At 37.3% G+C, this 144,179-nt stretch overlaps 1 protein-coding gene across 1 annotated transcript; it reads left to right on the top strand.

Annotated features, from left to right (window-relative positions):
• Window positions 1-87,964: 87,964 nt before the first annotated feature.
• Window positions 87,965-138,871, top strand: IGF1 (insulin like growth factor 1; the record flags this gene model as incomplete). Its single annotated transcript, XM_082309759.1, has 4 exons — window positions 87,965-88,027; window positions 92,383-92,539; window positions 127,388-127,569; window positions 138,812-138,871. The coding sequence occupies 4 exons, from the start codon at window positions 87,965-87,967 to the stop codon at window positions 138,869-138,871; spliced, it is 462 nt and encodes a 153-aa protein (XP_082165885.1).
• Window positions 138,872-144,179: the final 5,308 nt, after the last annotated feature.

Genomic DNA, 144,179 nt, shown 5'->3' with positions numbered 1-144,179 from the left:
AGCTTCTCACTCTGGTTCTTGAAACTTTCATCTGGGAAAGCCATTTTCTCTTGTTCCCTGCATGCCCCAAGGAGGCACATAAACCCTGCTCAGCAGCTCCTACTTCCTCACAGAAGTGTTCCGTATTAGGACAGTCAAGCAATGGACCAGGTGACCTAGGGAGGTTGGAGGCTTTCAAGACCAGACTGGATAAAGCTCTGAGCAACCTGGTCTGATCTGAGAGCTGGTCCTGCTTTGAGCAGCAAGCCCCTTTCACCCTGAATTATTGCATGATACTACATTTCAAGATACGATAAAGTTTTAACTCCTTCAATACTGAAGTTAGAGAAAAATTACAAATCTAATAATGAAAATCCTTCTAAAAACCTCCTGGAAGCTCCATCTTCCCAGCATGCCTTGAGGTAACAAGCCTTCATTTTCTTTATTCAGACCTAGCATTGCAATCAGCTGTGGATAATAGCAATCTGGGTGTCTGTTAAGGATGTGCCAACTATAATGTTATTCACAGATGTATCCCCTTTACACACCAAGAAGCATGCAGTATTCTTCCTCTGATTACTGACCCGTTATTGTGATCATTCAGACAACAAATGAGATGGCTATTACTTCCTATAAACTTTTTGCATCTTGGTTTTAGAGTAGAAATATGCCAGAAAGCAAGATCTGAAACAAAATACAAGATTATAGGAAAGTGGTGTGAAAGTCCCCAAAGAAAACTTAAAAACATATATGTATGTATTCCTTACGATTCATGGAAGCTCACGTATCATGGATACCAGCGCAAATCCTGACTGTGCTGATACCAATGGGAATTCAATGAGAAAGTCAGGTTTTCACCCTTGCCCAGAGAACCTTATCCTGCTAATATTAACTTTTTCAGAGATGGTGAAATTAAACATACATTAAGTATTTGCAAGATTAGGGCCTAAGATCTAAAACATGTATTTAGTTCTGGACAGACAAGGTAATAAACTGGACTAGAATCTAAAATAAGATCCAGATCTAATAACCCTCTTCTGCAAATTCTTAGACTCATAAATATCTGTCCATATCTGAACAGTTACACTGAACCTATTATATATGTGAGTAGCTTTAACTTTGGTACCCCTTTTTGGAAATTTGACCCCAAATATGCAACTCATTTAGGTTGGTGTCCCTCCTAAACAAAATGGTCCAAGTTGCATACTGAAGTGTTGCAGAACTGGGCTCTTACACATTGAAATACAGTTATCCATGTAAGAAAAGCCACTCACAGATATTGCAGTGTGAAATCAAGACTGTATTTCCCTACATATCTGTCCAATGTCTAAAATGCTTTAAGTTGTCAACAAGAAAAAATAGAACAATTGCAGATTTATTATATTTGTTTTCATTTTAACTATTTTTTTTTTAAATACAGTTTTGCTTAGATAAAGTCATAATTTTCCATGTATATTCACTAGTTCCATGTCATCTAAGGATGCGTGTGTTGATTTTTTATTTTTATATGGAATTTAAACACCACAATGACAGGCAGAACATTCAAAAATGAAACTAAGATAACAATGCAGCAAAATATTGTCCCAGAAAAATCTCTTTAGCAAAGAAGAACTTCCACACCTTAGATTCCCAATAAGTGCCAGGAATAATTCACTCAAACACAGAATCTTAAGGGAGGTGAGAAAAGATAATTCAAAACAATAATTTCCTACAAAAGACTCAAGTCTAGCCTACCTTATCAGGCTGCACACTTCTACGTTCTTCAAGTGTGAAATATTTCCTGGGTTTAATTTTCATCACAGGTCTCCTTCTAGAATCTGTGCTTTTAAATACTGAGCATTCAGCTCGATTCTCCCTTCTAATTCTTATTTTCACAGGCTTAAGAGTTTGGTCTGGCTCAGTTCATCATTTTAGACTACTGTTGGAGCCTCATTTTGAGCTACTCTCTTAATTCTTAGACGAATTTTATAACCCCTAGTATCACTATACCCACTGGTGAAAGGAGTGATTTACTATGACCACTCTGCAAAGCAATAGTCTGTGATCCTTAAAAGAATCATGCCTTGGTTGCCCATATCTTCCTTATCTGAGACTGCTGCCTGAATTATTTTCCCCCCACTCCCTGCAAGACCCTCCCTGCTAAGTAATTATTCCAGGTATTTATATGGCCTTTACCTGCCTACCTTGGACATGTGAAATTGTAGGTGGCCTTGCAAACTGTGTCCTGTCATATTAAAGGACCAGTTCCTCAACTTAATTGTTCTAGTATTAGAGTAAATCAGAAAGAGTCTGCAAGGATGAGCCTGTTCAAACCCTACTGTAAGACTGGACTTATAGGAAGGACTTCAATGTGAATGGAAATTATAATTCCTCACTACTGATTTAGGGCATACTTTTAAGAAGAGCCCATGTCCTCCACTCTCACCCCACCATCCAAACCAGACTTTCAGAATACTTCAACATTTGGGAACATCTGTTGAATATCTGACTCTTGTTTCTCAAAAAAAAATCATCCAGAGTTCTACATTTCTGGGAGAAAAGTTGCATGCTCAAAAATAACCCCATCATACCAGAAACTGGCAAATGTCACCCTGGCAGACATTATTTTTAAATAAACTTGCTTGTCTTTTAATGGATATTTCATCTTCCCAAAGTACATTATTAAAAAAGGCTATGGTTTCTTATTTTGAATACAGTTACTTTATATGCAACACTAGTGTTCTTCCTTTAGACAAGCAGGGGGCAAGGATGAGTGGGTACAGAGAGTAGAGACCAGTTGGTACCGAAGTAGCACTAGGAAGGTAGAAGGTTGCAATAGTCTTACTGGGGCACAATATAATTCTGCAAGCATATTCAGGCAACTCTGGCAACAGGGAGATGAGGGTTAACCGTAACTTCAAGCCTTCCCTTTCCCAGTCACTTGTGAGAGAGAGTCAAGACTGACATCTTGGTCCTGTTGGTACCTGGGGCCAAGACCCTAGCCATGACAACCTGGCCATCTCTATTTGTCTGCAAGGCTGCTGGACCTGTGCACAGTCCAACTCCATCTTATCCCCAAACACCCCAGACAGATTAGAACTCTGTGACAATTAGCCAATCTTCAATGTTCCTCTTGAACCAGATTTACAGCCATGCCTCTTAAATTTTTCCAGAAGACTGTAACTGTCCATTATTAACAGCTCACTGAACACAGTAGGTTACTAGTGTCACCTTCCTTCCACTGTGGAATTTTATAATCAGATAGTCATATTTCACTTTTATTTCCCATAATCATTACAACCTTTTTTGTCATATGCTAGACACTTTACATTATTTCTAACATCTCCTATTTTTGTCTCTTATGCACATAGATTGTGAGCTAAGACAGTTGGATAAGGCAGTACAAGTATTTTGTCACAATAATATACTGTTCCCCTCTCTAAAATCACTCCTTTAGAAAGCACTGGGATTCTGGCAGTCACCATGAATTACCCTTTGGTCACATTCACACTGCTAGAGCAGAATGTTCACAGGCACTGCTCTTGTTATGGTATTTGGCTGAAATGCCCCATCTTTCCTCATGATGCAGGCCTTTAGTGCACCTTAAATGAAGCCAAGTTTAGTCCATGGTTTCACTGACAGGTAGTCTTAGGGGTACTCTCAAACCTTTGCTACACAACTGATAGTGCCTTTTTTTTTCTGATATATTTGCACCTCTCCAACTCTAAAACCTCCGACTCTGCCCTATGTCAAAAGTTTGACTCAACATGAGGATGCTTTAATCAAACAGCAACTGTCTCCAGTGGATAAAGCAAGCTGGCCGTCAAGGCTCATGCTCATGCTCTGTGAGGAAGATAGGTACATCTGTAAGCTCTGAGGGCAACACACAAAACTTACTTTGACAGGCTCCAAATGAAGGCATTTCTTGAGCCCTTCCTTCATAATTTATGACAAGCACAACCTGACACTTGGTCCCCCCTGCAACTGAAGTTCAGTCCAGGAATGGGGTCAACAATGCTGTTATTAATCTGGTCTTCTACCAGATCACAAATACATGCTGCTGGTTTCACCTAGTCCTACAGAGGTGGCACCAAAATCAGTGGGCTTCTTTGCTTTTCACTACTTGTGGCAGGACAACCTGCCCCTATACCTCTTCACTCTGCCCTGATTACTTCTCCCCTGTAGCTTGACTACATCTGTGGTAGCTAGCCAACGTCAGCCAAAATGAACTGTTTCTCCATACTTATGTGTAATATGTTAACTACATGCTACCTTTGAGACCTTGGAGCCACTGCTATCTGCCGTGCGCTCTGCCAACTCCCTACCATATGTCCAGACTTCAACCAGCCTTTCCTTACAGGCAACCAAAAGATTTGGACCAGAAGCAGCAGAGTTTACCAGCATGAGGAACACAGAGTCTGGGTTGAAAAAGGGCAGGCACTTAATACAGGGAAATTGTTTTTCCTGGTCTGTCTGAGAATTCTCTGGACCTAGTAAGGATCTTAAAAGTTAGGCTTGCTGGGTCCTCAGCTAACTGTCCTTGAAAAAACACAGAAAATAAAGAGAACCCTTACTTGTGCTCTAACATGCAAAATAAATTAAAAACCCCTCAACAATTAACTCCAAAGTGGCCCACCTTCATCACTTCCTGCAATCCTTCACAACTACCACAAGAGCTTAGGAAGCAATTCTCTCTATGTTCTTTCTTCCTCTTATGCCTGCTGAAAAGCAACTTCAGATGTTTTCAGAAAGACTAGTTAAGAAGTGAAGCAAAAAAAAGAGGCATTTTCTTGTTGAGAGAAAGCAGAGAATGGGAATGCATGGAGATATTCTATCATGTTGTGATCTTCCTATTTCCTTCTTGTTAAGAGGAGGTGCAAAGACCTTTGCCTGCTTCTTCCAGCAGCCCTTACTTGAGTGCTCTCCCAAGCAGGTAACCAGTTAGACGGACTTTTCCCCAGACAGGAAGGGCGTTCCATAAAGATTTGGAAAATTTTGTATTATCGACCAGAACAGAGAACCTTAGCCTTCATCAAAATACTGTCACTTACAAAAGCATTGCAGGAGTTCTCAAAACTCCATTACTGTATGTTTTCCCCAGAACTACATGTTTTTTATTTAGAAGTGTTTTATCCAGAGACTTCCTCTAGAGAGGAATCATAAGAGATCAATAGAAACATACTTCAGGGACAGAATAACTGAACTGCTTTGCATTTCAAAAGAGAAAAGAAAGCCATCTTTTCCTTCCAGCTGAAAAACAATACGGAACAGTTTTTTTAATCCCACAGAATTGCTACCATAATCTTTTTAATTTCTATTTCATTATGACCTTGACAACATGTAAAAGAAAGTTTTTATCGTCCAAGTTTCAAAGCAGAGATTTATAATGAGGGATTTGATCAACCTTTGAGATAGACTTTGAAAACACAGAATTCAAGTGAAGAAGCTGGATTAAACACAGACCATTACCTCAACAGCAGTCAATCAAACTGACAAATCATGGGCTATAAAGTCTTTTTTTTTTTTTAAATCATGCAAGTCCCTGGGGCTTGACCTTATTACACTCTTTTTTTGCACTGATGTTGATACCTAGAACATGCAACAGATGTAACTCTTGAAAATAAGCTACATTCTGCATCATGTCAGGGGAGGATGCACACTATCAGAGAGATGCAGGAACATGAACTTAAACGACTTACGAAACAGTAAACTTACCTGGACTGTAGCCTTAGTGTTTATTTGCTTGTGAGTTCCTTATCTATATTGTTCCAAGAAAAAAAAATCAATTAAACCACACAACTTTCAGGTACAAAGGCTTTAAAGAAAAAACAGAAATTGCATGGTAGCACAAGGGGAAAGTGCTTTTAAAGAATTAAGGTGTTCTGCCACTCACACTGACTTACAGCTGCCGTGGGTAAAAAAGGCTTAATTTTTCCCTCTCTTGGAATGGAGACATTCCATAAAATGTTTCTGGTCTTAGATTACCCCTTTAACATTCAAAACTACAAGGCAGAAAACATTATGCATCATTCCTTTGTCTCATAACAAGAAGAATGTAGGAGTACAGATGAGGAAGACTTTCTAGGGATCAGCTAGAACTCTAACAACTGATCAGGATGCACAACAACATTTAGATGGACTGTTCCAGGAGCAGGGAAGATGGTATCAGCACTCCTGTTCTCTCTATGAAAGGAAAACATGACTTTGTCCCTTTTGGGAAGAAAAAAGCTTACTTTCATCTGTGTACACAGGTGCTGATCCAAAGCCACTGAAATCAACACAAATATTTGCATGGACTGCAGAGGACCCTGAATCAGACCTATAGCCATTTGATCTAGCTAGTATGTGGAGGTGGGGGCAGACTCAGGTTCCTTGCATTCCTCATGGTTCTTTGCCCTCCTTTTCCCCCCATTAGGTGAAGAGTTCCTGCACCACCAGCACCCAGGCCGGGGCCACTATCCCAGTAGTAAAAGTGGTCTGGGAACAAGAAGGGTGTCAGAGAAAGAAAGGAGGGGAGGGATGATAGGAAGCTTATTCCCCAGTGGTGCTGAGTAAGGATTTTGCTTACTGTTTCCCATCTGATCACTACAAAACTATTTATAACTGTCCTTGCAGGCAAATATACAAGATATTAATGACTGCTATACAGAAAACAGCTGAGTCACAATGTCCCACCCTCACATTCTCCAGCACTTGAGCTCAGCCATGTAGGCAGTGCCAGAAACTATAATGCATTTTTATAAAAGAGAGCTCTCATATCTTTTAGACAGCCGATGTTTGCCTGCTGTTGGCTGCTGGAGTCACAGCCTTCATCTCAATTAAGAGTGGTCACAAATATTCCCATAAACTCAGCAGTCATCCAACAGTGTGGTGTGAGCAGACAGATGTGTGACACACAAGAGTCAGAATAGAGCTGGCAGGTGAGCCAAGGAAGTTTTGGCTGTCCCTTAGAAAGGAAGACTTCTGCAATGTCATTTAAGCCTTCTCTGAAATCAACTGCACTGCAGTGGCAAAAAACGCCTACTTTGTAAGATTTCCCAGCCAGGAGGAAAAGGTCCTGTGAGATGACTCTGAACAGATGGACTTTGCAACTTCAAATGCTAAGTCTACTTGTTAGCTAAGAGTTAAATTCAATTGTGCAATCAAAAAATATGGCTTAAAACCTGACTTCCAAATCAAACAGCCCTGTTCTCATCTCGTCCTAAGTTCTGACAGCCTTGCCTAGCTGGCTGACTGCAGTTTTTACCAGCCCCAGCTTTAATGCTCTATGTTGCCACTTGGGTTTTCTCCCATTTTATTACATGATCACCTCTAAAACACTGTTTCCAAACAGAGATGTTAACCAATAATGTGTTTTCCATTTATCAGTTAAATAAACAACATTTGGTTTAATATTAATCAATTGTCACATGCTTGTCCAGGGAGAAGGGACAAAGAAGCTTAGAGAGTAAGGTTTGTAATTAAAAACTTTTCCCATCTGGTGACTGCAGAACTATTTATAATTGGCCCTGTAGGACAACATGTAAGATACTAATGACACAAGAATATCTTGTAGATTAGATGTGCCTTATCCCTGCCCACAGAATACTTTCCTGTGCACCCATGATGCTTTTTAACCCTATCATTCCTACAAGGTAGTTTTACATCTCACCCTCAGACCTCCAGGGGCAATACAGTTCCAGCAAGATTAGCATCAGCACTGGTACCAGATCAGCTTGCTTGGAAAAGAGAAAGGTATGTCCAGAGCTATCCAGGAGTAAGGAAAAGAATGAGGATAGCAGGAATATCTGGAGATGAGTGTGACAAAAATGTGGTATCAGAGGCATGTGGGAAACAAAGAGGGCATTGATGTCCAGCATGATTTATGAAGGACAGGGAGTGTCCAGACCCTGCTGGAAGAGAAAAATTTTCTGGAACGTGGTACTTCATCTTGGTTTTCATTGCAATGTTTGGGGTTTTTTTCTACTGTTTTTGTTTCTATTTGATATTTAGTTGCAATTACAAGCCAAAATTAACAGCCCTACTTCTAAGCAATGTAAATTCATATCAAACAAGCCCATTCCACAATGCAGGAAAAGATTGCCTAGGGAGGGTCAGGAATCTGTGGATAGATAGGGTGGAAATCACAAAGGATAGACAGGGATGGTAAATCAGACCTAGTGTGAGTTAGTCTTTTAGGCTTCTGCTAAGGCCATAACCCTATGGAAGCTCTGAACCACGACAAGGTGTAGGTGTTATAAAATGTGTGTACAGACTAAAAAGGCAATTGTAGAAGAAAAGGACAAAACAGAAAGGACAATGGATGGTAACAACAAATATCCTTTCTTGTACCTTTCAGGAACATTGTATTCTGAAAATCATACGTGTCAGAATGCTGGTCAGAGGAAAAGAAGTATTTGTTATGCCTCAGAAAGATGTAGTACAGAGATCTCAGTCCAAGAGCACAAACCTGTCACTATGAAAGATGAGCTTAAGTCCTTGGAACTCCACCTCATCCGCAGTCTTTAAATTGTGGGATTGGGGTCCAAGGTGCCCATATATTTTTAGATGTATTTGTGACAGAGGCCACGAGACAGAGGCTCTGATGCAAAGTTATCAAAAATAAATGGAAATCTCCCATGGAGGACTATTCAGTGCACTTTAGGGACTGGAGTTCAAAACTCCAAGTTATGCCAATACTTCCTTTTTTCTTAACTGTGATGAGTTTGTCCCTTCTCCTCTTCTCAGGTGAAATGAGACAAGGTTTACAACCTTCTTTCAAAGTGCTCTGATGAAGTATAACTGTTAACCAATACACAGAGTTAGTTCAAGTTACTGACTGCAGTCTTTTGTGATTAATAATATTTTCTTGACTTTTTTGCCTTGTTGCTTTTCCACATTGTTAAATTTTAGGATGGTAGAAGACAGAGGATTTTACCCCTGTAAAAACTTTCTTGAAGTGTTCAGTTTCAATCATTTGCCATCTATGCTATTCATTTTTGCAACCAAGAGCTACCACTTCTCTGTCCTGCCATTCATTAGCTGAATGCACTTGGAAAGCCAGCTTCTCATGATTTCTTTTGCCCTAGGTCTGTTAGCACTACCTCTCACAGGAAATTTTGAGGTGGCCACATCTGGAGGCAGAGAAATGCAATTTATCCTGAAAAGGACTCCCAAAGTGAGATATATGGAAGCACGTTATAAAGCTTTGACAATCTATGTATTAAAACCAAACTGAACAGACAGAATAAAGTCATAAGACAGCTGACAACTCATTCAAATCCAGATAACTGCCAGTTGTTACAGGTTAGATTATTACTTTGTCTAAATTATCATTCAAAGTGGTAGCAAACCTCCAAGCAGCTCTGCAGGGGCCGTGCAGCTTTTGATCCCTGCTGTTCATGGCTGCTTACTTCTGCACAGGTCCACCACAAGTGGAATCTTGGTTCTTCACATTTTTGTGTCCAGCACAGGTCAGTTCATGTCAAGAGTGTTTTAAGATGAACTCCTCCTTGGACCCTGAAGCAAGGATATCTGATGTGGAAGCACATCTTCATCAGAGCCATCTGTGATTCCATCTTCAGGAAAGGTACAGTTTAAACAGCAGGCTCTGCGTAAAGATCTTCTTTAGCACTCCAAATTCTTTTGAAGAAGGATAAACAGAAAGGCAGCTAAAATACCATGCTCACAGAGAACATTGTCAGCTAGAGATTAGTGTCAGTGACACTGAATTTTTTCATACTTTAAAAATAATAATTCCACAGGTTTTATTTTTAGGTCTGCTGAAAGGCAAAGCAACAACTAAAAAAAACCCCAACTTTTTATTTTACATAACTATATAAATATTTATTTATAAAAAAGAAAATAAAGACGTCTTAAGCTTTCCTCTCTATTATTTAATCTAAATTAACAAAATCAAACCAAAGCAACCCCTGCCTGCTGCCCCAGGGTTTAAGATAACAGGTTACACCTAAACCAGAGGCTTAATGAAGCCCAACAGAGATAGTCTAGATATTCCTACTATTACCCTGTGAGTTTTTAAAGAAAGCCTACTGCAGCTGCCTGTACAATGGCAACCACAAATGTCATTCAGCACTTGAAACACTGTATGGACAGCAGAAATGGCTGAACACTGGAATAGGCTGGCAAGTCTATGGTATCTCTGTCAACAGAGAATTTTAACAAGGCAAAAAAATGTTTGTCCAGAATGACACGGGGGTCTGGCCTTGGGTCAGAAGAAATGGCCTGGATGGACAACATGTAGTTGTTTCTCAGCCTATTTTCAATGAATTTTTTGACTGAAATAATATTGGGTTTTTGCAAACTTTGGGTTCATGCTGAATTTGACTATGTTTACAACATCACCTGCTACACCAATAACATAGAAAGGTCAGGAAATAGGACTGGATTTCCTGTGCCATGAGAATCCAGTTTCCTGCTATCATGTGCTTTATATCATATTTCATAAGCCTCTTGACAATCATCATTAAACCAGTTGGTTTTCTTCTTTCTCCCCTCCACTACCCTTTTAGATACCCATAATACAGAAGATGCTAAGACAGCTTTCTAATACTTTAGTGCAGAATGCAAGGCTAGCAAGAAGTAAGCTGCCAGCAGTAGTACTGAAAGGCCAGTTTTTTGAGTTTCCAGAGAAGAAGGATGTGTGCTAGACTGGTCCCAAATGTGAATGGAAATAGAGTCATTTACCTGCAATGGATTATTTGGATTATAGGTGAATTTATAACCATAGGTCAGATTTACAGGTATTCTTAGTTTGAGAGCAGTGCATCACAACCACAGCTGTGCTTGCAGGCTCAGCTTACAGGCAGGAGTAGTTTAGTGGACAGGAAATGCTGCCAAAGAATATATCGCCCTATTTATTTTATTTATTTATTTATTTATTTATTGCTGATACACACTGCAGTACAATGCCATAGAACAATCTTACAAGAGAAGCTAGAGAAGGGAAGGGTTCACAAGGTTATAATTGTGGTTTAAATCTTCCCTGGGAAGGTATGATACTTAATAAGTTTACCCCAGTTGAGTTCTAGAGAAATTTCTCTGCAAGTCAATAAATCAACAGAGTATTAACATTTCTGGAGGAATCTAGGACAGACTGTGAATGCAATAGAGAATAATTTTCCTGTTAGAGAATCCTATACATTCTTATGTGAGGTTATCATTCCCCAATAAATTCTGCAGGACTTTTCCATAAGAGGACATTATAAAAAGAAGTAATGGGTACATACAGTGCTGGCCATATCAAAACAAGAATAATAACGGGCAGATTTTTTTGAACACATATCCAAACCAAATTCTCTGCTGATGTAAATCATCCTGAATCAACTGAAGCTGATTAATAGTAGGCTAGGAACCCACTCCCAAATTCTATCTTATTGGCTCAGAAAAGATTTGCAATATTTATTTTTCTCCCTAAAGACTGGATTCATGTAGTTTGAATTTTTAAGGAAGGCCAACTCATGGAGTTGAAGCTGACATACTGTCTATTTGAAAGACTGGATGTGATCAAATAAAGATTTTTAAATTTTTTTAATCCCAGAAGATGAGTTTCAGTGGGTTAAGCCTAGCTACATGATCCTAAAATACAGCACGTATTTCACAACCTCCTTTGTTAAATCTGTAAATTAAGTGGCACTTGAAAAAAATGCTCCCTTGACATCACAAGACGTCTGACTCTTGAAAATGTTCTTGACCCAATGGGATAAATAAAATGAAAAAGTAAAAGCAGCAATATTCAGGTGAATTCACTGGGGAAATGAAGGAGAAACTAAGTAATGAATCTGAACTCAAAATGAAAAGACAAAAAAGGCGACAGGCCTTGTACCCAAACACATGAGACTAATTCATCCTAACAGTCCAGGAGTTGCCAAAGGAAGGAGAAGATGAAGATGAGGTGCTGGCAATGGGTCAGAGAATGATTTTGGAAGCACGAATACCAGAGTGTTAGATGAAAGAAAATTTAAAAGCAGTGGGAGTAAAGTATTGGGTCACAGAGGGAAAAAAATGGGCTGAAGAAGAAAGGCACAGAAAAAAACATCTGCAAGCAGCACTAGTGATGGGGGAGAGAAGAAGCAGGAGACACACACCCAGGTGCACCATTGCCAAGCAGCCTGAAACGCAAACCAGCATCATTTGTATGGGGTTTTTTGCTCGCTTTCACTCTTTAGATCAAAAAGAGAGCAGTAATGCAATCTGCTCTTTGTGCAGAGCACTTTCAGCCAAGGGAAGGAGAGTGCACACACTGGAACATCTGTTCCAAGAAGCCACTTGAAAAATAATTTTATAATAGCATGGGGAAAACATCTGTGCAGCATGCACCAGACCACCAGTAGTGCAGCAGTGGAGGACTAGAAGGGGGAAGGAAGACAGGAGGGAGTGAGGGAGACAAAGTGGAAGAGGATTAGGTCAGGGGCAAGTACCCCAGTGAGGGGCATGACCCACATGTGAAGAAACTGCTCATTTGGTGTCTTTTCTCTTCTAATCCTCAGCAAGAGGCAGACAGATTTCTCACCCACTGAGCTGTGTTTATTGGCAGATATTACTCAACATGTGCAGCTTTGAAAAATCCCAAACTACAATCAATGTGTTTGAGAGGCTGTACGAAAAGCTCCCTGCCCTTGGCCTCTAGTGTAGCTCCCACCCCTTCTTCCTCAACTTGCTCTCTCTCTGCTGATACTGGAATAAACGTGCTGGAAAAAGAGTCACTGCTAGCTCAGGTGGGGAGAACTGGGAAGCCAAAGCACATTTACACTGTGGGTGAATTTGACCTACTGTCTTTAATAAAAGACAGGGCCACTTGTTTTCACCTTCAGTCTCAAAGCAAACAAATTCAGAAAAAAACCCACCCTAACCATCACACAAACATGCACACACAAGTGCAATATGCAATATGTTCTTGGCCTCTCCCTTCATCTGTTTTATTTCGAGAGAATTGTACACTTATAGCCGCCCCTATGCAAGTGTCAGTAGCATGACAGCAGTCAGGACACTTCTTACCCCCACCTTGTGACACATTTTGCAGGAGTTTTCTAAGAAAAACAGTGTCAAATTTACTCAGCCATTGTTTGACTCCAGGTTCTCTAAACAAGAAAAGCCTTCCCAAATGCACATCTTCTTGCTGACAGAAAAAGGAAGAATCAACAGGTTTTAAGCATAAAACCTACATACAAACATCTAGGTGATGTGACTAGGTACACAAAATTGAGCAGGGAGCTACTGCGGGTTGAAGTACTACCCGTATAGATGTAGGTAGGTGTAGCTGTCTGTTTCAGCGTAGACAGGAGAAAAAGACCAGTCTCCCTATTCCCCATGTAATCAGATTTCCCTGTGGGAAAAGTGATAGGGAAATGAGAAAGTTTGAGTGATTTTAGAAGTTAGTTGCTATGCTGAATTAACTAGATACAAAGACACATCAACAGTGTGCAGAAGAAGACATACTACATATTAGGACATAGCAAAGGTCGGGTGTAACTATCCACAGAGGTATGCATAGATGGGATATAGGGTAATTAGATTGCTACATTGGAACAGGTCCCTGGGCAAAATGTACACAGTTACAGTTAGTAAAGTGTACCATGCAAAGCTCTTCTTCATACCGGTCTTGTCTTAATGCTGCTCTAAATGCCCATCGCTTCTATACCATGCCTAGAAAGGCAATAAAAATAAAAAAATAAACAAAAAATAGAAAAGACATGCTGGGAAGTTAGGAAGAGGAGCTGAGCAAGAGAGAGGGGAAGAGGCAGCTTCCCTCCAGATCCCAGAGTAATAAAAAACTTAGTAAGTAGGCAAAGTGTGAGAAATCAGGAAATACCCAGGATCAAGAATTTCTTCTGTTTGATTCACGAGGAATTTATCTTCTTATCATGCCCCACTGTTATGTTCCTGGTGCAGGTCTTTCTCATTTCTAGCAATGCTCTGAGAGCTTTGTTTCAATGGGAAGACAGGATTTTTCTTTTTTCTTTTGAAATCTCAAAAATGTACAATGGAAGAAAATTATTTTCTTTCCAACTCTAACAGTCATATTGGCTCTCAAAATGGTTTTATCAGTTTAGCTTCCACATGTCAATGCAAACTAATGTACGTATCATAAGCTTAAACAACGACAAAAGGAATACCCCAGAAGAAAGCTGCCCTGGTTTGATTATATTGGCCTAAAATTATACTTTCAGTTAGGCAGGTATGACTTGCTATAGAAACCAGGGCTTTGATTAAAAGCAGTTTCACTCCTGTCTTTTCTTTTGTGGGCCATAAATCCTGTGAACTGAGGTCATTTCCAGATAAGGCATGTGGGAGGGGGAGTCAGAGGAAATGAAACTGGATATATAGGCGGGGGCACACAATAAGGGCGTTGTAGGTATAGACGAACAGCTTGAATTTGACATGGCAAGTGACAGGAAATCAATGGAGTGCTAATGTGTGGGAGGAAACGAATATGACTTTAGCAGAAACATTTAGGACAGATGTGAGGGAGAGAACAGAGGAACCGTGGGGCCAAACAGGAGAAGCTTACAGTAACCAAAGCAAAAAACATCTGAGATACTGACAGCAACCTATTTTGGGAGTTTCCTCTTTTCTGTCTCACAGGCAAGGCAAAATTTAAGTGAGTTGTTAGGTGTTATGTGAGCTTTAAACCTTTAACAGCTGCAGGACTAATTTTATGTTACAGTGTGTTGTAATTGTGCCATGGGTTTTCAAAGAGAGAGCATCATGCAAGGTCATGTCTCCCCTATTCCCTAATATCATGCATCTGCACTGCTATCAACTGGAACATCATTCAAGAGATCAATATTCAGAATACCCTCCCCCTCATTTAATTAGTAGAAGTATCAGAAATCCCACTCTCTAATCCCTTAGTTGGGAGGTGTTTGCTCAGGGTGAGTCACACAATATATTTCACCAGCATTAGTGTTATGCCTGTTTTTCACTAACCCTGAAAAAAACCTTCCATTAATCTAGACTAATGACCGATATTCCATGGAATCAGCATTTGGCAAGCTGCTTTCACAGCACCTCTAATGCAGGCTGAGCTGTGGCGTGCTAGGCATGATTACCTGCAGGAGGAAACAAACACTTCTCCACCTCCTTTGCATGCGAAAAGAACTCTTATCAAAATGTGGATCCACAACATAATCCTTCAAACCTTGGTAGAGACGTCTTATTTTCAGAGTATTCTTGAGAGAGATTCCTCATGTATTGAAAATCTACTGAATGTTCTTGAGATTAGCTTCTCTTACATTGAAGGTGAACCAGCTTCCCTTCTGAGGCAGTATCTGTTTCCATAGCTCCCTTAGATTAATGTGCAACAATACCAAATTGTAAGGCGTTTACAGTTACTTGTGTAATACATTTAATGCAAACCAGAAAAGAAAAACATGGAAAGGTAAAGCCACCAGTAGCACACAGCTTTGTTCCATAGGCAGAGTCACGTCTGCCTGATAGCACAGCCAACTTTGCTTGTTCAGGGCTGCCTTCCTCAAAATTCATCAGTACTTTATCCCCACAAGCAGGGCAAGTGACTTGCATGCTGGCCCATATTTAGAAACGTCTCCTACATAAACATGATGAGTATCATGGTGTTCACTAACCAGTATCTTCTTTGCATAAGTTGTGAACTCCTTTACTGCTTTTTTTCCCCAACCAGGCAAAATTGTGTTTTTATCCCCAGGGATACAGGGAATAGCAACAAAAGTAATGCATTACTGGGGTTTTTTTAGATTCCCCTTCTTGTATCTTTAAATTGAGTCAGAGGACAGAAATTGAGCAGAAAGTTTTTACCATTAGCTTACTGCAGCATAAATAAAATTGCTTCTGAAAAATAGGATTTTTGTTGATTAACAAAGAAAAAAAATATGCTGGAACCCCAGCAAATCTATCAAACTTACATTCCATACAGGTCTTCTACTTTTTGAAATGGTAAGGTCCTGAAAAAGTATGCAGTTCTGAATGTGACCTATTGATGAACAACTTCGAATTGATTTATTCAAACATTCTATTGATGTGTTTTTTGAAGCTTCTCAGACTATTCAGGTTTTACTCACGGATTAAAGAGCTGTAAAGTTTCACAGACATACTACATTTGACTGTAAAAAAATGGATTGAATGAGTTTAAAACAGAATACAACCTTCTACTCCTCCATTATGCTCATAAAAGCCTGGACCACCTTATGAGTTTCTGGAACCACTTCAAATAATCTGTGGTGTCAGGAGACACTACAGACTCATCTAGAGGAGATGAAGATAGTAGATTCAGAGCGCTGTAGTTCATTAGGTGGCACTTATCTTTAAATATCCTTGCACTCCAATTTCAATGGAGCTGAAGAAGATGGGTAACAGGTTGTAAGGCTGTGATCACACTCCAGAACCCTGACCTGTACATTCTACCACTGAGTTTGCCTGCCTGTGGAAAAGATAAGATCTAGCTAATAAGATCTGTAGACACACATAAGAGTGGACCCTGAGCCCAGGGAACTGAGTTTAAGTGTCTTTCTTCTGAGAATCTCCAATGCAAAAAGCACATTTTTTGCAATTCTGAGGGGCTGAGAAGGAGTCAGCTTTAGTGATGTTGTGAATATTGTAAGACTTGTTCCTCACTCAAGGAGTTCAACGAGGAGTCAGAAAACAGGAGGCCAAATGGTAGCGATGGAGGTCGCAGTGCTAATTATGCAGTGTGTAAGAACAATAGCCTAAGATTCTCTTTGGTTATGGTGAGAAGACTGAAGAGAGGAATAAAATCTGATTCTGGCAAAAGAAGGAGTTTTTCTGATCCTGTGAAATGAGTATGTGTCACTAGAAGAATAATTGCCAGTGGGTGAAACAATGCGGAGACCTGTCTCTGACTGACAGTAGGTCTCTGTGCAGTCATGGAGTGACCAAAAGGGTCTATGCAGTTGGATCAACAGTTCTCAGAAGATATAATTTTCATTTCAGTCGTTCAATATCAAAGGCTTCCTAGTGTTTCTGATGATTTTGTATCATCACAGGAGCCCACTGCCATATGTCTGGGTTGAGTTATTGATACAAACATACATCTGAACCTCTTCAGGAACAATATGGCTACAGCTGCACTAGCAAATAAAACACCCCAGGGATCATTCTCTGGCCTTTAGCACAAGTGGCATGTTCTCAAGTGCAAACTTGTGCCCTGATAGCTACATTCTATACCTACCCAAAACAAAGTGGTCTTATCCATATTGTTTTCTAGGAACACTCCCTGGCCCTTATTATCCCCTGAACCATAACTGTGTATTACTTTGGAGAGTACTAGTTGGCATGCATCAAAACTGTGCAAAGGTGTGCGCTACCAGCTAAACGCTGTGGATTGTAAGAGAACGGTAGTCAAACCCTAAATCACGGCCCTTTACAGTATACTTCTATAGGTATAGCCTGTGGGACCACTAAGTCGTGGAAGTTAAAAAGCAAGGAAAAAACAAGAGATATTTATTTGAAGATTTTGGATTGAATTATTTTCCTTGAACTCCCCATACACTCTATCGCACCAAAGGAAAACTGCTCAGACATTAATGAGTAAAAAGACCTTCCAAGCATGGAGTCCTTGCCCTCTGAATTGTCCTGCTGGTGTCTGAAGTTGTCCTCATGGATTTCGAGTTAACAAGAGACTGCACTCAAGATCTTTTCTAGATGAGGAAGTGAAGGACTTGGAGGTAGCAGAATCTCCAGAGTAAGGAATTCTTTCTGACAATAAGGAATTGTCTTCTTGACAATAAGGATTCTTCCTGACACGTGCCCTCAACACATGTATTGGGAGGTGCAAGTGCGAAGACCTTGTAACAAAAAAGCTATGTGGGATAAATGACTAAACTATTCTGAGGCAGAGAACTAAAAGGCTATTGGAAGCCACGTAGCTTAACTCAAACTGAAAATCTCTTCTTTTCCCTGTTTGCCAAGAGGGAAGTTCTTGGCACCAAAAAAAGTCCAGGAAAACAAAGAGAATTGCTAAGTAACTAATGAACAAACTAACAAGCAAAATGACAGAAAAATGATCACAAGGCCAAAAACATTGCAGCCTATGATGAGAGCAGAGCTACATCTGAAGCCAAAGGCAGTTGAAGCAAACCAAGAAAGAAGCAGCTCACACTACTCTTCATGACCTCAGTGCAGAGCACAAATAGAAATAGGGATATATATGCTGTTTGGGCACTCCAAAGGCAAAAAGTACCTTGGCTTGAGAGCACAAGGCACTTCGTCATCCCACAGTAGATATACACATGGACCAACACTGGAAGGAACAATATGGTGTTTTACCATAATAGGAAAAGACTGAGTTCTCACTGTAAGTGTAAAACAGAATGCAGCCTTAAATATGGCCTCACAGTGGCTCCACCATAATTGCTAGTTCCCTGCTGTGTTCCCTATACAGCAGGTCTTGTACTGACATCTGGTACTAATTTAGGGTTCATCTGCTCTACAAAAACAAACATATTGTGGGGCCTCGTTACAGCATGCTTGTCCCTCAACTTGGTTAAACCACGTTCCATCTTGTAAAGTAGATGTGACATAACTGTCTGCATTTTGGCCCTGAACCACGCTACAGATGTTGCAATGTTCAAGAGCCTGAAGTGGCTCAAACTGCAATGCTGGGGATCTACTACAAAACAGCAGCAATTCCAGCTCCTTAAAGAGAGTGGCATTAAGCCCTTCCCCCACTCCATGAGATGACTCCCATCTTGTTAAATATATTGATCAGCATGAATCTAACATGAGGTTGCTTAATTTTTGCCATGTTTTAAGCTGTGGTTATTTGATATCATGTCAGAAAGTTTTATGGCAAGTTATTTTGACCCTGCTCATAAACACATTTGCCATTTATATGAGAAAGGCTATACACAGAATTCTCAGGTAAGAGGGACATGGCTATGGAGATCTTTCTCCATTTTTTCACTCAGCCAGATATACACATTCATTTGCATTGAAACACAAAAGAAATGAGATTTGGGGCCAAATAAGGTGCTGCCTGAATGGGCAAAATTTCATACAAAGTACCTGAGGTACACCCACCTGCCTTAGCAAAGGATTTACCCCAAATGCCTTTTTGAGTACCAGAAAATTAATTAAGATTTCATTGTACGATATTTCAGTGTGTACATCCCCGCTTACTGCTCCAGGGACTGCATGCTGACAAAGCTGCTCCAGTTCCAGCTATTGCAGAAACTTCTCACGCTCTGCATGCTGTTCATTCTCATGTGGCATTCTCTTTCACTTTTTTGCTCCAGCTACTGTTTCTCTTGCCAATAAAGATTAGCATAACCTTCAAGAAAATCTGGCAGAAGGTCACGGTCATTTCAGGGAGAAGTAAACAGAGTGAAAAAAGCATAGAATGGGATTACTAGAAGAGTGTAAGAACTCTTTGCCCACTATGTATAGGTCATGCTGTCAAGTAAAAATATATTGGTATTTAACTCAGTCAAAACTTACATAAACTCTGCTAGACATCTGAGAAGTTGCACGGGTCTGGAATTCAGGACTGCATTGGACCTTAAAAATATTCACAACCTACAGCTTCTTATTCAACACGGATTTTTTTTTTCCATTATTTGGGGGGTAAGTGACAGAAGAAATAATTTGCAAATATTTGGAATGTTTCTATTTGTCATTTTAAAATCAATACATATATCTTGTTATTCTCCATAAGGTCTTTCTCTGCCTCTTATGTAACTGGTAAAGCAGATTTTTATTTTTCCTTTAAGAAAAAAGAAGTTGATCATATCAGTCCAGGACTTTTTCCAAAAAACCTGGAGGGAGTGAGGTTTCCATATACCAGGGCCAAAATACAGATGTTTGGCCTAAAATTGGTTTTATTATTTTTATTTTGGATTTTGGAAAAACAAGCACACAAGTCTGCACAAAAGAACACAAGTCTCCACAAAATAACACAAGTACATGTGTTCTCTCTATTACACTGGATGAAAATGTAGCAACTGAAAAGGACAAAATGAGCAGGTCTGCTTTTTCTAAGCAGAGCTCTCAGAAATGGAAAAACCAAGCAGGCAAAAAACAAGTGTAATGAAGGGACTCTGACCCTGCAAGAATGTCCATTTTTTCCAAATGAACCAAATGGTCTAATAAAGGATATTACCTTCCCTATAAATCTTGCCTTGCAGAAAACAAAGGCATAATGATTTCAAAATGCTTCCACATCAAGGAGCAGAACCAGGCTAGAGAGCAGTCAGGGCTGCAAACAGGGAGAGACCAAAGGTGGCGTTTAAGCAATATATCATCATAAGAGGAAAGAGATGAATATATGGCCCACTAAAATCCTCCTGTTTGGATCTTTTATGAACAATTACAGGAATGCATCATTGATTTTCACGCATATTGCCCGAGGTGTGTGATCTTCATCTGGTGTTTGAACTTTGCTGACAATTCTTGACACAGGATGGGACTGACTTAAATGATGAATAAAAGCTAGCTCATATGGACACTGTGAAGTATAAATAGAGGAGTTAGCAGCAGAGTTTCCATCAGAAGTTGCAGAGTAGTGTTTATAAGCTTTGCTGTATACATGTGGTTTTGCTATAGCAACAAAGATGAACAGTCATTATTTTCTATGACCAACACCAAATCTAGTATTATCTGTATCCTGCCTTGTGAAGAGAAATGATTTAACCTCTACATGAGGTTCAGTCGGTAACCAAAATGAGGAAGAAGTCTGTGATACTGAAGTTCATATACTGTGCATATATGGGATTTCCCAGTGGATCAGCTGGGTCAATATCACAGCAGATCTTCCAATGACAAGTGAGAAAATACCAAGATTAGTCTGTTCTCACTGTCAATTTTAAAAGTCTTTAGAGTTTATTGTCCCAGCTGGAAGTATCAAATAATTACCTGATACTGAGTAAGACATCAGAAAAGAACAGCCTGTAAGAACTAATCTATTAGTTTAGCAGAGGAAAATTCAGAGAGATGATGTTCAGCTCAAACCAGGGTACTCAGAAGTGCCCCAGAAGTATCTTGGCTGTGTGCCTAATACGTATTCCACAATACAGCACAGACAGCAGGATGATTTCTCCTATCCAACAGGAAACACTAAAGGCAATTAAAAAGCTTTGAAGACAGGAATATTTATTTATTTCAGATGATTTTCAGCCACTAACAATATTCACCAACCAGCGAGCTGAGAAAAGCTGAAAAAAGCTAACTCAGCTGATACTTTAGAAACTTTAAGCTATTTTTCAAGTAAGGTTAAAAAGCAGGCAGAAGATAATGGAGCTCAATAGTAGGAGTGGTAGGTGAAGTAAGGAATATTGTGGTTCAATAAAACAGGAAGGTAACCTCTAAGGAAACAAAAGATCACATGGTTTTATGGCCTTCATCTCAGCAAAATATGTACCAGTCTTCTGGTTGACAGATGAAGTAGTCAGAAAGACTTAATCTACACAAACTACTTGAAAGGAGAGAATCATGATGACAGAATAAGACATAGATATTCAAGCACATAAGCCAACTAAAAGCATCATTTTTTATGGCAAGCAAAAAAGCAAGTAAGTATGTTGAGAGGCATTAATTAGAATACTATTCTGTGGAGCCTGGAGAGTCAATAAGAGTAGTTGGAAGTGGTCACATAGGAGAAAAGAAATTATGTGATTAGTAGTAGAGAAACTTGATGGGGTATGTCCTATGGGTTTTGGAGGATTCCATTTCATGTCTAATGTGTTCCATAAAAGCTACACTGGAAAACCAGGTCAGGTGGTGGTGATATTTTGCATCCAATATCCTGTTACATGATTAGAAAGCCATAGATGGCTGAGTGGACTCCCCAGTGTTTGTAGTTAAAGTATTAATCAGTTCAACAAACGAAATCAAACTAGGAGTTATCTGTAACAGGCTACTACATTTCAGAAAAATATAGGACAATCTTCCCCTTAAAAAATCTGGTTATTAAGAGCAGAAAGGAGAACTGTTACCATAAGCGTCTTTCATCCTGTGGATCATTTTCTCAGTCTACACTGTCAGTAGTACTACTTCAGAAATTTCTAAAAATAATGGATTTTTTCTTAACACAGAAATCCTACATGGGATATCAAGTAACTCGGTGATGTCCATTATCAATTACCCACCATAATGGACCTCATTATGATAAATAAGGAGCAGTTAATGGCTTCTATAAAAACTGAAAAATTGAAAAATTGCCTAATGAAATGAGGTTTGATTTATTTAACGCAAACAGGATATGTCACCAACCTGAGCTATCTCTTGTTGGCTCTTTTAAAACTTGCAGTTTTTGAAACTTAGAGGAACAGCTGAGATTAGACTTGGGAACATGCATTTAGCTGAAGAAGTGTTAAAACAACTGGGAATTTTTCAGGAACATCTTGCTAGATGCCCAAGAAGCCAAGATTCCTCAGATTCAAAAAAAGATACTTCAGCCAAGAAGATACCTTTCTTGGCGAAAACAATGATAGAAATTGTGTACTTACACCTATATACATACACAAGCATATAGTACATGTGCATATGTACATGTATGTGCATGTATATATGGAGAGAGAATTAAAAACCACTGAAATGAGAATGATTATAAACAACAAATAGAAATAAGCGGGTAATGAAGTCAGTAAGTTCAATGAATCATAAATCATAACATATCATAAATCAACAAATTCTAAATAGGCATTTAAAAAACCTTCCAGAAGCAATAAACTCAGTGAAATAATTATACATCAATAGCTAGATTTAGACAGCAAGATGATGAAGTGTGATCAAGGAAAAGCAGAAATGTTCACTAGGTATTCCAGTGGCATTTGAAATGAATCAAGTTATGTATATACTTCTCAAGATAGATACTACTGATAGATCAAAAAATTAGCCATGAGTAACAAAGGAAGATGAGAGGTAGTCTCTGTGACAATTAAACATTTACAAAACCACAGAATCAGATCTCTTAGGTTAAGAGTCTTAAATAAATCAGCCGAGGAAACCTCTAAATCATTCATATAAATTTTCTGGCAAACATTGAAGAGCACTAGAAAAATTCCAGAAGATTAGAAAATTGTCAATATAGTCATACAGAGAATCTTGTAGTAAATCTTCATCATCCTGAACAAAAAAGATAAGTTTACTAAGGCAAAATGCTGACTATTTTGAAGGTCATTGTCATGGTTTAACCCCAGCCAGCAACTAAGCACCACGCAGCCGCTGGCTCACTCCCCACCAGTGGGATGGGGGAGAGAATCAGAAGGGTAAAAGGGAGAAAACTCGTGGGTTGAGATAAGAATAGTTTAATAATTGAAGTAAAATAAATTAGAACAGTTAAATAGGCAAAGCAAAAACCGTGCACGCAAACAAAGCAAAACAAGGAATTCATTCACTACTTCCCATGGGCAGGCAGGTGTTCAGCCATCCCCAGGAAAGCAGGGCTCCATCACGCATAATGGTTACTTGGGAAGACAAACGCCATCATGCCCAACGTCCCCCCTTCCTTCTTCTTCCCCCAGTTTACATGCTGAGCATGAGGTCACGTGGTATGGAATAGCCCTTTGGCCAGTTTAGGTCAGCACCACCCCCACCCCCCGGCTGTGCCCCCTCCCAGCTTCTTGTGCACCCGGCAGAGCAGGGGAACCTGAGAAGTCCTTGACCAGTGGGAGCGCCACTTAGCACCTATTTAGCAACAGCTTAGCACTACTTAGCAAGAACCAAAGCATCAGTGTATCATCATCGACATTGTTCTCATCCTAAACCCAAAACACAGCCCCATACCGGCTACCAAGACGAAAATTAACTCTATCCCAGCTGAAACCAGGACAGTCATCTAAGACGCAAAATGTGAACAGCAAACACCTGAATAGTGACACTAAAGAAATTAATAACTTGGCCTTAGAAGACAAAATCGAATGAAAAATAAACCAACCCAGAAAGAATCTCATTGAAAAAGCATTACAAAGATAAGCAAAATAATCATATAACCTTTACAATGGTGCTGATGAAAATAGCTTCATTAAAACAAAAATCTGAAATTCACATCTTCGTATTATATGGTAGTCAAAGACAATGAGCTTGAATTTGAAAAAAGAAACAGACTCTTTCAGAAAGAAATTGCGACTCCAATAATTACATAATATAAGCATAGATATTTGTCATTAATTAATCCAATAAGATATCCTGTTTCATTCCACCATTGCCTCTTAGAAAATTTAATGGTAAGTTTCAATAATCTGAGCAACATAGAATCATAGAATAGTTTAGGTTGGAATAGACCTTTAAGATCATCAAGTCCAACCATTCGGCTAGCACTGCCAAGTCCACCACTAAACTGTGAAGTCCCTAAGCACCACATCTACACATCTTTTAAATACCTCCAGGGATGGGGACTCAACCACTTCCCTGGGCAGCCTGTTCCAGTGCCTGACTACCCTTTCAGTGAAGAAATTTTCCTAATATCCAATCTAAACGCCTCCTGGCACAAATTGAGGTCATTTCCTCTAGTCCTATCACTTGTTACTTGGGACAAGAGACTGACCCCCACCTTGCTACAACCTCCTTTCGGGTAGTTGTAGAGAGCAAGAAGGTCTCCCCTCAGCCTCCTCTTCTCCAGACTAAACAACCCCAGCTCCCTCAGCCGCTCCTCATAAGACTTGTTCTCCAGACCCTTCACCAACTTCGTTGCCCTCCTCTGGACACGCTCCAGCACCTCAATGTCCTTCTTGCAGTGAGGAGCCCAAATCTGAACACAGTACTCGAGGTGCGGCCTCACCAGTGCCGAGTACAGGGGCACTACCACCTCCTTGGTCCTGCTGGCCACACTATTCCTGATACAGGCCAGGATGCCATTGGCCTTCTTGGCCACCTGGGCACACTGCCAGCTCATATTGACCAACACCCCTAGATCCTTTTCCCCCGGGCAGCTCTCCAGCCACTCTTCCCCCAGCCTGAAACATCCACCTGAAAGGGAAGATAAAAACTGATAGTAAATCAAATCAAACAACAGGCCTTGGGGACAGACAGAAAAGTAACTTGTATACATCTGCATTAGAGTTCTAGTGTGGCATTTGAAGCAAGTACCCTGCTCACCCCTGCTTACCATATTGGTTCAGATTGTGAAGCCAAGTCAGAAACTCTAGTCCAGGTGGCTACCCACCAATGCACAACAACTGCTGATGAGGAGACTGCACTATTGTAAAGTCTTCCAGATTATATCAACCACACATACAACAACACAATTCTCTTGTACTGTTGAGATCTAACACTCTGGAGCACTTCTCATACAATATAAAATGACAAAATATGTCTCTGCTATTGTACACCAGCTCTCAAGACTCTGCAACTGCACTTCTTCATGTATCCAACCTTTTTCCTTCCTCATTATCCTTTCTTTTTTACCTGACCTTGCTATTTTCGTTTCTGTACTCAGAGTCTTTTTATTACCTTCTCTTTCCCTCCCACCACATTTTCAATTGCTGATTTCCCTAAAGGCAAGGGGAAGCTTCTCAGAAGACCCTTCAAGGTGTCACCTAAGCCTCCAAGGACATGACAGTTCTCAGCCTGCACTGGGAGAGATCCAAATGTTTCTCCAGCAACAGGATTACCCACTAGAAGCGTGATGGCTAACTACATCTGAGAGAGTTCTCTGAGAGAACTGTTGACCAATACTCAATAAAGTTCATGAAGACGACTGACATTTTCCCGAAGGCAGGGGTAGTAAGGAGACCTTGGAGATGGTACAACAGCATTCCACTGTTATGGAAACTCTTGTCCTCTTCTGGTTGGAAGCACTCCACTGAGACTGGCGTTTACCCTGTCTTGCAAGATCTTCACATTGGAGACTCTAGATAACAGTTCAGCCTTTCACACTGGTCCAGGAGCCCCACCACCAGACCCTGCAAAGAAAGATCAACATCTGGGAAAGCCTACTCCTTTCCACAGCCAGCATCAACAACACCCTGTGCCAGTGGCCAGGATTCCAGTCTAGGCAAGGTTACAGCTTCTTCATACATGTTCCTCCAGTTGAAGGAAAGGATCCTAAGAGGTTTCTGGTACAACTAAGGCATTGGTCTTAGATCAGCAATGGAGATTAAAACCCTGAGTTTGATCTCATAGCTGGCCCTGCTTTGAGCAGGAGGTTGACCTCCTGAGGACAGCCTCCTGAGGTCTCCACCAACCCAAATTATCCTATGGTTTTTGATTTCTCTGCAGGGGTTTTAATGCCTTTGCACAAAATTCAATTAGAGCTGTAAAGTCAACTTGCATTCAGCAACTAGCCATGTCAGAAGCCATTCTTCACCCTGTATGAGTGCCTTTTTTCTGTCTCAGTGACTGAAAAAGTCACACATAGAACATGTCATGCTAATGCAGTGCCCAAGATGCCTGTCTAAAGACCATTACCCTTCCTTAACACAGCAGGGCACGAGCTTTAGAACCTGCTGCTGGTGTAGGGAAGGGCTATAGGCAACAGAGAGCCATGTTGTATCTTCACGTGGAATCAAGACTTGCTTTCCTTAGTGCCTGAGACTCCACTGCTGAAGAAGAGGTCCTACTAGCAGCCCCATCTCCTTCCCTGGTGCCTTACCTCCTCACTGGGGCAGGCAGGAGGCAGTCCCAGATGTTTAGCCTCAGGGTACTGATGCAGTACTTAAGATATGAGGGTGCTCAGAATGGTGGGAATAAGAGACAGGAGCAGCAGACCCCACAGCCGTTCTTGGGCCACATAGAGAACAGATTGGAACACGTATGGACACACTTCCCCAGAAGCTTGAGAGCAGGAAGCTCTGGAGAAATTGCATGAGCAGTGGATCCTGTGATACCTTTGGTGTGCCTCCAAAACCCTGCTCCCTGGCTACAACGAGTGAGCCAGCTGCAGGGGACACCAGAGGAGAAAGGTCAGCTGAACCCTGACATGGGATCTCCATACCCGCAAAATGAATGCTATCCATCCTCAGTACTTAGAAACACCCCTTAGGTGTCCAAATTGGCCCAGGGGAGCAAGGCGTGTCAGCAGCCTTCACACAGCAGGGCATCTTCTGAGGCCTTTCTAGTCCTCCCAGTAATCATGGGTGTGTAAGAACTGCTACATTGGCATTTTGGGGGTATTTTTAGTCCTTAGGGGGCCATGTTATCTTACTAAGGAATTTCTGAGTGGTGGGCATATTGGCTCCCCCACTTTCTTTTCTGTCTTTTTCCTATTCACTCATCCTTCAAAAAATCTCCCTCCCTCTTCATCTCCTGACAAGTTATGGGTCATGTTGGCCCTCTCAGGGAATAAAACTTTGTTGTTGTTTGAACACTTTTGCTGACCCATTTCTGTTGAGCTGCAGGTGTTCCTCCCACTCAGATTTTTGGCTGTTGCTTAAAGCTACATGCCTGGGCCATGGGCTGTTGAACAGTGGTCCCTCTCTGACTTTGCAGGGGAATAGGCATGCCGAGAGCTTGGCTGCTGAATGCATTGTGAGTGGGAGGATGGAGGTAGTTGCTGGGAATGAGGAGGTCCAGCTGTGAGGACCTTTAAGGCAGGGTATGCAAGCCATGGGGTGTTAATGGCCCATCATTAGGCTGGAAGGGCGTAGCAGCTCTAGGAATAGGTGCTTCAGCCAAAAGCATAAACACAGGACAGATTAATCATTTCACTGAAATACTGAAAAAAGGGGAACAGAAGGAGAGAAGCTCTTGCTTCAGTAGAGGCAAAAGGTTTCATTTTGAGGGTACCTTTCTGCCCCACAGGGAGTAATGAGATGGTTCTGTGCAACTATCTTTTATAAAGTCTTACACGAAATCATGTAAAACCAATACTAGCTTTACCCCACTTCCCTGCCCTCACTTCCCCTCCTCCCTTGCCATGTGCCAGTGAAATGAAGGGCAAGCAATGCCGCTCCCCTCCTCTCTTGGTTTCTTGGTAAGAAAGCACCAGTTGGTGTGCTGCAGCTTTTCAACTCCTTTTTTCCCCCCCCAGTAAACATTCAAGCCATTGCGGTTTTGTATAACATTAGCTGTCCTGGGCTGGGCACCAGATTGGAATGTGCATCCTGTCAATGCGATCCATAAAGTGCAGAACAGATAAGACAGTGAAGCTCTAGTCTTTCGGATTGCTGTTTTTCCGGTTACATCTTACTAAATCTTGTCCAAAGTGAGAACTTGGAAATGTGGATAGTATATACGTTGGTTCCTCAGTACAAAGTGCTTTGCTTTGCTAATCTGTTTGTATAGCAATGCATACTTGCTAAAACAGATAGTTTATGCAGTCTGCAATCTACTAGCTTCTGGATTTGCTACACTCTCTACTTTCTATAGTTGTAAGCTTACTAGATTTACAGTCTAGTTCTCATAGCTAGCAAAATAGGCATGTAAAATGCCTATTATATTCTTTTTCTTCTGAAGGATGATTGTGAAACAATAAGTCTGAAAAATATGGGTTGTCCTGTTCATTTTAAGAAATTGACACTGAAACAGGAAGGTGATCATTTGAATGGCATTATAAATAATTATTTCCCTGTTATTTGTCAGACATAGAGAAGTAATGTGCTCATCACAAAAATCTAGATTGCTTCTTCTTTGGGTACACAGAACCTGACATTGTTTAATCCATCCTTTCTAGCAGTCAAAATATCCAGCTTTTGTCTTAGCATTTATTAACTACTTTGCCTCATCAGTGGAGCAAAGAAAAGTACTTAGCATTCAAAAGCAGAGTTAAAAACATCATTGTAATATATACACACAGGTCTACTGGAAAAAGAACAAATATCTTCAAATTTGGCACAGCTTTGAAGTACTTGATTTTGCAACTTTAACACCCTTGCAGCATTTTTTACTGTAATTTCCTGAAATTTATCTTAAAAACTAGAGGTCTGACCTGAAATAGTCTATGGGTCCTCATGTGAATCACAGCTTTTAGAATCACAACACAGTCCTTTACAACCTGAGCTAACAAAATAAATGGCAGGAGTAGAAACTTAGAATCATAGAATCATAGAATGGTTTGGAGAATCATAGAATGGTTTGGGTTGGAAAGGACCTTTAAAGATCACCTAGTCTGAACCCCCAGGGACATCTTTCTCTATCAGTTTGCTCAAAGCCCCGTCCAACCTGACCTTGAATACTTCCAATGATGGGGCACCCACAACTTCTCTGGGCAACCTGTTCCAGTGTCTCATTACCCTCATTGTAAAAAATTTCTTCCTTATGTCCAATCTAAATCTATCAGTTTAAAACCATTGCCCCTTGTCCTGTCACTAGAGACTTTGATAAAAAGTCTCTCACTGTCATTCTTATAAGCCCCCTTTATATATTGAAAAGGTACAAATGATCTCCCTGGAGCTTCCTCTTCTCCAGGCTGAACAATCCCAACTCTCTCAGCCTTTCTTTAGAGGAGAGGCGCTCCAGCCCCCTAACCATTTTCGTGGCCCTCCTCTGGACGCTTTCTAACAGGTCCATGTTTTTCTTGTACAGGGGACTCCAGAGCTGGATGCAGTACTCCAGGTGGAGTCTCACAAGAGTGGAGTAGAGGGGGAAAATCCCCTCCCTTGACCTGCTGGCCACGTTTCTTTTGATGCAGCCTAGTATATGATAGGCTTTCTGGTCTGCAAGTGCATATTGCTGACTCATGTCCAATTTTTCATCTACTAGTAGACCCAAGTCCTTCTCCACAGGGCTGCTTGCAATTCATTCATCCCCCAGTCTGCACTGATACTGGGGATTGCCCTGACCCAGGTGCCAGACCTTGCATTTGGACTTGTTGAACTTCACGAGGTTCACACAGACCTACTCCTCAAACCTGTGAAGTTCCTCTGGATGGCATCCCTTTCCTTTAGTGAATCAACTGCACCACTCAGTTTGGTGTCATCTGCAAACTTGCTGAGGGTGCACTCAATCCCACTGTCTATATGTTGTTGATGAAGATATTAAATGATATTAGTCCCAGTATATATCCTTGAGGGACACCACTTGTTACTGGTTTCCACTTGGACATTGAGCCATTGAATATAACTCTTTGGACACAGCCACCCAGCCAATTCCTTATCCAACAGTCTACCCCTCAAACCCATATCTTGCCAATTTAGCAGCAAGAATGTGGTCGAGGACAATATCAAAGGCCTTACAGAGGTCTAGGCAGATGACATCCATAGCTCTTACTTTGTCCACTGATGCAATCGCTCTATTGTAGAAAGCTTATCAGCCTCTGTCTGAGCCTGACATTGATGAATGTCAAGAGGTATGATCTGCTAAGGGTTTCCACCCCTACTCAACAGACAACACAGGAATGCAAGGACTAGAGTAAGACATTTGCTCTTGTGTTTGCAGGCCCTTCTCTCCTAATCTTGAGAGCCTTCCATGCCTACCACACCTCCATGCTCTCCCTGTGCTGCTCTTCTCTCTCCACCTGCAGGATTCTGACTGTACACCCCTAGCCTCCTCTCTTCTTTCTTGTACACTCTTCCTCCTCTCTAGCTTCTCCATGATGTTTCAGGAGCAAGAGCAAGATTATGGAGAATACAGATAGGCTGTGGATATAATTACAGCAGGTAAGGGAGGAAAATGCAGAGATACCTAAACTATAACTACCTAACCCAGGATCAGAAGCAGTGCAGGACAGCCCTATGTAGAGGCAAGAATAGCCATATTTGCCCTATGCAATGCAGATATAGCCAGTCATTTCAGGTTAACATGGAAACCACTAAAATTTTGCATGGTGTAGACACTGTTCTTCATGCAGTGTCCTGGAAAAAACTGCATAGGAAATCGATTTGAATGGTTTCTTCAACGAGGCTGAAGATGTTTCAAACAGTTTTAATTGTCCATTGGCTCTCTGAGTAGACAAGGCATGCCTAAGATATAGGGAATATTCATAAAATGTGTGTGAAAATTTGTTAACGGAACAGTTCTGAGGATGTGCAAATTAAGCCTATTCAAAGAATTGCAAGTTGGCCAAAACTGGACAAATTTTCAAGGGCAAGTAAACGATCCATCCCTAAAACTCAAACAGTTCTTCTCGCACATAAGAGGTCCCTGCTCCAAAGTACAGACTTGTGATCATTGTCATGGCAACAAGTGTAAGACAATGTGTAAAACTTACCTTTTGAGAAACTGAAACATAAAATGAACAATACCAGTCTTACTCAGACAAGGAAATTCCAACTCAAGCAGTTTAATTTTAGCAAAGTTATAAACAATTAAAAAAAACCTCTAATAATGCAAAATGTCAGAATTTTCTTGCATATAATGCCTCTAACATGTCAAAAGATCTTAAGCTATCTGTACTTCGAATTTCTGCAGCACATGACTAAGTGACAATGATTTCTTTGATGCTGTACAAAACACTTGTAATTTTCCTTCCATGTCTTGAATCACAGTGCAGAAATTAACATTGTATTATTTGGTATTTACTGCATCTCATTTCTTGTAGTATCTTGAGTATAAATTTGGGTCAAAGAGAATCACTGACTCCAAAAGGATAGACAGCGTATGTGGATTTTGTGGCAGAAGAGAGTAATAAACCTGAAAGCAAGGTGAAATTAGAATGAAAAGAAAAAACAGCCAGTTGAATTAAAATGACATGTACACCTAAGGGACAATATAGTGGATGAAAATACGAGAGATAAGATGGGAAGATAATTTAGTGTGGAGTATTTCACCTTTCTTCTGCACATATCGAAGGATTTTATTAAAAACAAACAAACAAACAAACAAACAAACAAAACTCAAAAAATGTTGATTAGCTGAGAGACACATTTAAAATAGCAGAGGATCACATCATACACTCTTAAGTCCTGCATTTAATTGCACTCACCTACTCCCAACCTGTGTACTTACCTGAGTCAACGGTCTGCTACAGCATATAATTCATTATGCTATAAAGTTTCTCTGTTTTAAAAAACAACACAAATTACACAGAGGAATTTGCATCCAAATCACCCCACTTGAATCAGTGTAAATTAACAGTAACTAAAAAGGACTCATTAAAAATGTGAAATTAACACTAATATTCAGCTTTTAGTAAGGTACTTGGATCATTTTAGTTTTGTATGCATTGAAGTAATCTTCAGGAGCTATAGAATAAATCTGTGGCCATTATTTTGTAACTGACTGAAGAGCTTTTTTTCAGAGAGAATAGAAGTTACATAGCAGTTTTCCCTTGGGATATGGTAACTTGGAAATGGATATAATGTTCTTTTTTAAATAGAGGAAGAAGGGCTGAGAGTTCTTTTGTCACTAATTTCCCTTGCAGTTTTGTGAATATACAGGACAGTTTAATTATGAAGTAGCATCAGATTATTACAGAATTAATCAATTAATAAATAAAAAGGACTCTTTATGGTATCCATCAAGCCTTGCAGCTCAGCAAATTTAAAGAACTAAAATTAGCATCCTAAATAATTATAAATAAGTCACATAAATCAAATAAGCTGCTAGTGTGTTTAGTAAATGGAGCCATGTCACACTCATAAATAGCAGCATGAGAAGCTTCATAGCCAAAGTACACTGTAGCAAAAATATCTGAGCATAGAAGCTTTGAATCATTAAATCAGATTCTAGAGGGTGGATGCTTCTCTGACAATTAGTTTGAAACCTGAAATAATATGACAATAGATTGCTAACCTGAAGTCAGATTTTATACTTTCCCTTTAGTGTCTACAGACAGGTATTACCTTGAATACAGTGAAGCTCAGTTGATCTGCGTCACATAAACATGTGTTTAGAGCTTAAGCAAATGAACAATCTTCACCAAAAGAGACCAAAAGTGTGAATAACAGATATACCTGATGTAGAAGACCATTGCAAGGAAAAAACACCTATGTCAAAGATCAAATAGGATTTTTTTTGTCAAAATCAGTCATTACATAATCAATTTTGAAGGCAGGAATCAACTTCTTAATTCTAGATTATATCTAAACCAGAAATATTCTGTTTGAAATGCAAAACTGGCTATAATTCATATGTTTTAAACATTTACATGTAGAAGGCAATCAACATTGGCTTGGACATCATGTAGTAAAGATATTGTCAGTTAATTAGTACTTCAGTTGAGAATTTTCAGTTAATATTCTAGTATGCATTTGAAGGCTTTCAATTCAGAAAACATAACAGTATCCAGCCTTGGCTCTCTACCAAAGTAGAGAGAGAAATGGGCATTTTGAAAATAAGCTTGAGCGAAACTAGGTCTTAGCAACATAATATGCATACTCTAATATTAGCTGTTAGGAAATGAGAAACAAAGGTATACATCTGTCTCTTAAGCAGTACTTTTCAAGCTATATATATAATGGATATATAAATCTAGAGTGACAGAAAATACTGACAGAAATATTTTTGAAAAAGTTTCTGAAAATCTCACCAGTGCCAAGGGAAATGTCTAAATTTAAGACTATTAACAGTGAAACTAATCTTACACACTTTTCTTCGTATCAATGCGATGCCCAGAACTAATATGATAGTTAAACTAAAACATATTCTCAAGGGCTTTAGGAGATAAACGGTAGCTTACTGCCTGTAGCTTGAGAGAGCAAGTGAAACCCTTTCATTCAGCTGTTTCTAAAGCCTACCGAGTAACTTTGTAAAAGATGCTCTAGAGATAGTTTTGAAAAATCAGTGTAGTGCATTGGGATTGGTTCCAGGTTGATTTTTATGGAACCTAAGGGTGAAATGCTGGTCCCACTGACATCAGCAGCAAAATGTGTATTTAATTCTAAAGGACCTTCAGCTTTAGCTGAAGGCTTATTCCTCCACAGCACAGCTACAATATGAGCAGTAAAAATGTACGTCTCACTCCTGTCTATATCAAACATGAGACCTCAAAACAGTGCAGATAGAACTATACTTTAGAGGAAAAGATAAGTGATTCTCCTTGATTTCTGGTGAACTTGTCAATTAACGTTAATTCTAATGGCTTTTTGTACCGCGTTCAAGTTGTGGGCAAAGTTCTCACACAGTAAATGAAACTTCTGATTCCTTTAACTGCTCTCCAGATAATAAAGCATTTTTGTTGTTACAGAAAATTCAGCCAGCAACTCAGAGCTGAAAGACTCATTATACAGTAATAAAACCCATGAGACGATTCTTTAAGAAGTTCTAATATCCAGACTTCTAGAAATCTAGGAAACAGCAAACCAACTGCAGGTTTGACACTTGCTGGTATATGGCGTCTAAGTCATAGATTAGGTCCAAGAGCTCTAAAAAGGCACTATTATATTTCAAATCTAAAAAGTATAAAATTTACCTCAAGGTGTCATTTGAAATGTTCTGCTAAAATGTACTGCTATAACTACAGTACTATGGCCTTTTACTGAATTATGGAACTAATGTATTCCACACGTTCATGGTATTCTCTTTTTCAAATACAAAAAAAAAAAAAAAAGAAAAAAAAGACATCATACTTGCAGGTTTTTGAGGTAGAGTTAATTTCTGAAGAATTTGCCAAGATGTTCTGCAGATTTTTGCTGGTGCTGCACTTTAGCAGAGGAAGCAAAAAAAGATTTTTCAACAGTTTAGTGGAAAATCAATTATAAATTATGTGAGGTACCTCCAAAATTTTCCACAGAAATGGGAACACATCCATTCATTTTCTGTAAAACAAAATGGCAAAGTTCCCTGCAAATTTATTCCAATTTTTCACCTCAATTTTTAACTAGACTCAATGATATTCTTGTTTCATTTGGGCTTAGACATCTTTTTACAATAAAGTTTTGTTTGTTTTTCATGTGATGTTTCCCCATCTCACTTAGGTGGTAATTTTACTTAAGTAATGCCCATGAAATCTATTAACTCCAGTCTTTCTGAAATTGGGTTAACTTTTGCAGTGAATACCACACAGAGATTTTGGATATCTGAACAACACAGCTTGTTTGAATATTCATTTGAAAAGGAAAAAAAAATTAGACTTCATGCAGTTTTTGTTGTTTTTTTTTTTTTTATTACAGTGTGGCAGAGGCCTGTAAATTTGAAAGAGGTAGATGGGAACTTTGTATTTCAAATTGCCAGAGAAGTAGAAGAATATCTGGAAACATGGAATACATATATGCGCTTTGTTTACCTGAAGAAATTATATTCATTCAGGTAATCTACATATCCTATTACTATTCATATCGCTTTTTCAAATAAATAAAAATCCATTTTAATTGTAATTGGAGTCCATATAAGCAAATTAAAAAATAATCTGCAAATGCAAATTAATATCTCATACGGATAGCCCTGGTGTTGAAGAAAATGAAGCATCTGGCTCTATCAGCCTAGAACCACCTCTGCTTGTATTGATGGGGTAATTTTAGAGCCAAAAAGTTCTGCTTGAGAAGTAATCACAACACCCAGTTGCAAGGGACATGGATGTACACTAAATATATTTGTAGTATGAATGCAAACTAGATATTTTCCTTGTATGAAGGCATTCTAGAGATACATCCATAAGGGAAACAGCAACTATATCTTCAGTCTGGTAAGCGCACCGCTATTGCTATTATGCTTACTACTAGTTTTTCTGAGAAGACAGAACAGTCACCCAAAGTTAAAATAAAAAAAAAAGAAGGAAACAACCTGAAGATTTTCAGGAAAGGATAGCTGATCTTGGAATCAAGTTTCAAAGACATGAGAGGATAACTGAACTGATTACTTCCTGCTTAAAATTAAGATTTATATTTTGATCATTTACCAAAAAAAAAAAAAAAGAAACCAGTGATTATTAAAAGCCCTGCTCTTTTCACACAGAAATATAAGAGAGCATTTAAAATACAAAACATGAGCAAATTAAAGGCCTTTCTCCCCCTCTGTTTATCACATACAGTTTCAGACTTTGTACGTCAAACATGAAACAAGCAAAAATCCACACAGTTCATATGCCAAATGACTTCATATTTTGAAAATGAAACATTTGCATTGACAGATTATTCGCTTCCAGTGTCACCAAAAGGAAGTAATTGCCCTGGTGTTTTACAAAATTGATTGATTCAAAAGCAATTCTCCAAATCAAGGGAAAATAGGTCTGCATACTAGGCCATGAACACATCATAATCTTCACAGGTAACAGCCTGCTCTTACAGCTCCAAGTCTTCAGGGACTGAAGAGAATATGAACTGTCACATTCATCCCATTCCCTCTACTAGCAAAAGTTAACAGGATCCTCTGACTGAGGTTTTATTTACTGCACCCATTCCTTGTCTAGTGTAAACACTGAGGTTTTCATTGCCATCTTCAAAGCTTGTTGTTTGAATACTCACACTTTGGGCGACTTCTTTTCAGCAATATTCCTCCAACGCATGTGTCTTAATTCTGTTCTGAAGAGAATAAAAGTCATGGATCTGCCTTTTGTCAGAAAAAAAAAGGAAAGAAGTTCTTATTAACTCCAGACAGAATGAAAACAAGCTTTTTGCATAGACATCTCAAAACGATGCTATGCCTAAAAGTTCATTCTCCAGATTGTCTTTTATATTCCACATTTTCTGTTATTCCATGTTGCTAAATCCTTGATCCAGGCCCTCATAATCTCATATGGGGATTCACTTTATCCAACTATGGCCTGCTAAAAATTTATCTAATCCGAACTACTTGCTTTTGTTGTCTGTATATAGTTAGGGTACAGAGACAGGCATGTTCGGAGACAGATTAATCCCAGCCCAGAATGAAGGTCTCAGAAACATGCAGAGTCTGGATGAGAAGATCTGGAATAAAGCCCGACCCAAAGGTTATGCCTGGGTTCTGGGACTCAGTAAACAGATTAGCATTATTCATACTGATTAGAAAGAAGGTACAAAGGATTAACAGGGCAAAGATTAAGAGTCTTCATTTATCCATATCAGATTTGAGGTAACATCTGGAAATTGGTAAAAAGATCTTAAAGACACAGTAATTAAAGTCAGTAAAGTGAAGCATGTTTCAAAATATCTAGCTGAAGAGTGACCTTAATGCTCTGGCAATATTTTTCAAATTCAATATTTATTTTCATGTAAAAAGTATTTGGGGATATTATAAAAATTATCACCACCATCCAAAGCACAACTACTACAAATCACCTCTGTCTTCCAGTTCCTTTCTATTGATGTCCAATACATATCCATTTTTAAGACCTGGAAAATAAGTTCGTGTGGCTTTCAGGAAAAAATGTTTTGGTTCTCTGCTAGGCAACAATATATATAGTTTCTCTTAATGTTTTTATTTAATCACTGTAGCTGGCACATCTCCTGTGTCCTACCACTGAAACTGTGTCATTAATCTGGAAAAGGTCAGCCACAAAGTAAAATTTTAAATTGAGTTAAGCACAGTTCAGTTATGTTATTCCATAAAAACTGTGAGGCACATTCAACACACTGAGGATCCATCTAACCTTTCTTGTACCTTTCCTCTTCACAGAACCCTCATGGACTGGTGTGTCCCAGAGTGTCTCTGTTACAGTTTCTGAGTTTAATGCACCTCTAATCCATTGTGTCTCTTTCAGTAGTCCTATTTAAGCCTTAAAACCTTGAAATGACATAATTTTTTGGTAAAGAGCCCTTTATTTTCCCCCCATCCAGGGGGAAATTGAGGCTGTGGGTCTTTGAGATGATCTCTGCAAGTCTTACTTCAGGGAGGAACTTCTATTCATGTTCTCACTGGGACAATGTCAAGACTAATAAGTGCAGAGTCATCTGTAACAGTGCTAGTTATCATCTACTTGGAACAATAAAAGTTTCAGAGAAAACAATTCATAAAGCAATGAAGAACAACTATGCAGGTCTAGTTTATCAGGCAGGCAAGCATCTCCTACGTGAGGAACCTGTATAGGAATATAGGAGAGCCTGACTAAATTACTTCAGATATTTGCACCTGTCTCTTTGACTAATACAGACCCTTGTCCTATTCTGGAATACATGATGTGAACTTTTCACCCATAAGGGTTGGTACAGACAGTTTTAAGATCATGATCTGCCAGACCTCTTTAATCTAAGCAAATCTGTATGGGTTATTTCTCCAAGAAAAAAAGACTATGAATCACCCTTGGCAACTGAGGTTAATCACCCTGACAGCCTCCCTGAGTCCATGAACTTTCCCCTTTCCCCAGTAACCTTAGTACCAGCAGAAAATGTTCCTTTACCACCTTTTTTCGCAGGAAGATAGTTCCTGGAAATCTCTTAGAGATTATTTGATAAGCTTTACAGCATTAATATGATGCTTCGCACATGCCATGCTTCCAAAGTATTCCAAGGTATGTTTTTTGGCTTCATTCTTCAACATGCCAAGCTCCATGAACTACAAGACAATGTCATATTCTAGAATATCTTCATTACTAGAAGAATTTTAGTAAAATTACTTTATTAATATACTAAATTACAGTAGTATTAATAATTTATTTTAATATACACTTGCTTTTTTTTTCCAACAAAATATGCATCAGCTTTAATCTGGAGAGTTTAGAATGCTGTGGAAGGTGTTAATTCCTGATTGTTCATAGACCCTGTATCAGACATACATACCTCTGTCTGAATTTACTCCTAGAAAAGCAGATGGGAAGGCTGAAGGCTTAAGTTACATCCACTCTCTTATACAGACCGTTTGCATTGAAATCAAGGGAGTTTTGTGTGAGGACTGAGTTACTAATTTATTTCTAAAACTCAAGAAAACACTTCTTTCATTTTCAAGTGGAATGCATAGTACAGATGACATTTGACTATTTTGCATCAGGCTAACACTGTTTCAGCTTCTTGAAGTGGGAGAAGAGCTAGCCTTCCATTTATGTGAGTGACACTGATGATTATTGCTCAATTATCCAGTTTATAAAACAATATTTGCAGTCAGCCTTAAAAGAGACAAATTCTAGCACATCCACAAATTGTACACTAGGCACAATGCCCATCATCACAAATTATATCCTATCAATGTTTGCATGAAATGGAAACTAAGTCTGATGGTATTCTTCTGGCAAAACAAGTGGGCAGAGATGCTTCCAAGTATTGCTTTTCCATTACTTACATTTTCTTTTAAATCTTCCATTGGTTAGCTACCACGCCTAAACTGACGATGGTTTTCTTCTGAATTAGGTATCAAAATCAGAAGTGGTTCCCAAGCTAGATCTATCTCCTGTTCCTACTTCCTCTTCTCCCAGGTACTATATATTGATACTTGGTACACCAAGCAGCTCCCTTCTCTTCCTCTGCTCCTGTCATCTCAGACTTGTTACCTGAAGGACACTATTTCTTCCATGTGAGGCAAGGCCCAATCCTCACCATTACATCTCCATCTCTTGGGGCACCACTCAACATTATTTTGACAGCAGCCATGCTGAAATTTGTTCATAAATATCATCTTGTGAATGATTCAGCTGTTTATATCCTGCATAACCAAAAAAGGAATGATGAGGAGAGGAAGAATACTAGGTGAATCTTTTAATAAGGCTTAAAATAATCACAGTCCCAAACACTAATTGTCTTTAATCAGCTTCCAAGAAGCATTATAGAACACTTGTAGCCATTAAGCGTACTTCTATTCCTAGATACAAGAACTGCTATCCTAACATAGCCTGATACAATGTGAAATAAGCCTTCTCCATAAAATATTTAATAGATCTACAAAAGTAGAATAGCAGATAGTGGGCTACCCTAGTAAATCCATGAAAAGAAGGATTTAGTCATTAGATTTCATTGCTTCTTGACTTCCCAAGCAGATTATCCAAACAACATAGCCTACAGAAAAAATAACCACATCCTAAAAATGAGATGGAAAAATATATGGGGATGTTTTTCCAATAAGAATGTCATTGGATTTTTTTATTAATTTGCAAAAATATATTACCTCCATCACCACCGAGATGAACAGGTTTCAATTCTCACTGAAAGTCTTGAAAGGTCTATGTGGATAAAGAAAGAATTACTGTGGTTATAAGTACTAGTAGAGTATTAAAATATTGCCTATATTACTTAATTCAAGAAGGATAAATGTATATTGTATGTAAAATCTCTCCCAGATAATGTAGATATTGAAAAAACTCTTGGTCTGGATAGATATATTCTCTAAGGCAACTTCTGCTTACTTTACTTATCCCAAAGCAAGAAATGTGATAAAAGTTCCAGAATTCTGTATAATGACATTTGTATAAGTCAGGCTGGATTTGCCCCTGAAGTTAAAATGAAGTAACTCCCAGAAGGACAAAGAAAAATAATTTACTATAGAACACATCCATCAATCAATAGTGAAAAATCTCCTTAGTTTCCAAAGTCTACCTTAGAAACTATAGATAGTAGTTGGTTTCTCCTCATAAAGCTAGATATTTATTTTAAATTCAGTAAGAACTGTGAATTTCCTAAAAAATACTTATATAACATTCAAGAAAGGGTTGAGGAAAAAGTAAAATCCCTGTGAGCTGAAACTTAATAGATTGCAGTTGCTCCAAACAGTTTGTGGTTAAAAGTGTTTTAAAAGCACAGTGTTATTACACTATGAGTAAGTCAGGTTTTCTTTCTCTTTTTGTTTTTCCTCTCCAGTGTAACTTTTTACCAGGAATTGTCACCTTGAGCTAATCTTACATTAACCCAAATGCCAGATGTTAATTTCCCTAAACTGTTTTTGTGTAACTGCCTTTCCTGAAGTATCATGGAAGCCATAAGCCCAGTTTCAGGGATACTGAGCACCCAAAGGAAGCCACCAAAAAGGAAGAAAGGTGGAAGAAAGAGGTCTGGTAACATGTGGTTCACTATGACAGCTTTATATGCATTTGGAATTCCCCCATATTAAACAAAACAGCTTGACTTCTTTGCATTGTCAGAAAAGTACAAAGAAGTGATAAAAGGGCTAAGTATGTGGACCTCAGAATAGGTGAGAAATACTACTGCCCAATAAGATGAGAAAAAATTAACACTTAATCTGCCAAATGCCTATTATCATATTTTACAACGCTGACTTTCAAGAGAAAAAAGACATTGTTTCTCCCCCTTATTACAGATGTTATGCAAAGTGAAAGCTACATGAAACAACAAAGAAAGAGGGGTTTTATACTGGTTTATTTTAATGGCAAAAAACCCTTAAGACAGCTGCAAAAATGAAACTTTCTTAAGTGCTCCTTAATTAAATTAGACAGTATCGAGCTGAGACCTAAATCTGTGTAAAAGGGATTTCTCCTGTAAATATAGCCCTTACACAGTGTTCTGAGCAATCCCTTTCAGCCAGTGGCTGGCGCAGGGCTAAGGTCTTCCAGATCTTTTAAGAACAGGCCTGAAAATAACAGCTCCTAAAATCTCTTGTATCAATCTGCTTCAAAATGCTGACTTACATCTTTATGAAAAGATAAGGAACCAAGTAATTTGCCAACAACAGTTGCCTTTCCAAAAATAAGTCAATGTTTATTGACTTTCTGGATATACAACAAAAGCTTTTGAGTTACAAAAGTCACTTCAGTGAAGTTTTTTGGTGAGACAGAGAGCAGATTAGCTGTTCAGGACTTTTTCTGATCTCTCTGTCTCTGGAATACTTCCTTTTATCCAGCTTCTCTCTGTGGCTATACGCATGTTGCATGAATGAATGCTGTATGAATGAGAATGTTGCAGTTCATTCAGCGGTAAAGTAAAATTACAACGTTCCTGTCCACTCCCTCCTCATTCTTATCTCAGCTGTTTATGGTGCTGCACTGTAAACATACTACTGAAGCAATGAAAGAAAAGGCCACCCATACAGCTTTATCAGTGCAATGGAGGGTGAAGTCCCATACTTTTTTAGTCCAACTCGTATGCAAGTTGGCATGGAAAAAGATAGCAAAAAAAGTGGCAAAAAAGGGTCCGTCTGCAGCCAGATCAGTTCATTGAGGTGACTTAGTGAACGAATGGTCTCTCTCTAATGCCTGTAAAGGGGAGGTGGCAGGACAGGAACATACAGTCAGAAGGCTGGGAAGGGAGAGACTGCTGTTTCAGTGACAGCCCTCGGTCAAGTTGCATTGAAGTGACCATAAAATCACTCCCTGAGAGGAAAACAGTGTTTGGCATAGTTGTGGGGTGAAGCCTGGGTTTGGAACTTCCTGTTCTCTGCTTGTATAGGGACAAAAGTAATACCTACCCATGGACTCTTCAAGAACTCTTTCTTCTCCAGTTGTCCTTCCCCTGTTCCCCTCACTCATTTTCTCCCACAGATATCTTCATTCCTTAGATTCTCATGAAACTGGGTTCTATCCATACAGGAGAAGATCCAGCATCTTCCTCCTCAAGGAAGAAGCTTATAGGTTTGGTACATATTTTGTTCTGCAGGCAGTAAATCCTACAGAGGATTGGTGTGGCAAGAAGAGGATTTTTTTTTTTCAAAATTTAAAAAAAACTCATGTACATATGTGGGAGGAAGAGCATTCTGCTGGAAGTGATTTGACTTCCAGTAATAGAGTTCAGGTCTGTGACCTGAGCAGTCATTAGGAAGCCGGACTTCAACACAGGATTTATGTCAAAATTCACATGTAAACATGAACTTATTTTGCTATGTGATGCAATGTTACTCAAACAACTAAGGCCTACAGTTTTAATATGAAAACATATTAGATAGTACTTATAGGTAGAGATAGGCAGACTTTTGTCAACATGAACGCAGCCTGTAGCATTAAAATGTTCAAACACAGAATTGAGTAACTATGGAATCAGCCAAGGAAAATCAAATTAGAAGACAAGAAAAGAATTTCTAGTGTAAAAACCCACCCCTTTTTTCATTAAAACCAGGTCTTTTTTTATGAATAAAAATGAAAGGAGAAAAAGTACAAAGAGATTTTTGTTCATTTGTTCACCTTTAACATTCAGCAGGACAAATAGTCTACAAGTCGGATGTAGTATTGACATAAGAGGTATCATTCTAATTAATACGGAACACTGAACTTTTATTGGAGAACAAGAGCAATGAGTGCAGAATGGTGACTTTCTTTTTAAAATATTTGGAAGACAGGCTCGCACTATGACCTGCTTCCAGTTTCCAGTGGTATTAGGGATGAAGCCAGTATAAATCCAGTTGTCACAAAAGAACAAGTTATAGTATATATTAAACCACAAAAAAAATACTTCCAAATAACATTAAGGGTATGACTTAAGCCCACAAAAGCTAAGAAATTCAGAGTTAGGGCTGAAACTCTGTCCTCAATTCACCCCATTTTGTTTAGGTATTATAGCAGATACGAAGAGAGCTACATGAAACATGATGGGTTTGGTTTACAAGGGTTAGCACAAAATTTGGCATTCATCTGTGCTGGTTAGGGTTTGCCAGTTAAGCTAGAGCTGACAAAGCCTTCTCATGGAGTGGATACTATATGACAAATAAACCAGATCTCTGCATTAAATGTTAATAATAGAATGCATGCCTCCCTTTACCTGAGTAACTGTGTGATCCATGTTCCTGGACTTCAGATAGTTAATTTCCTTTGGAGATATTTGCTGGGAGTCATATGATTAGTGGGCTAACCTGTGTCACATATACAGGTCTGGACTGAGTGAGCAGGTGACCACAGTGACTGATATTTGAATATGCTGACGATAGCAGCCAAAACACAAATGCCGCAAAGTTGGTTGATAACTAGCAAGGAATCTCTAATTGAGAATATGTGATCATTTGATTTAGGTGATGAGATTCAACATAAAGGACGCTTAAAAAGTAATAACAGGTTAAGAGATGAGCTCAAGAAGCAACCAAAAGCAGAAAATTAGCTATAGAAGTGAGTTGAAGGAGATTTTTCTCTGATACCCAAGAAGAGTATGACCTGAATCAGTTTGAGTTGAAGTTGTAAGGAAAGAGAAACAGAGAAATATATGCACAGGTTTTGTTTAGGTCTACCTATGTCTTATGCTTGCTAAAGTGAAGAGTGACTACTTTCTGGAACACTCAAAGCTTTCGTATGTTTGCTATCATGAGTTGAAAAATATTCAGGATTTCCACTCAGATTTGACCAGCCTTTGAATCATTCTAGCAAACATTATGAGTAATTCCTGCATCCCTGCAAATACTCCATACTTCATTAGTTTGTCTCTGAGAGGTATTACATTCTGAGGTGTATTTACATGAACAAACATACCTTTTTCCTGACATAAGGGCATCTACACAAAGGTTTTCATGAGTATCGTTAAGTCAGGTGACTTGTAATTTTTCCATGCTCCCAATAATGTAACAAAAAAAATTTACAGAGGGCCTTAGCTTCATGTTCTACATTGCTTTTAAGGAAGTCAATAACAGCTGGCTTGGGTCCATTAGATAACCTGGCGCTGCCAGCCGCTCCACTGGATTTCACAGGAGCACATTAGTGACCTCATCATAGCAGAATCATTTGGTGACTGATCCTCAAAGTTCATTCAGGTATTGATTCATGCTTTCCAAAAATTCAGACCATGAGTTACTTTAAGGTTTCCCAAACATTTCAGAGAGCTGGAATGAATCTTGAATTTACAATGAATTTCACAACTGGCTGGGTTTTAAGTAATTCTCTATTTCTTGATGTGAGCTTCATTGCTCTTCATAAAATACAATAACCCGTGATTCTGTGCTTCTTTGCAATGGCTATGCATGAGGATCTGAATAATAGCTCCATACTTCTTGGGTTGACATTTGTATTTTAATTTCAAGACATAGCAAAGAGATTTAATAAAACTAACTGATATACATGGGATTCACTTTTTTAAATCCCTCAGTGCTACTTTGAAATTGTGGTGATTACTATCAGCTCAACGTACATTTCTAAGGTTTGATTTTCTTACTCCTTAAAGAAATGGAATTCTGGTAAACGTACTGCTGTCTATTTATAAAAGTAACATAAATGAACTGACAGCTTTATTTTAGCTGTCCTTCTGTCATCCATGCTCAGAGTGAAGTTGACAAAAGCACAAAGTTGTCATCATTCTCCCATTCACATTTAGAGATAAAGCATGGAACCTACTCTTCATATGAAGTCCAGTCTCATTCAGGTTTCAGAGCTTGACTGAACAGCTGCCAAAGAAAAGTTTTTTCCTTTTCACTTAAGTTTATAGGTTTGCATCAGATCAAAACCAAAAATTAGCTGAAACAGGCAGGCTTTACCCGGTTCCCCTCGAAAGAATACTTGGAGCCCCATATTTGCTGGAAATCCAGCCTATTTCACCAAAAGGTTTGCAGTTTTTGTTAAATTCCATGTAAGACTTGGGGTTCATTTACCAAAAGTTTCATACTACTAAACAGATACCACAAGACAGGTATTTTTTAACAGCAATCTACATTACAGGCATATAGACAATCAAGTTACCATGCATCAGTTGAAATTCTGTGACATTTTATGTTTTTCTTCTTAGTCTCCTTTGTATACAAGGCAATATAACTTTTTTCCTTGAGACTTAAGCTAGGTTTTATTAATTTATCACTGACAGGCTGAGAGGATACACAATTTCAGCTACCAAGACTGAACAAAGCCTCTATAATTCAACCCTGTGCCCAAACATTCATATTGGATGACCTTATATTTGCTTTGAGCAGAAAACATCCTCCCATGCTGTAACTGTTACTCTGCTGATGCATGATTTCTTGTTAAACTAATGTGACTTTGTTGTAAGTCCTCAGCCTGACCATGCTGAACCCAATTTGTATAAGGTGGTGCTTTGAGGAAATCACAATCACAACTGTTATTGAAAAACAGACCTCAGTTTAATTCCTATGGAGTCATTTTCACATTCAGTAAACTTAATTTAAATGAACTACATTCAATCTGCCACTGAATAAAAAAAAAAAAAATTTTAACTTTAACTTCAATCCATAACTCACCAGAAGAAAAGGAACAGGAATTAACTAACAGTAGCATATTCTGAAACATTAAAAAGCATAGTCATTTAACTCAGGACAATGTCCACACCCGCTACCTGAAACTCTGTGAAATTCAGAATTCATTACAAGTCCTAAGTACAACCAATGTTCCTTGAAAGGGTTGCAAATATTCTGAACAAGCCATGACCCAGTTTTCAGCTCAGTTGCGCCGAACTATTTTTGTGTTTAAATAAAAACAACAAAAATGCACATTTTCTCATAGTTTCAACACAAAATTAAGAGGGCAGAAGGGGAGAGCTGTGGGCTGAGATGAGTTTCACTTTACATTTTTGGAACAACCAAAACTCAAAGTAAAATGAACATGGTGAGTGCATAGAACCACAGCAACCAAAACCAAAGAAAATGTTGGAATGGAATGTTACTACAGCTTTTATATCTGTCAGGATACCTAGGTACGATCTGGCCCCTATTGCAATAGTATTTGAATGATGCATTTTGTAGTGATTTTTACATGTGATTCTCACCAGTGAGGCCATTACTGGAATAGTGTGTGTAATTCTGATGCCCACGCTTAAAAAAAGATATTAAAAAATCATGTAGGGCCCAGGAAAGCAAAATAAGAATGAATCATGGTGTGGAAAATTAGTCTTAGAATGACAGAACATAAAAGCTCAGTCTAGTTAATTTATCCAAGAGAACCTAACTAAGTGACCTGATAATATAATTAGTGATTAAATGAGAAGACTTTTGATAGTGGTTTTGTTGATTTTTTAATTTAAAAAGATAAATATCAAGAACTAATAGCTAGAAATTGAAGCTTGACAAATTGAGAATAAAAATAAGGTGCATCATTTGGATTATCAAGATAATAACAAATAATTTACAAGTGTTATGGTGAAATTATTCACCACTTCAAGTCACTGAATGAAAAAGAAATGTCTTAAACCATTTTTACTAAATCCATCAAAAGGGGCTTAACTCTAAGGTTATTAAGATAAGATTTAGAATAAGATTGTGATAACCTCAGTCACAATGCAATGAAAAACAAAATGGAAGAAATCCCATAAATGTCAGCATATGAGACCAACAGATGACAATGCAAGTTGAAATTTTCTATTTCTCTGAAATTTCTAATGATTTTTTTTTTCATTCTGGTCTAAATTCCATAAAAGTTAGTACAATTTTTCCTTCTGACTTGAAAAGACATAGTGTAAAGTAAATCTGAGGACTTCTGAAAATCTTACCCTTACTGTCAGAAAAGCTGACATTTGACAAGGAGCTGGCTGTATTTCTCCTTTACATTCTTTTAATAATAAGTTCCTTAAGCAATAAAAATGCTAATAATAGTCCTCCCATAAGGTACTTTTCCTTTGAGAACAAAGTAAAAATGCATGCATCCAGATCAGAAGCCTTAGAAAATAGTCGTTAAAGCCTCGTTTCTTGTAGCACTACTCCTTTCTTCCAAAAGTATTCCAGATCATATTGTTTACTGGCCGTCATAAACAGAAGCAGAGGGAGAAACCCCTGCTTTATCCATCAGTGAAATGCAGCCATCCTTGAGTGCAGCACAACAAAATTTCCCAGTGGTTTGCTCATCCGAAATTATGGAGAATTTGAGGTAGTTAGCTGGATTAGCAAAAGCAATCATGTTGAAGAATATGCAAGTCATTTCCAACTAGATTTTGTTTTTACTGAAAAACAATCAAGAATTTTACTTTTGCTCTCCCAGAATGCATCAGTAGTAACTCAAAAACAAACCCTCAGGTACTATAAAAGAGGTACTCTGCATCACCAGGAGTTGAAAATATTAAATCAAACTGAAGCTAGGACATAAAAGCTCTTTTAGGAGAGGGCTGTTAGTGACCCATTTTTAGACTCAGCTCCTCAGGATTAAGATGGCTTTCCCTGTATATCTTGCAATGACACTAATTAAGCTACCAGAGGTTAACATGGGACAATGATTCAAGTTATGCAGTCAACTGAACAAAAGTTCCTCTCAATTTAGTGGGAACTCTGTTCAGTTGAAGGACTCAGAATTTGGCCCAGTAATAGAAGGCCCTACTCTAATTAAGTTATTCATTTTTAGCCCCAAGCGTTCCTCTTCCTCAGTGGAGTGTGCCAAGAAAACTAAAAAACTGAGCAGCACAAAAGTAGTATTAAACTTTAACAATGCTTTGCACTGACACAGGGAGGAATCTCAGAGCTATTTAGAAACAATGGCATGATCTGAAAGTGGAGCCAGGGAATTCACAGTATATGAAACTTACAGATGTGTTTTTCATTGGGACCATCCCCTGTTCTCATATGCTGAAGTTATTCTCATGCCTCATGCTCCTATGCATAGTGCTTAACCTAACAAACACACTTAAATCTCACTGAAGTTAGTTAGTTGCATGCCCAGCTGAAAAGTTAGCTGTTTATTCCGTACATATTACTCAATTGCAGTTAATATATTTCTACTTTTTATATTTAAAACATAATTTAATTGAACTGTATGTTAAACTACTGCTTTGGTCTCAGTTCAGCAAATACTTAAAATTTGTCTAATTTTTATTATGTAGATAGATCTCTGATTCAGTTGGTCCATAATACATAACACCAAACAAAGCATGACAATATTACTGTACACAGTTAGGTGTCAGATTTGGTTTAAAAACAAGCAAAAATACTTTTAAATCTTTTAGAAAGTTATTTACATTTTGCAAGGATTTTTTTTCTAAAGTTTTGGTTTTTTTCTAAAAAATATTTTCTACTTGTTTAAATCCTTTCAAGCTATTTGCATGTAGCAGTACAACAGCATGCTTGACTGGCTGTCATATTCTTACTTGTTTGTTTTTTCCTTCTCTTGGAATGTGGGGAGAGGTTACTGATTTCATTCTTCCAGGCATATCTGGTTTTGTTTTTTTACAAAGGCATGCACAACCTTTAAATTCAGGGAAATATGTTGATCTTGAATAGGTACAGTGTAAATTTCCCCCTGAGATCTCCACCTCATGGAGAGTGTAGCATGGATTTTGTTCCTTTAGGTATGAACTTAATGGCAATTCTCACTTTTGAGGGCTTGACTTTGAATAAATGCCTGTGTTTTTAAAACAGCAAAGTATGAAATTGGCAACATCCATCAAATTGCACTATTTTGATACCCACGTGAGTCATGAGTAGGGCTGATATATCTTGCTGCATGGCATGGGCCACTATCATTTAGAAGAGGAAGAGAGCTGGTAGGTGGTTGCTCTTAGTGGTTGTTCTTGCCTTCAGCCCCATTTATTCCCAGCTGCATCATGAATTTGCCAACCAATTCCAGTCTCTCTCTGACCAAATCTTGCCTAACCAGTTCTTAAGTTTACCAGGTCAGATGGTTAGGCTTTTTGATGGGCTTCATCTCATATAGCAGTGTATATGTTGTCATGTGACTACTCATCTGCAGAAGATAAATTTTTTATTTTCTCAATAGAGCAAGGTAAGCATTTCTAGAGCATGATTAATCCTTCTAAAGACAGATTATTGAAACAGGTCCCAATATAGAAGTCCCAATAACATTTCATTGATGATTAAAGGGAGCCTAGGTTGTCAGGTCAATTTTCGATGTTTACATTACAGTCATCTAAAGTTACGTAGAATTAATTCCATCCTTCATGGTCAAATTATATGTGCAAATCAGGTGGTCTGTAATTCAATAAAGGAAGCACAGGCATACAAGAAAATCCCTATGACTATCCCTAATAATTTTCAAGTAGCAGATAAGATTCACTAGTAGCATATTCAAAAGTCATTGATGTTTACCAGCCACGTATTATCGACTGATCTCTATAGTAACAGACTGTTGACAGAATTCAAAGATTATAGATAGTCAACAGAAAGGTGAGGAGGACATGACTGCTAGTAATTATTAGTTTAAGATAATTTCAGCTGCAGACTAAATCAGCTAGCATTCCCTGTCCCTGCCATAGGCAAGCAGTCTTACTCCACTCCTTGTTAGCATTTGCATGGCCACAGTGTCAGCAAAATAATTCAGCCAAAAAGTTAGTAGTCTTTATCTGGATTAGTTCTCTAAAAGTCAAGATGCAGGAATATGCCACCATTGTCTGGGGATAGGTGAGGTCACCACTTCTGGCAGAGGCATCTACTTAGATCATCTTTAGTGATTGTGAAAGCACAACCTTAGCTACATGCAGAGAGCTAATTCTCATTATCTTCTGCATTGCCACAGCGTGTAACCACTCATTCTCAGATTCCTGCTAAAATGCAATGTAAAACTCAACACTGAGTGTCATTTGTTAGTGTCTGAGAAGTCATCTGACAACTGGAGAAGGACCACAAGAGCACTGAAGAGGTAAAAACCTTGGTGTTCAAGAGTAAACAGAATCAGATCAGTGGAAAGCTTCATTTTTAAGTGGGAAGAAGTTAAGAAAAACTGCTGCCAGAACAACTCATAACATCCTGAAATTTTTGTTCAAAACAGGAAGAAAACAGACATCCAACATAAAGATCACCTTTTGACAAATATTATATCCCTGCTCCAAAACACAAGGGTTCAAATCTTCTCACTAAAATAGTTGCGTTTTTTTTTCTTGGTTTCTTAGAAATAACTAGACTATTCAGAGCAAAATTTGCTCAAAAAAATCCTATCTGAGGTAGATACATATCACTGAAAAGTTTCCTTAAATAGTTAAAATTTAGCTACTGAAAACAAGATTTTATAATGAGGCACATCTGAAAAATTTAATACTAGTCAGTGTTTCCAGTCCCAATAATAATACATTTATTGTAAAAACCTATGTATGAAAATTCTGGTGTTGAATTGAAAATCAAGCTGTGCAGTAAATATTGACTTCTTAAGTGTTATAGATGCTACATGAGTGTCTACAGAAATATATATACTGAGTGCTATGCAATAATAATAGCAATAATAAGCACATCCCATGTAATATTCATCCTTGCAAATATATATGGGATACAGAACAACTGATACTCACAAATAGCCTTGTGGATTAAGCATATAGAACTATCACGGTGCAATTGCTTACGAACAAGTGAAGCTACACCTCAGAAATAGCTTCTAACTTTAGCTCTCATGTCCAATAAATAAGTATTAATTATTATTAATTTATATCACTGTACTGTTTCGAGTGTCCAGTAAGGTACTCTATGAACATATTGAAAACACAGCCCTTGCTTTCAAGAGCTTACAGGATTTAGTCTGACCTATATATCATAAAGTTGCTAATCCAGATATTCACAGGGAATTGCTTGAAGTAGTGTTTTGATTGCCTGTTTCTCAAGAACACATATCACTTCAAGATCTTCTAGGTAATATACTGGTAAAAGGAAATTTACCACACACACCCCTCTAAGCTTGATGAGCGCCCAAGGGCTAATCAAAACCACTACAGGCCTTTTAGCAACAAATCTGAATTAATCAAATCATCCCTGCTGTTTTTTGTTAATGTTTGGACAATCTAGCTTTTCTGCAGTATACTCTTGCTGTCTGAGTAGAGGACAGGGAGCCAGAAACTCCTTGAGTTTTAATCCTGGCTCTGACACTGATTCTCTCTGTGGCTTTGGGCAAGGAGTCATTGTTCTATAGTAAAATGCTTGTATTGGCAAGATGATGAACTACTGTAGATGATCTAATAAAATTTTTCCATCTTTAATTTTTATGATTCTGTAATGCTAACAACCTAAGTTTCAGCCTTTCATCTAAAGAGAGAAGATAAGTACTTACCCAGTTTGCCTGCACATGAAGAAGGATTAAAGTTACAGGACACAGGACTTCAGAGGACTGACGCTACAATGCATAATTAGTATCTTGTTTAGTATCTTGTTAATCAACAACACCTATAGGGACTGCATAACACAAGGCCAGATTGAATAGTTTCCTTTCCTCTCTACTAATCATTGCCCTAGCTGGAGTTTGTTGGAAAATTCTGCCTGTAGCAATTTGGGGACACTTCTGTTGTGCTTAGGCCTTGCTTCACTAGAATGTTTCAGAAGAATAAAGCAACCACCAAACTAGCCAATGGCGGATTTTTTTCTTCTGGGAAAGGTAAGGGAAGAGGGTAAGTGCAACAGGGCAAAGTTCCTAGAGTGATGCTTATGCCAATGCATACAATGACACAGTCATTGTACGAATGCCTGCATTCCCCAGCTGTTACAACCAGCTCAGTTACACCCACTGGTTGCTGACTGAAGATGGAGATTCTTATGGGTGACTCTAATTTGACCTAGGGAACGGACTGAAGAATAATAGCTCCAAGTTTAGGATCACCCCCAAAAAGTCCAATAATAACAATATGCATCTGAAAAATGTTATTAAAATTTCTAAGTCTAGAAAGACAGAGGACATGAAGTAAAATGAATGGTCCCCCACATATAATTAGCATCGTGTTAGCTTAGCTGCTTCATTTGCTGTCCAAAGAACACCAGCCATAGTAAACACTGTAGTCTACTGCTATGGACCCCATTCTACCCTTTCAATGTGTGTGCAAATGAGTCAAAAGTGGGACTGCTGCTGATAATGCATAATAAATGTTGCTTCTCAGCTATGCAATGCTGGATGTATCACATGGAAGGAAACAGCAGAAAAGAGTAACCAAAATATGTTTCAGTGAAAGACAGTTATAAGCAGACCTACCTAAGGACTTTCTCATTGACCAACCACAGTGAAAACAGGCTTTCTCACACCAGGCAATGCACAGAGGCAACCAGTTACAGAACTGGTTGCTAATGAGTTATGTCAATGTTTGGAAGGGATTTCCCTCTCATTGTTTTAGCAGGCTATATTGTTGTTTTCACAACTGAATTTTTTTTCTTAACATACTTTCTTTAATAAAGGATGTCACCTTGGTCCTTGGCTCCATTGCTACACATCATGCCAAAGCAGATGGAGAAAGAAGTGTGATCCTTGCTTGAACAGTGGCAATCTCTTTGCAGGGTCAACAAGTAGTCGGACTTTCTTTATTCTCCACATGGAAAACAGGAGAGAGTGACACAGAGAATGTAGAGATATATAGAGATAGCTTGCTATCGTTGCAGGAGAATGTAGTGATCTGCAAGACAAATGCTGCAAGACAGCATTCCATCAAACTGGCAGGGGTAAATAGGGAGACAAAGACAATTAATGTCTCTCTCCAAGTTACAGTGCATTTGGGGTTCTTAATGGTATGCCAACAGCCAGAGAATTACCCTTTGCAGTCACATGACTATCCTGACATGAAAATACTAACAATGATGATACATTGCTCTTATAAACTGAAATTCTGCCAAATTAATTTTCAGTCCAGAAGAGATCTCTTTGCCATATTGTTTTAATAGATTTATATGACTTGTGTCAATAGACACTTGCTGCCTTAAATTAGTCTGTAACAACATGACATTATCATGAAAAATACATATAATTACTGTTATTTACAAAAAATATTGGTGGAGTTGTTAGGTTAAGCAATCAGGCCAGCTACAGAGGAATGGTTGGTTAACCAATTATCACATTTTCTTAGAAATGAATGCATAAACCTCAAGACATACCACAGTTAAAAGCTATTTCAGTCACTGGAAAACAACTGAAAGACGTCTAGAAACCTCTGGAAAAAGATACCCCTCCCCCCCGAAAAAATTTACTTCATGCAAGTCACAAGAAAGATATTATCTGAGCTAGGTCACTGACAAGAGACGTTATTAATGATCCCATTGAAATTATTAATGCATTTAACAATCACTTTGCAAACTATAATATTATATCCTGGGAGAATACTAAATCATGCTGGTTACTTGGATGAAGATCAAATAAGCTTAGGATGAAAAGATCAGACTCTGAGAAAGTTTAGAGTACTTTGTGATTAATAAAAATTAAATGCCAAAACTACTTGATTTGCATTTAAATCCACAAAAGAGTGTTGACTGGACTTTACCACATGATTCAGAATTATACGATAATTAAGCACACCTCTGCACACACAAAATAGTAACATTAATACAACATAAGGATGAGTCTACTGCTATAGTTATACACAAATGTAATACAGGAATATTGCATGAAGGTGATGCATAACTGGAACCTCTCTTCAGTTCACAAAATGGACCTTACTGTAACACTTTGGTAATACATAACTGTTATGGCACTTTGCAGACAAGAATTTCTTGATCTCTCTGTTTATTTCCCAAGGAGTTTAATGACGAATAGCCTAAGTTTCCTATCTGATCATGTGATAACAAAATACTGTATGCATACAGATTTTATATGGTATCTTTCAGCATATGGCAAGGCTTGCAGCCTGTTATTCTGTAACAATCCTAATTAAATTGTAAAAGACCTCATTACATTTTAGATATGATATAGTCAAGGAATAAAGATTTTTGCTATGAAATAAAAATGTAATCAGTGTAAAAGAGGTAAATGCTTGGAACTAGTCTGTCAAGAATAATTTGGGGATGGTAAAACCTGCTGAGGAAATGAATACTGAACTAAAATGCAGATTTTCTCAACCCTCTTTAGTTCATGTCTCACTTCCATTAAAAAATTCCTTTGTGCCTGATCACAGCATGGCACCGAAACAAGCAATCACGAGGCTGCTTCATGTTTCATCTGCCATTCAGAGCACCTCCAAGATGGCATATGCTTCCTGGTTGCAAAAGGCATGACTAGATGTCATCCTGAGGTCTCTTCTAACTTGATTTTCTAGAATGTCCGAGTCCAAGAGTCATGTGCCTCCTGTTTTCTTTCTTCTTATTCTTTTTACTTTGTCACCTGTGCTACTTGTGCTAGATCAGCTGAGCTACAGCAGACATGTTAGCACGTTCTGTTACTTCTTCATGTATGAAAAGAGAAATTTTCCCTATACCATGTTCTCTTGTTCCTTTTCTTTCCCTGTAGGCCTTGCAAAATACTTCCTGGAATCCTAACGAATTACATCCATCACTGGAAACTTCTTCCACTGTTGAAATGAACTTTCATTACTACTCACAGTCTTATTACCTGTCCATATATCTCTTAAATCTGACCGCAGTTCTAATCCAAGTTAGGTAAGTTGTGACAGAAATATATTATTCACCAAATAGCATCCCATGAGCAGTTCACTTTCCTTTATCAAATAAGTTAGGGAATGTCTGTCAAATACTTGTTGTCACAAGTACTACAGGTCAACAACCACCACCATTACTGGAACCCTTTCCAGGAGAAATTTCACACAATGGCTCTACCTTGGCCAGTTGTCTCAGTTCTTATTCCTCTAAGTGACCCCTCAGGTAAAAAGAGGTACTTTGGCGTGAAAAAGTGTGAGAATTTTGTATTGCTGTTGCCTGTCATGAACCTATTTAGTCAGTGAATGGATTATTTCTGTCTTGAATACAAAAGAAAACTGAGAAATATAATTATTTAATTCATAAAATATATTTTAAAAAACAACAAAATAAGTTTTCATGTTGACCATATCTATGAAAACGCCAGTGGGAGGAGAGTACTGTTCAAAGAGAAACAGCCTGTTGCAGGGAAAAAGTACTATTCAGCAATTAGTGAAACATACAGTTAAGTGTACTTTTGAACAGAGATAATACTTAACCACATACTAATTTTCTCTGCTGAAATGAGTGCTGAATTAATACTGCAAACCCATCTAAAACTCACATGTAAAAGAGAAAAGGTAAAACGTCAGTATTACAGGTATTTCCCTCCTTCGTGCATGCATTTTCTACTCATTATCCATTCTTAAATTATAATGAATAATCAGAGATAATTATCACATTTCTGTAATGACAGAGAACCTGCACATGCTAAGAGAGTGGCATAATTTGATATTTATGAAATGCTTCTTTATTTATGAAGCATCTGTCTAGAAATTTAATTCCCCCCACTGCAGTGTTTCATTACAATTCTAACACAGATGAATAATGAACAAGATTCCTATCTAGGCTATTAAAATTTGAAAAACTAATACCCTTTGATGAATCCAAGCTACCACCTCACCCGGCTACTGTATGAAGTTCTTAGTACTTTCGTTTATTTTTCTGTTTCCTATTTCAGTCAGAGAGGTTAAAATAGGAAAGCCAAAAGCTGGAAAAGAGACAAAATGAAAGAGGGACAAGGGAATGGGTGTGTGAAACATTAGGGAGGTTAAATAGCAAAAGGTTCAGATTACAGTGCATAAAGAGGCCAGAGAAATATTAAAAAAATATGAAGTTTACAATATTGGACAGAGAATTAAAAAAACCTAGAGAAGCAGCGTAAGAATAGATAGACGACAGCTGTGGGTGGGTGAAGAGAGAGAAAGAATAGGAAAGGCCAGATCTTGTTCCCACGGAAGTCAATTGCAAAGCACTCGTTGACTTCAGTGGGAACTAGAGAGGCCCACAGTGAATGAAAATTCATTGCCACGAGGGAGGGAAACGGAGGCGAACTGGCATGAATAGAAGAATGAACAGGGGTAGGGAAAATAAAAATTGAGGGCAGTAATTGAGGCTTGGGGTGACACGGTCAGAAGAGCATCCATAGCCAAGGCTGTTAGGGAGCTGAAGGCCCTCAGCACATCACAGGACTGAGGGCCTGGCTGGGACTCAAACTCAAAAGCCTTCCCACCTTTGGCAATCAAAGATGCCAGAACTGGCATCTTCACATCATTAGTGATTTTGGAAAGTTTTTTACTAAATGTCAGGTCCTGTCACCTTTGCTTCACAGTAATTTAATGTAGAAACCACTGGGACAGTTTGTCAGGTAAGCTGCTGTTGACTGTAGTAAATAGAGTAAGGGTAGCACCAGGAGGCTTTGAGCCATTGTATGTAGCACAGGGACTGATGTCTATGGTGGAGGCTGCTCAGCACTTTTGAACTGATGACTCTGATTTCAGTCACCAAATATGTTACTAAATTTCACCTACTCCAACACTTTTACTGTGCATCTTATAATACTTGGTGTTTTTCTTAAAGTCCTACTTTTTAAATTATTTTCCCCTCTTAGTTGCAGAAAAAGGTTTGACCGGAACTCTCAGTTTGACCCAAAGCTCTCAGAAATCCAGAGGCAGATAAAAGGAAAGTAGGCGTCATTCTTGGGGTGTGTTTCTGTTTTTAGGCTATGACTTTCTTAATCTTTGCCTTAGGACACCAGTTAACCTACTACCCTCAAGCCTCATAATTTCTTCATGAGCTAGCAAAAATTTGTTAAACTCACCAGCAAAGTATCTCTATCCATTCCCCCCTAGTGGAAGATAAAAGACTTCTGCTACTACAAATTACTTTGTTAGCTCAAGTGCTAAACAGATATGTTACACATTTCAAGAACCCAGACCCACTGACGACCCACGTGAGGATCCATAGTGTTTCATAGGATTGAAAGTTAAGTGGTTTTTCAGTCTAATTTTTGTTCCTGTATTGTTACTACAATGTAAATTGCTTTATGAAGTTGTGATGTGCCCCTCTCGTGCATATGTATATGAACACAAACAAAGTCCATGACAATACAGTTCTTCCAAGTGAAGCCAGGCCTTATTTAGTGCATGGTGCTCAAGGCTGTCTTGTGAATCAGGAGAGCTATCAGATTCTTGCCATAAAGCATAACATTGAGACTGGAACATGCAGGAGGCAGAGGTATGTCCTCAAGGCTAGAGAAGTTAAAGCTTCCCTGGGTAAACAGATTCTGTCTCAGCTGTGGTTGCAGCTCTTAGGTGCTGCTGGGAGAGTCAAATACTCTGAAATATTCTGAAGTGGACAAGGTAGTTGCTTTTTGTTTGTTGTGCAGTGTGAAACCACACAGCAAGTGTGTTGAGCTCTTACTGCTGTAACTGAGGTCAGTGAGACCAAAGAGGTGTCAAGATGAGCTCTACTCTTCACTTAGACTGTTCTTATAATGCCAACTCCTCTATGTCAGCCTGGCCACCTTATGTTCTTTCACTGTTTTAGCTATAGTCTGTCATAGTTCTGTGATGATAATAGTCTCTACTGGACAGGACTGTCACTGAAATAAAATCATTAATATTTTTAAAGTGCTATGGACAGATTGAAAGGACTAAAATAATGACAGTAGATCTTCATGTAAATTTAAGGCAGAGCCTACTTCTAATTCTGAGATCCTCTAACACTCATTTCTGTTTCCACCCAATCTTGGAAACACCTCATCTCCATAAAAGTCTCAATTACCTCACAGTGTAACAAGTATCTAAAATTCTGCCTCTGCATATTCACAGAGAGATATGTCACTGTAAATAGGGCTTATTTCAATATACATGCTTTCCTCAGTGTGATTTGAATCTAGAAACTCACATCTATGTCTGTTAAAAGGCTTACTCCCACTGATTTCTGTTAAAACCTAACTGGCCAAGAAGGTGGTGCCTCCTGTTAGGTAATAGTCTAGTCAGTATGGCATTTCTCAGGTATGTAGGAGGTAGAGACTCCATTTCCCACTTCTGAGGCGAGTCATACTCAGAGCTTCCACACAATAGGCTTTTGGGGAATGCGAGGAAGGGAGGGTAGAAACACTGATTCCTTTTGAAACTGTGCCACAACATGAAAGAATGATGCATATAAACTTTCTGGACAAGTTGTTAGGCTCCAGACAACAGCAGGGTTGGATTAGAAAGACCTGCACTCCATTGTAGGTTTTTCATATTTTTAAAGGATTCCTTATTAGGAAAAAAGCAAAATAGATATTCTCTATCTTAAGCAGCAGCTGCTCACTCATTTCCTCCCTCATTCTCAACTGCATGTTCTAGTCATTAAATGAAGGAATTACAGTTCACCTTGACCTCTTTCTTGTCTGATCAATTAAAACTTGAATGTTTTTTTGCACAGTGGAATGGCTGTTGAGTACACATTTGATTCCTCTGTCAGAGAGAGATGGAAGTTAACTAAACCTGGATTTCTACCATGTCAAGTGAATGCTTAACTAGTAAACTATTTCATCAACATCACCGCAACAGTACCATCAACTCCTTTGCTGCTTCCTCCTCCAGTCAAATTTGGAAATAATAATGTTCCCTGCTCTTTACTGAAAGCAAGAACTTAGATACCCCACCAAGGGTGAGGCATAGGGCTTTTGTCCAAAGTGAAAGGATGTACCTACCTTCCTGTACCCTTGAGTAAGACTCTTAAGTTTTCATGGTGGAAAGACTTAAACTGTACTTTTGTTTTCAGTAATCCTCTATGTGTCATCCCTGGACAGCAACCTACTCAACTTGATAGTCAATCTGCATAGCCCTCTGAAATACCTTTACTTTTCTTTTACGTCACGTACGGAGTCTGGTCACATAACTCCAGGGTTCTGGAATCACATCTAAGGTCACATATTCCTTTTGAACTAATCCATTGGCACTAATGCAAGAGCCCAGTAGAAATATTTCTGTACACAGTAAAAGTTCTATATTCAGGACAGGGTTTGGATGGCATATGATAAATAATGCATAGGGTCATATATTGACAAATGAGAGTGTGAAGAACTACTGAATAAGGACCAATCTTCAATGAGCACCATTTGTCATAACCATTAATGAGGCTGGAGTTCTGTAGGAAAAGTGGGATGTGGCTGTCTAATTAAAAGTGCTGTGTAACTGAAACTGGTATCACATCACATGTATGCACAGAGAGTAAATTTATGTTGAAACAGCAACTTCACTGCTTGCAGTTCCTATCTTCTTAATATCCTTTAGTAAGGTCTTTTTTAGATAACAGTTCAGAGAGAGAAAGAAAATTGTTGAATGTTGATATAAGGTTAACATAAAGATATAGAACATCTCTATATGTCTTTTGAGTAAGAAACAGACAACACAGTGCACTGCCTGCAGATCTTTAGAAGCTGTCTTGGATTTCTTTTTTCTTTTTTTTTCTTCCAATGATTCAAAATCACATAAGATGACCCATGTATTACAATTACTACACTGCAATAGGGTGTTATACTACACTGATCATCTCACAGATTTTACAGACCTTTCATGATGCTTAATGAATTTATTGGCCTGGTCTCGATTTATTTATGCACTTTCAAGACTGGTTTTTACACAAGTGGAACTTTTGGATAGTGCAAGAAACATACACACTTTTCTAACACATGAAACAGGTTTTGAAATCTTCCCATAAAGTTATTTTGAGAAGCAAACTGCAACAGTGCATACATTGTGATTTTAGCTTAAACCTCAGTACAATACTCTTATTGCCATTGCTTATGCATTTTACCCTAGCCCTGTCACTCCCTACTCTGTCATTTTCAAATCAAGTGTCAATTATTCCCAGTGGTCTTTATTAACTCTTTTTTTTTGTTGAAAGACCAAAGATTAAAGCTGAGCCCTTGGGATATTATCAGATGGGAAATATTAATTTACTAAAGCATCTGAACATTTGGAGTAAATTTGAAAACAGAACCATCTGTTATATAAAGTAATCCAATAGACTCCACACTTTGTATAGCCAGCCGCTGTCAAGTAACAGATTATGAAACCAAGTAATAAATCTTAATTCAAAAAATGTTTCTCCATTTGAAAGGTTTGAGAATTTATTTTTCCTTTCTTGTTTTAATGTAAACTTGATGCAAGTTGGCAGAACTCTCTGACCTGTAGGGGGTCTAGTATTCACTCAGATCCCTATGGGAGGCTGTGGATGAAGTCTCACAGAGGTCAATTGCAAGGCAAGTCTTGTGATACGTGCCTCTCTTGTGCATCATTTACTCTCATGCACACCATGCATAAGTTGCCGGGTCTTGTTTTGAGATGAGTACCACAAGGTGCTGAAATTCAAAACAAGGATTGTACCCACCTTTTCTGAGACTAGCCAAAATAATGAAAAAAGTCTTTCCTGCAGCCAAGATTTAAACTATTAGTTCAGGACTCTATTCATCCTGGGTTACAATCCCTGCTAAAGACAAACACCCTTTACAATAGTCAGCATTTAAATGGACTCCAAACAGACAGTCTCCATCTTTTTGATACGGACGATACAGCTCCATGTACCAGCCACCAGCAGGTTTCTTACAAGATGCCAGAAATCACTTTGTTCATGGCAGCTGGTTCAACACATGTAACCTGACAATTCCTGCATCTAGCACATCTAAGTCTGCCCTTTCCTCCACTCAATGACATGGCAGAGAACCCTTCTCCTTCTAGGTTTTGGGTATTGTTTGTCCTCTCTACCTACATCACATCAAACTAAATGAAGTTGTGTAACCCACCCCCTTCGTCTTTTTATACTAATTTATGTGTGTGTGTGTCAGTCTAACACCCAAAGAGGGAAAGAACTCTGTGTGTGTGTGTGTGTGTGTGTGTATTTTTACTGAGCAGAACAGAACGAGACAACATGGTTAGGAAGGATCCCAAGCAAGGTGTGTTTCCTAAGTACAAGAAGGATTTTAGCCTTTGGTTCCTAATAACCCTGTCCAAAATATAACAATAATTATCACATCATATTAGAAGAAAAATTATATTTTTGTAGTTGCTGTGAAGACATTTTGCTTTCCTCATTTTTGTCTTCAGAATATATGAGCTATAGATTTGTCAACAGGTACAAACAACATTCTTATATAGTTATCTAATTATGAAACGTGTGAAAAAAAATGTGGATATTAGTAGATGAGATACTGCAGATTCATTGGGGTTTAGGTTGCTTTGGCTTAGCTCAGGCTGCAGCATAGTGGTGTAAGCCAACAATCAGATTAAACAAGGGAGGAAACTTTTCAAAGCATTGTGCTGATACACAGTGAAAAAAAGAAAAATAATGAAAGATTTTAAACACGTTATTTCCTCCTCGTCTTTCTATGAAGAACAGCACGTTTGGGGGAGGAGTGGCTGGAGGGCTGCCTGGTGGAAAAGGACCTGGGGGTGTTGGTTGACAGCTGCCTGAACATGAGCCAGCAGTGTGCCCAGGTGGCCAAGGCGGCCAATGGCATCCTGGCCTGTATCAGGAATAGTGTGGCCAGCAGGACCAGGCCCTGTACTCGGCACTGGTGAGGCCACACCTCGAGTACTGTGTTCAGTCTTGGGCCCCTCACTACGGGAAGGACATTGAGGTGCTGGAGTGTGTCCAGAGAAGGGCAAGGAAGTTGGTGAAGGGTCTGAAGCACAAGTCTTATGAGGAGCGGCTGAGGGAGCTGGGGTTGTTTAGTCTGGAGAAGAGGAGGCTGAGGGGAGACCTTCTTGCTCTCTACAACTACCCGAAAGGAGGTTGTAGCGAGGTGGGGGTCAGTCTCTTGTCCCAAGTAACAAGTGAAAGGACTAGAGGAAATGACCTCAATTTGTGCCAGGAGAGGTTTAGATTGGATATTAGGAAAATTTCTTCACTGAAAGGGTAGTCAGGCACTGGAACAGGCTGCCCAGGGAAGTGGTTGAGTCCCCATCCCTGGAGGTATTTAAAAGATGGGTAGACATGGTGCTCGAGGACATGGTTTAGTGGTGGACTTGGTAGTGATAGGTTAACGGTTGGACTCGATGATCTTAAGGGTCTTTTCCAACCTTAACAATTCTATGATTCTATGATTCTCAAGGCCTACTGCTCCTTTCAGGTATCCCACCTGAAGAGTGACATGCCAATTGTCACAAGAAAAGGAGGCAGACTCTTTTCCTAATGTGATACATCTGATTAAATATATATAATTGGACAAATTCTACAAAACTTTATAGCTTTCAATGGAAGAACTATGCTGTTAGCAGAACTCTGTTTTTTTTTTTTTTTTATAACTTCTTTACTTCTGTGAACATACCATAATCAAAGACTGATTAATCTATTCCAGTATTTGCCAAATCCATTAATCACTCAGACTGCTTAATTCACTGTCCAAGATAGTCTTTGGGAATACAGTGTACAATTGTTTTTCACGTAGGGGAGCACTTTCTGTTGGAGTAGCATCACTGACAATCTGACCATGTTAGTGATTAAGTGATTCAGAGTTATATCATCTAGCCATTTATCAGCCATCTATATTTCACAATTAAGTATGAATTTCTGTGTTTCTAGCCTGCATGAATTAGGCACATTCTATGTGGACTTTTCCAAAAGTTTGCATATTCTTAAAAATTCTAAATAGCGAGAAAAAATTGTCAATGGAAAACTACTCAGAGACATCTGTTCTCCCATCGGTTTATTCAACAATTTCCCATTAGCATGTACACTGAAGGGAGAATAGGCTCTGCAGAATGCAATAAAAATGTGTTTCACTAACTAAATAAATTCCTTTATATATTGTGGCAAGACAAATAAATAAACCCAGAGATTTACAGACAGCCACCTTGGCTGACATTTCAGAGAGTTGGAGCCTTTAGCAATATTTTTTGCTTAACTCCATCCTAGCAAAGCCCTATCTCTTCTCCCAAAACTTCATTTCTCAGCTCTCCCCTGGTCTCCTCTTTCAGGCCCACTTCCCAGTTTCTTTCTCTTTTTCCTTCCAAGGTGTGATTGCTCTCTTTGCTCCCCAAAGTCTCCTTCTTGATTGTTTTGCTCTGCTTTAATGAGTCCAAGGCTTTGCTCTACTCCAGAAATTGCATTTACCCTTTTTGTTCCCAAGCACATCTGTCTCCTCCAAGCTTTCTCTCCTGTTCTGACCTTCCTGCACTTCAAGATTTTATTTGCCAAGTTTATTTCCCCTCCATCTTTCTAGTCTCTTTTTACTTCTCTACTCTTCTTCTGCTCTCAGTGCACTAAAACCATGCCACTATTGCTTTTTTTACCTTTAGCAGTGACAAGTTAAATTTGAGAATTCAGATTTGTAAGCACAAGAAAATAGCAGTCATTGTCGCATTTTTTTCACCCTAATATGTACAGGAAAGAGGGAGACTTTTAAAAACTGACCCAATCTAGACACCACTGAAAACAATAGAAACTTTCAAGCCTCATCTGTGAGATCTTATCCACAGTCGGAAATTCATATGGAAATGACATTTGGTTTTAAACTTACAATTTCTATTTCAATGATGAAATATTAAATGATGAATATAATAATACCTATTTATATAATTCAGATTTGATAATGTGGTATCATTTGTATGCTAATTCTTACAAGTCTCTCATCCTATAGATTTGCTATTTCTTTCATGCGTACTGTGGCTTATGATAAAAATTTAAATTTCTTCTGCCTCTAAAATGAACAACATTCCTGCCTTGTCCTTCACTGATGGACATTACTATATAAAAGTCTGTTAAAGCTTTTACTATTTTGAGCAAAAATAACATGTTATAGGCTATTTGCAGGTTACCTCACATTTTACTTTGCTGCTAACAAAGGAATTAATTTGTATTAGAGGAGAGGGGGTTCTTCCCTGTTCCCAGTGATGCTAATAAACATTTTGCTATGTAATTCGCTAGAGGCAGGATTAGAATGTAGGCCAACACAATAGATATTTCTTATTTAAATTCATTACTTTCCTAGTGCTCTATGCTACATTCCTTAGCCAAGCAAAACTCCTACTGACTTCCTGTATGAGGTCCATCTTTATTATTTATCAGATTGACAGAACCAGAGTGGTACCATCTATTACTACTGGCAAATAACATTTGAATTCATCTTCCCCTTATTCACCGGATGACTCATTCTGTGTCGTACACACTTCATTTTTGATTTATGTAAGATGTACATTTTAACATCCTTTCTGAGACTCACAATTATTTAATCTATTTTTGTCAGTCTATTCATTCGCCTATTCAAGTCATTTTGCATTAATAATCAGTCTCCATTCTTCTTCATTATTTAGTATTATTTGATATAATGGAGTGTGTGCCAACTACGACTTCTGGATGAAGCTTCTGGATGAGTGACACATTTACTGCTGAAAGTTAAAACATATAAAACTTCAGACAGTGAAAAAAGCAAGATATTTGTAGAAGTACTGTCTAGTTTTGAACATCATAATTGTGACTTGAGCCAAGTTAGTAATAACAGTATGCTTTTCCCAGCTATTCGTATCCATACAAGAAATAAATATGTTCTCCCCAACAAGTCAATATTGAGAACTAGAAACTCTTCTCAATTTTTTAAATACCTTGTTAGGTATGTCACAGGGAATGGGAGATGTTACTTTAGCAGAAATCTTATCAATGAAGAGACAAATATTAAACATCTTATTTATTAATTAGTCAATGTATGTGGTATACTTTGCCTGTAGGACTGTGGGGTCATGAGAACTGAAGAATGCTCAAGAGTTTCAGACTTTTGCTTTACAGACCCGGTATATTGTTTCCTATAAACAACTGAATGCCAAGACAACTGCCAAAACCTTCTCATGGGCTAGAAAAGGAAACAAAATAGGCTTCTTCCAACCACCTACCCTAACTATACTTCTGTACTACCTGTATACCCAACCAATTCCTCACAACCCCAGGAAAAAGGTCAAGGCTAAATTCTCATGCACTCTGGTTCACAAAACAACATTTTGCCTTGTCAGACACATTTTCTGATTGTTTCAGTCATGTAAGTCATGACATTTTACGCAGACATACTTGTCTACATAGTGTGTGGATAGTACGTGGAAGGTGTCGTTCTTGAAAGTGATTTCACAGAATCACAGGTTGGGGTTGGAAGGGACCTCTGGGCATTGTCTATCAATCTTCTAACAATATCAGCCGCTCTCCCCTCATCCACCACCCTTCTGGTCTGAGCAGGGTCAACTAAAGCAAGTTCCTCAGTAAATATATCCATTTTGGTTTTGAATATCTCCAATGAGGGAGACTCTGCAAACTCTGCAGGCAACCTCTTCCAGCCTTTGAACACTCTCACTATAAAAACCTTTTTTCTTATATTTAATCTGAATATACTGTGTTTCAGTTTGCTTCCATTGCCTCTTATCCTTTCACAGGATATCACTGAGAAGAATCTACCTTCACCTTCTTTACTCCCTCTCCCCCTTACCACTTTGACAAGATTTCCCTAAGCCTTCTCTTCTCCAGGCTTAACAATCCCAGCTCTCTGTCTCTCATCCACATGTCAGATGCTCCAGTCCCTAAATCATCTTCATGCCCTTCACTGGACTCACTCCAGTATGTCAGTGTCCTTTTTGTACATGGAGGAGTCCAGGACTGGAGTGGAAAAAGGGAAAGGGTCACCTCTCTCCTCCTACTGGCAATGCTTTGCCTAATAAAACCTAGGACACTGTACGCTTTCTTTGCCACAAGGGCACATTCTTAGCTCATGGTTCACTTGTCCACCAGGATCCCTAGGTCACCAGGTCTTTTCTGCAAACCTGATTTCCAGCTAGTTCGTCTCCAGCTTGTGGTGGTGAATGGGGTTATTGCTTCCCAGGTGCAGGACTTTACATTTCCTTTGTTAGAAATCACGAGATTCCTGTTGAGCCATTTCTCCAGCCTGTCAAGGTCTCTCCAAAAGGCAGCACAACCATTTAGTGTATCAACAATTCTAATTTTGCATCATCCACAAACTTGCTGTGTGTGCAGTCTGCCCCTTTATCCAGATCATAAGTGAAGATGTTAAACAGTATCGGCTCCAGTATCCAGTCCTGGAGCACACAAATAGTGACTACCCTCCAGCAGGACTTCACGCTGCTACCCTTTGATCCCAGGAGCTCAGCCAGTCTTCAATCCACCTCACTGTCTGTTTATGTTGTCCAAAATTCATCACTTTGACTATGCAGATATTATGAGAGACAGTGTTGAAAACCTTGCAAAAGTCAAAATAAACAATATGAGCTGCCCTTTCTTTTTGTCCTTCTTGAAAACAGGAGTGTCTGCTGTCTGCCAGTCCTTAGAAATCTCACCCAAATGTCATGACTTTTCAAAGATTTTTTAAAGCAGCTTTGCAATGACATTAGCCAGCTACCTCAGCACTCTTAAATGATAATTTCCTCAGCAGTGTTACAACACATTTAGAAAACACTATCAAAGCATTCCTGTAGCTAATTGATATGTATACATGGAAAATATATCTTGAATTGTGTGACAGATGTGTTTTGTGATTTATGTTGCACAGGTAAAGAATTTAAATCTACTTCAGGTGATTCTTTCACTAGCCATTCTCAGCAAAGCCAGTAATTACTTATTCCTACTATTCTTCCCAAGATGATGAGAGTATCACCTGAGTTCAAATAAATCATGAAACAAAAGCAGAAGGAATTTCATTTCACTAAACAGGTGTCTTTTTTTTTAAAGTGCCCATGGCAGGAAAGGATTAACTATGTAAATGGTCAACAAAAGGTAAGGCCAGCTTGGTTGCCGAAGGTTAAACTTAAGAAGGTAAGAAAATAATGGAATACCATGTTAGCAGACTTTCACTTTTCATCCAGAAAGATTATAGTTGGAAGGAGTAACTACTCAGATCTGTGATCCTCATTATAACAATGCTGGCCATTATTGGAGATTGCCATGTGGCATCAAAAAGATAGTTCTCTCATACATTCTAAATTATCTATAACAGGGTGTCAAATTCCCAAAGCAAAAGAATCTTTTTTTGACACAAACCTTTACAAATTAGCTACCTAAAAGAGGCTTGCTAATCCTTCATCACTACGCTAGTACAGACATCTCAAAGATATATGTATTGTGAGCAGAGTCAAATATTTTTCTAAGGTATTAACAGTTAATATCTTCAGCATAACTAATTTCTAGTTTCTGCATATTTATCGCATGTCACTGTTTCCAATGCCTTTATGTCCATTAATTTTCTGGCTGCTTCCACAACTGGAGTTCAAAAATCATTAATCACTCTGGTGACACCAAGGAAACCAACAATGATACTCATAGTCTTTTGGGGATATATACTTTTTCCTGTTTAAATTCCGTGATTATAGTAATTCAATAAAATGTCCCACCATTAAGAGCATGTGCTTGGCTTGGATAATTATTGTATCTGCGTATATATCAGCTTGCTTTGTAAGTTCTACCAGGTATAAAGTTTTTTAGAATATTTAGGATATCTCTCAATAAGGACTCAGACACACCATCAAGTTGCTTGACAAATTATCATACAACACATGATCATTGTTTGCCAATTCACTCTTAGCCAGAAACAAAAGGAAAGTACTGTGGCTTAGCTCAGTCCACAAAGAAAGAAACGTAAACTGAGACTCATTTTTTGCTCATTCTACAGGCTAAGAAGACCCACTTACATTTGCCACAGTTCAGCTGACAGACAATAGCATGTTAACACACCATAACCTGATCTGAAATCGAGGGTGACAGAGTAGCACTAACAATAGTGGACCTTCAGCTGCGCAGAAGATACAAGGCTTTCACTGTGTTTGAAAGCCCTACTTATTTTCATGTTGTCTGGAATATTTTGTGGGGGAGGAGGTGTCACCCAGGATCTTTAATTAGCTATAAATTAGCAACTAAACTAGTAGCCTGGACTGCCTTCTGTAGCACAGAAGAGTAAGATTGAGAATGCCAGTACTCATTAAATATATATATATATATGTACTCAGAAATGTACAGTGGCTATTTATCAATTGGAGATAAAATACAGCTCATAAAAACATTCTCTCTCTCTCCCAGTTCCCTTTTCTCCAGATGATCAATACAAGTCTTTATGTCCAGGTATCATTACACTATAGTATCTCTGTGATCTTTCTGGATAACACTATGTGTAAAGAGCTCCCCACAATGAAGAATATTCCATACGTGATTGAGATGTTACTAGCACAATGTAAGCTAACAAACACATAATAATATATTAGGTGTTTTGAAGTGAGAAATTGTTATATGTTTCAAGATCATTGAACCGGTTCAATTAATTTTGAATATTCCTTTACTAATTTGAGGGGATTCTAAAAGTATTAAAGATCTTAAGTTCTGTTTGGCTAAAATTTCACACAGTGGTAGGTTAAACCTTTTCAATGATCTCAGGATTAGCCTTAGCTTTCAAAGCTCATACAAAGGAAAGTTCTATAGTCCTTTCATCTGAGATCTTATTTTCTTTAGGATTATGAGATAATGCATCTGGAACAACATTCATTCATCCAGGTTTGTGGTTTAGCTGAAAGCCAGTCCAAATTCTTGTAATCGCAAATGACATCTGGCTAAACATACACTTGGGTCAAGTTTAGACCTCAGCCACTATAAAGGGCTGTGGTTAGATAGCGTGCTCAACTTGACACCTCCCAAACAGAGGAATACATGTTCAGTCCACACCAACACAACAAGTTACACATTCTTTTTTTTTTTTTTTTTCCTGTTCCCTGTGGCTCAACATTTTCTTTCAACAGCCTTCAAGATTTATTGTCAAAAACTTTTGTAGTGTTTGTATGATGCTTTCCACAAGAATTTACACTAAAAAATGCTCAAACCTATACCTGGTGCCTCCTAGTGTCATTCAAATCATAAATCAGAATTCCAGAGCTTTAACCAGTAGTTCCAAAAGTAAAAAGTGTGTTGCCCAATATGAATAGGCAATCAATTTATGAAAGGGAAAAAAAATGAACTAGTTTGACAGTAGAGAATATATCAGAAAGTTTGTAAATTCAAAATCAACTGAAATTCAGCTGTACTTTAGTCAAGCTGTAACAAAACTAGGGAGCTACAGGTCTGCTTGCACCTGGTGTTTCAGATGAGACTTCTTATTGACAGGTCTTAGCCTCTTTCATTCTCATTACCCATTTTCTTGTATGGATGCATACTGACCTTCTCTCATTATTTTCTTTGGATTTGAATGAAAGACTGAATTTCATCTCATAGTTCCTCCAGGGCCTGGAACTGGTCAGTCTTGCTTACATTTTTAAGGGTTCATACAGAAAAATTACTCTTTCCAAATCAGGAAAACAGATAAATCTGTTTCTGCATCTTACATCACCGCAGAACTGAAGACCAATATATGAATGGAAAGTTAAAGAGGATCAATTCCAGTCCTTTCAGCTATTCAATGATACTGACTATAACACTATTCCGTTGAATAAAGACCATGAGAAACCTAAAATGGATGACTGTATCTGTCCAAACTGTAGATGTTAGACTTCCAGTGAATACCTATGCTGTTACATGAAGTATTGTTGTTAATTTGTTTGCTGAGTATTTTTCTTTCATGTTAGTTTTGATTAATACTTCAGAAACACATTGAAGACACACTATACTATGTTAAAGCAACATAAGACTACAGTCCTTGCTGTCATTCTTCCTTGGCTAATTACACCACTGATCCCACATCTCAATATTTCCCATTTATCTCACAAGATTTCAGCTATCATTTCTTCGGTGGTAATACCACACATATCTGTTTCCCATTAGGCTTTGGGCTTCAGAGTCTTAATATTAACTGAATACTTTTGCTGGCACAAGTTGTCACCCATGGCTTTCAATGACTGGACATCCCTCATAGCAAAAAATATTGCTTAATTAGAAGCAAAGCTTTTCCAAGAAAAATCTCTTGTATACCATCTTCCACCTGAAGTTTACCATCCCAAATACTCAACATGGTTGCAGTTAGTAAATAGACAGCAGTGAAAAGGAGAAATTATTCTAAAGGAAACAGACAACCCATGGAAGTACACAGTAATAAAAGTGAAGATGAGCATGTAACACAGGAGAACTACTGCTGCACTGTAAAGTATACAGAAGGAGAAAACAGAAAATTATATAGCAAGAGAGAAAAAAGGTGCCATAAGCCCACTATAGGAAAAGTAGAAAAGAAAGTTAGATAACCATTTTATTTAGGTTTTGTGGGCTTTTTTGATAACATCTGATTCAGCTTGACTTTGGACAACTCTCAAGCTATTTCTACACTTTTCTGCTTCTAAAAATGTGCTTTTCTTTTGAACGTGTATATTTTCTATTCCTTGTATGTGCTCTACTTACACCTACTACTTTTTTTAAGGTGGCCCTTTATGTTATTATATTTACAGCTCTTTCCTACTCCTTCTCCCCAGAGCATGTTTTTAACTACCTCCTTTTCCCTTTGACTCCAAATTGAAAGTAACACCTACACTATTGATGGCTTGGTCATGGTCTTATAATTACCTCCAGCTGTTTATCCAGGAGGCTTTCTTTCTAGAACTTTAACTTGTTTGTTCATTTTTCTATTGGTCAGATGCGGAAAAGCCTGTAATCCCAAATAACTGTACAGTAATTCATTTACTAACCAGATCACCTTCTGTTTGTGTATGGTTTTCACTTACCATTCTCATACTTTCTTAAAGAGAAGCTTCAAGTTCAGCACTTTTTTTCATTAAGCATTTCCTAAAGGTTTTTCTGGGAGTTGCTCCAGTACCCATTTATAATACTTTTCAGTACATTAATATTTGGTAATACTGCAAGTAGAGTTTCACGTGGAATAAGGACTTCCTAGGCAGTATCATTGAGAATCAGGACTTTTTTCCCCCCTTAAACTGCCGTTTTGGTTCCTTGTGTTGCTGGATGCAAAACAAACTGATTTCTGAATGAACCATTTCTAGAAATTTATCTAATAGTTTTTGGCATGAAAAAAATCCAGTCTACCATGTGGGGTAAATGTATAGAGGTATATGGGGTAGAATACTTTAAAATGAAATGTTACAGTAGTATCTGTCTTTAGTGAGATAAAACTCTTCCCTGTAAAAATCAGTAGCTTACACAGAGTTAAATACCAGACATCCAACATTAAGGCTATGAACACATTCTTTAGCTCAAATTCTCTCTCTTTTCTTGTCAGTATGATTAAAGGCTCAGATTCAATGTAACTGATGTCTAAGGAACTTTAATTTTCCTTTGATAAACTGACAAAAAAATCATTTCTTTAATGTTAATCCAAAGGCACAATGTTACAATGGACTCCTTGTGATCCACTAAAACATGTGAAAATCTGTTCTTATCTTCAGAGCCCTTTACTAGCAGCCACTACAATACCCTGCCAGATACAACGGCACATGCAGTGGATTAGTCTGGAGCAATTAGATATCAACACTTGGTAGTTGTTGCTATGGTGGGGAGAGAGGCATATATAATTTCCCATAATGATGACAGTAAAATAATAATTGGTTCAGAATCAATCCAGGTAGAAGAGGGAGCGTATGAAACTAAGTAGAAGAACCCAAGGCCCTGCACATTAAGGACATCTTCTCCTAACCAGTGTTGGGGGAGTGTGAGGGAGTAGAGGTGGTGGTGTTTGATTTCTGGCTTCTACCAAATTCACTGCTTTTGTCTCACTGTTCTGTCACAATTGTCTCAACAGATGTACATGCAGCCTTAAAATATTTGTGCAGAGTAGGGCTATACTACTGCAATCACAGAATCATAGAATCGTCTAGGTTGGGAAAGACCTTCAAGATCATTGAGTCCAACTGTTAACCTATCACTGCCAAATCCACCACTAAACCATGTCCCTAAGAAACACATCTACCCATCTTTTAAATACCTCCAGGGATGGGAATCATTATAAGGGAATTACAGGATATGAATATAGCAGAAGTAAAAAATGGAATGTTGTCTTCATGATTCTAGGCCACTGCTATAATGTAGGACGAGCTTTCTACCCCCTTTCTGCCTCTTCCCATAAATACATACATTCGCCAGAAATGTACATACCCACATTTCCTGTGGATATGTACATGATGCATGTAACATTTATTTATATTTTAGTTTGTTTCCTCTGATATTTTGTGCCTTGCTTCATTTAAGAGAAATATGACATGACAGAAGTTGATCTCAAAGGAATTAATGATGTCTGTATCGTCATTGGAATGAAATGTCTCTTTCTCCTATCCCTTGTTTCCATTTTCATTCAAATTGGACGGAAGAAACAGCCCTAGCAGATTCAGCTCATCAGCTATATTGCTGGTAAAAATCTGTTTGGAAACCAGATTCCTCCACATGAAAATGTGTGTGTTAATTAGCCCCTTTTGTGTCAGCCTGTTTCTGTGCCAAGTCTGAAGAGTCATTTGAGGGCACCGAATGTCTGTTCTGAAGAGAGGCTTACGTGATTGAGAGTGTCATGACCACTTGAAAAACTTTCTTCAAGGATGAGAACTTTTCTGTTGGCAACATGTTATCAGGAACATCTAGTCCAGCACCATCAAGGATTTTTCTGTTTATTTTAAAAACATGCAGACACTACAAATCCTTTTGGTTGTAGTGATACAGGGAATTGAGAGCAGAAGAAAAAAAATGCTCAGAGAGAGATTGATTTAATGAACTAAATGCACTTGATCATTAATAAGTGCCTGGATTTAAGTGCCACAAGTTTACCTATCAACTCCTGCTCCATCTGTAATGCTTTTAAGCACAGACCAAAGCCAAGAAATACAGCTATGGCTTATGTATTTCAGTCCCTATTAAGAAGACTGGCAATAATCAACTGAGAGGTGTTGGTCAACCTATTATCAGCAGAAAAAATAAAGTCCAGGGGTATCTGCATGATATGTGCCCATTTTTATTAAAAGGGTGGACTTAAATACCTTCCCTTTTTGGCTTTTGTGGACAATAAGGACAATGTATTCCAAACCATCCTGACTTCATTGGCTCATATAGAGACCCAATTCTCTGGATTGAACTGGAGTGAGCAAGGAAAAACTAACCAATTTCCTAACAAAACCAGCAAGTTTCTTCATTCCCTTCCCCCACACTAAGTCTGTGAACTCACTCTATCTTTCCCACAACTCTTGTCTCAAAGAGGCACAAGGGTTATTTTTTCTCATAACCACCCCAAACTGCATTTCTGAGAGGACACTACTTCCTTCCATTCTCAGCAATTTCAGAGGCTGCCAGAGGCTGCCCCTCTTCCCAGAAGTCACTCAAAAAGTCAACAAGCAGTTTACCCTCTAACTGTTTTGATGTTGGCCTGCCTTCCAGCAATTCTCAGTTGGCACATAGTCTCCTGCAGACTATAATCAGCTTGGCACATGTTAAAACAACCATGCCAGGGCTATGGCCAGAACGAATCAAGTCAACTGCTGTGTTGCAGTTACAGTTTGTCTTGCTACAGTTTCAGCAGCACACTCAAGATCAGATTCTCCGACTGCCCACATTGTCTAGCACTTCGAATCTCCTTTATGAGAAACTGAGACCATTGCAGTTTTAATGTCAGGAAATAAACCTTAAGAGAGCTCTCCTCCAACATGCTCTGAATTCTTTACACAGCTTAGGTGATCTGCACTCCTGCTAGCCTACCCCAGCATTCCAAAACATCATGCCTAACACAGCATAGCCCATCCTGCCCCAGTCTCGTATCAGCCTGCTTAATCCCCATACTTCTGCACAAGATATGTTCCTTCCAAAACCCTGCTGAACAGACCAAACTCATAAGGCAGGCATTTTTTCCTTTGGAGACAAGATGTTCACAGCTGGGAGAAGGGTGTCATCATAACCTCAGGGACAAGCAAGAGGAAGTGGACTACATCATTCTCTGAGAGAGGAAATGTAATGTCGTCTATGGGGAAATGTAACCCAGGTCTACAGTCGTGAGGATGCAGATAAGGCAGTGGAACGTCTCTCCTATCTATATGGCTGCAGTCCGCTTCCCTCTAAGGCACAAGGACAGCCTTGGTAGGCAGGATCACCACTCAGCAAAAGTAAATAGTCAGTGCAGACTGAACTGCCCACTGTTAATACGATTAAACACAGAGCAGCACTGCTCCAGCTCAGCTCAGCTGTCTGTTTACTGCAGTTCTATACATATAAAGCACTGGGGAGTCCAGGTAAGTGGTTTTACCCACATAACCAAGAGTACAGAGAGGGAATCTAGAATATCCTCATCACTGGGCAGTGAAGTGACTGCTAGGTACAGGTTTCCCAAAGGATTATTGACAGACATGGAAAAGGGGTTCTTCTTGACTCTTGATTTTGGTTTTTGTAAGGCGGGATGTCCTGTTTGCAGACATATACAGGAACTGTGATAATAGACATTTTTTAATTAATACTCAGTGGAGAACTCAACAGTCTGTATGACAGAGAAGGCTAGTGTCACTCACTCTTTGCCCACTGTTCTTTCACAAACACATGTTGCTGTTAGGGGATGCTTTTTTCCTTAAATACTTTGAAAAAAAACTTGTCACTACATGACTTGTATTTAAATTTTCTGTTTTTTCCTGATCAAAATGCAAAAATTCATTAACACTATGAAAACATCCAAATAAGACAGCCCATCAAGCATATGAACATGTCCCAGCGTTTCCGTAAAAAGTCAATGCTTAATCTGACTGTGATTAATATGGGTAGCCTTCTTATGTAGATTCTGACTGTATTGGCAAAAAACATTTTCTGCCATTTGAGAGGGGAGGGTTTGTATTTAACAACAGAGGGAAAAAAGGTCTGTCTTTCAGGTTTCACTACTTTTTAAGACTTGTTTTCTCCATGTAAGGCTAATAAAATCTGCTTAAATTGGAAAACAGAAGTGACTTTTACACTTAACCAAAAAAAAAATGGTTTTGCTGTTTACAAGAAGACTTTTTTTTGGCCTAATGCCCAATATCTGTTGATATAGATGGTATATTTCCCTTACCTTGCAAGAGCAGTGTCTACCAAGGTCAAGGCCTTCACTGCGTTGGAATAAACAGTGACAATCCATGCTCTCCTTACTGGCATTTTGAAGAACTCTTATAGTCCTGAGTGATCCTTGTAGCACTCTCCACACTGCCAGTCCACCTGCTTCATAGGCGATGGCTTTGTGCTTTGAGTGAACCAGAGGAAAACTCAGCAGATATGTGGCAGCTGTTCCATGTAGCTAAATTCCTTGTAGTCTCATCATATGATAGTACCAAGGATGCTCACAATGCATGCCCAGAACGACCAAGACACAGTTGGCCAGAACTCTTATGTCCTTGGTGCAAATGACTAGAACAAGCACTGTCCAAAATGACACAGTCCTCAAGGTACAGTGACCATATGCGCAGAGGGCAGAAGAATGTTGTTTTACTTCTGCGCAGTAGATTCACCTCCTTTCTTGGAGCCTCCTGCTTCCTTCCTCACTCCTCTCCAACCTTGTTAGTTATGACTAATCAGAACATGCAGTCACAAAAAGATCAATGGCTATGTTGAAGGGGAACAGTGAGAAGACTCCTTCAGGAAAAGCAGCATGATGGGCCACAGAGCGTTTGTGGTTTACAGCAAAGAAGAGAGTAAGTATCCTTACAAGAGGTGCTACAAGAGACTGTATCCGAAGAATATCCTGTGAATGTGAATGGCGTGATTTAAAATCATGGAATATTCATTGTGGTCTTGTACGTGTCCTCTGCCTGAGATAGCCTTATTGGGGAGATCCTCTGGAGCAATGTAGAGGAGCAACATAACTGTAGGAATCTAGGGCCCATAACTCCCTTTCTTGAGCTTGTCCTAGTGCAGGAGAGTTTCTGGGACATCATACCTTTTCCTAACTTATGCAGGGAGGAAAAGTCCCAGGAAAAGGTATTTCTTACAGCCTATTGTAATGACTAAAGATATTTTCCAGCTATTACTGCGACATAGAGATATATGCATAATGTTTCACCACCTCCCAAGATCCTGATTCCTTTTGTTCTTAAAGTTATAACCCTTAAGAACAATGTTTTTTTAACATTATGAACAAGCCTGGACATGTCTATCTAACATAAGTCTAGTAAAATGTACCCATGTTACTGATGAGGCATTGAATGTCAAGTTTCTCTTGGAGGAACCTTTGAAATATAAGCAACTAATAAATAACTGTTTGTTTTGGTTTTTTCTTTAATATAGGTCACTTAATCTTACAGTTTATCAAAAGTCAGTCATTTAATGGTATGCTTGAATCTGTGTGTGGTTTGCTTTCTTTTTTCCTTTTGATACTTTTGGTATTAGCTCAATTTCAGAGTTCCTACAAATTTACTGTAAAGGATCTGTTTGACAATGAGAGAATAAGTTGCCAGCCATGCCAATTATAGTGATTTTGTGGTGTGGGACTTTAGGCCACTGGGAACTAAAGGCCCATGCCAGAAAAAGAAAATGCTTTTCTAGGCATCTCTGTTTCTTTCACAATTGTATTCACATATCCAATTCAAGCTATGGCTTGCTAGTATGTTATCTAAAGAAAGAGATTAGGTTTACATTAGGACTTTTCTGAGTAATTGATATTAAACAGGGACATAGAAGAAATTCTTTTTTCTTAATTTTTTTTTTTTTTTTTTTTTTTTTTTTTCCCTAGGAAAGTAACATCTGGAACAAATAGAGTCTTTAACTGATTATCATTAACACAATTGTGTTGTGTTCTCAAAAAGCTATTAAAAAGTGTTAACATGGTTACATCATGAACTTCAGCTGGTTCTTATAACACATGAGTCAACTCAAACCAGAAGTGTTCACATAATGCATATTTAAAATACTGTATTTTAAAACATGATTTTGAGAACATTTTCATGAATATTAGGATTACTTAGAAGTTTCAGCAGTTATTTTGAGGATAGATTTCACACTGAACAGTATTTAAGCATAAATGTAAACAAGTTTACAGTTCTGTAGGTAGTAAGCAAGCCACCTACCAGTTTGGACGGAAGAGACAAAGGCGTAATTTTTTTCTCTTTATCAAACCATTCTGTCTCACCTGTTATTCAAACACTGCCTTTCAAAAAGAAACGCACATGATTAAAATCAGATACAGACTTCATTAGTTTTGAAATAAATTAATAAATATTCATAATCAGTATGTGTCTTGAAGGGTTTATAAGAATGTTAAAAATGCCTCCATGTATAGAGCCCCAGTGGAACACGACAGCTTTTTTTTTCCCCCACTATGCATAGCATGGGGTATCAGTGCAAGAGAGGAAGGAAAGAAAAACATAATAATCTGTAACTGCAAGGATAAAATCAGGGACCTAGGACCTACCATTAAGATCTGCTAAAACCTTTTCTTTTGGCATCAGTATATGCCTTCTTACCTTTATGGAGAATAACAGTATCAGCTAAACCATTTCTTTTAGCAGACAGACCTTCTTAACAGAGCTTCCCAACTAAATCATGAGAACACCTTGGTTAATTTGTCATATATAGTAGTGTGACAGCAAAAGGCCATGTGTGGGCTGAGCTACAAAAGGATTTCAAGTGTTAGGAATGAAGATGTAGACTTCTCAATTCACCTGACAGCTATAAAAACCTGGTAGTAGTTAGTAAGTATAAGTAATTAGTACACAATGCATCTGGATCGTCATATCTTTTTACACATAAGGTCATGTAATGGTTGCCTGCAGGAAGACTGAGCCACATTAAAATTATAGGTGGCAATATTTAGTCAATGAGGTTCCTGTGACTATATATGGCCAGTGAAACTGAGAGGCACTTTTAAGTTCCCCAGTTGAGGTGCACATCTTGTCCGCACCCTGAGCCTTGAGTCAAGACCCGAGCACGTACCCTTCTTTGCTGTAACTTTCAAAGAAAGGCAGTGCCTAGGTTGCCCGCCCTGTGAAGTGTAGACACAGCCTCCAAAAACATCATCGCTGGTAAGTATGGCACTGAACACAACAATACAGGCTGTTTTTCCTATCTTTGGGCACTACATGCCATGTGCAGCCACGGAGAAGCAATAATAATTTTACTAAATGGTAATGAGATACCACTTTTGTGGCAGGAGGAGTAAGTATGAGCAAAAGGAGTGAGGCTCATGCTCAAAGCCCAAGAAATGACGTTTGCTATTCAGATGGATGTTTTGCAAGACTGGAAAGTAGCCTTGGAAATGCCAAACATGTGGCCACTCATGTAGCCTTGAGTCCATCCTTTTATTAACCTGTAATTACATGACCACAGAGTATTTCCCGCAAAGAATTCCTTCTTCATTCACGGAAGAAACTGAATGTACAGTGGGCACTGATGAAAGGGTTCAGGTGCAACCGTAAATTTTATTTTTTTCATATCGTGTGCTTGATTTTTCAACCATAAAATTCCCTTTTTTAATTTAGAGGGGAGAGGATGTTATTTTTATATAGTAGCAATGTTATAGATTCTTCTGAGGGAAGAAATACTGGCAGAACAGACAAATGTTTTCCCAGTAAAGAACTGAACAGTAAGTTTACATGTATTTCAATAGGACTAGAATCATATATACCTATCACAACAAAAAGTAGACAGAAAAAAACCTAGCACACTTTCATTTCCATATAAATAATATGTTTATAGAATAAAAATAGAAAAAAAAGATAAAAATTATCAGTAAAGTCTAGAATAAAAGAAACAGAAACCTAACACACCTATCATAACACTATAATCTTCTACAAAAAGACTCAAAAATAATTTTTAAGATAAAAAAATGCAATTGGTTCTAAGCCAGTATGTTCCAATCGTGCTAAAGTCCATGGTTCAATGATTAGTACACTCAGTTTTAGGGCTTCTAATACTATATAAAAATATTCCAAGCATACACGACACAAACCTTCAAACAAGACTCACTGTGCCTGTTAAAATTTGCTCAAGTTTTGACAGGTTAATTTTGTACCTGCAGTCTTTATGCCAGCTCACATAACAATTGCCTGCACTCCTCTAATGTTATGAAGAATAAAATACCATGTCTCCCTCTGCAACCAGCATAAAACCACATCAATGCTGAATTCTGCTCTGCCTTGTTCAGCTGAAATTTGATCTTGTGTTCACAGCTGATCTGGCTCAGACTTCTGTTTCTGAATGACCCAGTAGCATATAGATCCGGTATTAATGATTATAGAAACATAAAAATGTCTGTTAAAAATCTGAATCATTCACTAAAAGACAGATAAGTATAATCGCCCCCCCCCCCCCCCAAACATTGCAAAGTATAGGTAGATATCATGCTTGTATGTAGGCGTTGTTTTCTGTCAAAAGACAAAAGAATGGAAATAGAAGTTTATGAAGAAATTAAACCTTTTAAATCAAATAATAAGCAAAGATTTTTGTTCCACTGATAAAATCTGCTACACAGCCTGCTACGCTTTTCAAATCTTAAAGGAGTGTTTTGAAACACTGATAGTGTTTGGAAGCATCTCAAAATTGCCCGAATATTCAGTTCCTTGCCATAATCATGATGCTGTTGCCTTTAAAAAGAAAGATTTTAAACAGTAACATTTTTCTAAAGAAGCAATAATATTCTTTGATCTGGAAAGTGTCCTATGTAACAAAAAACATGCAAGAAAAATAAAGATTCAGCAAACTAAATAAGTGATGGCTGTAAAAGTAGACACAGAAACAGGAAAGTCCTGTTTAAATAGATAACACAGAGTATGAAGTAAATGTGTTCTCCTTCTCTTAATCTTTTGTGAGAAAAGCTAAAATTCTAAACAATGAAACAATTTGTCTTAAGACTCTTATTTCTCTTCATCATCTAAACTTCTAACCCATGACACTTCTCACAGAACTTGCCCCTCTTTAACAAAGACAAAACATGTTTTCTTACTTCTTTGTGTGTTTTTCATGTAATAAAACCTTTCATATTCATGATTTTTTATTTTATTTTTTTTAAAAAAAGATCTAATATTCTACATAACACTGAAGGAAAAGAGGTTAAGCTACTATGGAAAAGATAAGTAAGATTCAAGTTGGTCTTATCAATCTGAAATGGGAACCACCTATTAGCACCAAAAGAAGTCAAGTCAGCGCTGCAGGTGTTCATGACCACTTAAAAACAACCCAGATAGTAACCTCTTAGCCAGCAGGGCTTTTTTCTGCACAGGGGCATGGCTCAACCCATAGGCAGGTTCAGAGACTGGAAAAAACTTTCATGCTAAATAAGTCTACTTGTAGAATCAGGACCTATTCTATAAATCAGCTATGTGTCCATATTTAGACTAAGGATTGTTTATTAAATTGTTCCCTATACATCCCAAGTAATACGTAGCTAGCCATTGGTGTCTGCCACCTCATGGGATGCAATTCCCTTTCCAGTTATATTTAACTTTTTTCAGATATATTACTCCTCATTTACATACATTTAAATAACAGCATTGCTTTCTTAAACAGCAGAGTAATGAAGCATAAACTTTTATCATACTTTAATATTAGTGTGGTATAAAGAACAATCACACCAGAATCATTCCAGAAACAGTTTTGCAAAGGTCTTTGACAAGAACAGTTGTAAATGGTGTAAAAGACAAAAATAAGAAAATAAGTAAAAGGAAGCATCTGTTGGGAATTCTTCCAGCTATGCTTAACAATTTTGGAAGATGACAGAGACATAATATGCACAGGGCTAACACAGTAACTTGTCACTTCCTAGAAACATACAGAGGTGTTTTTTAGCCACAATGATGTTTTCAAAAAAATACGTAATGTGGCTTGATCTGCTTTCCCTCTATAAGTCTCAAAGTACATTACAAAACATTTCAGAACTATTATTCCTGTTTCACAGACAGGAAAATATGGAACTGATTGGAGAAATGGCTCAAGTGGCTCAAGGTAATAAAGTAATTCAGAGGTAGAAATGATAATAAGAGCCAAGTTCAATGCAATCGTATTTAAGATTTGTTAGAGATCAAAGATATTTCTGTTTGTTTTAATGCATTCACATACAGGATGCCCTGAAATCTGAAACCACAGATTTGCAAAATCAGTCTCAATGGCCTAAGTTGCCATTGCCTTTCAGAAAACCTAAAAACATATCCAATGACAAAATAACATTATCAAAGACAAAGCAGATGAAAATAAAAGGCGAAAAATACATCAAGCTTACTAAGCAGATATGGTTCAGAACCACAGAATCCATACATGAGTTAAGATAAATTCACTCCTATTTTGCTAAATGCAGAGCCTCAGCCTGCTATAGTCCAACTTCATATTTTAAGATGAAAAGAGGGGAAGGAAATCTGATTTGGTCATTTGATCAGATAATATCATTTAAGACGACAGTTGAAGAGACGGTTGCTGTATCCTAGGGCTACAGTATAGATTGAGGTCTGAGCTTTAAATGACACTGGTTAAGTCTTTATTACAGAGAAGCACTCATGAATCAGACTCAATATAGTTTTTATTTGGGGCAACTTTGTCATGCTGTAGGTTCTTTTTAGTAGTTCAGTAGTTAAATGAATTATTCAATAGTTACTTAATAAAAGCATAGTTAACCAAAATCTAAAAATTATAATTAGGTGAGGTTGTTTATGGGTTTGGTTTATTTTTTTTCTTAATTAGCTTTTAATGTTTTGATCAAAATTTTGATAGAGTATCACTATAACTATAACTAATAGGCCAAACTAGAGGTGACCAATGTAACTTCTATTTGAAGAAAACAGGAATGAAAATGTCAATGAGGGGGCTTAGTCTTTGAAGGTGCAGAACATACTGGCTTCAGTCCACAAAACACTGTATAAATTTTATGAGATAAGCCCCTTCTGTGCAGTAAATCATGGGAGTGAAGAGAATTGAACCCAGAAGAAAGAGTCCTAAGCAATGCGGTAGGAGCCAGATTAATTGTAAATTAAAGAAATTAAAAATGGCCTAAGCAGATGTTCTTTTTGTTTAGAGACACCTTTTTCATCTCCAAATAGTGTTTCTTTATAAGTACAGACTTCAGAAAGTATTCCTTATTGTAACTCATGCAAAAACTCTTCAGGCCAAGATAAAATAAATAGGCATTTTTGCCATGTGCTTACACTGTTTGCTTTGTATTGAAATATGCAACGTGCTTATGATAAAATTTACAGTATTCAGTTTGTTCTCTTTTACAGTTCTTTCTGAGTCAGCAAACAAACAAACAAACAATCACACATAGGCATTAGCATTCACGTGTCTAACTTACAGAAAAAGCAAAACACCATTAAATATATCTGCTAGACTGTATTTTATAAAAATCTATGATCACAGATTAACCCTTGAGATGACTCAGGAAAAAATGAATATGTCTCTACATTTCATCTAAATATGGAGGTAAAAGTTTAGGAAATGAAAGAAATATCTAAGGCCATGCATTTTTCTTCCTGTGATACAGACATTTAAGTGACTTGTGGAAATCATCCTTCATCTACCAGGGAGCTATACACATATATGTAAACACCAGCCTATCACAATTCCCACTTGTTTTGCCTTCTTTCTGTGCATGCAAGCATGGGGCTTATGCAGTCATATTTTTCAGTTTTCTTTCTTTGTTAATTCTGACTTTTTGCTTCTTTTAGGAATAAGAAAGAAAGCAACTTTTTGGAGCAGAGATGATCTATTCAGTGCTTAACATTGGGAAAGGGAGAACAAGACTACAGACAGCTGAAACTGGGAATTTCCAGTTTCATGGAAAATTCTGGTATTCTGATTATTCTGAATCAGAACAAACTGTTTCAAAATTTCCCACAAAACAGAAATTAAAAAAACTAAAAAGATACTTTAAAAAATGTTGAAACACATTTTGTGTGAGCTTTTTTGTTTTGTTTATTTAGTATTACTTTTCATATTTTGTATTTTTGTTTTGCCAGTTATAACTACATGTCATCTCATGCCACTTCATAGTAATTAATAAGTAATTTCCATATTATATTATAATTTTTAAAAATTTTAAGTATTTAAATTGTGAAAACAATATATCCAATAGTTGATGTATATTTCATTTGAGTAGGAAAATAAGATCAATATTTGGCTTTGTATTATTTTTAGCAGCAATTGTTTCTAAAACCTAGGGGAAAAAAAACATATTAATACAAGGATATTCAAAATGGTAGCTACTTTAACTTGTACTATAAATTAAAATTATACGGTACTTCATTTTATTCATCAGAGCATTCTAATCACACACTTTCTCTGCATCCTAGTTGAAAGCAACAAAGTCCTTGCCTTCTTGTGGTCTTAGCAAAGCTGTTATTCTTACTCCACACAATGTGAAGTGCTCAGTACTTTCAGTTTACAAGTCCATGGATTAATTCTGACCTGTTACTAACACTGATTGTTTCTACCACTACTACCTATAAGCAGTAGTTCTGGACTGAGATTCTAATGCATCCATCCTGCTCTTGAAACACTCGTGTTTCTCTTGATCAGTGAATATGAAAGGTTCTAATTTACTTGATCCTCATTTAACCATGAAACTTGCACTTTCCCTGTTTTGCCCAAGTAAGAAACTGCTTTTCATGGCACTGCTCTCTCCTTGGTGTCTCTTCAATATTGCCAATGTAATGACAGCTCAAATTGCATGCCCTCATCCCCCCCATCAAATTTGTTACTTGTTTTTCTAGTAAAATGATTTCTTTCTTGATTTCCTAGCTTTTAACTTGATGAAAGGAATTTTCCACCATATACTTGAATTATGACTAACTTCAACACAACATTCTATATTAATAAAATACTCCCTTTTACCCCTTTCTCCAAAGTTGTTTCCTACAAGAGAAAACAAAACTACTCCAATAGTAAACACATAACATTTTACAAATAATTTACTAGGGACTATAAGAGCTAAACAATCATTTGTGTGTTTCAGAAAATAATACTAACATTGTAAATAACATTTTATCTTATCCAAAAATAAGCAAAATGAGTTATGAAGCAAATAAAAAGAGGCAGCTCCAAACCAAAAGAGCTTAAGCTGGAGGCTAAGCAAAGGAGAATAACAAAAATATACACTTAAATCATGCTGAAATTCAATGAAATTGTTGTGTTCTCCACTTTAAAACCTCTTCACAAATGGATCACAAATATAGTAAATGACACACTCTATTTATGAAGAAGCCAAAGGTAATACTCAGGCCAAAGGCTGCACTTACAAGAATCCCAGATCAGCATGCCAGAAGAAGGCCTTATGGTGGGGTTGAGTTACCTGCAGGTGCTGAAGGCCATTTGAGATGCCCTAAAGTATGCAAGAAATCTATATGAGGTCAGCAGATAGAACACAGTGACTTATGGGAAATAAGTATCACTCTGTAGTGGAAGCTGAGGGCATGCGGCATATCCCGCAGCACTAAAAATGATACTAGATGCCTAGATTTAGGCAAAATAATGATCTTTAATGTCCAATATCATGATTGGGACCTAAAAAAAAAAAAGACATAAAAAATACAGTTTCCATTGGCCCAGTGAATTGAATTCAGTAACCAGTCAGTATGCTAAGGGAAAACTGATAAGACATCATTCCTTCAAAAGGCTCATCTTCTTTTTGGTGGGGGGTGGAGAGGACAGGGGACACATAGCCATGGCATTCAATATAGCTCAATCATCTTTTCACAGTGTATGAATCTTTCTGCATCTCTGTGTGTTCTGTGCAGGATGAATGTCCTTACAACATAATAAAAGACAATCTTGTCTCTGCTATTTTCATATAATGAAGAACACCTGTTCACCAGCCACTGTGTTTATTTTCTTCTTCCATCCTGCCTTCCACCATGCTCTCAGCCCTATTACCCTCTCAGGTGATATCTATTATAGTGGTTCTATCTTGGTTCCAGAAAACTTATAATCCCAATGCAAGAAAAGAAACAGCAGTTACAGATAGCAAATAACTGCATACAGGTAACAGTGATCCAATACAGAAGAATGCAAGAGGATGGCATACCGGTTTCCTTACTATAGTTCAGATTTTTTCAGGCATTGTGGCAATATTCCTAGGTTTTAAGGAAGGTTTTAAGGAGGGATAATATATTAATTAGGATAATTGATTATTTGTAGTTTTGCTAACTGTCTTCTATAAAATGGAGTTCTCCCTGAACTGGCACATGAGCTCCACAGTATTACAGCATGTTAGTGATATAGGAGTATTAAAGTGCAAAAGATGAGGATCAGAACACATAAATTCCTAAATATCTGATTATCTATCTCATACATTTCCTATATCTTTGTGGCTATTATATCACTACAGATTATACTTAAGAAGCCAAACAAAGAGATATATATATATATATGCTATTACTTCTTAATGTAGAATAGTTATACAAATTCCAATTAAATAATTTTTTCTGACCTAGACATCTTTTGTGAGTATTTTGAAGACTACTATACACTCTGTAGTTTACAGGCGCATTTTATTCAAGGCAATGAATGTAACTGTATAAGCACTCAATCATAAAGCAGTGATCATACAGAACTTTATTCTAAATGGTATATAAAGTAAAAGCTATTATATTTAACAAGGGAGAAATGAACAAATCTCCATTAGTTAACAGACTGCTAAATTGACTAGAATATTATCACCAGAATAGAAGCTGTATTTTAGGAAAGTAGAGATCTCAAGATCAATATGTCCTGAGGAATATTTAATTTTCTAGAAAAAAAATGGAATTACTTGTTAGTGAGGAGAAGCACTGCACCAACAGTAAGTCTAAAAATTACTGCCAAAAACCTCTCTTGAATTTATTCTGTTTTCCTGTCTTTTCACAATACCACTTTAAAACAAGAGCTAAAAGAAAGTAGTGAAATGCATCAGACATTTAGGCTGGTCAGGTGGAATGAGGATAGGAGTTTAGAATGGCTCCATGGAAAGAAACAAGATTTCCAGTTGTCAGAGACACCACGATTCTCTGGCTACCTTGAAAGTCAAAAGTTGCATCTTCTATTGCATGCTGCTCTCATGACCAAGACAGCCCTGGTGAAACCTAGGAGAAAGCAAGCAGTGAGGAGTGAAATGAGCGTTTGAAGCTCAGGCAGTGGGGAAGTGATGAATGAGCGGATTCCTTCTGTTATTTAGGAAGAAAAAGGCAGAAGTATGTGCACCCATCTGTAGTACTGTAAAAGTCAAAAATAAAGAATATCAGAGCTTTGATAATTCCTATTCCCACATTTTTCTATTAGGCTGGTGAAATAAGTGATACATGTGCTACGAGTTGCAGCAGGCTACGTCAAGCTATGTGTAGAATGGTGCCACTATTGAATGATGTCTGAAATGCAGAGGGAAGAATAAAACAGAGCAGAATATTAAAATACAGTACCTGCAGTATAAATGTGAATTAGAATACTTGAAATATTGGTATTACCTGAACTAAACAAACTTACCTCAAAGCCCCTTGTGATTCTGCCATTATGCTTCATTAGAAGAAATCCCTTCCAAAGATTAATCAGCTTAGCTAACCATACACCATTTAAAACTGCACAGAGCAGAGTATTAGCCATTCATAGAGGATACAAATAACTAAATATGTCCTTTCTGCCTGGCAAGCACCATATAGTTCAAGGTGGATCTGAAAACTGAGAATGGACCTGGGCCAACATGATCTCAATTGTTATTTTCAATAATAAAGTACAGGTAGCACCTCAGCATGCAACTCTCACTTGAGTGGAAGGGGACAGGGACAAAATACAATGTTCTGAAACAGTTTTTATGAAAATCATGCAGTTTGTGACATGTGTTTGGTCTCTGGAGCTGCAGTCTCGTTTAATCCTCTATTTTTAAATGCCATCTTCCAAAACCAAAGGGTAACAAGTACAAATTGTATCTATAAAACAACATCACAACTTTATTCTCAATAGCTAAGTATTGAAATGCAAGCATACATTATAAATAGAAAAACAGCTGGCTTGGAGCACATTGCAAGCCACTAACACAGTTGAGGGATTTGAATGACATCATAACCCGTGAGAGCATGTTGCTGGCCAGCTGGTGTTATTTATAATATACTCATAATTGAGGAAAAATAAAAAGGCAAAAGTTAGGTATTGCAGAACTAACAAAGTTGAATTTTCTCTTTCCTAGTGTCATCTAAATTCTTATCAAGAGTAATTATGAAGATTACTACTAAAAAGGGGGAAAATCACTTTATAATTACAACAGCACATTTAAGATAAATGTCATGGAAGCTCCCCAAACTGGGCTACTTGTGTTACTATAGTCATAGTACTGTAAATTCTAGGAAATGGTACAACTTCTCCTGTGTGGTTGCTAAAAGATCACAAAGTTATTTTGCCCTATTTACAGGTAATGCTCAACAATTCTGTTATTTTTAGCAAACTACAAACTGCTATTTTAGGGTTAATAGCACAGAGAGTTGGAGGTTTTAATTGTTACTCAGCATATAGGCGTGCCAAGTTTAATAACGTAAAGATGCATTAAGAAAAAAGCGGATAACCGACTGCCTGTCTTTCTATACTATACAAATAAAATACCTGTGCCTCTATGCATAAATAAAATGTGTACATATATACAAAGGTATACATATATACAAACAATGCCCTTATGTGTATAAGTTTTTATATATTTGAAATGCAGAGACACACACACACAAATATAAATGCACACAGAGTTCTCTGAAAGTTAACCAGAATACATTTTCTTATTTTTCATGGCAGCACAAGCTTTTTTGTCTGCTAACCCCTCAGTCACTAATTCACATTCTTTTAAAGGGAAAAAAATATGCTTCTGTGCTCTAGTTTTAAAATGCAAAGGTATGATGTTATTTGTCACCATGCCCAAAAAAGTCCTTACTCGGTAACTTTGCCAGAAGAGGGAGAGAGAGAGAAGGCAAATGCTCCCCCAGCTGTTTCCTGTCTACAGTGTCTGTGTAATGTAGATAAATGTCAGGATTTTCTCTAAATCCCTCTTCTGTTTGCTAAATCTCACTGTCACTGCTAAAATCAGAGCAGATAGAGCCTGCGCAATGGAATAAAGTCCTCAATATTGAAATGTGACATTGCTCTCAACATCTCACATCTCTCTGGATTTCTTTTTTCTCATCATTACTGCTAACAAATTCATTTCCAGACTTTGCACTTTTAAGAAGCAATGGAAAAAATCAACAGTCTTTCAACACAATTAGTTAAGTGCTGCTTTTGTGATTTCTTGAAGGTAAATCTTTATTACTATTTCAAATATTTTTTTAGTTTTATTTTACTGTGTATTGTCTGCTTCTGGTTTGAGGAGTATTGTGCACTTTTCAATAACATTATTTTAGAACTGAGAATTATTTATAAATTGCTGAACATGCAATTTTATGTGATCTGGAAAATGGCTGTATGTAATAGTTGCAATTACATAGATAACTGTAAGGGTAAACTATTGCAGATACATGTCTTAAATTTCACTTCTATTCAGAGAACTTTGCAATATTTCAGTTATGTCATTATTAAGGGATCCAATTACATCATTGTCTATATTGTTAATTAATGCTTCTGAAAACAAGAACTTTTAGCTATTTTCTGCAGGTGCAGGGTTTTATAGGAAAAAAGGTATTATTCACATGTTAAGTTTCTGCAGTTTTATTATACACAATTATAGATAAAATGTTCATGCTTTCACAGGGAAACTTTTAAGGGATGTTGTCACTGCAGCAATTTTCTGGCAGCATTGTGGCATTTACTTGTTTTTTGCTTTCATAATTTAAAAGTAAATGTGAAGTTCAATTTGTTTTCTACATTAGAAACCAGCTGCGACTCTTGCTGACCTTGCATATTTGTATAGCTTAAGCAATTGTACATAAAGAAAATGGAAATTCCCCTACATGTTCATCTCCAAGTTTTCCCTTGTAGGGAGGGCTGTTTCAGGAAAGTTTACATGTGAAGTTTCATGTTATGACCCTATGATTTCCACACATTAATATAAACTGTCTTTAAGTAAATTTGGCTTCAGTAGGTGCATTGACCTCTATTTCTATCAATTGGCCCTAGTTCAACTTTCCATTATCAGCAAATTTATAGCCTTCAAGAACTTTTTAATATTTTGCAAGGACACTTACGCAGTTGACAGAATTCTCCTGTTTTAATTGTTTAGGGCCCAATTATTTTTTAGAGTGTCTTACACTTAAAACACACTTATCTCATTCCTCAATGTGATTCAAAAGAGCAGGTCTGTAATTGCAATGGATGAAACCATTCTCTTAATGTATAAATGGGCATCCCTTCCAATATACTTGAAAGATGAAGATGATTTTTTTTTAAGTATTGAGCAAGGCACTAAGAGACATAAAAGTAATGTGCTAGTTCCTCAGCTGGTGCATCCTGCCAAGCTTCCTTGGAATCAATGGAACATATTGATTTAGTTTAGGATGTAGCTCAGATTCTTTAATCAAAGTTAGCAGTATTTAAATCTTGATCCATTCTAGAGTATATATGCTTTATTTATGTAATAATTACTAGTGAATGCTGTTATTACATACTAACTACATCCTTCTATTATTGCTTGGTAATCAGGTCCAACCTCTAGATAGCAAAATGCAATTTTGCATATAACTTGATTTTTTTTTGGTAGCATATACTATCCATAAAAATGTTGCCCCATTCAAGATATTTATAATTATTGTAGATGTTCTTATATGTTCCTAAAATGACCAAGCATGTGAAGATTTCTTAATCACAACTTGTGCCAACTGATAGTTTGTTAGATGAAGATGACTTATATAGAAGAATTAAGAAGTAAAAGAGATGTAGAATGTTCATATATGACATTCCTCTGTGGTGCCACTCTTCTGGACTATTAAAAGAGGAATGCAACAAAAGATGGTTATTTTACTGAAAAAAGAGGAAATTCCAGCTGTGAAAATATGGTCAGTCATTCTATGCAACTAAAAGAAGTGCTTAACCAGGCTCATCCTGAACCTGTATTCAATTTCCAAATGTAATTAGATGCTTCAGTAAACCCCACCCACATGCCAATGCATTTTCTTTTAAACTCTCAACTTTCTAGTCAAATTGAGGACATTGCAAGCACCCTGCCTGTTTGTAAAGAACCTGAAGCAATATTGGATTACAACTTTGTATTTTCTTAAGAATATTCCCCTCAGACATAAATGGGAACTTTGATTTTATCAGAAACATATTGAATCAACTAATGTTATGCTTAATTAAATGATGAAGTAAAGTCAAATTTTTAAACTATGTTTTGGAATTAGTTTTGATGAAACAGCACTCAATTTAACAAATAATTGATTGAGCCCTAGGAACATGTGAGTCTGTTTTCTTTTCCCCAAAGTTTTTACTTGTTTGAAAGTTCTCGACTGTTTTTAAATTTGGAGATAAAGTTAGAAATTCTCTGTGGTTTATACTGTGCAGCCTTTTTGGCTTCCACCAAAGGAAAAACAGTAGATAATCTGTTTTGTTGTAGTTCAGTGCTGATATTTATCTGAAAATGCAACCCAGCTGAAAAGTCTTGAAAAATACACAATTGTTAAATGTCTAAGATTTATGTTTATTTCTGGCCCAAATGTTATACAAGAACAAATTGTTAAATACATAACGTTCTTGTATTTGTAATGTCTTTCAGCCTTCTGAGGCGGTGTGCTAAACAGCTTTCTGCTTTACCTCCTCAGAACTGGGAACCATCTTAAACTGCAGGTGCATCACATTTATCTTAGAAATTCAAAAATATGGCAAGGCAAAAAAGAAATTGATGTTGTTAAGATATGGAATCATTACAGGAAATAATGCCTCATGTTACCATCATTCATTTATAATCTGATCTTCTTCCATCTGCCATTGAAGTCATGTCCATGCAGTAAAGCTTGTTGGTTTTTGCATGGCAAAGTTGGCTAAAGAATCTTGTGAATGGGAAAATAATTATCCTTTCTTTTTACGATATATCATAGGATTTAGATTTATTCATTATTTTCACAGTGGAAATACCAGGAAAAAAAGGGGAATAAATTCCAACTTATTTATAGATTTGTCTCTTATTCAGCTTCGACTTAAGTTGAAATAGAAGGCTCATCCAGCAAGGTGCTAAGATCCTTTGCCAAGAAAATATGAATTCTCAAAAACGATTGACTAGAGAAGGCTCCGTACCCCACTGGATCAGATTCCATATGAGCAGACAATAGATAATTCCATCAGTTTTTCAAAAGTTCAGTGAAAAAGTAAGATTAAATGGTCCCTGAAACCCTGGAAGAAACTTTAGGGAAGATTAATCATTTTACTCCAATTACTTTGCACTGGTCTGCTAATACAAAGCAGTTTTAAGCCAAGGTTAACTGTATGTGCAAGAAAGATTTGTAATTTCTTACCTGACTGCAATACTAATATTAACCTTGAAAGAGAATTAAATTAAATGCAGATTTACACCTTTCAAAACTAGCTTTTTTGGCAAGTGATCTAAATCAGTTTAGAATATGCATTAAGCACATTCTTCACTGTCCTGCTACTAAATATAAATAGCTTTTCCTAGTACTAAAAAAAAAAATTGCTATTTTCTTTGACATGTTGGGTAAGACCTTTGGTTGATATAAACTGATATAAAAGGAAGTGTATAAATGGAATGGTGCAAATTTACACGCATTGAGGATTGGCCTTTCTTCAATCACAAGTCCAGGAAAAAGGTAATTTGTAATTAAATGTAAGTGAGAAAAAAAATTATCAATATCACCTCTGTTTATACCTCATAGCCAAACCTGACTAAGAGGATATAATCGAGGTTGGTGAAAGTATAGCTGTTTCCATCAAGCAAAAACACAAATCCTTAACATTTCCACTAGTGCTCCTCTTAATTTCTTGAATGCGTCCAAATGTTAACTTGCTAGTAACAGAGGACTGTAAGAGTCATTGAATGTAGTCCCCTACTATGGAATATACCACATCAACTCTTCTGTAACTTTGGCAAGCTCCACCTTGAAACTTCTTTTGTTTTGTCCTCGTACTTCCCTTTTTAAGGTGGCTGGAGACCCATGGAGTACTAATTATGAACCCTTTTCCTACTAGGCCATATTTCCTTCCATCCAGTTTACAGCCATTTATTCTAGTGCCAGTGCTGTTCTTCAGTTTAAATAGCTCTTCTCTGTCATATGTCACATCCATCTCCCACAGTACCTTGGCAGGCAACTGTCAGATTCCCTCTTAGCCTGTCTGATCTCAGACAACACAATTCAAGGTTGTCTAGTCTTCGTTACTCTTATTATTCTGGGCTTCCCTTTGCCTGTGTATTGCACTCTTCCATATCCTCCTCTTGCAGGAGCAACCATAAATCACAGTTACTGCAAGGTTCTCTAAGTACGTGTGAATGTGAACCAAGAATATTCACCAGAGGAAGTAATCAGTTTACAAAATACATGCACTAGAATATGTAGACAGTTGCAAAATTATGGTGAGACATTTCCTGATACTGTGTTTATTGTCTAACAAATTACAGTACGTATGCATTCTCAGTTCACAAGGGTGCAGGAGTCATTTTCTTTAGGACTCTGTTGGGAAATTCTGACACTGCTTTTGTTTCCTTGGCAGGTGAAGATGCACGCTGTGTCCTACATTCATTTCTTCTACCTTGGCCTGTGTTTGCTTACCTTAACCAGTTCTGCTGCTGCTGGCCCAGAAACACTCTGTGGTGCTGAGCTGGTTGATGCTCTTCAGTTCGTGTGTGGAGACAGAGGCTTTTACTTCAGTAAGTCAACCCTGTCTTTCATTCAACTGCTAAACTTTTCCATGGAATCCATTGGAGTTTGCAACTGTTCTAGGTGATCTTAGAAATTATCAAACCAGGCTGCTGAGTATGATTAGTATCCTGTATCTTGGAGATGCCTGTCTTCAGTGATCATGAAGTTTCAGTAAAGAATAAAGCTGTTCCTGTGTTCAGCCTCTCTGAGTTTCTGACAAATTTTCCTTTTCAGACTTCTCATTGTTTTTAACCACTTTCCAGCTGCTGGTATTCCACCTGCTATATTACTGCCTTCTGCTGACCTGCCACTGAAATTAAGTGAATGAAAACACATACTAGACCCAAGATATTCATGAGGCAGATCTGCATGTACCTCTTATGTCAGACTACTCATAAACAGTTAAGTACACATTGTGTCATATTAAAAACACACTAAGCTTCCACATCTGGTTTGAAAAAAAGAAAAGCTGGAAGGCAGCAAGCAGAAAGTTAACACATCCAAGTATCCATATGCTTCGCCAGTTAAATACAGGTGAAGGAAAATTCATGCATGATGAGATAATAAAGATTAACACCAGTACAGAAAACAGATAAAATTAAGTCTGCAATAGTGTGGATATATTGGTACTCAAAAAACTTTTTGGAGCAGGACCTACACTTCAGAACTGAACATCACAATATTTTTCCTTTGCTGTGTTTTAGATTGTGCAAAGCTGGAATAGTTGGATAAGTACCTCTTTCATCTTAGTACCTTCTTACCAGTGCTGTCAAGATCAAGAAATACAGAACTTGTAAATAATAGAAATCTACTTCTAATTTTCAGTTATTTGCTACTCAAATAACATAAAGTTAATGAAACTTTTAGCTAGGAATATATTAATTCTGAATTCATTCATTAATATATTTATTCAAAACATGCAAGAATTTGTGCTTTTAGAGCCTCTGAAGCTAGTGTTTACTTTTAATAATAATATGTGCTTGTGTGAAGTTACCTCTCCTTCAGGGCCTCAGTTACCTTTCCAAACAAGAATATAACTAAGAAAAGGAAATATGGGGTGGTTAGGCTAGAAAGACAAGAAATTAACTGAAGGGTTTTTTTCTATTTATTTTTATATTATTTGTGAGGTCTAGCTTTTTTTTGTTTTACTTTTGCAATCCTCATTTTATCCTAATAATTCTTACCTTCTAAGCAATCACTTTTGTTTTTCTGGTCTTACCCACCCCATTCCTATTCATTTCTATTCATGGAGTTATTGTTTTCAAGATTTTTCTCCTTGCTTGCAATAAAAATAGAATTAGGGAAATCCAGATTCTCGCGCATTTAATTCATAGAAAATCCCAATTTCTTCAACATATAAGATGCAGACATTTTCACTATTTTCTTGGCACTTTCTATTAAAGTTTACCTTTGAAACTGGGAGCCTTATTTTCATATATGCAAAGTAATTCACTAAGAAGCCTTCTTTTTTCTATTTGGCACTTTAGCTATCATTAATGAGCATCTACTCTAGGGTGCTGTTTAACTTAGTATTCTGGTGCTAAACGCAATATTAAAAATACTGGAATCTCTCATAAAGTAATTTACAGTTTTCTACCAACTCTTTATGTGTTCATTTGATCACCAAAGTCTGTTACATTTATCAGCAGCTGGGTTGCACTTAAGGGGGTATTTGAGTGTCCTAAAAATACTTTCTCTTCGTGGCTAGAAGGAATGTAAAGGAAGACTTTCATCTCTCCCTCCTGTTTCTGCCCCAGAAAACAATGAGAAAATATACTGCATCCTTAGAACAGCATAGCAATTTTTTTTTACTGTGCATGTATCTTAGGCATTTTCCCAGTCATTCCTCTCCAGGCAAAATGCTTGCTGCTAGTTCAGAGAACTATCACGCTTGCTTACCACAAGAGTGGCTGTTACTGCCAAGCAATCAGACTTACTGTTATATGTACTCTTTGTGTTCCTAAAGGTAAGAGGACATGTGAAATGTTAATCATCAGCAGTAACTCTCTTCGTTTTCAGTCTCAGTTATTCTAAGGTTGCACAATCTATTTCAAATCTCTACATTCCCTAAGCTAGATCATCCGTACTTTAAAATACCAGGATGTGTTTCTCAAGTTTTAAAGGAGATCTTTACCCTTGCAATCTTGAGTTTTATCTGCTGTCATTAAAGACTTTCTTTCTAGTTTTCTTTGTTGTTTTCTTACATTCTGAGTTTTCACTTGAAATAATGTAACTGTTGGCACCATAAAGGTCTACCTTGTTTTGTATGGAAGACTGTGGAAGGTTTTACTAATGAATGACCACCCTGTTTTAGGAAAGCCTTGCACAGTTGTAATCCACGGACTGCAATTGGAACATTCACCAGGAATTTTATGAAGTTGATATGTGGCCCTTGGATGCTAAGTAATGTGTGTCCTCTACCTGATTATTTCTGATTCGTGAGGCAGCAATTTAATCTGTTTTAGCCTTCTCCCTCTTATTTGTTAGTGTTTAATCTAAAATATAGAACTATAGAAAAGTCCTGTAACATTGGTAAAACAAATTGAGATCCTCATATCAAATGTATTACAGAATGCAGCATATTACTGGAAATTAAAAATGTTGTTCCATTTCTTGGGACTTTTTAAGAATACCACATCATGTGCAGAAGTAAAAATTCAGTTAATTTTTTTCTTTTATTGTGAAGAGGATGTCAATTCAAGTTGTATTTTAAGCCTTCTATTCTCATACTCTTGTTCCTTTATATAAAGTATAATCAATGGTAATGTTTGCCTTTAACTTGCACAGGAAATAGCTGTGAGGGAAGGTTTTTCTTCCATCATTCCATATTTCACTAGAGACTCCAAATATAAAGAATACCTTTTGGCTGAGGTGGAACTCCTGGTTCAGATTCAAGGTCAAAGCTTCTGACTATTCCTTGGGAGTTGTGGGTGGAAATGAAGATAGAAATAATTGAGTTACTTTCTGTTGAAACTCTGTACTACACAACCACAAGGCTATATCTACAGCTAGCACCGGAAGAAAAAAATTTCCCCTATATAGTCCACTCTGCCCAACTTCCTAGCTATAAAAGGAAATTCTTTACAGCTTCTGAGGAGATGCCCCAGCTGCTTACCACACACAAAGGAAAGTATTGACTTCAAGAGGAAGTCAAATGTGGTTTCTACCACTCCCTTTCTTCATGAGGTAGACTGGCAAGGAGCATTTCTTAAAGTTTTTTTAGGGGACAACACTGCACAAATCCCAAAAAAGAGCATCTGCTTTTTCTCTTGGTCACATTTAACCCCAGCCAGCACTGGCTGCTTCTTGGACAGCTTTTCACTGGCGAATCACGGGAGAGAAAGAGCAGCTTGTTGCCACCTTTTATCTAGCAACACTTCTCTAGCAGAACTTCTGCCACTCAGGTTCCTGTGTGCTACCTTATGTTAGGAGAAGCCAACAGAGAGCCTGGCCACAGCTACACAAGTGGCTACACTTAGACACAACTCTTCTCAATTAATGTTTCTCTAGTCTCAAAAACTCTGGATTCAGCAGTCATGAAGCAAAGTGGGATGGCTGCTATGTTCATTTGAATTTTAATGCCTAGAAAGGTCTATCATGCCACTGCTATTACAAAACAATGTTGAGGGCAGAGAATGTTGCAAAAACTGAAACAACAGATCACAGGAAACTTACAGAAGCAGTAGCCCAGGTGGGGGGAAATTTTGCTTGAAATAGTCTAGTCTTATCACAGGAATTTACTCTGTAGATTAATAAAAAAAAAAAAGAGATTTTTTTTTCTTCATACAATTTGAATTTGGGGGACAATCATTCATTCTTGCTCATTGTTTCCTGAGGACTATTACTACCATGAGAAATGAAAGCAAATATAGTTTGCTCTAAGGAGCAAATGGTATATTCTTTCTTATCTAGTTTCTTATCATTTGAAAAGATACCTTTTCCTTTTCCAATAAATGGATACCAGCTTGGCTAACAATACACGAGTGCCAACAAAGAAATAGCTTTCTTATTTCCTTTGACACTTTTGGTCACTCTAATTTCTATAGCTCAATTTAGATGGCAATATTTATTTGAAACCACAGCGATCAATTTCATGAATTAAAACCCCACCTTTTTTCATTAAAAAAAAATGTTTTGGACTTGTGCTGAATATTCTGAAGCATCAGTTGCATAGAAAACAAAGAGCTGAATTTAGATGCCTGACACAATGGAGTTCCTCTGATATTCTTTAGAGAATGGAGAATGATCTAGTACATGCTTCCATATGTAAAAGAGTGAATCCCATGAAAGACAGGTTTTTCTGGTATCCAGCCTAATGCTCCCTGTGTCAACCTCTTTGTGGAGAATCATTTTTTTCCACTAAGACAATCAGAATTGCATGTTGTCCTTGGGAATATCCCCAGCTGTGTGCAACATCAGACTATTGGTTTATAATCATCAGAAAATCGGGATAAGACAGTGAACATAATTTTGGGTAATCAATCACAGCTGTCATCAGATCTCATTGCTTTGTGGAACTAAGGTATATATGGAAGAATTGCTGCCTTACAAAGGAGGAAATAAGGGGCATAGCAACAGGCAATTACATTTTGCTTCTTCTATTTCCCTTTAGTTAACAGCTTTTTGTTTACTTCAGGAAGTCTGCTTTTAAGAGGTTGTTAAAGTTTCTAGACCTGTCAAACCTGTCAACATAATTACAAGAGATGGCATGGTACTCAGTTCTTTAAGTACTCCATACCTGTAGGAGCTATGAGTCATTAACTCCTCTCTGTGTCCTGATTGAAAGGAATGTTAATGTTACGAGCCCAGGAGAGGCATGCTGAAAAGCTGCGGTGGACACACACAGCCTGTGGTGTCAGTGACAGTCTTACAAATCTTTGCAAAGAAATGCTGGTCATCTTGGCTGTGTTCAGACAGCAAGATCTGAGAGTGTTTTTAAGTTCCTTGGTCTGGCTACATGCCCCATTCATGTCCAAATCCTGTATCCATGGAAGATTTCAGTGTATTCCTCAATCTTTATCCCCAGGTTCCTTACTTCTTACAGGAAAGCTAGCCTGGGAAGGAGCTAAGATGTGCTTTAGCCAGGTCTGCAGGGTCAGTGCTCAGGGAACCAGGACTATAGGTACAGTTATTGATATACCTCTGTAAGAAAAAAGACAGTTCACGCTTCTGGAGTGGTATCACAGTATAGTCAAATAGCTGATACGTAAGTTTGGTGTGTTCTCTGTTGACCCTGGTTGTAATCACGGAGTAAGTTCTCTGAAAATAAGCCAGTCTTTGAAAGAATTTTGTCCTTTTTTACCACATTAAGAAAGGCTAGGGACTGTTCATAAAGGCTAACCTTAGTTTAGTGAGGTTAATCTTCTTAAGTTACCTCTTTAATAACAGAGAGAGAGGTTCTGCCTTCTTTCTCCATGGATCACACAGTGAGTCTAGGAGGATTTAGCCTCTAAAACACACTAAATTTAGACTCTGCAAACAGGTCTCCTTTACAGCTAGTTCTCAGGTCACCAAGGATTTCATATTTTTTCAACCTTTTCATTAAGCGTGACTGTAGTAGTAATGATAATTTTAATGACGTGACTGTAAGCAAGCCATTGATCAAAATTCAGCAAGAAACACCTCTGCAAAAAGTGTCTACTACCAAAACCAAATAAGTACAGTTTTTTCTGAAATTCAATTTATATGTGTCCTTATTAACTGTTAGATGTTAGAGATGCTAATGCTTTTTATGATGTTTGCCTTCATCTATGCACTAGACAAAGTTTCAAATTTGGTCTCAAATAGCAGAAAGCTGTTATTTGACATTTGATTCCCTAACTGCTATATGTGTATTTAATACATTGTTTAGTCTCATGTTGGATAAAGTCACTCAAAGAAGCGCTTGGCAAGATCAGCATTAATTCTTGGCATAGCTGCCCCCCTTACTTTTCCACTGAATCTTAAATACCAAGAAAAACCCTTCACTGACTTCAGTTCTGGCATATGCTTTATGTGATTGGCCAAAACCTTTGCATATGGACATCTTCATTTGTTCTGGTATTAATAATGCATTTGCAATATTTGATCAACAGCAGCAAGAGTCGCAAATTATTCAGTTTAGCAGAACCACAGAGTCTCTTAATTAAAACCTTTTGCATTAACTACTTGAGCATCTAGGGCAATCTATACAGAGTGCTCAGTCAAAGAAGGAAGTTCATACAGCCGTGTCTCTAGAGCTTATTCAGCACTATAGCTCTTATACGTGTTTCAAACCCTCTCACATCACTGTAAGTCAAGTAGAGACTTAAAGCTGTTTTCATTTCAGAGCTTTGCTAGAAAAGGATGGATCTGAACTTGTTTATTAGAGCATATCCAAATGTCAATATTTCCCTGTGATATAAGCTTAATTGTTCAAAAATATGACAACAAATGAAAGGGGTAACCAACAGTTAAGTAATTTCTCAGTCTAGAAATCAAGACAAAAGAAATACCACAAATGTATACTTATTGAAGAATTTATGCTAAACTTATCACTGGTAATAACCACAGGAACTTCCATGTCAAAAAAGAAGAAAAAGCCATTAATTCGTACTTTCTTTGTGGTGCATTTAATGCAAAATCACTACACAAGATATAGCCCAAGTACTGGGTCTAATTGTTAAGTAATGACAGTCATATTTCATGTTTGCATCAGTGAATGAGGTTCTGAGAACAAGAATTTTAACACATCCATAGCCTTTGGAGGGACATACTGTATACTGACCAGTGGGTCATTCCAACTGAAAGAAAATTTTGTGTTGTCATTGTAAGTAAAAGTTTAAAAACTTTAATCCAGTTAAATACTAAATGCCTGCTTCAACCAAAAGGCTGTACCTTAGGCACTGGTTAACACATAACTTTCAGAATAATAGGATAAATTGCTTTTCTTACTCTATCAGAGCAAGAAAAGTCAAATGCTATCTTCTTTTCAGACTTCTTTAAGTATTAGACAAATTACATTGTTGATCTTATCTTCTCAATTTTATCTGAGCAACTTTTAGGTTAAATTTCTGATTGCTTCTCCAATGCCAATTTCTGGAAAATTGGTTTGGAATTCCTTAGAAAACTGCTTTCAGTTCCTTAGTAAACTTAAATTCCTACAAAATGAGACACAAGTCTAAGATACTTTTCTGATTGAATCCCATGTATAGTCAAATTTAATATGTTTTCAGTGTTCTTGCTCTTGCGAGACAGAGTGGAAGCTGTTTGCTTACCTCATGTTTGCTAGTGAACACTGGAATAGCTGTGTTTTATCAAAGAAACAATTTAGGGCTCATCTCCCTTTTTGTTCTGAGTCTACAGCATATTCATATATTCCCCATCTTACTTTTGAAATTCAGTTGTGACCCCAGTTTTCCCATCTATGTAATATAACTGTTCTACACTAAGAGAATGCCTTCAGACAGCAAACCTTTGTGCTTCCTTATATGCACATAAAAGTGTGGAAGCAGGGAAAGAGTGTCCTGTTAAAGCACTTCCATTAGGAAATTATGGATCAGGGCCAAACCTGAAATTATATGATTTTTTTTTGGTACAGAACTATTTGTTTATAGCATTTGTGTCTTTGTGTGTTGGGCAGAAATTTACACAAGGCTGAGTACGCAGAAAAAAGAAGGGGTTGGCTCAGACCATTCTGACTCAATCCAGCTCAGTGAACAAAACTGTTTTCTTTCTGAAAATAAATATTCTAGCAATACTTATTAACTATTTCTATCTCCAAACAAGTAAGCACTTAAGTAACACCCCCAGCTAATATAAACAGCAACTTCTAAGGAAAGTAAATACTACTGAAAATTGTTTTGACTTCAAAAGAATGTTAATTAACAGCCATATCTACTAAGGCAATAGATAAAAGCTTAAATTACACACACAAACTCTGTATTTCACAAGAAGTTTGTATTCTAAAGAATGTTTTTAAATGTATGGCTTATGCACAGGTAGAAAAAGTGTAAGTGTTGTGGGGAAAATGGTAGAGTAGATGTCGTTATGGTTGTGGATCTGAAAAGATGAGTACATTCCTAATTAGCTTTGATGGCTGTGTGGTACTATGTGTAATAAATCCAATATACAACAGAGGGATTTTTTCAGACTTGCATTAACTATACTGAAGGACTTTTTTAACTCAGCCCCATCAAAATGACTGGATAAAAGCTTCTACTATTACAATGAAATTTTTACAACTGCTTTTTGTAAGTAAGTCTTCATTGATTACTTTAGGTTACATGAAAGCTAATAAAGACATCTATTCTAGGTTAACATAGAAGGTTTGAATTGAATACATTTCATACCTTGAAACTTCTGTAGACAAGTAAGATGTAATAATTTGTTTCTACATCCCCTGAATTCCTGAATTACTAGTCAACAGGTCTTCCATGAAAAAACTTAGTTTTTCCTACGTATTTCAAGTTTTATGTTTCTTTCCACTAAAGTTTCCAGCCTTTCATAGACATATTTAGTTTGGCAGGAAGAATGTGGTGACTCATAGACTGAAGAGATTTGAGAGCAAGCTACTGAAAATGTATCTAATTTCTTCTTGTGTAATTTGGGAGCAAGCTACTGATAGTATGTCTAATTTTCCCAGTTTAATCAGATGTATTATTGGCAAATACATGTCCTGAATAAAAGCCATGTTTATTCCTGAAATATATAGCTAAGATTAAATGCAAAACCACCATATATATTTGCTTTTAGAACACTTCAGTTTTTTCTAATGGTTTCTGGCATTTTACTCTAAATCAATGGGCAGATAATGAAAACAGAGGTACTACTGAAATAATTTGCATTATGACCCTACATGTATTTTGGAATTCAGTAATATCAAAGTATTCCTTACTGATGTTTTTTGTGTTTGGTTTTTTTTTTTTTTTCTTCTTTTTTTCAAGGGAGGATAGAGGTATAGGAAGAATAGGTGATGCAATTATACCTCCACAATTCATACAGAGGATAGATGTATTTGAAAAGCTCTCATTTGTATTTTATGTTGTTGACTGTATTGTTCCTTTCACTTCTTTTCAGACAAAAGACTTTTAAATTCAGTTCTTTCTGGACAGGCAATCTGTGACAAACATCATTTTCATTTATCCACGTACAGACTGAACCTTCTGAATGATAAAGACTAAACAGAGCTTGATCCAATATACATAAGGAGATTCTGGTTCAGATTCATTCCATCTGCTTTTGGGCACTTAAATGAGGTATCTGAGTTAGGAGCCTACTCAAGCTCATTCTACAGTCAGTGAGAGCAGTAAGAAACTTTCAGAGCTCTCATTAACTTCCAAATATCCCATAGGACATACTTTCTCCACTAAATTAAGCAAAGAAGCTGTGGAAATTGTATCCTTAAGTTAGTTACGTCAGTTGAGTAAGGACCCTCCATTAAGAGCCTAAATTTTGGTGAGATGAGTTTATTTAAAACCACACAGTGAACTTCAATGTGGAGACAAGAACGCACTAATACAGACAGCATTTCAGATCAAAGCAAATCCAAGCTTATTTTAGCTGCCATGGTGTAATACAGTTAAGCAAAGACCCAGAATGTACCTTATGCAGGTAACACCAGTTAGAGTTGCTCCTTTGGCCATCAAGAACTCCCAGGCCTTAGTCTGACTAAGTGTGAATCTGTTGGAGAAAGTGCTCCACCCTAAGACAGTAAAAGTAGAAGGGGAAAGCTTATCTATCTTTTCTTTCTTGATATAATAGATAGAATATACTCTTACATGCCATAATAAGTAACACTCCTTCATGTGTATATTCCTGCATAATGAGACAAGGTGCACTTATCCATGCATAAATAATGAAGCAATTTTTTACACTGCTGTTCACATGGATTCATTTCTATTCCTGTGAGTATATGTGGCCCAGCGGTTTTTTAAGAAATTGAGACAATAATAATATTTAAAACCTAGAGTGACATATAAATATCAGATGTCATTAAAGAAGCATTTTCTCCATTAGAATGCGGTGCCATAAAGTATCATCATGGAGAAAGGACACAGAATGATGCCCAAGTATAGTTTTGAGATACTTATTGATACAACAGGCATACAGTTTTGAGATACTCAGGCAATTTGAAGATTTAAAAAATAGTTCCTGCTGGCCTAATGAGCTCATCTATAAAAGCAGTAATACGACTGAAGTAAGACAGAACCCCATCTGAGGTTGTTAGCCATTCAATGAGTTGAATCAACAGCACAGAGTCCCTCTACCTTCCTCGCTTCTGTTCCTCCTTTCATCCAAGGCAATATAGAAATAGTACAGAACCACTTCAAAGATAACTGCATTCCATTATCTTCTCTAAAGTGATCCCTTTCCAGGGAACTGTAATTGCAGTAGTTAAAATTTCCATACCAGCTATGGGGGGGTAAGAACTGTAGGTTGTTTAGATCTTGACAAACCTTTTTCAGTAGCTCTATTGTTTTGAAGCAGTCAGAGCACAGCACTAAAAAAGAGAAAGGATTATTTATATTTGCTCTAAATAGATATGTATACAATTTAGGTTATTTCAGGCTACTCTTAATATTGTGCATTGTACCATTCCCAGTAGGTCTGGCTTGAGGGAAATGGGGTAGAAATGAGGGTAGTGTTTCCACAACATTCTCTCACTTCACAGTTATGTATTGACTTTGGCATTTAAAAGTCATGAAGGGTGATCTTGTATGAGATATTCACATGAATGATTTTCATACACTTGTAGAGTTCCACCACTGCTTCAGGAATTAGATACAGTTGATTTAATCCCAAGATACGGTAGATTTAATCCCCTATCCCAAGAAACAATAATTCCAAAAGGTGGAGTAGTCAAGATAGTATGGTCATTCAAAAAATAATGGGAAGATATTTGTGTAGAATTTGACCCTTATCTTTCTTTTTGCAAACAATGGAATGAAATTCTACAACTGCAGCTCTAATGGCATTAAGTCAACTACTATAATTTTTGTTACATAGTCGTCTTACTTTAGTTTTTGAAAGCAGCAGGAGTTGATGCAATAAAAGACAACTATTTCCTGTTATCACCAAGATGAAGACTAATAAAATGAGCAGAATTCATAACTGGTGGTATTCTTATTGTCTGCTGCTCTTTTCAAATAGACATTTATACTCTGATATGAAACAGATGAAGCTCTGATCTGTGAAAAAAGAGCAAATTTTTAATAAATCAGGTTTGAAGCTGCCATCAAGAATCAAATAACCTGCAAGAGATTTTGAATGCAAAACAATTATCTCTGAATTATGAAACAAATGGGAGTGGCCTTGGGTTTTTTTAGGATATAATATTTTAAAAAGTGTATATTTGCACTTTCATATGGCAGAGAAAAGCGAGACATTGTGAAGGAAAAGCTGATATGTAGTATAATAAAGATGGGACAAAGATGATACCAAAGAAGGGGAAAATAGTGGTGTTACTAATCCAGGCTGGCGCTGTCCAGGAGTAACTTTACTTCATAATCCACAATCAGGAGTCCATGGATACTTACTCAAGGTTATCTGTTAACTTCAATTGGCTTTGGCTCAGTGCACTGAGAATAGTGTGAGTTAATTTGAGGAATTCTCCATGCTCACTAAAGAAAACATTGATCATTGATTTTCCTAGGTCTTTTGGCCATAAGTATCATTGCAACACAAATATTTTCCCTTGACTGGATGCCCACTGGTTTCTAACTAGTCATCTGTTTTTCCTAAGAACTACCAGCTGAACTTCTGATATTTTTCCTTCTGTATTATAAATATAGCAAATAGAGGCTCTTTTGAGCAATCAATAGATACTACTTGTGCCTGATTTGAAATGGGTACATGCATGTCAAAAACCTCATTTTTAACTTTCATTCAAGCCAACCTGAAAGGTTTGTAGTGTAATTTTAAAGTTCATCTACCATTCATAGTACAAACTATTAAAATTATCAATTCTTCATACATAAGTGCTTGCTGAAGTGCCTAAATTGGTCTTGATTTTGTGGCAGGTACATGGCTACATCTAAAAAATGGAACACTAACTGTTTAGAAGTGTTAATCTATTTTCGAAAATTAGTACAAGTCTCATGAAAAGTCAATGAGACCTTGGAGGCTCCTAAAGTCAGATTTTCAATGGTTTTTAGGCACTGAACAGGCAGATGGACACTCAAGAGATTTTTCAAAAGCAAACATCTATCTAATTTCCACTGAAATCAATGATAGGTGGTCCCAGGCAGTTTTTTTTTTTTTAATCCTTCTAGGCATCTGCTTGTGTTTTTAGTTGCCTCAGCATCTTTGGAAATAGGAGTCAGGGTCCTTAGCTACTTGTCTAAATTTTGCTTATGGATCTTATTGACTACTTGTGAAAAATCTATCACTATTAAAAGCTCTTTAAAATAAGAATTGGCATAATGACTTGGCTTCCTCTCTGACGTTAAACATACTAATACGCTTAGTATGAAATCTTCTTATTTCTCGCATAAATATATGAGGCATCAGATGAAAGCTAATAATTTCCCAAGTGAGCTAAAAATAATGAAGGTTGAACTTGAATAAATATTCTAAGAGGCATTCTGGAACAGGCAGTGGTTAATAAGTTCTGTAAATGCTACCTTTCTACTAACCTCATTTACAAGATGCCAAAGCCTGAACATGGCCCTCAAACAACACAGGATAAAGATCGAATATGAGAAAAATTATAATCATTGCAGGAAGTTGGAGATAATGCATATTTTATTGTTTTCTTTGTCTTCTGACCAGCAAAATATAATTTAAAACCTCTCAAACTTCTTTAGGATGTCTTGTTTTGGAGTTTCATGTACTTACAACTTAGACCTAGTCTCCACTGCAATGAGACCATCTGACAGCAAATTTACTGCAATAATTATAAATACATTGTAATATAAAGAGTAAGAGCATCTACAGGTTTTATTAAAAAGTATTAGTTTGTGTAACCACAAATAATGCAGGAATGTATGAATTAAACACATTTTTTAAACATGTGCTGCAACTCAAACAGAAGAGCTTAATGAAAGAACTAGTGATTTAAGCTGTGGTCTTAAGAATCCCTTAAAATCAGGGAATATTAGCCTTCATTTTGGTCACAGGCCAATCAGTTTTACGTTTTGATATAGTCCATCACTAAATGACTACAGTCTTTAACAAAAAATTGTATCCATAGTTATGCAGGATGCACACTGCTTGGCAGAAGGAAAAAATCATTCAAATATTTATTCTGTCTTCACTATGTAATGGGTGGTCTCATGCCCTATTGACTTCCAAGATCCAAACACTGCAGACAATAAGAATTAATATTTTCCTCATAAACTCCTCTAGAGTGCTCATCATAGAAGTATTTGATTGCAGCACTCAGACAAATACATTATACCCTACAATTTCCCAGGAAATCATCTGTTTCTCTGAGCATTTGTAAGTTTTTTCCCTAGTAATTGCATATCCAACTGGAGATGCCAAGGAGTTTTTTTGCAAAGTAATTTTAACATTTCTGCTAGTACTTTGTATGTTCAAAACAGAATGCAAAAGTCAATGAATTTAACCTAGAGATACAGTGAAGTATTACTTTCCATTTATACAGGGGAAACTGAAGCAAAAAGATGAAAGCAGATTTTAAAACATGCAGCTGCAAGTGTGCCACTTGCTCAAAAGCAGCTTCAGCATGTACCCTATCCTACCTGAGCTAACAAAGCACTTTTGCCAAGAGAGCTGGAAACAAAAGCAATGTAATCTTCCTCTCTTTTTGTTCAAATCTAAGCACCTTTCATCATTCATTCATCATTTTATGATGTGAGTGTTAGCAGAGATCGCTAGTTTATTTCTCAACAGTCACTGTAAAAACATAATGTTTTTCACATACCAAACTTTGTTGGCAATGGACAGTAATCTACTAAATAAAAAGCCACTTTATATGTCAGTTTGGTTTTTTTCTTGTTTTCCCCACTCTGCATCACGATATTGTATGCAACACTTGGAAAACTGTTTGTTCTGAACAACCTAAACAGATAAAGATGATTTTGTGGGTCAAGTCCATCCTAACTGCCCTTAATTCAACTTTTTTCAGACAAAGGAACTGATAGGCTATCATTGCCATATTATCAGTATGGATTGATAATATTTCGATGAAGTTTTTATTTTGCTGTTTCCCTATAGTCTCAGGAGATGGAGAGATGTCTGGGAAAACTAAGACCCAATTTGTATCAACAGTAGTTTGTTTTCTTGCTGAAACAACTATAATCACAGAAAACTTGTGGCTGAAGTAGGCAGTTGAAATCTGAAAGTCCCATTGTTCCTTATTTTGAGCCAGTACAGAAAACCCACCTTTTCTTTGAACGACCTCTACCTCTTTGGTTTGTGTTATATCCTGATGCTATGTTGAAAGCAGAGTCATAATGTTGTTTTAAAGTACTGCTTTGAATTCTTTTTAGACATAGTTAAAGTATAGTAATTTAGCTGATGGCTGCTGGTTTGCAGTGCAGCCAGTGAGAAAGCAAGCAATCCAATGACCCCAAGTTCACTGAGATTGCTGGAAAATAAAAACAAGGGTTTGGAAGGCCAGTGCTTCAACACATAAAGAAATATATTGAATACTTCAAAAGATATAAAATTCTTAGAACTGTTGGACAGGCTTCTGCGTGTGAACTTTCCTGTCCAAGTGGCATTGCTAAATACCATGACACCAATCAGAGGGCTGACATCATGTTGTTGTGTAACTCATAACCATAGCAATGTCACTTTTTAAAATGCATTATATGTGCATTCAGCAGCTTAAAATCTCAGCTGTGTCAGATGTTAAATAAAGTACAATTCAGGAGATTTATTTTGAAATATGAGCTCTTTATATTTTTTTTATAAGGGGAAAAGAAAATGTACAGCTTGTTAAGCCAATGTTAACACTGGATTCAGACAACAGACACAGTCAGAACAGCTTTCGTCACCAATATCACTCATAGTGATATAGTCTGGTAAGAGAGCTAATCCTGATTATTTTAATGGACAACAATAACCTTGAGCTTTTACATTACAAATGGGCCACAATGCACCTAAATGTATGCAGTCAATAAATAGCATAGTACTCCCAAATTGCTGAGTAAATGGTCTATCTATCAGTCCAAGTTAACTTAGTATATGTTAGGCCTGACAACTATAAGCAATGGAGAACAGCATGTAACAGAAACTGGGAATGTAATCCTCCTCTCCTTCAAACCTAAGCACCCTTCCAAAGAATCATTAGCCTCTTTCTGCTCTCACTGGAGTGACAGAAATTGCCTCATTGTGAGCTGCAGAAATTCCAGAGTAGCTGCTCTGCAGGGCAGCAGCAAAGCACTGACCAGGAATAGTTCTTGTTGCCAAGTGGCTGGTGATAAACAGAATTCAGTACTGCCAGGTACTAGTAAAGACAATGACACGTACCCTTTGCCTCAAGTGACATACGGTCAGGAGTATCTGCTGTTATTTGTTACCTGTCCTTTTAGAATATCAGTATATTGGAGCTGTAAACCAGAGGCACTATGCTGGACTGATTGTCCCTTCATGTGATCACAGTCATCAGCAGTGGTGTAATGTAGCCATTGCCCTCTTGATAATCCACTGAGGAGACCACTAACACTGTCTTTGTGACGCATAAAAATATGAAATAAAGGCTTACTATACCCCATGGGCTGCATACTATTCAATGAGTTTTGAGGCTATGCTTTCACAAGGTAAGGAATGATACACCCCATATAACACCATCATCTGGGGTAGACTGAATTACAGCTTCTTTGGCAAAGATAAAAGGACCTGAATTTTTCTGGTGACAAATAACAAGACCACCATCTGGTCTTTCAACACTTGGCACTTATAACTGCTACTTAAAGTGCATATGAATTCTGGACACAGAGTACTTCCAGTATGAAATCCACAGTCACTTGATTTCTTGATATGCTGCATAAGATGATCTTGTTGCTAACCAATTTCTCACATGTACAGAAAACTTATTTATAAATTTTGCACCCATAAAAAGAAATGGTGAGATGTTGAAATGTATGAGTCCAGCAGTACACAATTATGGCTAACACAGTCCCTTTCTGTGCAAGCCGTGAATCCAGAAATGACCTCCAAATACGAGAAGCCTAATTGGTATAAACTCTCTCTCACCTTTTATATTTCAGAGGACAGACAAAGTGCTTCTGTAGATAGGCAATGGATAAAGAATAAAGCAGCTGGGAGGGCTATGACTATTTCTAGCTCTGGGACTAACTAGCTTACATAACCTTGAACAAACCAATTTTGTCTGTATTTGTCTTACTTTCACCGTGTGTGAAAATGAGGCAATGATGTTTATTCACCTTTTAAATGCTTTTGAAATCCCTTGATTCAAGTAACCATTCATATCCATCCAAATACTATTTTTTAGAAGCTCACCCATATCTAACTCAATCACTGGAAGGGTTAAAGTTTTAAGCAAAATGCCACATTGCAGTAAGGATGATAAATTATAGGTAATAGTCTATCATCAGACTTAGGAAGACAGTTCAGTAAATACAATAAAAATGGATCTGTTTACATAAGGGATAAAAACTGGCTACTACTTTCAAACTAGAAGTTAATATATGCCATATTACTGCAGAGAATCCCTCAAACCGTTTTTAAACAATACTATAACAGTTACATAAAACTTAATGGCAAGTTAAGTAGATCACCCCAGCAGGCCCTCTGCTTACTGCAAGTATATGGCACCGAGTTCATAGGTTACTTGAGACTTATTCTCCCAGCCAAACGAGTCAAACAATAACACTTCTAGGCGCTGAAACACTTTTCCTTGGATTTCAGCAGAAGCAGATGTGGGACTGACTACACACTGAACAAAAAGATTATTTTTAAAAGGGAATGGCAGCAAAAACATAAGCTCAACTTGCAGTTTATCTGTAATCATCCTTGCCTTTCACCTTGACGCTCACTTTCTAATATAACCCTCTTCATTTGAAGATCAGTGCAAAGCTTCAATAAATTGGAAGCTCATTTCTTCATGTGTGCTTCAGATTCCTCTGCTAAACAAATTGGTGCAGTGTTTCAATCTTCATCTTACTTTGGGGTGTAAGATCTGAGTCATCATCATTTAATTTTCTCCAAGCCTCCAGCTCGTGTTTTCTGTTTTTCTTCCTGGATGTGTCATAACAACTGAATTGTACCACCCCAGTAAAATGGTTAAGACTAGCAGACATCTGCCAGCAACAAAATACTGTGTTCTCACTCTAATTCCCCACACATTCCACTTTTCACACCACTTTTCTTGCATCCTCTCAATAAAGTGGTAGAGCCTAGTAAGCAATTTCTTTTCATTCTCCACAACATTCTGCCAATGCTAACACAGAGATGAGACAATAAATCAAAAGAGTTGCCTCAGAGAAGAGCGCGCTTGCCTTGTATGCTCTTTTCCTAGCCCTGTTTCTACCAATATTCCCATGAGGTTAACTTCCCTGAAGTCAGTGACTTCCCTGTAGGTAGGATATCTGTCAGTTCTGGGCCAATATTGTGTTAATGAACTGTGAAGGTATTATTTTTCAGAATTGCTAAGTAATTTTGATTTGGGAAAGTCAGTTGAGAAAAGTTGTACTCTTTCAAATTTAATAGAAACTCTGTTCAAAAGTTTCCAGTATTCTTAAGGCAGGAACAATAGAAAAAAAAATCCCTTAGTCTGAGCTTTGAAATATCCATCATTAATTTAAAGGAGTCAATACTCTAGTATTTTTCTTTTAAAAACAGGCATTATACCGCACACTTGCATGCAGAAGAAAAGAAGGCGAGAATTAGCGGTAACAGAAAGGTGTTACAAGCAAGGCAGAAAAAGTTCATCTGGAAAGAGTTAAAAATGATGAATCAAAAGAAAACATAATTTAAGAGAGAGGAGCCTTTAAAAGTTAATAAAGTTCTGTATTTGGCAGCTACCTTACCTGAACTAGGACTTTGATTCCTTTGAGGGTGAATCATGTTTGAACCAGGTTTCAAGGACAGTTCTGCTCTCACAAACGCACAGTACATGCAACTGTGTCCAATTTTTCTTACCAGATTGGGGTTGGGCAGTGACTGCACCGTGTACTAGCAATTGCATGTCAGTGGATAGCTGTGTAAGTATCAATCTTGCAGTCCTGGTTAGCACAGACTGTGAAGCAGACTGTGAAGCATCTCTATAGAAATACCCACACCAGATCACCTAACCACAAAGTAGCCCCATCTCATTTAACTTCAATCTCAGAAGAGTCCAAGAAAAAACTGTTCTTAAGAAAAACCTCACCTCAGTATTAAGTTGGGTAAATGTCAATATCGGACAGCAGGTTCAGCTACGGTAGCAGTAACAAATGATAGCAGCCATTCTAAAGAGCAGGAGAGTTGCCAGGTGACAACTCCTTGAAATTATCGTGAGCGGGATATAAAAAGAAAAACATTTGCAGCAGCCCGACTCTTCAGAGAACTGAACCGGTAAATACTTACACTGGACTGATAAATACCTATACCTACCTTTACTGATAAATACCTCAGAACCTTGGAAATTTGCAATTTTTAGGTGAATTTCCACATGCAGGACACAAGTGCACATATTTGAACCAAAGTAATTTCCTTTTTGCCTCCTCCACAAATTCCACCTTCACATCATGGAAGCGCAAAGGTTATCCAGTAAAACAGCCATATACTTCAGAGAAGAGGGGGTTACATTTTAATAGGAGCAAAACCATGTGGCTTCTAATCTTATTGTTTGAAATGACTCAATGGTTTTAGCTGCACTTTTCTCTCACCCATTCCTTTACAATAAGAAAACAAAAAACCTCAAAAACTTAGCAAAGATGCACAATGCACAAAACCTGAAATCTAGACAGTTAAGGATTGGTTAAGTTATAACAACGTTAAGGCAGAGATTAATATTAGAAAGTGTCAGGCAATCTGAAGTTTAGGTGTTGTTACCTGCTCCAACTATTAGTGTCAATGGCAATATTATGGAGCCAAAGAATCATAATTTGTATGTGTGATTACCAAACTTTGTGTTCTGCTGCTCAGTTGATGATAATGTTACAGAATATTTAGTTTGTTTTTGCAGAAATATTTAGTTTTCAAACGCTTATATGTACTTTGTGCAATAAGACAGGATGAACTGTTCTTTAGGGATTGGGCTGCCCCTCACTGATTCCAGCTTGAGCTATACCAGATGCCATATAGCCCATCCAGAAGAGCTAACTCTTAATCTTTCTTCTTCTACATCCACTAAATACGTCTTTATATAATTGCACCAGAGCACTGAGACAATAATGAATGAATGGTCCATGAAGAACTCTGGAGAGGTTTCAGCAATTTCTGTAAGGAAATGAGTCAAAATGAATCTGAGCAAGATACAGAACATGGTGTAATAACGTCTGGTTTCTTCTGAATAAAAAGAAAGAACAAGTGTCCTATCACTGATATTTTATCTTGAGCCAGTATGGTGTCTAATGTGAAAATTTACAATGTGAAATAATAAAGGAAGAACGTCTGTTCTATTAGGAAACAAATATAGTACTCAATAATTACTACCAGCTTCAACACTAAAATGTTAACAATATGTTTGAATTTTTAAAGACTGCATTTCTTAGCAGTTTTACAGCATATCACTTTGAAAGGCCTTGTAGATACTTGCCAGATGTGATACAGTGGTAGAGGAACACTACAGCAGAGAGCTTATTTATCCTTAGATCACCCCACTCTTTTTCTCTCAAACCAGAGAAATGATTTCTGAATTTCTTAATGATCTTGCAAGATAAACATTGAAAATCAGTAGAACTAGAAATTACTGTATTAAAAGGAGTATTATATTCATTAATTCTCGTGCTAAGAACATAAACCTTTCCTAAGTCCTACTTAGCAGTACAATGACGTCATCCTGGAGTAGGGGAATGGATAATCTTCCTTGTTGCTGCATTATTGAAGAATGGCAAGGAGTCCTGATAAATATACTGCTCATCATGCATATAAGTTTAATTACAACCAATACTAAACAGCCTTTTACATAAGATGGAACATGTTGTGGATTTTAAAAGCCATATATTATTTTCTATATTTCTAGTATCTTTTCTCCTACAACACAGCAATATGTTCCAAGCGTTTTTCAGTGCTTTCTGTCTGCTCTTTGCCTTCACTCCACCAGCTGTCACTCCAGTGACATTTCCCAAGCATGAAGCTGACAAAGAGCAGGGGAGGGCTTAAGTGCTTAAGCTGTGGAGATCAGTAGCAATATTTAAATGTATCAACATAACTCCGTGTTTGGGGAACAATTTCTGATATTGTTACTTGAACGGACAACAGCGTTTACTACACAACCTGTCACACTGAATACAGTTCAGTTATTTTAGAAACTTAAAAGGTTACTGAAGTGCAGCACACAGCTATTTTGTCTGTAAATTTGCTGATTTTCTACCAATCTGCTGATTTTCTTCATTTAAACTAAAAATTGAGAAAGCCTAGACTGATTAATACTAAGAAATTTCTGTACAGACAATTAAGAAAACTTTTCATAATGCAGAAAAGAGGCCAAAGGACAGAGTACAGGACAGGTATTTGGCAAGTGTTTTACTTCCTGATTTGCACATCTTCACTACAAATTTATTTTTCAAATTCCAGAACTGTATTTACAGGTCAAAACTATCTGAAATTGTCATCTAAAAAAGGTCAAGAGAAGTTATCACATGGGGGTACCTTCCTCCAACAATTAAGCTTTCTTCTCACTTTCTAGTTTTTGTCTGTTATTTGAGCCACTGTAGTCCAAGATCCAAATACTGACAGGAAAAACTACTGCAACATGCAGAGGTAACATAAGCATTTTCTTCAACCTGTAAAAATAGTGGTCCAGCTACTGAAATTAACTCAGCCACTCCCACAAGAGAAAGACAAGTTGACATGATTTTCAATAGCCTCCAGAAATCTTACCTAGTGACCGTAGTCTTAGGAATCACCCAAGATAAGATTTCCAGTTTGCTTGATTATGGCATTTACCATTCCCATGTGTATGTATAAACTGAACAGGGAGAGAATCTTAACCTCTCTTTGTTCAGAAATAGTTCCACAGTGTTTCTGTTCTTCCTACATTATGTGGTAAAAAGAAGGGAAAATTATCACAAGCCACTCTGATACTGCTCATGTGGTGGCAATATCATGATATGCAGAAGTAATTTCTGTGAAGCGAAGACACAGTGAGCCCATTACATCCTATAGTGCAGGCACACCCTTAAGCTGCAGCATGTTTCCACTGCTCTGACTTGTAGGTCCTGCCACACTGCTAACCAAGTGTGAAGGAGCCCTCTAGTGTAAAAAAGAAACTGAACTTACCCCCCATATTTTGCACACAAATAACACAGCAAAACAAAGACTACAATGCCACTGTCAGTCTCCAGGCATTCCAGCAACACATGCTGGCCAGAAGATGCAACAACTATAAAACCTCCTGGATCTCAACACTAAGGAAAAAAAGGTATATATATACTTACAGCTTGTCTTAATGGGTGTTAGAGATAATGTGATTTCAGGGTTAATGTGTGACTGGCCATAAAACTGGTCTTAATTGAAAAAGGAATCAAAAAACTTGAGAATGATGCAGAAATAAACTGCAGTCCCTGTTAGATATTTTGTTTAAATTTTTCAGTAGACCTTGACCTTAAGAACAATTGATAAAAATTGATAAAAATTTAAAGGACAGAAAGTCTTTTTGTAAACCCTATGTACTAGGGTAAATTTTATATATTATGTGCTGAACACTCAAATCTTCCAGAGGCATAGCCAGTTTGCTCTATAATATAAACAATATCCAGGAAATTCCAGTGCTTGGATTTATTTGCTAGTGATATGGCTTCATTAAAACAGCTCCATCTCTGTCTCATATGATAGAGAAAAAAAATTCTCTATATATCACTACAGCATGTAATTCATGTAATATTCACATAATATATACAGTTGGAGACACAAGAAGCCATTGGAGAGGCAGCATATGCCTCCGTGGTACCTGTAGTATTCTATGAAGACGCTGCATAGTAGCTGTTGGCAAAAGATCACAGTCATGCAAGTAGAGAGAGACAGACACATAGAGAGAGAAAGACAGAGATTCAGGCCCATAATATGCAGCTATTTCCTGCATCAAAACTTTTGGTTTATGCTTTGTATCACTAAGATTAGAAAAAAATAGCAAGGATGATGTTTATGTTGATTGTATTTTATTGTCACTAATTCTAAATGAGATATATGTTAAATTTATCTGGGCTAAAACCAATATTGTTCTGAAGTTGTATAGAGAAAACCATATGCAATAGTTTATTTTTGTGTTTTTAATCTTCAGAGTGATCACAGTTGATTGCATAGCAGTTTTATGATGCTGGATGGAAAGTCAAAACAATTATGAAGTTCAAATTGATAACAACTTATTTAATGCCCTGCTGTCTAACTGCTAGAGGGATAAACAAAGAATACCTAGAATGCTGGAATGAGTTTAGGAAATTCATTAGAGAAGTTATGAAGTGATATTAGAAGAAGACAAGAAGTAATGCATGAGAGGCATAAGCAACTGACAGATGAGGAGAGACTGCAAATAATTAAGCAAAATCACAGGAGATGCAGTTTAGATAATCATTTAGAAGCAAAGAAGAGAAAACTGAGACCCATTTTAGACAAACAGAATTGTGAAAGTGACCTCATTTTACTTCCATTTAGGATTTTATCCTGGATGCTGACCTGAAACTTTTCTGAATTTCACAAATGGGGAAAACGAGTTCTGCAAAATTAAAGTGTCATCCTCATTAAGGCCCTTACACTGGAAATCTGATGTGAACAGCCACTCTCACTAAACTGGCTGAACTTCTCACTTCCGGACAGGCTGCACAGCCTCCTTGGGTTATTTTGGCACCTCCTTTTCTGGCTAGCAAAGAGGAGTTCAGAGGAATGAAAAATGAAAAACAAGGGGGAAAAGATTAATCCAACTTTCCCAAACCACAGAAAACTTTCATTTGGTATACATTTTGACCAAAGGTTCAATGAGAGCAATGGTCATATTTTATCCAAAAATCACTCTCAATGGAAAGAACTCTAAAAAGTTTTGGTACAGAAGGACTAAGAGAAAGAATTATTGTACTGCAAACATCTACACCCACACTCGAAGTATACAAATACTAAAAGTGCGGGAGGTTGCAAATATTATCGCAATTATGCAATAACACTTTTAGGAGGCAGAGTCAGAGGAAATTGTATAGATTATTCCACTTTTTAATGACATTTGAGTGGCTAATGACAAAGTTAATTTGAATATGTTATTTAAAATAATAGACTTTTTAACTACACATTTATAATGTCTGAAAATGACTTAACCTCCCCTGGACATTTGCACATTCCTTTAGTTATATTGAATTAGTTAGAAGAAGCAAAGAAGAAGAAATTACAAGGATTTTGGTGTTTTGGTGTTTTTTTGTGTGGAAGTATTGTTTTCTATCCTATTTGATTTGGCTTATGTATATCTATATCAGATTTAATTGTAGGATTAACTACAATTAACTACTTAAGGATAGTTATTTGAAAATATTTATGATCTTATTAAGTCAAATTTTGGATACCAACAGAGTATGCCTGAACATAGTTTTCCTTGTACATCTTGACTCTTAATGTCATATTTGAATACTGGATTATTAATTTCAAATACAGTTAAGTAACTTGTAACTACAGAACTAAGTATCTAAAGACTCACAACAAAAATATTTGAAAAGGCCTTAATGCTGATGCCTATGTCCAAGAAATATCTTCAGACACGACTCAGAATCTATGCTTTCAGATGATCAAAAGCTCTCTTCAAAGTCCTCCAGGCTTTGAGATTTATTAGCATTTAACGGAATAAAAATTGAACGATAGGTGTTGAAGGCTTGAGAATTAAAAATGGCTGCACTTCATAGGAATTACTTGGTTCTACTTTCTCATTTTCTCATGATACAATGTAAGCCCTCCACTGGCCAAGTATGCTTAAGACAAGGGTTTTTTTTCATTTTTCCACAGGACTTGTTTTTTGTTTTTTGTTTTTAAACACAACCACCATAGCTCCTGAGCAGGGATAGGCTCAGCCTGATGAAGTGGATGTCATGATGTGCAAAAATACTGGCCCAGCATTGGGAAGAATGATTCTGTAGACTGAAGCACATCTAACAGAGTTAGCATTTACAGAGTCACCATTAAGCTTACACATTAGTAAACCAATAAGATAAATGAAAAAGTTTACACCACTGTAAGCGTAATTATTCATCATACTTCTTTTCTGCTGAACTGGATTCCCTTGCTTAAATGATTGTGGATGCACAAAGTTGTGGCTCAAAAGAAGTCAGTGAGCACATGGAATTTAAAAGCCAGATCAACTTCAACATTATGACAGCCCTTTTAAAGTTTATAGTATTCCAGTATGATCCACAGAACAAACCTAGTGAAACAAAAGGACAGCAAGATTGCTAAATAAGAGAAGCCATTGAAAAACATCTTTAACTGATGTGGAGGTTTCAGTCATTAATCAAGTCTAAACAAGTTGGAAAGGAAATAGTAAAAGAAAGGAATAACTGGTTACTTAGAAAAACTTCTCTTTAAATGGTAAGGAACTTTTAAAACCTTTGAACTTCCCTGAAAAGGCCATTGAAACTTAGCAAGTGAGAACTTAAAAAAAATCTACTCAGAAACCCCGCATTCTGTTTTAAAAACTGTGACTGGAGAGGGCATTGTCAGCCCTGTAAAAGAAGGATTACTTCCTATTTGCTTCATCAACCAACTTCACTGCCTATAACCACTTCTGTTTTCAACAATCCTACAGAAATTGTAGTTCTGGTATTTAAGATGTTATACTGGAACTAATTTCTCCCTGCACTATACCAATGTTCCTTTATAATCCCCTTGAATGTCTTCAGCAATAACAAGGTGAGCTGAATGGTCAAGGAGAGCAAGAGTAGTTTCATTTATTATTCAGCACTGACTTCTTTTTCTTTATGTTCCTGTCACTAGAACTGATTCTCCCAGCTCCTATTGCAGTATTAAATCTCTAAAGAATGGAGGTACAACTGGTAGAAAACCAGTGTGAGTGAAAGGTAAATCAAGCATAACAGTATATTTTAGCTAGGTTTATTTCTGGTTTTGTTTCCAGACACAGCTCACTGTCCCTTTCTCATCCCAATGACTTCATCCTCACTCCCTAATGACTATGTACCTCACTGGAAAGTTTCACTTTTTCATTTGTCTCATTAGACAAGTTTAACAGGAGCATCATGACCTCAAAGGAATGTTTCATTTCAAAATTAGATTTTTACATGCCCTACTGACTCAAAAATAAGGTTAAAGGAAGACAAGTATATTGTTGAAGCGTTGGCCTGGTGCTTATGTTGGTGTAGGTTTGGTTCCTGGCACTGTCACAGCCTTCTGCTGTGCAAATAGTTGATAGCTAGGTTCCGTAAATATTACTCAGATTAAGTACTATCTTTCTCTGCAAAGAGCTCTCTTAATTTAGGTTAAAGTACTGTTTAATATCAGTGAAGATAAAAGAATCTGTCTCTTAATCTTTCTGTCTTAATTCCCTTTCTGAATATAGTGGTTAATTTGCCCTTGCTAATCAGGAATCTTGTAAATCAATCTTCACAAGTAAAAGTATCCCAATATGCCAAAAGTAGCAGACAATCAAAAATAAGTTTTCTGGAAAATAATTCAACTTTAATATGTTGTCCATAAGAAAACTACACACTGGACTTTTATCAAAAGCATTAAGTCATCATAGCATTCTTGAAGTAATTTTTGAAGTAATTAATGTCATTCTGACTTGTACAGAAAGGTTCAATAACTGAAAGTCTAAACAAGATTCAGACAATAATACACAGGTACAAAGCTGATGCTTGTTTATTCCTTATGCTCTGTTGCTGCATCATTGTACGAGGTTGGATGCTTCTTGCTGACAAAGCTCTCAGTAATGATATCAGATCTTACTAAACAGAGCTTATAGCACATTAAAGTAAGAGTAAATCCAAAGTAAAGTAAGAGTAAATCCACTGAAGTTAACTGCATTAGACAAATACAAAACTAGTGTAAGTGAGAAGCAAGCCAGGCCCATACTGATATCTTCTTTCTCCTTCCTGCTTTCTTTTCTACTGTCACACTTGTTTCTAATAAGGGAATGAAAATTGTCGACCTCTATAGTAGATAAGATGACAGTGGCCTGCACTCAACTGCTTACCCTCCTGTAAGTGCTACTGCTGTATCAATAGAAATAAAAATTGTAACGTGTCAATAGGTGCACTCCTGGATAGTGTGAAGGGTATTAGACAGGAGTCATTTAATGCAACAGCCACTCACACCTTCTGCCTCTAACCGGATGATGATTCCAAAATGCAAGAACAAGAGTACCATGTTTGTCATTTGTTATTTGTTTTCATTTCTCAGAATACAGCTGAGAAAGAGTACCTATAGAGATAAAAATCTTGATCACACAGTGCAAAGCAATGTACTGCTTGTTATGTGGTCAGTGGCATTAACCACGTAACAATCATTCTGCTTCACATTGTACATCTGTATTCTTTTGTTCTTACCTCCTTCAAGGAATCACATCACATCCATTCCCTGCAAATCTCTCTAGATGCCACTAAGATAGTATTTACTCACTGAAGTGTAAGTTTAGAAGAAAAAGCAAGTGACTGTTCATTATCAGCCTGATGCAAAGCCTACTAAGGGCAATGGAAGTCTTTTCATTGATTTTAATAGACCTTGGATCGGGTTATATGTAAGTAGCTTCTGGCACCTGATTCCCCAGGACATAACCCTGACTGCACTAAAAGATTTCCCAGTGACTTCAGTGATGCTAGGATTTCACCCAGTTATGGTGAAATTGTTATTCATTTGGTAATCCAAATAAAAGGCAGTTTTACATTGGCTATGGGATAAGAAGGGTATGAAAGGTCCTGACATGATTGATCATCCTTCCACCACACAGAAGGGTAAGCAGTAATTATTTACTGTGAGAGCATATACAAGGAGAGAATGTATTTTCATTATGGATGGATGACTGTATTACCATTGTCCTCCTCCGCGCACTACAGGGGGCAATATTCAAATGTAACAAAGACCTACTGGTTTCCAGTTATCTTGTCCTAAACCCTGATAAACCTGGCTATTCTTGCAACAGTGAATTTCTTTCCAGCAAAGCATTTCCCTTGCCAAAGTATATATTTTTTGGCAGCATCTGGCACTTTCCAGCCCTGGAATCTGACGTAGGCTTGTAAATTGTGCTAGGTTGGCAACGTTTTCACCCTCTAGAGCACTGAATTGGTGTAAAATAACACATTATATTGTTTCCCACTCTTTCTGCTATTTTTTTTCCTCAAAAGAATTCTAAACTCTGAAATTTCCGTTTCATATCCCAGTGCAATACTCACAAAACTATAGGTCTTTCTATTCACAAGTTGCAACTGGCTTAGGAACTACTGTGTGAAGCATAATAGCTCTATCACATGCTTAGTGTACTTAATGGCCTCCAAAGCAGCCGTTCCATAAAAAGGGCAGAGTACAGTGCAGCTATATGTGAGAGGAAATTGTTACAAGTGCTGTACTTTGGAAATAAGTTTAGGGAAAGAGGATATTTTTTTCCAATTAAATACACAATGAAGACGAAAAATGCTTCTGAAAGCATATTTCTAGAGGAAAAAATTACCTTCTTCAACTGTGTGGCAGACTAAATAAACACAGACATAAAAATCAAAAATTAAGACACCTTTTTGAATAAATCTACATTTGTTGGCTAACTGACTTTAAAGAAGTGAAATTATTATTTTACTCTCCGTTTGAAACATCAAAGAGTTTTCATTTTTTCATAAGGTGCAGCTTATAAATCTTAATTATTCAGGAAAAACACTCTGTGAAGTCTTGATAGATTTCTCCTATAGATCAGTACTAACTGAGTGTCTATGTTTTCTCAGTCTTACTCGCCTAGAATTTCAGAGCAATGAGCAAATATCTTCTTGCCTTAGACTCGGTAATTAATGCAATCCAGTATTCCACAAAGCAGTAGCTCTAGTGCACTATCTCAATATTAACAAATGCATATGCTTTCATAAAGATTTTACTTGTGCATACTGATAAAGCTTATCCTCTATTCTCATGCATATTAAATTAGACTTCAGAGCTAGAGCACCCATTCATTGAGCATTTATAAATGCTAATATATGCTCATTTTGATGAATACAAACAAAAATCAGTCTAAGCATAATTATTTTTTGGCACTAACAAAACATTGAAGGAAAATGGAAGCTAAATATTAAATATTGTAGCTTCAAAATGCATGCAACTTGTTTACATGAAAATCAGATTGCCTACTTTGCAACGTTTAAAGCTTGAGGTATTTCTGTTAAGGGACTTTACAACAGTTCACAAGATTTGTTGCTTGCTTGTTTGTTTGTTTGCTTTAACAGTTCATAGAAGTATCAAAATACAGGCATTTCCTGCTGATTGAACACTGATTCATAATTTTCCAAATACAGATTAGAAATTCCAGAGTACCCTTAAGACGTTTTACCAATATAACATTAAACCATTTGTCTAAGATCACAAGGAGATGAAAAGTGATATCAACAATCTCTTATTTTGCATATGTATGTATTTATAATGCAAAAATAGACAAGAATACTAGCCTGATATACAGAACACAGTTGAAGAGGTATGGAGATACATGATGAAACAGTAGACTGGCTGCTATGCTTTTTACAACAATATGTGTAATTATATTTAATTGTTAAAAGGGAAATAAAAGAGAATGGCTTTGTACTCCACCAGTGACATATATTTTGTGATTTAGGATAAATCACTTTCAATGGAATTAATTTTCTTTGAGTTCGGTTACCTAGAAGAAGTTGTGCGTATACTCTAAGAATAGATCAAGTAGCTTATTCTGCAGTTGATGAAAGAACATGGGCTCTTTCAGAGGACAAGGATTCATTTCATCTTAAGCAAAGTATTCAAAACAGGAATAAGTCACTCCCAGACACACCTGCTTGTTGACTTGACTATCTTAAACTAGATCCCTAATTTTCAGACAGTAAAGGTGAGTAAGATGAATCTCAGACTCAGCATCCCTAGTCTTCTGTGCCACTACAAGGCAGATAGTACATGCAACTTAAGAATACTCCAACCACTATCTCCCAGTCTGCATCTAGCATACAGGATGTGCTTGTTCAGTTACTACGTTGTAATGTAGCACTGCAGACTCTCAGCCTTGTTGTTCACGCCACAGAGAAACTGTCTGACCGACCTACTGCCTCTTAGTATGCTCACATACATCCAGATACTGCAAGCTACAAACTGGACGTAATGGTAAATGAGAAAAAAAGGTTTGTCATCACACTTCTCTGGAGGATCCCTCACAGAGGTACCCCAAAACTGCTATCAATGCTTCAAAACTGTACAAATTATATTACCCTGATATTTTGATGGAAATTTTTTGAGTTTCTCAGTACGAGATTATAGTACACTAATAGGTCAATAGCCTTTCACATTACTTTAAAAGCTGCAGTTATAGCTGAAGATTGACTCTAATAGTAGGTTAGGAATAAATTCACTGTTTTTCAGATTTATGATCTTTTTCTGAATTACAGTCTAAATGGCTTTCTCGGGTTCTACTGCTGAGCTAAAAATGACACTATGTATGTACCTCAAACATAAAGAGTCATATAAAAGCTCCAAGGACACGTTACCCCAGTTCTTCCTAGAGTCCTCTAAACAGTAGCTTAGCTTTGTGTTTATCCTGGGCTATTTCTCATGTAGTTTCTTACGTTAATGCTACAAGAGTAGATTATAATTCTCCACAGAATGCCTAGGTAGTTTGACAATTGAAACTTCTATAGTCCACCTACACCAGTGCTTCTCACATTGACACCATCAGTAGAGCAGAACCAATGGCAGCACGCATGAGATATTTTGAAGGGAGAGCAGGGAACAAAGAAATCAAGCACAAACAAGCTCTGCTGAATTACTCCACTGACTTTGCATTATTTAAAGGGAAGTGCTGTTAGTATAGAAGCTAGCTGTTTAACTGTTGGAATTCTGTACCTTGGCCTGCTTTCAGGGGACTTCAGAACAGTGTGACTAGACTTTGTATCTGCTTGTAGGACATGGAAAGAAATATTCACATATTTGGTGCAGTAGATTAAATGAGAGCCAAAAGTTCTATTAAGTAAACTTTGACCTACATGATATGAAACCTCTTTTGAGCTAGCAACTGACAAAAAAGGAGAGAAACCTCCAAGGAAATCAGTGTACGTCAGCAAAAAGGAATGCCTAGGGCTGTTATATGTCCACAGGCAGCACTTTGAAGGTTGAATAAATATAAGGAACTTTTTGATAACAGCTGGAAGGCAGCACTCAAATTGTGCCAGAAAGATGAGAAAGAACTATATGGGTGCCCAGTATACTGACACAGCAGGATCAGTCAGTATTGTAAGGCAATATGATAAAAAAAATTAAGGAACAGAAAACTGGTATTAAATGTGCAGAACCACCAGCCATTTATTTACTAATATGGATTTTGGTCTAGAAATTAACTTAAGTGCTTAGTTATGTCAGTCCCTATGTAGGAGAGCACTAAGGCATGTGCTTACTGCTGAATATGTGCTTACTGCTGAATATGTGCTTTAATCCAACAGACCATGTAGGAGCTTGAACATTTGCCTAGATCTAAGTGCATACTTTGGTACCTTGGTGAACTGGGACCACCTGATCCTGCAGTCCTTCCAGAAGAAGATGGGTCTGATACTGATAATATCTGTAGAAGTGATAGTATCTCCTTGTAATTCTTTATCTCATCGTTGTCTGTGATAGCATCTTTTGTATACTGCAGCACTTAAGAGAACAGCAGCAATTTAAAATCTATTGGTTTAAAATTAATTTAGACATTAGATACTTCTCAAGAGTAGAGTCCAGAATCATGATTACTGAAAAAGGATATTTTTTCCTATTTTTTTCTATTTGTTTGCTCTATCTGTTATACAGCACTTTAGGTAATATAAATTCCTATTTTATACTAATTTTAGGTATACTTGATTGCTTAGGTCTTTCAAAAACATTGGGAAAACTATTTTTTTAAAGAAAAAAAATAAAACCATTTGACTTCACAATACTAATGTTATCTTTTTGTGAAGGATGAGCATTTAGTATGCCATGTAATACATGAATATTTAAGTCTATAAAAAAATGTCAAGTTTCTTTGCTGACCACATCACTGATGTGTTAGTGACTCCATGCCAAACTTGTTACCATACAGGTTTTTTTTAAAAAGCTATAAAATATTATATCCTCCTTCATAAAGTTATTATTCTGTCAGAAAGAAGAATAACTCATAGAAGCCTTTGGCCTGGCTACAGTAAAAATAATTTTAAAGTACACTGGGATTTTCACCTGAAAGATTCCAGAACTCAGGATTTGTATTAACTATTTATGCATATGATAGTGCAGGAGAAATGTTGCTACTGATTACTAAATAAGGCAGGCAATACTTCTTGGGTTATTCCAGGTATTATTTTATCAACTTTATAAGTGGTTAAATTCAGACACTGAAAGGTAAAATAACTTCCATGTAATCACACAAGATAATAGCTAGATGAGAATAAAACTCAGAATTGACAACTTCCAACTAACAAAAAATTGTAAGTTCCTGCTTGACTTATTGGGAAGACATCATACACAAATGAGTGATGTTATTTAAAGTTAGAGTACGTGGCTCTAGTTCCTCTACTTTATGTACCGTCAAAGAAAAATGAAATGTGTTCCTGTTGAAATGACTGTATTTACCAAAAAGTCATAAATTTCATAAAAGAAATGATAATGATAAACTGGCAGAACACTATGTAACCCATTGCATGTCACTGTTTTATCTTATGTCTTGAGTAAAAAATAATTAAGGAAAGAAAGCATCAGATTATATAATTTGAGCTAAATTTGAAATGACAAAATACAAGCAATGCTGTATAAGTACAGTCTCAACACAGACAAACTGGAAAGAGCTATTGATTGTTAAAGCAGATGAAAGATTTTCCAAAAAAAAAAAAAAAATACCTCTACCAACCAGTTTATCTCTGGCTTTAATCACGACAAAGCTAAATGTTAACCATATTAAACAACAAAATTTTGAGACCTTGCAAACTTTACATTTCATTGACAATTCCTTTATAACCCCTTCATATACCGATGGATACCATAAAAAATGCCACTACCAGTCATTAGACATTTATAGTCTTGCTAATATTTCTTCTATCACATTCTGTTGTTAACTCATGGAAGTTCCTGGCCAACACATTTCATCTTATTGATTCTAAATTTTGTCACCTAGAGGTAGTATTATCTACCTAGCATGAATGTCATGGAGAACTAACTTTTGTAAGATTCTTAGAAGTGCAAAATATTACTAATCCTGAAATCTTCTATTGGATTGATAGAATTTTTTTTAATAGGTAACTTCTTTTCTAGATAGAAAGGTCATGATAAGCCAGATGAAACTTACCAATGAACTGTCCACCCTTATTTTTACTATTAGCAGTAGCCAGGGAATGAACCACACCTCTATGCCTGTTAGTTGCTATGAAATACCATTTAAAGGAAAATTCTTGAACAGAAGCTTTTGAGTGTGTTTGCTTATGAAAAATTGGCAGAGTGAGAAAAGAAAGGTAAGCTTAACTATTCAACTATTTGTACCTACTGTTCAGCTGGATCTATTAGGAAGAGTTACAGCTGCATATCCAGGAACAGAATTTGCCCTTCCATGTTTTAAATGGGAGCAAGACAAAATGTGGAAGAGCTCTGGGTATCCCGCACAGTAACGACACTCCACATTTTAACATGATTGCTAAATTTTTAAAGTATTAGGCTAAGACAACCTGATTAACAGACTTCAGAAAAATCTCCAGGGAAAAGCTTGCACTTTATATTATAACTCAGTGAGTGAAAATAGTCTGGAAAAAAACCCCAAAAATCTGTGTCTTAATATTTATAATACTTTGCAGTGATACACAGAAAACAACACACAGACAAATCAAAATATTACTGTAATCTATTCCTGGCTTGCTGTTCTGTTTAGTTTTATGAAACAAATAATTTAGCAGGCAATGTACAGTATAGAGACCCTCAGTGGATTGCAATATACTAAGTAAGCATGTTTTTCTTTTTGTTAATTTATAGTCCCTGGAAAAAAAGACATTTAAAAACCTATTGTCTGGGTTTACAAAGCTCATAGGGATAGTTAGTTCTTAGCTGACTGTATTGCTGGCTAAAATGTTAGACATACTTTACCACTAGAGGTCTTTTCATTTACGGATGTACTAAGGCCTCAAGGGTTCTTCATCAGTGGACATATGTTTTAATCACAGAGAACTGCAAAATGCAGTGTTGTCTTCAAATTGACAACTGCAGGACAAGTATATGGATATTAACCTAGAAGTTGCTGTATAAGCATTAGAGGCAATAATTTCCCAAAGATAAACTGATTTTTCATCTTTTCTGATACCCTTATCATATCTCTAGCTTGAGTAATTTCTTAAAATGTAAAATCCTGCCAAACTCTGTGAATTACAGATTTTTGGTCTCAGTGATAAAACTAAAGGGGCAAAAAAAAAAGCAAGAAAAAAAAATTGGTAGAGCTGACTGAATTGAGTTACTTCATTTTTTGGCTCTTGGTGCAATTTTCTTTCCTTTTTTCCGTACTTTTGGATTCTTAACCAATGTGGATCATTCTGTAAATGGAAACATTTAATACTGAAAATGTCAAAATAAAACATTTATTCTCTTCAGATTTTTACTGTCTGGAACCAAATTCTACCAGAATTTTAAAATAGATGTAGTAAGTAAGCAACTACTTATTTTTGTGAATTTACTGTTCCTTCATTTCTAGTTAGTCATAACAGGGCAACTGCACATCCAACTGGGTTGCATACAAACAAGCCCAGGAAATAATGGGTCTGCAATCTTTGCATAGTACAGCAGAGAAATCAACAGTTGCTAAAGAAATCATAAATCACTGAAAAAGAAAAGGAGAGTGTAAGAGTTCTATGAATGAAAATGTCACCCTTTACTGGAGCTGAGAGAAAAATGCAAAACATTTGCCAATCACTTGATTGTTTCTACAGATGCCCAGTGCAAACACAAAACACAGGAAAGACCATGTTATGTCAGTCCCATTTCCTGTCTTGTGCAAAGCTATAGAATATAAAATCTTCTGCTTTTATCTATTCCATCAACCATCTTCCTATTTTTGCTGCATTTCATTGATTACTTATTTCCTGCTTCCCACTAGTTTTTGAGCTTGCAGATCTTACAGCCTGTGCAGTGGTATACAGTATTTGTTTCCCCTTTGGAACACACTCTGACTTCACGTAGTGTCTCAGTGTAGCCTTTTTCATTAGAAAATTGTTGCCTACAAAACAGGCATGATCTATGATCTTTAAACACCAGCTACCTCAGTCAGCTCAACAATCAATTTTCATCCAAATGCTAAAGGGGAGATTTCCTTTGCCAGGCTTCTAAATGCCAGATTTCAACTTCCTTCCTCTCAATTTTCAATGCCAAGACAGTTCAAGAAAATCTTTTAATAATACTTTTCTAAGAAGATATAATTTTGCTCAAATGCTTAAATAGCAACCACCCATAGACAGAGATCAAAGCTGGCCATTTCCAGGAATATCTTTCAAAGCTGTATCTGAGAACAGGGTCTTAGAATAGATGCACACAGGCAGCCTCTACAACTGTCATTGGTGATTCAGTTAAAATAATGCAACTTAATATGATTGCTGCTGAGATCTTTGCATTTTCTTTCTAACATAAAAACTTTCCATTTGTGTTTTGAATAGGTAAGCCTACAGGGTATGGATCCAGCAGTAGACGCTTACACCACAAGGGAATAGTGGATGAATGCTGCTTCCAGAGTTGTGACCTGAGGAGGCTGGAGATGTATTGTGCTCCAATAAAGCCACCTAAATCTGCACGCTCTGTACGTGCTCAGCGCCACACTGATATGCCAAAAGCACAAAAGGTAGGCCAGGCTGGAAAATAAAAACCAACAACAAAAAACCCAAAAAACCCACCCTACCTACTTTAGGGAAGGAAAATTCTGTCAAGGCTGGTAACATAGCAAACAACTGACGTGTTCTGCCTAGTAGGGACACTGCAATTTAGTGGGTTTTTGGAAAACAGTGTCTGTGGTAGGAAATAAGTAGGAAATCGTGTGTTCTATCTCACCTCTTAGAACACTGAATAAAAGATGGAATTGCTAAGCTAGTAGTTGTGAGGCTTTATCCTGCTACTGGGTAGTAAATGACAAGTACTCACATCATCCAATCATAAATAGCACCTAAGATTTCTTTCAAAAAAGAAACCAAACACTGAATGTTTAACAACTGATCTATACAGAACCTCCTCACTCATCCTTCCTTTTCAGGAAGGGGTAGAGTCAGTGACGAAGAGGGTAAAACACAGCTCTTCTGTTATTCATTTTAGATGTAAATGAACAATTTTTTTTTTCTTTCCTCATTTTTTTTTTTTACATTTATCAGAACTAAATTAGCTTGATAGTCACTGCAATCATTACATACTTCATTTTAACTATTTAATGTTCAATATGTATATTTTCCAAACACTTCAAATATTCATTGGTATTATTTGTATAGTTGTGGAGTTCAGAGTACCCAGATTTTTGTTCCTGTCATACTAGATATACTGTACATATATGTAGTTAAATCTCACCTTTCCTCAACAGAGCCTATAGTTCAGAAAACCCACCTTAGGCTAGGCTGCCATTAAGCTCATGTCCAACTGGCTCTCCTGTTTGAGTTCTGAACATCTGTTTTACATGTTATCTGTCATCTGCTGTAAGCCTCTAGTGATATATTTTATTGCTGTTGACCCTGCCTGTCCTACACATATGTTGGCCCCACTCCTGCATTTATCTGAAATCTTTTTCTTATAAGAAATGGAACTGCTTGAAATCCTAGGATTTCATAGGAATTCAGGAAACTAGCACTATATACTAATTTCCTTAATATTATCTTTATGAAAAGAACAATTGTAATCGTTCCAGCATCCATTTCTTTTCCATAAGTCAATCCATAGAATGGAATCCTTTCACCTCTTCCTCAAAAGTTTTCATCCTTCTAAAGTACTGGCTTTATGATTCTTCCTAGGAAGTATCACCTTAGCCATGAACATCTCAAAAGGCACATCTGACAAGTGAAGTGTTCTTCAGGTAGAGCTCTACTATAGACAAGAAAACCCTGTGGTTTATTCCTGTCTGGGCACACATATGTTTAAGCCTTGTGGGAAAAGAAAAAAAACAGGCTTGGCCAGTAATCTGTGTGCTCCTTCCCATATTTGTTGCTAAGGGGATGGGTAAAGCATTCTGTAACTTCAAGTAAAAGGAGACAAGATACCTGCCAGCTTTCTGATGGATCTCCACACCACTTTCCTTGGAGGGCTAAGGAATGATGTCATTCTTTAGGCAGCTGTCCTCTTTCTGTTCAAAAGATAGGCAGGAAAACACTTTTCTTACAAACAGGAAAGAACAGAAGAAAGGCCTTGCATCTTTCTGCAGCAGCAGTGTGCAAGAGGGGATACTGGAAGAAGAAAAAAATCAGAAGGATTATGTAGTAATTGAGAGAACCTAGATGCAGAAGAAATCACCCAGGAAAATAAAAGGAGAAAAAATCAAGAGGTGAAAAGGGCAGTAAAAGGACAAGGAGGAGCAGAGGAAAAGAAAGGGGAGGGAATTAGATCAAAGAGGCTGAGAAGATGAAAAATGTTGAAGAACTGAGTGAACCGTGGTGCATCACACAGACCAGAGAGAATTTTGAGAAAAGGATAGAGAAAATAAAATTAGAGAAAAAACAATATAAAAGAAAACAACACCTTTAAAGAAAATGTATGGGAAAAGGAGGAGAGAGGTGAATAGAAGCAGAAAAATCATAAATGTTTCTTCGTGGGAACTTGGTGATTAACAGAAATCTGATGGGAAAAACAAACTGATTTTTTTCTTAATATCTGTGGATGGAGAAAATTAGATTGAGGAAACAAAAATACAGAAGGGATAGGAGAAACTGCCAGTCAGAATTATGATAGATAAAAGGAAAATACAGGCAAGGGAAGAGAAGGAAAACAGAATTCATTAAGAAAAAACTCTATGTGAAAAAGCTCTGGTACATATTCTCATGTAATTATTATTTCTTTCTTTTTTCTTTTTGCAGTCAGCTGTACATGCCTCCATTAAGAAAGACAATGCTATGTTCATACTTTCTTCTTTGGCTAGACTCCCCCAATATGAATGCATTTAGCTAATTCATAGTGTTGATAAGTCACTGATTTTAATTAAAAAATAATTATACTAAAGTTAAATTATTTTCAGTTGAGCAATTTTTTCCACTTTATAATATTTTTCTCTCTTAATACTATGTTAGAGATACATATACATATAAAGTGAATATATATGTGTAAGATAATATATATGACCTCTTTAATATTTTCTTATTTAGGTACAAGATTTAAGGCAGGATTAAGTGGAATATATAAGATGTTGTACAGTTACTCTCAGATTTCATACACAACCAGTTTCTTATGCCTTTCAAACTTCTAATATAGTTTTTATTTGGCATCTCCTTATAACCTTTTTAATAGACAAATCCAGAATTTGTGTTTTGGTTTAAGTGTTTTTGTAAGTGGTCTACTTTCCCAATTCCTTGAGCAGATCATTCCTCCTATGCACAATTTGGTAGAACAACTTACTTCAATGGAGCGGGGCTGTTCTTCTCTTTGTAGGTTATGTTAATGCTGATCTTTAGTCATTACATTACAAACAAGTGTTGCTACACTACACACACAAATCTGAATGATGAGGGCCAGGCACTGGATGATTAATGTGGGCTGGGAACCCCAAAATGTCCATTTTCTGCTATAAGGCCAACATCAAGAGCTGCTTTTAATCCAGAGACAGTATGTGCAGAGATTTGTTTGCTTGTAACTAACGAACAAAATATTTCTTTCTCTCTAGGATCATTATTTGTCCTGTTCTGAGACCTTTACTCACAAATAAATATAAAAGTATAGTGAAAAGTAAAAAATAAACATGTTGTTATGATATACTTGGGGGTATTATATACACAGCATACTTTACAGATTCACACAAAAAAAGAAATTAAGAAAGAAGGAGGTTAGAAGCACTTTGCTATTGCCTCAGCTGCTGTATACAACGGAGCACATACCCAATTCTGTCCTAATTTAGATGCCCAGCTTTCACCACCTCTTTTGCACTCAGCCCATGACAAAATTACCTTAAACTGGAGCAGCCAATGAATGCAAAAACGCACATAATAGCTTGCAGAGAGGAATGAGGTATGCATCAGAGCACAATGTGATAGCTACAGGCTAACCACCCTAAAGTTTCTAGTGAACAGATGGGATAACTCCGAGTATCTTTCCAGCTGGATTTCAGCACTGTGGGCCTTAAGCTGTGAAGTACAGTAATACATAGCTTCTCTTGGTGCCCAGCAGTCAAACTTCCTTCTCAGACATCTATTTAAAGGATACCAAACTCTCACCAGAGTGTGTGTCCCCTACTTAAAAAGAAGTATCTCCCCTACTCCCTGAAATACTTTATATTTTTTGAGTTGAAGCCTACAGAGGTCACCTAACCTGTCTGGGTCAGTAACTCTGGGAAGAAAAAACTGTTTGTAGTTAGAGAGACTTCTGGAGCATTCAAATTGCCTTCTCCAGTGTGAAACAATAAATGTATACAAGCTGGGGTACAGGATATATACAGTGAAATGACAGTTCTCTTTTTAAATACTCAAATGTGGCATAAAACAAAAGTTGTCTTCTTAGTGACGACTGGACAATGGTTGGTCAATGAGAAAATGCTTTAGTTTTATACAAATAGTTTTTTCAATAGCCTTCACATGTTACTGTAACAATCATATCTGAAGAACATTTTATACAAAACCAACATAGCTGGCTAAGATTTAGTAAACCATTTATTTTATATCTTTTGTTTATTTTCCTCTGAACTTGATCTGCAAAGGTAAATTATTCATTTAAAATAGAATACGATCTACTTGTATAATCTACATTCAGTCAATCTGTGTTCTAGAATATATTGCCCTGATCGTTCAGATTTCTCAGTACAAAAGCAGCTGACCAGAAATATAGAAATGGCGTAAAATATGCAAGAACTACAGGTAATCCAATTGTTTTTCTCTAATAGGCTTCCTAAAGAAAGCTAGGTGATTAAATATGATTTTCAGTTTAGTGTTCAGGTTGATGAAACAAAAAAAATAATTCAGGACAATCGTTCTGGACTATTTACGTAAGGGAATAGAATAATTTTAGATCCCATTGCAATGCTAAGACCAAGGGCGATAGACATCATTGGTTTTCTTTTTTCAGTTTATTTAATTTACTTCAATGTATAAATCTTTCTATTATTATTTATATTATTAACATTAATTAGTTCTCTACATCTCTTTACTGCACTGAATGAAAAAAAATGATGTTTCGAAAAGGGAAAGTCAGAAGTTTCACATAGGAACTGCTGGAATTGAATATTTTGGTATTTCCAAAGCAAAACATTTTAATTTCAAAAAGTCAAAATAAAGCTTTTTGATTTCTTGCAGCTTTATATTTTTGTGGTGAAACTGGTATTCATTAAGCTATTTTCAGTCTCCTCAAAATTTCAGATTTCAAGGAATTTAATATTACTCAAAATCACCTTACTTTGCATCTGACTATCTTAATTAAGCTACTGAAATTTAGTACTTCACCTTTTTGTATTAATTAGTATACTATTCAAATACTGTAAAAATTAAATTTTATTAAAACACTTGTACAGTTAAACAAATAGGTAATTTTTTGCAGAATCACAATCCAGCACATATTCCTATTAGTCTTGCAGTAATTTTCTTTTGTAATAAATTTCATTTGAAAATTCATGAGAAATAATATTTTTTTAAGAATAAGGAAAACCTAAACATTTGATCAAATAATCCAACCAGCCTGCATGATCTGTTGTTCACTCATTTAATGATCACTCATCAACTATAGTCATCCAAAGCCTGTTTCGTTCTCATTTGCTATTTGAATACTCTGTTGAAAGCTTTCAGTAGAATTATTACTGTTAAAAAATGAGAGATACTTAGGTATTCATCTTGCCAGAACTGACAAAAAATAGGAAGTGATCAACTGCATAATACAAATCCATTATAAAATTCTACCTCAATTGCAGTTAGTTATGTATAGAAGCAGAGATTATTAAAGAGGATACAACTTAGTCATATGTCAGCATTTCTAAACCCAAGAAAGATGTCCCTGAATTTTTAAAACTGAGAACACATGTGAAACCGAAGCACATTATAGATCAAGATTTTTTTTTTAACCTAAAACTGTGAGAATAATTGTTGACATTGCTTTCAGATTACAATCTCATTTAATGAGCAAATACATCAGCTAGTAAGGTAGGAGTAAGCTACAGGGAGAAATGTTCAGTATTTGCACTGGAAAGCAAAGTAATGGTTTCACCTATTTTTACACTAAGTTTACGTTTAGAGTTTTAAACTGCAAAACAGGAGCAAGAAGCGGAATTAAAGTTCTGTCTTCAGTGTACATGGTTCCATCTAGCTTTTCTTTTATTCATTTCTTTCTCTTCTGAGAAATGCTAGTAAAAGTTTATTTTATTTACCCTTAAGTGAATTAAGTTTTAACAGCACTTTGGAAAACTAGTGAATAGAACTCAGAAAAACAACTGTTCTCTGTTCAAGCAAAGGAAAATGAGCTATTTCCACAACAATTGTGTATGTGAGGAAAGACTGTGACCCTTTTGAATGAAGCAGTGTCACAGAACCAGTGGCACAAAGTTCTTTATCAATTTAAGGCTACAAGGTACCTTGAAAATTATTACTTGAATGTGGACACTAGTAAGGCTGATTTTAAAATCCAGTAAATATAGAAGAGGGAAAGCAAAAAAACCCATAGTATTGTGCCATCCCCTTGCACCCTGAGCAAAAGGACCAAAGAGGTGTACATCTTGATGTAATTTTGCTCTTCCTTGGACTTTTAGTCTTTATTCTTCTTCAGGCCTCATATGTGGAAAATACACATAAATATTTTTACCAACAAAGTATCAATAGGAAGCAGATTCTCTCAAAAATCCTTTTCAGATTTTATCTAATCTTCAAAATTTAAATAAATACTGGGTGGAACTAAGAGAGAGAGGGAAAAGATTTTAATATTTTTAGTTTAAGAAAATGCCATTAAGAAAATAGAAAAAGTATTGCATTATTTCTCATTAATCTTTTTAATATTGACAGATTCTTTTATAGTTGGCTTGGTATCAACTCACAGATACATTTACAGGCCAAAATATGCACAATGGCAGTAATCCTAATTTCTATTACAGCCATGCCACATTACCAAGCCAGTGAGGGAACCTTTAGGTGTAACAGATAGAAGAACTTGGCCTCTTCAATTCAGAAAATTACTTTCTCCAATTGCTTACTTTTCAGCCTTGTTATTATGTTACTGATCACACTGCCCACAGAACTAAAAAGCTTTCAAAGAGACCCCAGAGAGTTTGTAGCTAAGACATCATGCCTGTTACTATAAACATTAGACTTTCCATTTATTACCAATAAAGCAAGAGATCTTTTAATGCCAATATGAGGTTTGAATATCCATCCTAATAGGATAAGAATGCTGCTGCATGCTTTCCAATACCCTTCCATCTTAGTTAAATGACCTTTACTATCACTGAGGTAGTTGTTATCCTTATGTTAATGCTGCCCTGTCTCCAAATCATAGAATCATAGCATCATAGAATCATTAAGGTTGGAAAGGACCTCTGAGATCATCGAGTCCAACCATTAACTTAACTGCCTGGTCCACCTCTAAACCATGTCCCTAAGCACCACATCCACATGTTTTTTGAATACTTCCAGGGACTGTGATTGCACCACTTCCCTGGGCAGTCTATTCCAATGCCTCACCACTCTCTCCATGGAGAAATTTTCCTAATATCTAATCTAAATCTCCCCTGGCACAACTTGAGCCCATTTACTCTTGTTCTATCACTTGTTACTTGGGACAAGAGACTGACCCCCACCTCGCTACAACCTCCTTTCAGGTAGTTGTAGAGAGTAAGAAGGTCTCCCCTCAGCCTCCTCTTCTCCAAACTAAAGAACCCCAGCTCCCTCAGCCACTCCTCATAAGACTTGTGCTCCAGACCCTTCACCAGCTTCCTTGCCCTTCTTTGAACACGCTCCAGCACCTCAATGTCTTTCTTGTAGCGAGGTGCCCAAAACCGAACACAGTATTTGAGGTGTGGCCTCACCAGTGCCGAGTAGAGGGGCACTATCACCTCCCTGGTCCTGCTGGCCACACTATTCCTGATACAAGCCAGGATGCCATTGGCCCTCTTGGCCACCTGAGCACACTGCTGGCTCATGTTCAGCTGGCTGTCAACCAACACCCCCAGGTCCTTTTCCGCCAGACAGCTCTCCAGCCACTCCTCCCCAAGCCTGTAGCGTTGCATGGGGTTGTTGTGACCCAAGTGCAGGACCCGGCACTGAGCCTTGTTGAATCTCATGCATTTGGCCCTGGCCCATCGATCCAGCCTGTCCAGGTCCCTCTGCAGGGCCTTCCTGCCTTCAGGAAGATCAACACTTCCACCCAACTTGGTGTCATCTGCAAACTTACTGAGGGTGCACTCAATCCCCTCATCCAGATCATTGATAAAGATATTGAACAGAACTGTCCCCAATACTGAGCCCTGCGGAACACCACTTGTGACCAGTCGCCAACTGGATTTGACTCCATTCACCACTGCTCTCGGGGCTTGGCCGTTCAGCCAGTTTTTTACCCAGTGGAGTGCACTTACCCAAGCCATGAGCAGTCAGTTTCTCCAGGAGAATGCTGTGGGAGACAGTGTCAAAGGCCTTACTGAAGTCCAGGTAGACAACATCCACAGCCTTCCCCTCATCCACCAAGCAGGTCACCTTGTCATAGAAGGAGATCAGGTTGGTCAAGCAGGACCTTCCCTTCATAAACCCGTGCTGGCTGGGCCTGATCCCGATTGTCCCGCACGTGCTGCGTGATGGGCGATAATCTGCTCCGTGACCTTCCCCGGCACCAAGGTCAGGCTGACAGGCCTGTAGTTCCCTGGATCCTCCTTCTGACCCTTCTTGTAGATGGGTGTCACATTTGCTAACTTCCAGTCATCTGGGACTTCCCCAGTTGACCAGAACTGCTGGTATATGATGGCAAGTGGCTTGGCAAGCTCCTCTGCCAGCTCCCTCAGTATCCTTGGGTGGATCCCATCTGGCTCCATAGACCTGTGGGTATCTAGGTGGAGTAGCACGTCACTAACTGTTACCTCTTGGATTATTGGGCCTTTATTCTGCTTCTCAGCTCCATCTCCTAGCTCAGGGGGCTGAATACCCTGAGGATAAGTAGGCTGGCTATTAAAGACTGAGGCAAAGATCCATGGCAAAGATCTGACTGAGGCAAAGATCCATCCAAAGATCCATGTTTAAGGTAATAGGCTAGGAGTCTGCACTTCTCTGTTCGTGAACTGACTTATGCAAAGTAGACATTTTGCATCTGTCATCTTAAAATGCTTATTGTCTTTGTCTGGGTCTGAATATCAGCTCAGAGGATCTGATAATGAAACAAGCATCACAGATAACAATTTTATTTCTAATTACCTTTTTTCAAAGACTTGAGAAATAAGGCAAGCTTTTCTATACCAGTGCAAATGCAGGTTTGAGAACCTGATTCAGGCATTCACACTTTTTTTTTTTCCAATGGTCTCAAGATTGCATACTTGAAAAAATGTGTTATGTGGGTCAAAGCATTTTCTGGCATGCATGTTACTGTTGCCACCACCAGTGCCACTTCTTTGTAGTTATTCATCAAAATGCTAATTCCAGAGGAGAAACTTCTAAAAGTAACCTACCATCTTCCCTCAATTTCAAAGCTAGCCTGTGTATTATGACAGTTCTTTTTCCATCTACATGTCAGTATTAAAAGCTATAACTGAAACCCTACTGCATCTTAGTATTTGCTTTATTTGGATGATAAAGGCATTTTAAAGTCAGACAACAACAGTAGTGGAGAGAATTTATATTTTCATTTGGGAAACATATAGTTAATTTTCAATCTAAGTATACTTTGAAAGCCACTGCAATGTTTGCAAAATGGCTGTTGTTTCATAATAAAGCTCTCACTGTCCATTTTATGGATCATGAATGTGCGTCCTTTAAGAATGTATGACTTTCTGCAAATAAAATGTAGCATATAACTTTTTCCTATATGGTGGCAAAGTCTCTTCAAAGAGGAGAACCTAGGGGCAGCATTGATGAGGATGTTTTGTTTTGTTGCCATGAGGGAAAAATCAGGACAGATGAGTCAAGGAATTCCTGTTTTCTTAGTTCATTGTTACCAGTATAAGCATTTGTAACATAAGGCAGGATCCTTAACAGTGGCAGACTCCTGTGAAGTGCTGTAATGATGATTTTAGTGAAAATCAATGAAAATTGAAGGGTTTATCCAGAATGAGTTCTTCAGGGTGAAAACTGAGGTACAATTTAGGGAAAACTACAGACAGAAAAGGTAGTTTTGGAAAAGCTGGAAGAGAAACAGGCAATGAAACAGCAAAAATTATTTTAATTTATGGATAAGCAGAATTCTGTTGACATTTCTCTTTCTGTAATCAGTCCATGCAAAGGAAGCTATTTTATAGCAGTATTAGCAAAATTTAAGGAAGACAAGCCAGTATCCTACTGAACTGATCAAGCGAATAGAGACTAGATGATTAATCTCTTCTTCATTTAGTATGGCATTTCAGACTAAGAACGTCTAGAATGGCAGATTCCTAACAAAGATATTTCTTCATTATGAATACTTTACTATTAACAAATTTGGCTTGCAGTGATGATAAATCTTAGTTTGGCTTAATGTTCTTACTTGGTGGTGGTATAATTAATTTAACACCTATTTAACAACTAGTACTGCTTTTTTTTTAATATTCAGAAAATAGTAATTCAACTCATTCATCAGAACCCAATCCAAAACCAGTGAAAATTAATTAGCTCTATGTGAGCTCAAGTTTAGTGATCATTTGCCAGTTTCTGATTTATTTTTTGTTTAATAGATACTGGAGGCAAATGGAAAAGTTATATATAGAATAGTATTTTATATAGGAAATCATTAAAAAAAACCCACAAAACTACTGTAATGCACCAAATCATCTTCCATTTTCTTTTTGTCCATCAGAAAAGCAGGCAAAAATTTCATTACTTTTTAAATTTTAGAGAATACATTTTCTTTTTTTTTAGGGCTTAAATAGCAGATAATGCAGTGGTAGAGCTGCATACACATGCCTCACCTTTCTCAGGGAGATTTTTTTTTTTTCTAGCTTTATGTCTAGGTAAACAGACATGATTTCAGTTAACTAAGAATTTTACTTCTGATGAGGATTATAAATATGGAGAGTCACTTACCAATTCTGCCTCTAGTCTGGTACAGAACGTGCAAAGATTTGGGCCCAGCTAATATTTACCAGCATGGCAAATAAGGAAATCAAACTGAAAGATATATACCACACCCATTACTGCTGCTGGAAACTGGCCGGTGCATAGAAAGACAGTGAACTAAGGGCATTATTCATTCCAAAGCCTCTTGATTTGCCTGGCACATCACCTTGTCTCTTTTTGAAAATACAAATTGTTTGGCTGCAGCTCCTGCAGTGAACCCACACTTTTTATCCTCCTAAAGGGCTTATCCAACAAAAACTTTACACATCCAATATGCCATTTATGCAAAATGTAGGTAACAGAGTCCCACTCAACAATTTTGAAAACTTCTGACCACTGGCTACCAAAGCCCAGGAGGCTCCATAAATCCTGCAGTTACCACTCTAAAGTTCCCTGGCCCCTATACATCCTGCTTTTGCAAATGTCCTTGTTCTGAAAGAAAGAAAATCTTTAGTACCTACTGTGTGTTTAAGCCCATCCAGGTTCCAGTATGCAAATGTTCCCTCTGTGACAGCAATCGACGTGTTTATGCCTAGGAGAACAGGGACTTTAGTGTACAGAATTTTTTTGTAGTTAAGTTCTCTGTGAACTGGCAGAAGGGCTCTAACAATTCCAGCATTCAGGATAACTGTTTTCCCACTAATATGAGTTTTGTGGTCATACAGTATATTAAAATCTACCTGGAATAATTATTTTTTTCTACACCTTCAGGAAGTGCATTTGAAGAATACAAGTAGAGGGAACACAGGAAACAGAAACTACAGAATGTAAGAACATGCCATCCACAAGAATGAAGAATGAATGTGCCATCTGCAGGATACTTTGCTGTAAATAAATTATTTGTTAAACATTGGAAGACTTAAAAAAACCCTATGGTTTAATAAGCTTGATGCAATCTCAACCAATGGGCATTCTCCCAGTGAACAATGCAACTAAACATTCCAATATTAAGTCTTTAGAGAACAGAACATTTTAACCAGCCCAGAGCTAAAAAAATCTGTGGTTGATATATTACTGTTTGTTAACCTGTTTTAAATGTCCTGCACAAAATCTCTTAAAGTCCTGTGCCCCTCAAAAGCCTACAAATTTATGGGCCTTTGATGGATCCAATTGCACTAAATTAACCTATGAACACTGGCTGCTGGAGTCATTCATCAGCCTTGTCTAAGTGGTGGTTTTTTTTATTTGCACTTCTATACAAGCAACAGGCTCTTTGTTTTACAGTGTCTGTTAACATTGTTTGTCTATCCCTTCATATTTGCACAGTTTGACATTCCCAGTAACAGCAGCAGTAAGGTAACATACACAGTTTTAAACATCCATTAATTCCATCTGTGGCATTTTGACAGAATATGGGTTATAGATGCATTTGTTTTAAGACAGTTTTATTTTTCCTTCTCTTGCAAAGATGCAGTTTATTGCAATTTGTGAGACAAAAGATTTTTAAAAGCAGTTAAAGCATACATAGGCTCTCAAACCATTAATGATTCTTCCAGGTAATTATTTTGCAACAGTATAGGTAACTTCTTTCTTCCTCCATATAATGCAGTATGTAAAATTTAGCATATCAATAATACACATATATCAAACAGTATGTAAAAATCTCTGTTTTATAGTACAACGGTGCTATTTTATAGTTTGTTACATGAAAGGGTCTGGCCAAAACAGTAATAGGTAAAAGCAAATATGAAAAGATCAAGCCAAAGATTAAATAACAAAATACTTTTAAAAATATTCAGTTTAAATGAACTAAAATGGCTTCAGATTCCAACATGGAAATAACTTTCCCATCTTTCCCAAAAGAAAATTCAGATACTTGTTTCCTTTTAGATGTTTGAATTGTGGTGTTTCCACTTACAGTAATGTGGAACACAAATTCATAGATGCCTAGGCCTGGAGAAGACAATTTGAAAAACAGCCCTCAAATGACTTCAAAGGGTAGCCCAGCAGGGCCCAAATCTTTCTGAAATATCAGCGTTCTATTCAAACATAACAGAGGGTTACTCAAGTTCTCTGCCATTTTAATTCTTCCCACAATCAGATGTGACTAAATTGACTGTTAATTAGGCTGCTGCATCTCTCTGTAAATCGGAAAAGCTAATCTAATCACAAAATTAGTGTAGAAAGAGTCCTCAAGCAGAGATGAACCGTAATGCCCTGCAAACTGCTACTCACAATAGCTTTTCATGCATTCTTGTGGGAGACGTATACTTCTGGATAATCTCTGCCATGTAACCTTGATAGGTACTGCACTGATTCTACCTTCAATAACACTGTGTCCTATGCTCCATTTTTGTAAACCAGCTCAGTGCTAGATCAGCAGTGCAGTAAAGGTGGAAAGGTAGCCAACAGTGTGCCAAGATGAGCAATAAACTTCTCTGTGAGAGAAAGGAAGAGAAGGCAGGGGAGAAGGCACTGTTCCACCCTGTGCAGAACTGCAACATGGTTCCACTCAACTTCTTTCCCCCCATCACCCTGCACGTGGTAAACTCAGACAAGGGATGAAGTAGCCCTTGATCAGCCCCAAAGAGGGCAGGGAGAATACTGTATGAAAGGAGTAATTAGGGAGATGTTAGGTTAGATCTGTAAGGGAAGTATCTCTTCTTAAAGGCTCAAATCTGCCTTACTTTCTACTACATCCATGGGAGCAGATGACTGAACTATTGATTAAAACACAAGAGAAGAATCTCTGCAGACTATATATTGTACAGCTCCTCAACAGTTTCTTGTGAAACAGATAGGAAAGGTAGGTCTTAAAAGTCTAACAAATTATTATATTTCCTTTTTTATTCCCATAGAAAATTTGGGTTTCGGATTTTTTCCAAGGAAAGTGCAATGTGGTCCTATGTAATTCTTTAAACCCTCCACTTTCTGCGAGATGCATGTTTATATGCACAACAGGCTGCCATCACAATTTAAAAGCAGAACAGTAAATGAATAAAAAGAATGTCACAGCTGTCACTGACTGAGAGTTATGTTGAAAAAGCAAGAAAGTACAGAGAAACAGACAGGAAAACTAACCTAAATTATTTACCAGCATTTCAATAAACAGAGGTAGCAATTCTGATATCTGTCACGGCTCTTACAGGCCTTTTTTGGTGGAGGAGATGGAGAGGGAAGTATTTTTACTTCAGTGGCTGTTAGGAATTCCGAAATGCATTCTAAGAATTAGCCATTATTTTGATGTCACAGACAAAATACATATTTCAATTTCGTGTCTCATGACTCTTTCTGTCCCCTGTCTCCTCTGAAGTTCTAAGGGGAGAAGGGAGGAAAGGTGTGAGTGCAAAAAGCAATTTGCAGATCTCTGTGGTGGCAAGTTTCTTTGTAGATAACATTTTACTGATGGACTGTTCACATAATTGAATAACGATACCTCATTGTGCTATTTAATTCCTGTAAATTAATTCAAATTTTGGTCTTATCTTGGGATTCATGCACTCACATTCATGGCACCATATTTCTCCTGTTGAGAAATCATAATTAGAAAATGTCACTCATAGACAGCAATATCTAACATCTGAACTTGACAACTGTCTAAACAAATTAGAACAATTCTTGAAAGAAACTACAATAAATAATGAATAACTACGAGCTTCAAAGGCAACACCTTGCTTTACTAGAGAATAAATGGTATCACAAAATGGAGAGTAGCTCCACCACAGTAGAGGTGGGAAATACATGGATGGGAAATGTATACTTGCATAAGAAATCTCCAGTCATATGGCAGGGAGCACATGATATACCAGTCAGTGTGAAAGATAAAGGGCTGCATTAGCTTAATAATCTCAATAAATCCGCTACTTAAAGAAGTTGAAGCACGAGCCAAAACATCTCCCTCCCAAAAGTACAAAGTAGTCTGACTTGAAAAACTTCTAATTAGAGAAATTGAAGGGTTCAGCTGGATTTTCAAAAGCACTCCAGATATTTAGGAACAGGACTCCCACTGGATGCCATTGATTCTCATAAATCACTTAAATGGTAAAGAAAATCCTGTTCCCCATCCTTCTATATCATGTAAATCACATGACAGAAGTCACAGATTTTTTGCATTCTAGAATAGACATAAAACTCCAATTATCACACAGAATGCCACTGAAGCGCAGAAGTAAAAAAGTGAATTAAGCCTCGTTATTTTCAGTTAGTTCAAAAAGGACTGCGGATCTAAGCCCACTGAAGTTAATATATCTTTCATCAAGGTAGCAAAATTTGAGCCTCATCTCCATAGTAACCGTAATTAATCATTAAGAGTTTAAATGGAAAATTAATAAATTCTATATTCTGCTCAAAATGTACTTATAAACCTACACTTACATTTGTGTGAAAGACTTGTATGAGGCTCATTTGTACCATTCAGTCAAGAAAGAAAAGAAAATCAAATAATGGAACGCTGCATTCAGTCCCTGTAGATACATTAAAGTAGGCACCTTTTGCCCAAGACAGATTACAGTATCAAGTCCTTTTTTAAGATTAAAGGGTAAATTAGTGGTAGGCTTTCTTTACAGAAGTGAACTCCATATGCTACATACTACATACATAGTAGCTATGTTCAGTTGCCCCATGAGCTGATTGTTAGTATCAATGGTTAAAGTTGATTAATGAAGACTCTAGGCCAAGCACTGTGTCTTCTTGGCTCTCCATTTTAACAAGCAAGTGCATGGTAAGACAAGTTCAGAAAAGTGTATGCATATTTGCTTTACCTGTTACTGATTTGGCCAACAATGCCAAAGTGGTGCTATTGTTTTGTTTAAGAAAGTACTTGACTAAAATATAAAAGAAAGCATAAATATTTTTTTAATGTATGAAAATGACAATTATATAGGTATGGTTTATTAAAATAGAAATACAACTAGCCATAACTTTTCAACTTTTTGTCACTCAGCAATGGCAAAGAAATCTTAAATTGATGGAGATGGGGCAGGAATAAGAGTCAAAATGCCACAAAAATTCATAGACTTGAAATGCAATTCTGAGTCTTTACTCCAAGTCAGAAATACAGATGAAGAAAAGCCTTTAAAATCAGGGAACAATGGATATGACCGAAAGCCTGTTCAGATTAATGCGAGTCCTATATCATAGCAAGTATTTTTAAGCCATACTCTAGCCTGAAGTCAGTGTAGAGTTTGGCTTAAAGTCAGTGGCATGATATGATCGAGAATTTCATTGAGCACAAGTTTTTATTTTTCTCTGATTATCTTCTCACTCATAGCATGCCCCCCAAAAGTCAATATTCTTTAAAAAAAAATAACACAAAGAAATGCATCTGATTTTAGCAAGGAATGAAAAAAAAAAAAAATTCCTAACATGAAACTGATGCTATTTTTAATTCTCACCAGTTTCAAATTGTGAGAAAAAGTTGAAATATATGGCTAACAGTCTGTGAATTTTTTTTTTAACTTTATGTGATCACTATGAACATCCTAATGTGCAAAATTTCACATTTCATTGTTTTGTTTTGAAATGATGGTAAATTAAGCCCAAATAGAGATTCTTGGAACCTATAGGCTAGATAGAATACTTATGTTCTGATGAAGGTATAATCAATATATTTAATATGTTTTATTTTGAGTCTGAAAAGGAATAGTAATAATTTATTTGGGGACTCAACCTATACTGGTCCCTCTTTTAAGGATACTGTTCAGTGCAAAGAAGTCTTCCAAATGCCAAACTTCTATTCAAAACCAACATTCATTCCTCCCTCCCCCTCCCTCCAGCAAAACTAGTTAAAACACTATTGCAACATAATTTTATTGTTTGTCTGTTTGTTTTTTGGGGGTTGTTTTGTTTTTATTCACTTCTTTGTTTTGATTTGGGGGACAGGGGTAAGGAGGAGGAGATGAGGCTTTCAAGTGATTATGATTTTTTCCTCTCGGGTACAATCCACAAAAAATAAAGAATTTGCCTTGATGAGATTATTAATTATCCAATTCATTTGTGGAAGTAGTATTAAGTAAATCAACTAGATTAAAGTTGTTTTGAAAGAAGGTAAAAAAGTTATTAACACAAAGTTTTTAGTCATTCTAATCTTATACTATACTTCTCACAACATTGGAATATTCTACTGGACTACAACTGTCCA

This window comes from Platalea leucorodia (assembly GCF_965183815.1).
Source record: "Platalea leucorodia genome assembly, chromosome: 4".
NCBI classification, from domain to species: Eukaryota; Metazoa; Chordata; class Aves; order Pelecaniformes; family Threskiornithidae; genus Platalea; species Platalea leucorodia.
This window is presented reverse-complemented; position numbering and strand designations above follow the sequence as displayed.